This window comes from Petromyzon marinus, chromosome 4 (genome assembly GCF_048934315.1).
Source record: "Petromyzon marinus isolate PM22_M1 ecotype Great Lakes invasive population chromosome 4, UKy_Petmar_22M1.pri1.0, whole genome shotgun sequence".
NCBI lineage: Eukaryota > Metazoa > Chordata > Hyperoartia > Petromyzontiformes > Petromyzontidae > Petromyzon > Petromyzon marinus.
In genome coordinates, this window is record NC_133670.1 from 19,039,722 (window position 1) to 19,183,900 (window position 144,179).

A 144,179-nucleotide genomic window follows, 5' to 3' on the forward strand; every position below is an offset into this window, starting at 1 on the left:
GATACGTTTTTTTGTTGCGGTTAAGCCATAGTCCCCACTTACCGCTCGTATCAATGCGGATAAGAGGAGCGTCGACCCACTACTCTGTAGAGTAACATTGGTATTAACGTTTGTTACAATATGAACAGCGCATTGAAAACGCGTACTATTTTACGTACTGTTTACAAAGCGTGTTCACAAATCCACACTTAGAAACACGATGATTGACAGAGGGGTGTAAATATTTTTTTCGATAGTGTATTTAAATAGAGGTACTGCAGGTAAGTAGTTTATCAGTTTTAAAGGCATTAGTTTAACAAGACAACACTTGTCACCATCCTTCAAACCCATTGGTGAAAAAGAACAAAGTTTTTGTTTACATTATAATATAATGTTTACATTATGACATAATGTTCATGCGAGAGCCGGGGCTTATGGGAACCCGGGGTCCCACCATGAGGTTCAATTATGACCACATGCAGAATGAAAAAGTTCGTCTTATCAGGTGTGACGTCTGTGTAAAGCGACTGCACATCTGTGAAACAAAAGTTTATAGCTCATTGGATTCCTCCAGCATAAATAAATATTCCGATACATAGTCCGAAGAAGGTAAGGCAGGCGAGACTGAGATAGTTGAGGAGTGTATTTAAAAGAGACAAAACGATTGAATTAGAAGGGCTATGGAGATGCCATGGGCACAGGGCAGAAGGGTGAGAGAGAGAGACACCGAGGGGAAAATGTAAGGATGGGGTGAAACAAGACATGAGGATAGTGGATGTGATTAGAGAAGAGGCACAGAGTAGAAGTAAACAGAAAAAAGGAAATCCAACCACGTGAAATGTAACTTTTTGCCTTTTAAGAAGATGAAGGGTCTTGCCACATCTACATTTTGTTTAACATGCACTGATATCGGATGATCGAGCATTACACGTCTTCATAAGCAGATGTGTGTGTGTTCCCTGGTTAAACGTCTGGGGGGAGAACGCGGTTTGTGGATATAGTAAATGCGAGCTCCCGTCAATCGATTAGATCAATCAGTCAATAAATAAATAAAAGCCAGGCAATCAAGTCAATCTTTCATGTTAATCAACTGAAATGGACATAATAACTGTTCTGCAAGTCAAACCGAGGGGTAACCAATACAGAAACGAAGAGACGCTAAATCTCACGTTAAAACATCAAAAGAATCACTCAAATACAATCTACATCTCTGGTAGGCAATGCCTGCCATATAGCGCTCCACATTAATGCAAACATGATGCATAGCTTTAGGAAATAAAAAAAACTGAAGAAATAAACACCTTGAGCAATGACATATATTTACAAGTTACCATCTTTTCAATAAATTATAGCAATCTAGAAGCGTCTACAAGCGATGATAAATACAGCTGTCATGACATTATTTGTTATCATTGCGGTGGCATTTAGTCATTCAGGCCTTGCTTATAAAAGATGTAATCTCATGAAAGGTTTACCTGTTTAAATAAAAGGCAAATCATTTCTATAAAAAATAAAGTTTATCTAACAGCAATCCCATTTTTATGCCAATGTATCAATTGTTAATTATTTTTGAGAAAAAAAAGAGCTTAATAAACGTATTATTAGTCTCCTAAGGCAATGTTTATAAAAACGTTGCCTTAGTTATGTGCAACGTGCAAAAGAGACACTTGCTTCTGACAAAATAAAAAAACCCCTAAAATGTCACTTCATATGTGACCTCGAGTAACCCACCTATGCCGTGGACACGGTCTACCAGACTGACCCTTTCGCTTAATATGCAAATTTGATCTTTGGGCCTGTGCTCTGCAACCATTATTTACAACAACAAAAAAGACACGCTGAAGCGGTTTTGTTAATAATGTACATATGTTTAGCTCCTCTAAAGCACACAATTACAATGTAACCCGTGACAGCTACAATGAGCATCAGGGCCAATACCCGCTCCTGTGATGGAGTGTAGCTTCACATGGTCACGTTCCACACAAAGCAAAAATACAAATATCCCCCTATAGTCTTAACAGACTGTTGGGCAATTACTGTTATCTAGCACCAATGAAGGTCAGAACGGCACACGAAGGATGGGTGGCCAGCACTACGCCCAGCCTCCTTTGTCTCCCTAGTGGCGATGTTTTCAGGCACCACAGCAGGTACTCATTTGAGGCTGAGTCGACCTAGGGGGAGGCCCAGGACCGGTTCAGATAATCGTCACTGATGTTGGCCGTGAGCGGGAATCGAACTACCGCTCCCCACACGCACACACACGCGTGAAGACGTGGCCTTTTGCATTTTGCTTGATCATCAGCAGAGGCATCCTCAGGGTGACATTGTCCCTAACAGTGATATAAAGAGCCACATCTGCCCGGAGCTAAGCAGTGCGCAGAGACCTCAAAATTGTAGCTAACATCAGCAATAATGGCGTATTTTATTTTATTTTATCAATGGCACTTTCCCCACTTCCCGACCGATCTGTCCCTCCCAATCGCTCCATTTCAGAAGTCCTCCGACTTCCAATGGCGCGCCTCACAATAGCCCAACTGAGCCACTCCTTTGAATGGACCTTCCCCGCGTCTCACCCCCTCACCTCATCACACCACGCTCCCTCCTCCTCCTCCCACCCCCTCTAGTTTTATTCGTCGTTTGCCACAGCGACTCGCACCTGCGGTAAGGTTGCGTCCACTCTGCCCCGTCGTTAGTTATGGTGCTGCTTCCAATCTTACTCTGGGCATCAAGGTGGTTATTAGCCGCATGGGTTTGGGTCGGCGCTGTGAAGTCGACTAATTCACTGATTGTTCCCAGAAGGGCTGCTATAACACGATAGAGCGACGTGTGTTTAGCCTCCTTGTATATATATATAAAAGAAAGGTGTGCCTTTCTTTTTTTGTTATAGCGGAGCTTTTAGATGTACCTTGCCAGCACCAACCCCTTTAATCCTGAAGTGCTTCGCAATTATATCAACGGGCGCACGGGCACAATTTAAAGTGTCCACCCCCTCCTCGGTTAAATGCATGCATTTTTCTGCAAATGTCTTTAAAAAGTAAAAAAACCCCTTCCCGGTCAAAACACGAAGCGAAGTCGCACCTGTTTGGAATTTCACAAAAAAATAATAGCAGCAGAGAAGTGAACAATTCAGAACGGGCCTTTAAAAAAAGTTTTTTTTAATTAGAGTCTTTTACCAGAAGGGGGCTTTTCAATCTGACAAGCGACTGTCACGCACGCTTTTTCTCACGCGCTGTTCTAAACGCAATACTTTAAACTAATGACATTCACCCACTGTAGAGTGTGTAATACAGTATGTGAAATTGAGCAATCTGTCAGGCCTGTCGGCTAAAAAGTACCCCTCTCTGCACCGCTGATTCATATTGGGCCGGAGGGAAAATGTATTTCAGTGCATATGCATTATTTTAAAATCACTGTGATTGCTTTTATATGATTCTCTGTAGGACACACTCCGTAATTAACCTTGGCGAAAGCAATGTGTACTTGCGTGTATCGCAACGTGAAGGCAGTACGACCAGTGGCCTCGGGGTTGTACCCTAAGTGACCTCAATCAAGTTCTTACTGACCCAGAGTATTTGTCCAATCAGTCAATTTCTATACAGTACATACGGGATAAAGCATAGAATGCAACACAATTGAAGCAAATCGCAGCCTCTTTGATCAACTACCTTTGACATAAATTCACGAAAGTTTTTAATCCCTCATTTTGCAATGATTCGCTTTAAAATAACATCAACGTATATACTTTTTTTCGTGAAACATGGAACCAAACGGTGGGTGTCTTTATACCAAGTAGTGGATGTCTTGTGATGTATTTGCGCTGCTGTGCCTATGTCACTGGTAGAGAGTGGTGCATCCATTTGCTGTTACTAAACAATGTGATAACTGTCGCTTGGGTTGCCTCTGTAAGGATCTGAGCAGAAGTAGCAGAAGAGGTGAAGCAGCCCAGCTAAACACCATTCGTCACCATTGCTGGCTTTCTGGCCGCCTTCGTGAAGATAAGGAATGTAAAGACGCAAAAGTCAAATTGATTTATTGCTCAAATGAGCATTGAAGAGGTGGTGCTCTTCTTTTATTTACAGCCCTGAGCCAGTGACAGAAAATTCCTAATTCCTCTGGTCGGGATAAGAATATCAACAGGACAACCACTGTTGACATCACCACAAAGTGATACACCAATTTTATCGACCCGGAGAGGATGATGAAAATAATGAAACCCTAAACGGAATTTTAATTTGCAACCCACAGATTTTGAACCGTTTGATACACCGCCGATTCGCCGGAGTCAGACGGACCTGCCGCTGTTGATGAAACACTCCTTGTTCCAGCACGTGGAGAGAAATATCCAACATCTCAAGAGTACAATCCAAAAACACATCATAGGGCTATACAGCTCAACCACGAAAACCGACGCAGTTAGTCCACCTTTTAGCTGCTCGTAAGAGTGGATCTAGTTGACTTCAGAATTTTAAAGTGAAATTCCCTTTCTAAAAAGGTCCACCCAACCCGCAGAGCTAAGAAGCCATTTATCAGATGTATAATTTTAGATGTCTGATCGTTGGTAGATAATACACAGCAGGCACTGGGCTGTTAGGGAAATGTGAATTCCCACTGGTTAGTTGTTATAGCAACCAGTCCTGTAATTACTGTGTTTGCTCATTCCGTTACCAGGTTACGGTACCTTTAATAATTGTAATAATTTCGTACATTCGGTAATTGCGCCATTCTTATAGCGCAAGGCTATCACCAAGATGCGATGTTGCACAGACGGGTATGGTCTGCCAGTCAGGGGCGACGCTGCTCTGCGATTTCACCCATTAGATAATAAGCAGGCACATTTTAAATGTCACATTTGGACGGTGATTGCAGTCGCACAGGGACCCCGCTCTCTTTCGAATTTTTCATGAGGGTTGTGGCTGGGAGGGCTATGATGCAGTGGGGAGCTGCAGTGGCTTAATGGTTAGTACACTGGACCTTGCAAACCAGAGGTCGCAGGCTCGATTCTATCTTCCCGCGTGGGCAACTTTCTCAAATCCCCCGCACCAACTCTGTTCACCGAACAGCCGGGCAGTAAATATGGGTACGCCACAGAAAGTCACTGGGCAGGTCACATGTTGTGGCCTAACGTGTGGGTGCGTCCACCTCTTCACCACACATCTGGTCAGCGTGAAAGAGTAGGCCAAATACCTTCTGAGCGTTCGGTCCAGTGGAGGCCCGTCCGCCAGCTGTTGCGTGAGCAAGCTATTGCAGGGCTGCGCCTTCAGCATGTATTTTGGACAACTATACGTCGATGATGACATGCAGCAATTCTGTGTACTCGGCAGCTTGCGGTGCACTTAGCGGTGAGATTGCAGGCGAGTTGGAGTGTGGCTATATGGGCACGTGAAGAATACAGTCCCTTCCATTTGCAGCATTACATCACGGATGGCGTATCGTAGAAAGTGCATGGTGAATACTCGACGGGTGGTTGGGAGGTAGCGGATTATGAATGCTCACGGAAAAGCTGAGGCACACCTGCCCTGTAAGTGAAACTTTGGACCATAGCAGGGATATTATCGGCAGCAAGGACATTGCTCTGAAATGTCCCCAGTTGCGGTATTAATGCAAACAACCCATCGAGGGGAAGGGGTGAAACAAAGGCATGTTATGGGTCACCGTGTAAGGACGATATGATTTGGCATTTTACATTCAAATTAGATAACCTCTAATTCACCATCATTGTAAATAACCTTTATCATTATTAGCCGTTATCCGCTGCTGGATGAAGCCTCCCCCCCAATGTCGTCATTATCCCTTACTGTTCTACAACACATTGATCAATCTCAGTGCTAAGTTTGAGCCGATCGCATTGGTCCATCTCAACGAAGGGACATCCTTTACTGTGGTTGCCATATTACAGACAAGAGTTTGGAGGCCTCTTTACCCACAAGCCACCACAATGCAAAGCCACTTTGCTGCAGGCTTTCTGCACTGCGATAAATGGGCCCGACGATGTCCTTAGAGTGCACTTGCCAACAACATCATTCACCTTCGCGGAAACGATTAGACAAAAACTACTGAGTTGGGCGGGACGTGTTTTCAGGATGGGGGATGACCGGTTATGGAAATTGGCACTTGGATGCATGTATGTACGCGTGTGTTGAATTTATTTTGCACCGTACATAGCCAACCGTGCTCATCGGAGGTGTGAATGACTGGATGGTCTCCATGAATCTGGCAAACAACGGGGAAGACCTAAGAGCAGACAGTGGGAAACTGTTAGTCCACATCTTGGATGTTGCATCTCTACTATGTGGCAGCTGTGGGAACTTGAGGAGGGTAGATGAAGTGTGGTGGCATCGACGGCTTTGGCCATGATAACATCTTGATGTTGACCTAAGCAGCATTTGTTCAATAGGTCAGACTCCGCTGATGAGACTCAGAAAGTCAAAACCAGTCTGTGCTGCAAGAAAACGTTGGGGTCCAGAAGAACCCTGTGGGCTGATGGACAAAAACGTGTTTTTTTATTTGTCCGTAAGTGAAAAGTGTCCTTGTTTATTATTTTATTATAGTGCATAATTCCAATTAAAAAAACCATTTAAATATTTAGCTTTCATGCAGCAAAGGGTTGTTGTAAAGGTATGGTCACGAAAGATTTCCACCTCACGTGGTCTAGTTAGACTCCAGACGTTTGTGTATAATGAATAATTCCTGATAGTTGAAATGAAGCTGGCGATTCATGTGAAGTGTTGGAATCGTCTGCTGCGAAAATAAATAACAGCTGTAATGTTCTTCTTTCTTTCTTTTAGGAAATTGCAAAGAGGTTCCCAGATTTTGCATCAACTTCTGCGTGATAACAATATTACTCATTTGAATGTGCTCTGAGATGAGTTGTGCATGATATTGATGATGATGTGGATCATTTATTCTTCATTATAGACGAGATGTGAGTGCAGCAAGAATGGGGACAGCGTTGCCCACTTTTCCCCTTGCAATTGATAAGGATAAGGATTTCCATTTACAGTGCACTTAAATGCCTCAGCAATTCTTTGCATCTCGTATCAACCATTCCAATGCACTGCTGCAGCCTAGCCAAGGGGACCCCAATTGACAGCTTTCTCTGTACTACACAAAATGCATGCAGCACCATGCTACATATGTGCATGTCGGAAAGTAGGGACAAATGTTGCTATGCGTTTTTTTCACAATGGCGTAAACGTGAGTAATAATATTTGACAAATTAATGGCGCAAACGTGAGTAATAACATTTGACAAATTTAATGTGGACTAAGACACCAGCACACATCGCCTACTCTCTTAGGGAAAGAAAAAAAAAACGTCGCAGGATCTTTAAGAGCCTCTGTGGGGTAGACGACACGTATTAATGGTTGACACACCCGTGGTATTAACCAGGGGTTGAACCGAGAACCTCTGAAACATGCTGCAAACATGCTACTGCTCGGCCATGAAAAAGGATTCAAATGGATTCAGTGTCTAAAGTGTGAGCTACGCCAATGCTTACCCCCACCGCCACCCGCGCGACTGGAGAATCCATAGCTGACAGGCAATTTAAGGGTTCAAACCACATCTGATGCTCCAAATGACACTGACCTGCTAATACAAAAAATCGCCACGACTCTTGCACTTGAGGCATTTCAAACAGCTCTCAATTATTTTTTTTATTTAATATCAGCATTGCTTGCATTGCACAACAAGCTTGGATTGGCGGAAATTTCCCAAATACAATTAATAACAAGCTGGAAAAAGCCAGCTTCCTGAGCAATGCCTTGTGAACTTATGAAAAGATTCCATGCGGCCGCTTGGTCAAGAAGACAATTTTTGCTGGATTTGTGCACAATCCGGTATATAGGAACTTAATGTGGATTCCTCAAATGAAGATTGACTAGGTCACAGGTTATGATCAAGGTTCAGCTAAAGGATAACAGCAAAACTGGATAAATAATAATTCTAAGCTCAAATAAAAATGTCCATGGGAGGACATGCTCATAGTGGAAACCACGACCGGTAATTCTGCTTGGAAATTGTCATTTGTGAATTTGAAACACTGCATCAGCTCCGTGATTATCGCTCTACTTCCATAAAAAATGTCAGATAACGTTTCACGCGACACCAATGAAAGTGTGAGAACATATTTAAATAAACGTGTTCGCAAAACAAAGACCAGAAACAGAAAAAAGACGTGCAGTTGTGTGATGACGCGCAATGCCGTCTCTTATCCGGCATTGTTTAAAGTCTGGTGGAGAGTGTACTGCATCATATAGTTTACAGAAGAGACAAACATCTTACCGTCTGAACACGTTTTGAAGTCTGTGTACTCACTGACTGATAGTCACAGCCATAGTGAAAGGTATACTGAATGTGGCGTACCAGGTGCGGAAATATATTTTGCGGATCGCCGACACGGACAGGCCCGATTGAAGTTAAGAGCTGCCTTACTCACCTTGCCTCATGCATTCGAGCATCGTGCTTAAAAAAAAAACTTGGAACAACTTCAAAGCTTCGCTTAGTTATGCAAACATGGTTGAGGTAGCCAGGCATGTGTGCCCCGTTACAAGGCCGTAGCCATGGAGTCAACATTGGGGGGGACAAAATCTTACAGCGGGTCTGGGGGTCCCCCCCCCCCCCAGAAAAAAATCTCAATTTGAAAACTAATTTCCTGCAATTTTGTGCCTAAAATATTACAAAATTCACCTACACATAGGATGGACTTTTTATTTATTTTTTACAATAATGTCTAATAGTGTATTGTATTACATTGCTCTGTTTTTTTTCTTTTATACCTTTTATTGTTTCATTGTGTGTAATGGCAGAGATTAAGGATTAGTAAAGTACAACCATAACCACAATCATATAAACAGAAATCTATTTTATAGCAATATATTGGGGGGGGGGGACATTTTGAGCATATTTGAATATTGGGGGGGGGGATGTGCCCCCCCCCCCCAATATTCAAATATGCCCGTACAACCGCATGCAGAGGGGATGAAGCGCAGCATGTCCTGGCATCATTTACGGTACTGGCAATGCATTATGCGGGGAACACACGAAGGTCATTTGGCAGGGGGAGTCAAAGAAAACCATAAACATGGACCACCATTATTTTGCCGATGAGCATTTTGTTGATGTGTGCTTAGTTATTTATTTACACTATGATATGTCCAAGCTTGGGAGCAATGGAGTAAAACCAGAAACGGGCATTAGTGGCCAGAACATCATGTTTACTGATAGCTTTGGACTTTTTATTTTATTTACATGAACATTTCATGGAGATGGAGAGGCGAAAATCGGTTCGTGTACATGTGACAGTCGGAGTGTTGCACGGCAGGATTGTGGAAGATGGCGGTGGCTTATCGAAGCCTTCATCCAGTGTTTGATTGACCAACACTGACGCTGATGAAGCTGAAGACCGAAATATAATGTAATATAGTAACAATAAACACACCCTCAAGTGTAAAGTGTATATAGTGTAGTTGGCTTCTAGGAATAAACGTATTTGCAAAGACACTTTCATATGTTGGCAATATATTTTAAGCTGAGCTTTACAAGCTGAAAACACCCAATCAGCAACAGCAATGATCAATTTATTTCTGGACGAAGTCTGCTCCAACACTGTCGCCATTGCTCTGTGGTCTCACGATTCCAAAATACCATTCCCTCCCCACAAATCAGCTGATCACGTCACTTCATCTATTCGGTGAATGCGTAGATGAAACACTAAAAAGGAAAAGTATGGCAATCATCACCTAGATGTTAGCACGATTACAACGAGAACCTGTAATAGGGTGTGATTTTGGTGTGTGTGTATTTATGTGTATATATATTTCTGCTGCCCTACAGTTTAATTATTGCAAGAGCTACGAATGACATCACTGAGCTTGGAAACCACAAACCGCCATCATAGCTTGCACAGACGATTGACATTCTGTGAGTGTAACAAAGCAATAATGTGTTAAGCCACAACAATGTGTGGGAGAGGTTGGAACAGCGAAGGGTAAAGAGAGGGAGGTTTTTATTTCCATAAATATGACCTGAAATGACGTGAAACAACAATTGAAACATCAGATCTGAGCAGAACAAATTCGCAAACAGAGGTCTGGCAGTATGCAACCAAATACCCTTACTGCATGAGAATAGGTTTTCCCCTTTTTTCTGGCAACGAAACAAGTGTTAAGATGTTAAAACACCAAACTGAAATCTTTTACAAGGAATCATGTCTGCATTAACCACAATACTTGTGGTCAGAATGCAAACAAAAAACGTACTCTGATAATATATGCATTGTCTTTGAAACTGATTGGTCCACACCAGAGGCAGCTTTCTTTTGAGCTTAGTCTGAAAACGGCGTCCTCCAGAGCAGGGATCCCCAACCCCCGGGCCGCGGACCGGTATCGGTCCGTAGCCTGTTAGGAACCGGGCCGCACAGCAGCAGCAGGAGGTGAGAGCGGTGAGTCCGCGCGTGGCCCCCCGCCCCCATTAATTTATTATTTACCACTTCCGTCCGCGCCTCTTTCCCGCACAGCGCACTTGTCTCAGTTACAGTTTTGGTAAGCCCAGAACCCCTAGTAGCCAAAATTAGTAAAAAAAAACAAACGTCGCTGGAGAGCTTCTTTGAAAAGGGGGAAAGACCCAATGATGAACCCCCTCCCCCCCCGGTCCGTGAAAAAAAATGTCTTCCACGAAACCAGTCCCTGGTGCCAAAAAGGTTGGGGAACGCTGCTCCAGAGGACGTCCTCTGGTCTAACACCGTTTTGAGACTAGGCTCAAAAGAAAGCTGTCTCTGGTGTGAACTAATCAGTTTCAAAGACAATGCATATATTATCAGAGTATGTTTTTTTTGCATTCTGACCAGAAGCATTGTGGTTAATGCAGACATGATTCCTTGTAAAAGGTTTCAGTTTGGGGTTTTAACATCTTAACTCCTGTTTTGTTGCCAGAAAAAAGAGGAAAACCTATTCTCATATTTTGGTACTGGTCCCATGATGTACCCTTACTGCATGTTAACTGTGATTGAAATTAATATTTTTCATTTTTATTTAACGTTTGTTTATATTAAGCATAAACTGTAGATTAAATAAATGCCTCCAATGCACATATTGATGGCATTTTTGGCCTTGTACCCTCAATAAATAAACAAACAGCTCCTTGTCAATCCACAGCTGTAAGAACGACTTCCCACCGTGCGTGTTAGTCATGGGGCTTTTGAGAATGTACGTCACCACACTGGTCTGTATGTGTCAGTGCAGAGGAGGCTAGGACTGGTTCAGACAATGCTTGCCACTGATGTCAGCCATGGTTGGGAATTGAACCCAGATCGCCGGGTTCATGGCACAATGCTCTAACCACGACAGCACTGCACCACCCTAAAATAAATAATAATAATAATAGTCAATGTCCATGCATCCTAAATTGGTATGAAACCATTTGTTTTCGTCAAATTCCTTCAGGATCAGAATTCGACACCAGTTAATTTATTATAATATAACATAATTTATATGTTACGGTTGGGGCTCCAAAATAATCGTAATTTTATCTCGGTGCTGTAGATTTTAACATCTAGCTGTCAGCACGGTCTGATCAACTTTATTGGTTCTCACCAACATGCGATTGAACACTTACAAACCAATGCGCATGCAGCTAAAGTTCTGGCAGTAAAGGTTTTCAACTGAAACATGAGCACACAGTGACAGAGACACCAGAACATAAAATGACACACTGCACGCTTCGAGGGCGTAACACTCACGACACTTACTTTTCTGATACTAATGAAACGTTCTGCCCCGTGAGCACTGTTTGTTTATTAAGCGGCAGACATACACGGACTCATCTGTTATCCCCATCCTAAATAAAAAGTGACGAAATGCCAGATAAATCTCGCTTTGACAATCCCTTATTGAAGCCATCTCATGGCACGATTTGTGCAGAAACATAATTTTTGAATAATACAGTATGTACATATTCAAAGATTAAACATTGAACATTATTCCAGACACAGACGGCATTTCTTTACAGTACGCTTAAGTTTTGAATTAAATCAGTGTGTTGTGTGTTGTAATAAAGAGGAGGAGCAATGCAAATGTTTCATTTCATAATTTAGATTCTTAAGCCCACAAGCACGAAGCTAGTGTTAATACTTATTAAATAAGGTTGAAATTATTTATCAGATGTGGGTGATTGTTTCCTGGTGTCAGGGTCCAAAACTGCCAAATTCCAAAATTACTCGCAAATTACTCAATTGGAATTTACATAGCAATCATCATCCCCGGCCGTGAAAACGTGGCAGGCTCCTCCTCAAAAGGTGGCACGGGACTCAGTGAGGCTTCCCTAGGTAAACAAGAAGGAAAATATGCATTAACCTCTGTCCATCTGTCTGTATGGGGCATGCTACCGCTGATGAAGATGATTCAGAATACTGAACACACAAATCAGTTGCCTCGATATCCCAGCTCTGCCAGCCAATGTGTGTGGCACCCTCTCCAGCAGAGGCAAGCAAGCCCTGCGGTCTCATCATGGCTTATGAACATACTGCTTCCTGGCTACTACTGTTATAGCCGATGAGTACTTATTAGAGAAAATACGTTAAAGAATTCACGCGTGTGCATACAATTTTCTTCCTAGTTTTTGTATCCATTTTAATATTGGCATCACATGGCTCCCGTAACCACTTAAGGTGCTACAATTTACCGCAATGTAAAAATTACATACATTTTTACTTGAATCGTAGTATGGAATCATGAAAATGCATTACGGGCAGGAGCGTGAGTGGGGGTGAATCATTCCACCTTTACTATAAGAGTGCATATGTACACAGACAATACAACGTAATTTGCTAGTGCCTGTCTGAATTCGCTGATAAGGCTGCATTCTACTTATTGTGGAATGTCAAGGTAAAGGTATGTTATGATTTTTGTCCTTGTGCCACTGCATCAGTGACACAGCCTTCTTACAAGTCACACGAGCCACGTCGGGAGAGCTGAGGCTTTCCACATTTTACTCCACCTCAGGGACTCGTTACATTGACTCCCTGCAGTGCTAATTAAAAAAATGACACCGAACGATTGAGCAATACATTTCAGCGTGCATCGGAGTTTGACCACGCATCCACGTGATGCACGCGGCGAGCGAGGCAGGGCAGCCATACACCACCACAGGCGGTGAACGCCGTCGTTGACGAGGAACACACATTATTGACTGGCACTGATTTCCGAGACAGAAGACGTAAATTAGCGAGATTAAAATAATAATTGAGTGTGTTATTTTTTTAATAGCAAATTTTATTCTAAGAACACAATATATAAAAGTCATATTCACTGAGACGATAAACGATTTGCTCTTAAATGATTAAACGTTATTGTTATTATAATAATACTGAAATAATGGCACCGTTTGAGACGATGCTCAAAAGAAAGCTGTTTCTGGTGTGGACCAATCAGTTTCAAGGACAATGCATATATGATCAGAATATGTTTTTTTGTTTGCATTCTGACCACAAGCATTGTGGTTAATGCAGACATGATTCCTTGTAAAAGGTTTCAGTTTGGTGTTTTAACATCTTAACACCTGTTTTGTTGGCAGAAAAAAGGGGAAAATCCTGTTATCAGTAGCACTATGGTTACAGCGATTCACTCGGATCTGAAGGCTGGGAGTTCAAATTACGGTTGTCTATTTGTCATCACCCCTACGCTATCGTTGGAACATGGGATTTCCATTATTGGCTTATGCTCAGCAGTAGACATGAGCACCACCCCATATTCGTTAGTGCAAGAGCTACAGTAACTCTTTTTGAGTAAGATTCTAAAGTGCCCATTGTAGAAACCACATCACACGATGCTCATTACCACCTACTAAACAAAACACTTTTTTCTTGATTCTACCATGTAAGGCCCACTGAGTTATATAGCTCTTTTTCAGAAGCGACCTGGCCACAAATGTTCGCTGAACAAAATGGTTTATCATGTGGAAATTTAAAGCAGCTAAATACTGTAAACGCGTATTTATAAATGTGGAGGGGAAAACCGGAGGACCCAGAGAAAAATCTACGCGACCACGGGGAGAGAGACACAAACTCAAAATATACAGGTGTCAGGGTCGGGATCGGGATCGGGATCGAACCCACAACCTCCTGTGTACCGGGTGAGGTAGTTAACATCTCACCACTGCGGCACCCGCACATTCACGTCTCGCCTACTCTACGCATATTAAATCAAATCGCCTCTCATCGCTCCATCCACCCGATGCAAACTACTGCGTTCATTCAGCTCTGCCACTTTAGCGGACACGGTGCAACACTTGTCGCCGCAGAGTTAAACATCGTTGCGTGTTCACAATTCTGATGTTTACACTTCGTGGGGCTCACGCACAAACCCCCCCCCTCCCCCCATCGTTTGGCGCATTTAAAATTCATGTCAATGCACAACCCTCGCTACTGCATCGCGTTATGTTGTAGAAATGTTTAATAGCTCATTGCCTGTGTATGAGTTTCATTCAAACCGCAGCCAGAGCAATACTTGTTCATGCAAATCTGTTAGGCAGGCCTTATCGCCCAAGCTCACAACCAGCCTCGCTCTGTCGCGTCGTCTCCAGGCATTGTGTCTGTTGCACACAGCACGTAATTACAAATGTACTCAAGCAGTTAAATTTAATTATGTTCCTAAAGAGAACCATGGCAACCAAAACCGCTAACCATAGACGCCTTTTACCGACAAAAGGACTCCAGGGGCGTGCGATGATGGGAAAGGTGCCGAGGGTTCCCCTGCATTATATGACCTTCCCATGACTTGTTTTGGTTTTTTTTTAGGCTTCATTGTTCATGATAATCAAAATCCGGATGTGAAATGCTGGTCAATGTGTAATGGTGTAATGGCAGAAAGGGAAATGTAGAATTATTTCAATTCACCAGCAATTGTACACGACCGCGATAGTGTTCATTTGAACATTGCTTGCCCGTAGCAAGAATACAACAATGTCATTGTGATGTGTCCATAGAATTCGATTTGCCCACGTATTTTGTCCATTGTAACTACAGTGAGGGAAAAAAGTGTTTAATCCCCTGCTGATTTTGTACGTTTGCCCACTGACAAAGAAACGATCAGTCTATAAATTTTAATGGTAGGTTTATTTGAACAGTGAGAGACAGAATAACAACAACAAAATCCAGAAAAAACGTATGTCAAAAATGTTATGAATTGATTTGCATTTTAATGAGGGAAATAAGTATTTGACCCCTCTGCAAAACATGACTTAGTACTTGGTGGCAAAACCCTTGTTGGCAATCACAGAGGTCAGACGTTTCTTGTAGTTGGCCACCAGGTTTGCACACATCTCAGGAGGGATTTTGTCCCACTCCTCTTTGCAGATCTTCTCTAAGTCATTATGGTTTCGAGGCTGACGTTTGGCAACTCGAACCTTCAGCTCCCTCCACAGATTTTCTATGGGATTAAGGTCTGGAGACTGGCTAGGCCACTCCAGGACCTTAATGTGCTTCTTCTTGAGCCACTCCTTTGTTGCCTTGGCCGTGTGTTTTGGGTCATTGTCATGCTGGAATACCCATCCACGACCCATTTTCAATGCCCTGGCTGAGGGAAGGAGATTCTCACCCAAGATTTGACGGTACATGGCCCCGTCCATCGTCCCTTTGATGCGGTGAAGTTGTCCTGTCCCCTTTGCAGAAAAACACCCCCGAAGCATAATGTTTCCACCTCCATGTTTGACGGTGGGGATGGTGTTCTTGGGGTCATAGGCAGCATTCCTCCTCCAAACACGGCGAGTTGAATTGATGCCAAATCTCCATTTTGGTCTCATCTGACCACAACACTTTCACCCAGTTGTCCTCTGAATCATTCAGATGTTCATTGGCAAACTTCAGACGGGCATGTATATATGCTTTCTTGAGCAGGGGGACCTTGTGGGCGCTGCACGATTTCAGTCCTTCACGGCGTAGTGTGTTACCAATTGTTTTCTTGGTGACTATGGTCCCAGCTGTCTTGAGATCATTGACAAGATCCTCCCGTGTAGTTCTGGGCTGATTCCTCACCGTTCTCATGATCATTGCAACTCCACGAGGTGAGATATTGCATGGAGCCCCAGGCCGAGGGAGATTGACAGTTCTTTTGTGTTTCTTCCATTTACGAATAATCGCACCAACTGTTGTCACCTTCTCACCAAGCTGCTTGGCAATAGTCTGGTAGCCCATTCCAGCCTTGTGTAGGTCTACAATCTTGTCGCTGACATCCTTGGAGAGCTCTTTGGTCTTGGCCATGGTGGAGAGTTTGGAATCTGATTGATTGATTGCTTCTGTGGACAGGTGTCTTTTATACAGGTAACAAGCTGAGATTAGGAGCACTCCCTTTAAGAGTGTGCTCCTAATCTCAGTTCGTTACCTGTATAAAAGACACCTGGGAGCCAGAAATTTTTCTGATTGAGAGGGGATCAAATACTTTTTTCCCTCACTGTATAAATATCAAGTTCATCGGTGAATAAAAAACACCCTCGACGTTCCTTGTTACTAAAAGCATGGCTTAGATTCATCGAACTGCAACACCATCATTAATAGCGTGGAGTCTACGGTAGATTCTCGTCAGTAGCGACTGTGAGACAAAAGTAAATTACATGCACCCGCGATTCATAATGCGAGGGACAAAGCGAACCTCTGCCCCCCCCTCCCCCCCCCAAATATGAAAGTAAAACTCCACCTATAGGGAGGCGGCCCGCATTCACACTCTTCATAAGCGGGATACTGTGACAGCAACCTTGTGAAGGACAGTAAACTGAGGTCAACCGTTCACTAACTAGCCACACAGATGTCAACTGCGCCACACAGATGCCAACTGTGCAGTTGCTGCAAGATCTAGGAGGAAGACCGATGGTGAGGTGTGGTGGTATCAACAACACTGATATCACCTTTTACTTCATTGCCACCCCCAAAAAAAATCGGCAAGCGGCCAGCAACAAACGAGCGGTCAGCAATCACATTTGGGATAGATGAGAGTGAACACGTTTCTTCAATTGAGGGAGGTTATTAGAACCTTGGAAAGTAAAGATTGGGAGGGAAGAAGCAGAAAGAGAGAGCGTCCGACCTGCAGTGCGGCGGTGGAACAGAGCGTGGGTGAGACGAGGCTGTCTGTGAGAACGAGTCCTCAACAGCGTGGGTGAGACGAGGCTGTCTGTGAGAACGAGTCCTCAACAGCGTGGGTGAGACGAGGCTGTCTGTGAGAACGAGTCCTCAACAGCGTGGGTGAGACGAGGCTGTCTGGGAGAACGAGTCCTCAGCAGCGTGGGTGAGACGAGGCTGTCTGGGACAACAAATCCTCAACAGCGTGGGTGAGACGAGGCTGTCTGTGAGAACGAGTCCTCAACAGCGTGGGTGAGACGAGGCTGTCTGTGAGAACGAGTCCTCAACAGCGTGGGTGAGACGAGGCTGTCTGTGAGAACGAGTCCTCAACAGCGTGGGTGAGACGAGGCTGTCTGTGAGAACGAGTCCTCAACAGCGTGGGTGAGACGAGGCTGTCTGTGAGAACGAGTCCTCAACAGCGTGGGTGAGACGAGGCTGTCTGTGAGAACGAGTCCTCAACAGCGTGGGTGAGACGAGGCTGTCTGTGAGAACGAGTCCTCAACAGCGTGGGTGAGACGAGGCTGTCTGTGAGAACGAGTCCTCAACAGCGTGGGTGAGACGAGGCTGTCTGTGAGAACGAGTCCTCAACAGCGTGGGTGAGACGAGGCTGTCTGTGAGAACGAGTCCTCAACAGCGTGGGTGAGACGAGGCTGTCTGGGAGAACGAGTCCTCAACAGCGTGGGTGAGACGAAGCTGTCTGTGAGAACGAGTCCTCAACAGCGTGGGTGAGACGAGGCTGTCTGTGAGAACGAGTCCTCAACAGCGTGGGTGAGACGAAGCTGTCTGTGAGAACGAGTCCTCAGCAGCGTGGGTGAGACGAGGCTGTCTGGGAGAACGAGTCCTCAACAGCGTGGGTGAGACGAGGCTGTCTGTGAGAACGAGTCCGCAACAGCGTGGGTGAGACGAGGCTGTCTGTGAGAACGAGTCCTCAGCAGCGTGGGTGAGACGAGGCTGTCTGTGAGAACGAGTCCTCAGCAGCGTGGGTGAGACGAGGCTGTCTGTGAGAACGAGTCCTCAACAGCGTGGGTGAGACGAGGCTGTCTGTGAGAACGAGTCCTCAGCAGCGTGGGTGAGACGAGGCTGTCTGGGAAAACGAGTCCTCAACGCGGGAGAAAGAATCTGAGTGACGTTTACAAAAAAAGTAACCATGGCAGGAGCGATGTAAAATTGGGAAGTGGGTTGGGGGGTGCACATAAAGTTGAAATCTCGCATCTGCGATTAGCACGGTTGGCTCTGTACGGTGCGAAAGAAGTTATGCATATATACATAAAAGGGGGCACTGCTGCATGTGGGGGGTGGGGGGGGGGGTCGGATCCCACCCCCCGATTGTCATGGGGTGGATATGTGCGCCCTTGTCATCCACAGCCAGAGCCCAGCGACTATCACTTCACGTCAAATCAGGCCCAGCCTCCTCCTTTTGATCTCACACTCACGGGTCCATTCGTTCCAACTGAGTTTCAAAGTGAAACAGAACTGGCATGGATCATCAGTAAGTGCTTAAAGCGCTATCCAAAAAAACAGTCACGCTACAAACTTTGGCAAGCCTCCTTAGCTTATGAAATAAAATAAAGACAGCGAGCGTTTTACATCACACACTATATGTGCACGAATAATAAAAACTCAATTTTCGACAACACTACTCAACGAAGCAACAAGTATATATAATTAACTAATCATTCATGTTCTGGCAAATGGTCATTGTTATATTGCAACGCACTATAATAACATCTTTCGTGAACAGCATCTGCATGGATTGTATGAAAATTTGCTCAAGCGGAAACCGATCATTATGGTCGGCAGATTGAGATGCGTGTGTCATAGAGAAACTCACGATGAGGTAGACGGGGGAAGCTCCCGGTGCATCGATTCATATATTGCATTATATGTACGGCACATAATTTCGGCTATAATGGTGGGCACAAAACTGTACACGTAAACAAAAATAATACGAGCAATAACAATGAAAACGATACGAATATTTTTGAAGAGAATCGCAACTCCTCCTGTGGCGTGGCCCAGCGGCAGCGTTTCGCGGTTCGATTGCCGGCAGGCCGCCCTGGTCATTACTGCGGGCGTACCAGCAGTGAGATACGCGCCGTCAGCTTCCCAGTGGACGCGAAATAGTCCCTGGATGCCATTTGAAACGAGTGGGCCATTGTTTTCCAGCGCCATGGTCCAGATTAATAACATTCGACAAATGACCCGCAAATTACTCAATTGGTATTATACACACAGATTAATGTCTGAATGTGCTGAAGTCAGCTTGTGCCCACAGGGGAATGGCGTTTCAAACGTTTGAGATTTGGTTCACGTCGCTTACCGCGTGAAAAGCGCTCTCGGACGCCTTCGCTTCAAGGGCGCTACAGTATATCAAAAACAAATTAATATTCTTATCAGCTGTAGTGAGATCTAAGAGATATGAATACAAAAACATTGCATTGTGAGACGGGAGAAGAACGACGCAGACAAAGACATAATTTTGCATTTGAATGTAAATTAACTCGTCGTTTCTGATCAATTGAGCTGATATTTAATGCGTCCCTGTTTTAACTTGGTTTGCTTATGGCTGGCGGTGCCCAAGTTCCGATTAAATCTCCTCGTTTTTTTTCTGTAAATTCCCACTCCTGTGACCAAATTAATCACAAAACCTCCGAGAGTATTTATAGAATGTCAGGTAATTTTCCACAGTGTATATATTTTTTTAATAAACTTTCCTTTCCGCGACGTGCAAATGTGCCCGATTTAACACAGGCGAAAGAAGAAAAAAACATTCCATGATATTTTGACGACAGGCAACTATAATTTATTGTATTAATGAAACCGGCAGTCACTGTGCCAAGCGGTAAACCTTTGTCGAGTTGCATGCACTGCTGTTTCATTCGTGCATTATTTTACAATACAGTGACATTTACAGCCCTTTATCAATCCACTGCTGAATGACGTATTGGTTGAGGCGTTGTTTCACCATACTTCACCTCGCTGGTCAGTGAGGATTGGCATTCAGAGAATGGTCTCAGACTAATATTTCTGTAATGTTGTTTTCGCGTTGTGAGTGATATTCAAGCGCCATCTGCCGGGGTATCATTTAAATGCTCCCCCCGTTTTTTTTTGCTGGATTTGGCTAAATATACTCGTGGGCCTTTCGGTCAAGTCACGTAAATAAAAAATAATAATAGATCACGACGTTTCGATCGCAACACAAGCAATCGTCTTCAGGTGAGAGTAAATAAATATATCAAAAGCATGGTCATGAATCATGCTCGATTCCTGTTACTGTATTCTCCAGATTATAAAACCCTCCCACTTATTTTAAATAACAAAAATTGGGAGCGCGTATTATAATCCGGTAGGTACGCGTGTGTGTGTGTGACCAGGTTTGTACATAAAGAGTTATTGACACTGGGCGTTTGCGGGTTGCGTATTACTTTCCGGAACGAATTCTTTAGGTACATTGCTGTACGGTACTGTGTTCGATATGACTGCAGAGCTGAATATCTGTTGGATTTGTTACCCAGCAAATATTTATTGACACGGCACATCACATCGAGTATACATCGCGCGTGGCTACCAGTCGCATGCCGACTCCAGGCTACAAGCCACCCGGAAGATATTCGCTGAACAATTAAACCCTGCCATTTAAGTTAGGGGCCGTCCATAAATGACGTCGCGCGATTTTGGACGATTTTTGACCCCCTCCCCTCGTCACACGGCGTCACAAAAAGTCAGACCCCCCCCCCTCAAATATGACGTCACAAAGCTCTGCCCCCCCCCAAAACCATATTTACATTTTGAAAATAAAACATGCTTCAAATCGCTTTAAACTAGTGTCATTGTAGTACGTATTTAATTTGGCGCTCCACTGATGTTGTAGGAGAAAACATTTCTTTAAAAAGTCTGTTTAATTAAATAGAACGTGTTGTCTATATTTATTTAAAGTTGCGCATTTTGATGTGACGTCACATTTCTCAACCCCCCCCCCCCTCGTCACACGTCGTCACAAATGTCTGACCCCCCCCCCCCTCTTAGGTGCGTGACGTCATTTATGGACGGCCCCTGACCACGTCCAGCAGTATAAATGTGTAGACCAGTGAGTTCTCGTGTGGTGCGGTAAAGTGTGGGAACTCGCAACTATTCCAGGAAGTCGGGCCGACGTGGTAGAGTCGACCAAAATGAGCGGTTCTCTAGTCTCGAGAACCCCGTAGTTGGGAGGCCTTTCGCGTGCATCTGCGTGAAGCAAGGTACTGTCACGTAGCTGCACCCTTGACTTTTAATTTCACTGTGCCATTGTACGCATGTATGCTGAGCTTCTTTCGCACCGTACGTAGCCAACCGCGCTAATTGGTGGTGCGGGGGAAGGACGACAAACTAATGAACACGAGCCTGTAGATGCAACGTTGTTGTTGTTGTTGCCGATGTGTAGCCGTTAGGGGTTCGTTGTTTGGGATCAGCGAAGAGCAAAAAAATGCTTTCTGGGGATCAATGGAGTGGTTCCCAGAGCAAGATAGGGGGGGGGGAGGTGAATTCCACTGACTGTGGATTCCCGGAATCTCCCGTTCCAGTCCGACACGGGGCCCACGTGTCTCCACAGCCCGATTCACGTTCCTCCTCCACTTGGCGGGCAGACGGGGTCAGATTCCACGGAGTCTTCAGCCTCCCCGCGCCCTAAGCCCCGCAGCTGACATCCCGTGCGGTTCTGGTGCAGGCGCACGGAATTTTCCCGTGGGTAGAATTTTCCTGTTTTGAATATTTTTTGTTTGTTTTATTCTTTCCACAAGCGACACCATCAACCTCCCACACGCACCCACACACGGCAGCACGTGCATGCTCCTCTGTTCCTACGCGCCAACTCAGCCATGCAGGCACACCGACGCATTTCTCGTTAGTCCATCCTCACCTCAATACTGTAAGAGCAAGTGCTGTATGAGCGTTGGCAACTGCTAAAAGTTGAAAGTCGCCAAACAAACTTTAAACAGTCGCGAGGTATCCCATTTTAATAGTCGTCAAACGTCGCTAGACAATTTACCAAATATTAAACTGATACTGAATCCTTAATACGTCCACGGAATCGCTCCTAAATCTGCATTATGTGATCGCCCAAGACATTCGCTAGATTTGTGGATAGTCGCTTTGACAAATTTTAGACGCAACGGAAATCCAAAAATGTGTTAAATACAGAGACAAAATCGCTTGCGTTGGCAACATGAGTGCTGTTGGCGAGCACCTAATAAACCTCGAGATATGACCTTCACACACGCCCTTGCTCATTGTGATGTTGAAACACCGCAACCCAGCATACATCTTGGCATGCGTTCACTTTGGAGGCCAGGAACAGGTTGAGATAAAACATCAGTTACAACTAGTGGTGGTCGAGGAGACCACAAGGGTACGTGACCTCTCATGAACGCATGCAATCGACATTCCCAATCTACCGTTCGTGTATCATCAACCGTGGTCAATCGACTGCTGGATGAATGCATCCCAATGCCGCAAGCCATCTGTCACGATCCTGTCAACTTGCTGACCCGCCCACATTGGACATCTGTGAAGAAAAGCTTCATACCTCACCGGATTCCTCCAGGATAAATATACATTCAGATTTTAGTTTTTTTAAATGTCAGCTATTCCTGCAGCCCAAATTCTAGGCTGCCATTAATTAAACCTAGGTCTGTTGCAGGTAGAAAGTTATTCGAAACGATGGAATTATTTTTTTGCACAACACAGTAAAACAATGGGTTTTTTGGGCTAGATCGCGTAAATATAAATGTGTCGTTAAACCCGCCACTACCCGACACAGCTAATTCGTAAGGGTTGTCACGTAAACAGAACATGCCAATTCGTTACCAGTACAGCACACCGGTGTGTTGGAGAGCAAATCCACATTTACAATCTGAGTACGACGTTTCGCCAGTAATTACAACTAGCATCATCAGGCGGACAGCCAGATTTGTAAAATAGTAATGTAAAACAAGTGGCTCACGTGCCCGACTACAGCAGTTAGCAGCACGTGTCGACACCACGCGGATTTATAAGCGCGTGTGTATTCATTGAGCGCGATCAAAGCTATCGCCCATCCGCGATCACAGCCACCACGATTCGCGCTCTCGACAACAATTTAACAATTTAAACAAACAATTTGGTGACGCTGCGTTAGCAGTAGATGCACGGGCACAAATAACAAACAAAAATCTCAACATATTTTACAATAACGCTCAATTCAAACGTAGTTAATAAGCGACGTGTCAGGCAATGTTCAAGTTTTACCCAACCTGCAATTGAGAGTGAGACAGGAGTCGCCCAGGCAGAGTTTAGAGCGTAACTTATGTATTCCAAGTTCAACATCCCACCCAGACTAAGAGGCCGTACGCTTTCCTCAAGCGCAGTTCCCAGCTGTGATTCGAAAATTATGGCGATCGGGACAAGGTCTGTGATTTCGAGAGGGCAAGTGGTACTATCGGCATCTGGGAGTGATCCACATTAGTCCCGAGTATCTGTGGTGTTGAGCGTTTGGTTTCGTGTCGCGTGTTTTTTGTTGGGTCTCGTTGTGTTCTTAAATTGTTTTGTGGTTGCAAAATCAAGAGTGCCCCCCCCCCCTTTTTGTGGGATTGGGGTTTGCCTGAGTGGGGTGGTTCGGCTTACGGGGTCTGATGAGTGGCCGGCCCCTCATTTGAAGGACGAGTTTGCGGGCTCAGACGGACCCTCCGTCACAGATGGATAACATACAAAGCTCCAGCAACCAAGGCAGTCTGTCATCCACTGCAGAGGTGAACATATCAAACGACATTTGGATTTCTGTACCGTCCCTTTAAAAGTTTTCCCATCTCATCATGTTCAGTGAGATTGACAAAAAAATATTTCCCATTAAATCCCTCTCTCTCTGTCAGAAATTGTTCCCGTCTCATCCAGTCCAGTCCGATCAGAATGTTCCCGTCCCGTGCGTGAGTTTTTTAGAACGCGCGTGCAGAGAGAGATTGAGATAGGCACCAGCATAGCAATAATAATTAATGATTAAATAAAATGTCAGAGCATTTTTTTTACATTGAACAAAATATTTGTGTCTAAGAGGAAATCAAGCATGAAGGACCTGCGTTGGCAATGTTGTAGAAGCACAAATCAAACCCGAAGAACATTTCTTAACAATGCGGAGTAACAGAAAATATGATACAGATGTACTTTTCGGACAATGGTAATTTTTCGGATGAGCTCACTTATAGTTTATTATTGACATTGGGAAATGTGTTCCCATTGGTAGTTAAGTCCCTTGAGTTATAATTGAACAACTCTTTCCAATTAAAGAACATCGGCCTTGTGTCAAAGGGTTGTTAAAAACTTGGAGAGGAAAAAACGAGCACTAAAAGGTAACATGCCCCACCCCTTTCCCTCCAGATGAGATCATTACGTGGTACGTAATCTTGGGATTTCGTATGTCACGCCATCTCGTGCGGTTTGAAACGTAACATCACTAAATATCTACGACGAAACGCATTGAAAAGCTTTACAGAACCCATGCATACGCATATTTCTCCTTTGTATGCGCGTTTAAGTTTTGTTGGCTTTGGTTGTTAAATCAGTATAGTAATTGAAAGTTATTTATCTCTCAACTTTGAAATCTGCAAGTTTTATCGAAGCCACATTGTAAACTTTAATCGCCAGTCTGTAATTCAGCCCATCCTCTTGAAAATAGTCATTGACCGAAACGTTAGACTATCATCTATTTTTTTTTAAACTTATAAGCCAGTGTCAATCATCGTTATTTTCTTCCTTGCGTTCCCATTGGCTCAATTTCCATACTTTGCCTCCCAAAACGTACGTATTTAAAGGTCCCGTTCATGTGAACAACTTTTAATTGCCCTTCCGTTCCAATGTCTGTTTATTACCATTCCTCGAAGATTCCCACAGGGTCGGCGGGTTGTCCCGTGATAATATCCCTAACCTCTATACTTCACCACAGCCTGCCCACCCTCTGGACCAGTCATTAGCTCCCACGCACCTTCCACCCCCCCCCCCCCCCCCTTAAATAGTTCAGTGGGCCGTTAGGTATGTAATGATTTTAAAATCTCGAGGATCTCCATTCCATTAGTTTCTACCTCGTTTCTTCTCTATTTTGTTCGTTTAACGGTTTATTTGATTTGATGATTCCGTTTTGCCATTTTTTTCTCGGATATTTTAGAAGGGAGATCCATGGTGCTGAGTCCAGCATCAACACAAACAAAACCACCAATACTGTATTCCAAATAGCGAATGCAGCACCCATAAAAAAAAATTGCACAACAAACCAATGAGGCGCAGTATTTAACGGTCGCAAACGAAAGTAAATTCGGTGTTTTGGTGCAACAGGGACATACATCGGGGGAGTGAAGGGAGGGAACCAAGCTGTAGATAAGCGGTAATGGTATTTCAGAAACGTGGAGCACCCAAGTTGTATGGTTATAAATAAGGAGTAACTTCTGAGGCTATGGCAGGGAGTTACCAATACACCAAATGGTCCGTCCAATGGTAATTGGGGACTTGTTGAAGATCTTTAGACTGACGATAGCCCAGTGACAGTCTCACCGGATATCTTGTATAGGTGTGGTCTGGGACTGCTTTTGTTGTTTTGCCCAAGCTTGCATTTGGTGTTAAAAAAATTGGGAGTAATGCATGCAATTTGTTCATTATTTATAATTTCCTTATTTACTTCAGTAACTTGCTTACCTTTTCTTTATTTTGCAAACCTATCGTTGTTTTGTATTGTTCGTTGTAACTTGCCGATCTGCCCCTACTGGATCTGCGAAAAAGAGCTTCATAGCTTATCGGATTCCTCCAGGATAAAGATTCTGATTCTGAGTTATAAGGTTGCAATGATGAGTTATATAGTGGGCGACATGCAGAGCTGTCTAGAGCTGAGCTCCGGAAAACGTTTCCTTATCTCAGAGTTGGAAGGGGGGGGGGAGCGGCGGTGCCACGAAAATATTCCGTGAGAAATGAATTATTTCCTAAATGCATTTTGTATCATCTTCATCGTCGGAAATTGTCTATACAATTCAGGCCATCCATCTCATTGATATATTCATAATATAACCATAAATAATCGATTATCGCGATACACTTCTAATCGTGTACGGAATAAGTACTGTACCACATCGCGTTGAGTTGTGATCGATGTGAGTGTAATTATAAAACGACAAATCAGTCATTGCCGAGTAGCGGAAAGCGAGCTCGGAGCCACGCCCCGCCCAGTGTCTGACCCCGCCCCCTCCGTGTCGACGTCCCGCCCCCATCCCCATTCAGCCCCGACCCATCCCCACTCTGCCCCGCCTCATCCCCACTCTGCCCCGCCCCATCCCCACTCTGCCCCGCCCCATCTCCACTCTGCCGCGCCCTAATCCCACTCTGCCCAATACAACTTCTCGCCCCGCCCCCATAAGCTTTTTGACGCCCTCGCCCCGCCCTTGTTTCACGCTCGCCCCGCCTCGTGCTGCCCCCCACCCACCACCCCCGCCCAGACACGCCACCGCCCCAAGCTCCCCACTGGCCCCTCCCCTCCAAACCCCCCACTCTGTCTGGCCCCGCCCCATCTAGCCAAGCCCCCGTACCCCCCTCCCCCCTGATCCTTATGCACCTCGACAACACAATAAGCAGACCGATGTTGTCGCCTTACTCAACGCGAAACAAAAACAAACCGAACAAACAAACCACAGCATTCTTTACCAACACAACCCTCATCGGCAACCACGGCCTTTCGGGGAGTGAATAATGTCAGCGGCGTTCTTAATTTCAGCATTCGCAAACCCTGAAAGCCGTTTCGACAAACGGCGCCTCATCAGCAGTTGAGCGTCGCAGGAATCTCCACCCCGCCTAGAGCCCCTCCCCCCGCCCCGCCCACTTCCACCCTCACCCCGCCCCTCGTGCCGTCCACCCGCCACGCAATCCCCTTGTGCTGAGCTTCAACGATTCCCCCCCACCTCGCACTCCACTTGCCCCTCCCCCTTTGCCCCCCCCCACCCCCCCGCAGCGCGCGCGTGGCTCGCGCTGAGCTCGGCGCCTCGGCGCGCGCGACGACGGCGGCGGCGGCGGCCGCCTCGGGGGTGAGCTCGGCTGGGGCTCGGCTGGGGCCCGGGGGGCGGCGGCGGCGGCGATTTCGCGCGTTCGTTCCCCTCACGGCCCAACGGGTCACCGTTATCATCCTCACCCACCACCACCACCAGTACCACCACCATCCATCGGCATCGTCGCCGTTGTTGATAGCGTGCAATGAGTGCGTTTGTTGTCGTGGTTGTTTATGAGGCCGGGTTTGTCGCGTACGCGGTTGTTGGTTGGTCGGTGGTTGGTGGTGGTGGTGGTGGGAGGATGAAGAAAGGCAACGCGGGGCTGGTGATGAGGCGAGGTGGCGGCGCTCTTTGCGATGCGTGTGTCGTCGCGTCGAGCCCCCTCGGCGCGGTTATGTAACGCGGAGCGAGATGGGGCATCGTCGTTTATTTGCGACGAGGTTTTTTTGTGTGTGTGTGTGCGCGTGTTGTGTTTTAGTGCTGAGCGTCCGTCGGCGTTTCTCTCTTGTGTTGTTGGTGTTGTTGTTTATATATTGACTTGCCGATGACTTGGAACGTGCACGGCGCTGTTGATTGCGTTCGCCGATTAACGTAAGACGCCGAGGAGGAAGGTGAGCCGGAGAGAGGGAGGGGAACTCCGCCGGCATTCGCCGAACACTGTACATGTGCAGTGTCTCTGCAGAGGAGGTCGGATTTAAGTGAATGGAACACCAAAAGTGGACTTGTTTGTAATTGTTTTGTGTCGTTTAAACTCGTGTAAGTTAAAGAGGAGGTTCGGGGTGGTGTGTGGAGGTGTCGTATTGCCTCGTTTCTGTGTGAAAACCGGCTTATGAGTAACGGACTTTAATCAAATGCCGGAATTGACGAGTGTTCTTGAAGCGTCCACTTGTGTACACAGCAGGCGTTGCCGGCTCGTCGTTAAGTATTGGGGGGTGGGGTTGCGTTAATTAATTGATGAAGTATAGCGACACAATAACTGCACACCGATAAGCGCAATGAGAGAAAGGACGAACACGGCCGGGGAGTCGAACCGTTCAGAAACTTGTCCTCGCACCACCACCACCCCCCACGTTACCACCAATGCAGCACACGTGCAGAGTACAGCATCGAGTAGTTATTAGTACTTCATGCTGGGTCACGTGAACGGTGCACGTGTGTGTGTGTTTGTGTACATACAAGTGCGTACAGTGTTGTTGGGAATACTCTTTCGCAGTAACAGTACCGAGGCCAAGAGGCCTCGGGCTGGAGGGTTTGTTTCGAGGCAATGCGATACGGCTGTGCTTGTGACGTGTACGCGGTGGTGTTTTAAAAGGAACGCAAATAAGACGGTGTGGAAGGATTATGCATATGTTTATAAACGATGGGCTGTGCTGTATTACGCGCCGTGTACAGTGCTTTAAAGCATACTGCACAGTACTTTGTTGCTAGGCACACTGCGTACAGTGCTGGAACTACTATAAATACCACGGGAACCTTGAATTATTTTAATCTGGCGGAGCAGCAACACAAACTACTGTACAGCATAATCAGAATACTTCATGTGTAGTTTAGCACAGGCCTTATGTAGTGCATAACGGTGTTTAACTTCTGTCGTAATCCTTCACCTTTAGAATGTTTTCATACGCATTCCAACATTGCATTGGCTAATGCACTTATCCGAATGCATGCTTGCATTACCATCCATTTAAACGCCTACCTCGCTATCGGTGTACCGTATACAGCGATATATATTCGTAGATAATGCACAGCAATTATTGCACGTTGTATCATGTGTCTATTCTATCGGTGGTCGGATGGAGAGCCCGGTGTTTCTTGCGATTGTGTAGTCGGCTCTTTAATCATAGCTGCCGCTCCCTCGCCACGCGAATCTTCTTCGCTTTCCAATGGCTGAGCCTGGAGGGATTGACCGTGGTAACAGTGTTGGTTGGTTACTGTACTCCCGTCGGAAGCCCACTTGCTCTCCCTTTATCTGTTCTCATTTAATCTAAGGCTCACCGTTTTTATCTATCGTCTCTTTTTCCGTATTATCGTCCCGGCCGTTGCAGTCCGTGTGCAGCGTTAAATGCCTTTTGTGTGATAGTGTGTGTCGTAATAACAGGGGCTTGCTTGTCTGTTGCACAGAATGCCACTGATGTTGAATATTTCCCGTTTTAAGATAGTATCTCCTCTTTCACTGTCATCGCAACCTGATTCTTTTGTGTCTGAAATACTACAGTACGGTATCTAAGACCGCTTTTTAATGGTAATAATTGAGGGCATTTAATGTTTATTAAACGATTTAAAAAAATATTTTTCACTAAAATCACCTCAAACTACTCGTGTAGTTATATGGCGTGCAACCACGTAAGTATGCCCTTGATATTTGAAAGTAAGGGGAGAGGGTAGTACTGCAAGATAAGGCTTCTCATAATGCCACAATGAATGTATTTTGATAACGGGCCAGGATCATTTAAAACTAGTTTAAATAACTGGGTAAAGTATATTACAATGTTTATGATTACCCTGTAAAGCCCCACTGAGTCTTAGTGATCTTTTTCGGGAGGATTCTGCATTGGGATGTATGGCCAATTTACAGTGTTTGGCATGTGAGAGTAAACCAGAGTTTCTTGAGAAAACCCTTGTATAGAAGGGGATAACATTCAAAAGCTCTGTACAGATGAGTTCCAGAATCCATTTGCAGCCTACCATCACCTATCAATTTCGCAGTTCAAAGCCACAGCAACTCGGGCACTCTCTCACCCAAGAACTAACAAGGCTGAATCCTGCTTTTGAAATCTGATAAGATGGGGTGACTCAGTGTGGTTTGTTCGTAGACATATATTGTAGAGTTTTAAAAGTTGTGGCTGAAATTAAAAAAATAACAAGTCTGATACATTATGCATGCAAAAGTCGTGCAGAAAATTGCAAACACAAAATTAGTAAAGTCTTGGTTATCTTGTTTAAAAAAAAATCGGATTTCATTCCACCAAGTAAATATGAGTTTGAATTATATGCAATGTTACAGTCACTGGACCTTATAAAAAAAATTATGTAAGGCACAATTTACTACTTTTAGGGAATTTGAAATTCTGACTAACAATTTGTGTCGGGTGATTGTTTTATTGCCTCAGACATATGCACAGAAACAGTCTATGAATGCAGCATGAAGGTAGAATTGACCATGGGTACACATGATACTTCTGATCAAGTGACTCGTGAGATAAGTTCAATGTTATCGGCAGCATTGCAGACGAGATATTTATGTGTCCATTTCAATAGGTTGCTGCCTATTCTGTTTCATTCCACTGTCTAGTCTACTAAAGGCAAACACTATTTATCTTGCATGAAATGTTTACCTTTTTCCATAAAGAAAACATACCTTTTATTATAAATACTTGTGTTGTTCCAAGGTCTGTAAAACTGCTTGGTCATAGAAAGCAATGAGATGAGAGGGATTCGCAATAATTTTTTAAAATGCAACTTAAAATCTTGATTCGTCAAGTACGAGTAGCAAGGGATAAAATGCCCTGTTAGCCACTGTCAAGCTACCACCGCTCTTTGCTGTCATTCTTTTGGAATTGGTTGCTATTATTTCCCCGTTGATTTCTGTTTTGTACATTCAGGTCGTCGTCATCAATTTTCAGTGTGTCCCCTGAAAAGCAAAGCTTACTCAAGAGCCAAGCTAGACAGTTTCTAGGTTTTAATCACAGTGCATGGTGTAAAACATTTAGTTTTTTTTCTGCTGTCTGTAAAAAAAACTGGCTTGCAAGACCTGGAATTCATTTCAGGCATTCCCATCTCTTTTCCCTTACATTCCTGACCTGAAGCCAGTTGTGCTTTTTTCTTACCCAATCCTTGAACTTTGCTCATGCACTCAGTTACTTTGATTAACACTGTGTAACAAAAAAATTGTTCCTAGTTAGTAAGTGTTATTTCCTAATTGCTTATGTCTCAAAAGTACAGAAAATGGCTATTGTTCCCCACAAACTTTGCTTTTGTGACCAGGACAGTGATATTTTGAAATTTACCTATTTTCAATGGGAAAACGTGTGCATTTGTGTCTTTCGTTCACGTAAAGTCCTGGTCACAAAAGCAAAGTTTGTGAGGAATAATCGCCATTTTCTATACTTTTTAGGCATAAGCAATTCAAAAATAACACTTAGTACCCTGGATAAAAAATTGTGTTACAGTGAGGGAAAAAAGTATTTGATCCCCTGCTGATTTTGTATGTTTGCCCACTGACAAAGAAATGATCAGTATAATTTTAATGGTAGGTTTATTTGGACAGTGAGAGACAGAATAACAACAAAATCCAGAAAAACGCATGTCAAAAATGTTAAATTGATTTGTATTTTAATGAGGGAAATAAGTATTTGACCCCTCTGCAAAACATGACTTAGTACTTGGTGGCAAAACCCTTGTTGGCAATCACAGAGGTCAGACGTTTCTTGTAGTTGGCCACCAGGTTTGCACACATCTCAGGAGGGAATTTGTCCCACTCCTCTTTGCAGATCTTCTCCAAGTCATTAAGGTTTCGAGGCTGACGTTTGGCAACTCGAACCTTCAGCTCCCTTCACATATTTTCTATGGGATCAAGGTCTGGAGACTGGCTAGGCCACTCCAGGACCATAATGTGCTTCTTCTTGAGCCACTCCTTTGTTGCCTTGGCCGTGTGTTTTGGGTCAATGTCATGCTGGAATACCTATCCACGACCCATTTTCAATGCCCTGCCTGAGGGAAGGAGGTTCTCACCCAATATTTGACGGTACATGGCCCCGTCCATCGTCCCTTTGATGCGGTGAAGTTGTCCTATCCCCTTAGCAGAAAAACACCCCAAAAGCATAATGTTTCCACCTCCATGTTTGACGGTGGGGATGGTGTTCTTGGGGTCATAGGCAGCATTCCTCCTCCTCCAAACACGGCGAGTTGAGTTGATGCCAAAGAGCTCCATGTTGGTCTCATCTGACCACAACACTTTCACCCAGTTGTCCTCTGAATCATTCAGATGTTCATTGGCAAACTGCAGACGGGCATTTATATGTGCTTTCTTGAGCAGGGGGGCCTTGTGGGCGCTGCACGATTTCAGTCCTTCACGGCGTAGTGTGTTACCAATTGTTTTCTTGGTGACTATGGTCCCAGCTGCCTTGAGATCATTGACAAGATCCTCCCGTGTAGGTCTGGGCTGATTCCTCACGGTTCTCATGATCATTGCAACTCCACGAGGTGAGATCTTGTATGGAGCCCCAGGCCGAGGGAGATTGACAGTTATTTTGTGTTTCTTAGATTTGCGAATGATCGCAAAACTGTTGTCACCTTCTCACCAAGCTGCTTAGCAATGGTCTTGTAGCCCATTCCAGCCTTGTGTAGGTCTACAATCTTGTCCCTGACATCCTTGGAGAGCTCTTTGGTCTTGGCCTTCGTGGAGAGTTTGGAATCTGATTGATTGATTGCTTCTGTGGACAGGTGTCATTTATACAGGTAACAAGCTGAGATTAGGAGCACTCCCTTTAAGAGTGTGCTCCTAATCTCAGCTCATTACCTGTGTAAAAGACACCTAGGAGCCAGAAATCTTTCTGATTGAGAGGGGGTCAAATACTTATTTCCCTCATTAAAATGCAAATCAATTTATAACATTTTTGACATGCGTTTTTCTGGATTTTTCTGTTATTCTCTCTCTCACTGTTCAAATAAACCTATTAAAATTATAGACAGGATCATTTCTTTGTCAGTGGGTAAATGTACAAAATCAGCAGGGGATCAAATTATTTTTTCCCTCACTGTACATAATGTAATTTATACTAATTTGTCTTAATCATCAGGATTACCTTTCTACTGCTGGATGAAGCATCATGTCATCATCCTCATGGTATTGTGATGCCATAATCTGCATTGCTCCTGCACATGAACTGATCTAATCGCTTTTTCCATAGTGGTAATCTCGGGGATGTCTGTCTTGGCATCTTTACTCTTGGCACCAATTCCATCACCAGTCTTTTCTATCAACCATCATCCTTCTAGCAGTGTGCCTTAAATCTACTTTTCTTAATAGTCAATTTATCTCTGATTTGCATTTGTTCTCTAATCCATGTGTTCCTCTTTTTGTCACTTAGTTTAATTCCCAGAATGCACTTTACATGCTTTGGATTAGTTTTCAGTTTTTATTTCAATTCATTAGTCAATGTATCTGATCCATGCGACAGTATGCACTTTTTAAAAACCTTCCTCTTCCTACGTTATTCTTTTTTTAATTAAATAAATTTTCCAAAAGCACTCCAGCCTATACTCACTCACCTCTTTATTTCATAATTGTGATCCTGGTCCAGTTTCAATAATCGCCTGCGATATACATGCACTGTTGTATTTTCATTTGTGTTATACCTTTGTTTCTCCAATTCAACTTTTGGAAATTACCTTGTCACTGTGAATAGCCTTTGTGAGAGTAAATCGCATTCCCTGCCGCATCTTCTGAGACATTGCAGGACGACATGCAATTTAGACATTGTGTAAACTAAGACGTCGTAACTCCAATTCCATAATGGATAGAATACAATACATCATCATAAAATAAGAATAGAATTTAGGTGTGATCAGGACCACTCGTAAGTTGATTGTGAAAGGAAAACAAATTAAAATATCTCGGAATATTACATAAATAACTTCATCAATATGGATGTAACTTAATAATGTGAATCGCTAATTCACATGAAAAAATATATTCTTAGGTCAACCACAGACTGGCTGTAGTGCACGTTATGATGATCTGAAGCCAGCTGATGGGCTTGGTGCAGTGAGAGTAATGTAATCCTTTGCAACCACTGTCACTCCCCAAACATTGTGATCTTACGTATACTTTTTCTTATTTTTTTTCACACATTCTGTTATGGAATTTCATATCCTACTAAAATCGCAGCCTGCCGGATTTTACGAACATTTTCTGTACTCGAGCCCATAATTTGTATAAATTCTATGTTGCTTTATTTGATTTAACAGCAACTGTATAGTGCAATAGCCTACCATCTGTTAGTTATGAAGGACAGATGGTAAAGTTAGGTTTCAATTGACAGGCCATGACCTGCAGGTTTCAGAAAACCTACCAGTGTTTTAAAAAAATTCTTAATAAAATATGATGAATGTTAACTCTGAGTTAGTGGAAAAGAGAAGCAGAGAGTGGGAGAGAGAAGTAACATAAAGAACGGCAAGATATGTGGGGGGAATAGATGCTCGTGGGATGGCATACTTCCTGTTAGTAAAGGAAAATATTTTAGAAGAGTAATATTTAAAGATAATGAAAATAATTGGATAACAGTTTAGCATATTAGTAATTTTCTGTAAATGTTACTTCATTTTACATGACAACACGTTGTGGCTAGAAAATCAATTGAAATCCATATTTTCATTTATTGCATATCCACATGCTACAACTCTAAAAATGTCACTAAAGGAAAAACATTTTGAGAGTGTTTACATTATGAGACCTCCTTTGCCAGTAGCAAGATATAGTAATAGGTTTTTACCCTTTTATCTGGCACCAAAACTGACACCTTTATACAAGGGATCATGTTTGCAATAACCACAACACAAGCAGTCAAAATGCAAACAAAAAGAGACAACTCTGATAATGATATGCATTATGCAAACAAAAGAGACAACTCTGATAATGATATGCATTATCAGAGTTGTCTCCTTTTGTTTGCATTTTGACTGCTTGTGTTGTGGTTATTGCAAACATGATCCCTTGTATAAAGGTGTCAGTTTTGGTGCCAGATAAAGGGGTAAAAACCTATTACTATATTTTGAGAGTGGTTATGAAAATTAGATTTTTAGGGTACATTACATCAAGTTTTCCCTGTCGATTCGTGCTTTGCATGTAGGATTACCTGAGTTTAAATACCATAATGTCTTTCAAAAGAGTTGAGATTTGCCTCGAATTATTGCAAATCTTCATAATGAAAACAACATTTATATGTTTTGTTCAGATTCGTTTGTTTCTAGCCTCCCTCGACCCGAGGGTTGGCTGCGACGGACTATCCTACACTTAAGAGAACTGTCTTCGGTAATATTTGCGAGTTGAAATTAGACCTTTTTTCATGCATGGACTTACATTTTAATTGAAATGCACGCATTTAAAGTATGTTTTACCACACAGCACATCTAATTGGAATGTAATTAAAAGACCATAAGAAACCATCACTCCACATTTTCCACATTTAATGATAATTCTGTCTTAAGTATATTATAATTGTTTTTTCATCAGTGACCGAATGCTTTAAGAAGTGTTAATTTCTATTAAAAAAACGAGTAACTTTTCCATTAGTGTTACAACTTGTAGGTGCTATTTCTATTTGCTTGTTCATATATTAAATGTTGCTAAATAATAAACTGAATGTACTGTAAAACACTAGATAGCAATAATAAAATGTACTCCAAAACACTACATATAAATTCTAATTACTACAACCAGGGATTGCTTAATGCAGATGAGTTTGCCAAATGTGTTTTAGCTTATACTGCACAGCAGCTATGTTAATGTTAAATACATCAATTATATTTTTAATGGAGGTTCATATTTTTTATTTTATGCGTGTTTTTAAAGGCCTTCAACTTTGTGCCTTAACAATGGAAGTTGAAGGGACCAATGGACATGCACAACTTTCAGGTACTAGTCTAAAGTTGCACTTTTATTGCCATCAGCAATTAAGAGTGGTCAGATTTACAATTATAAAATCACTTTAGAAATCAACCATTTGGAATTAAAGGTGCTTAAAGCCAGGCCCTTTGGATGTGTGACAGTACAGATAACGCTTGGCAGATCCCTTGATGGGGTCACTCAGTTTCAGGAATCAAATTTATGCATGTTAAAAGGGTATGATTGCCAAATATAGCTGGGATGCTATTCTTTAATTCACCATGGCTTGATATCTGGGATGCTGCTGATTGCATCGTCCAATCTAAAGGCTCATGGGGTAATTTTTATAACTTGTAACAGATACATCTGGAGATAAGCTTTGTTCTCATTTGAAATCAGTATAGTACAATCAGCAATGTTTGGTGTTGGCAGAAGTGAACATTGACTGCTTTACTGATAAATCCTGATGTGGATGAAAACGGTACACTGTTGTCTATTTCACTGCTGCCTTATATGATTGCCACATTTTCTTAACTATTGGAGTTGGTGATCTAAATGATAAAATGGCCACAAATTATATTATTTTTATTTGGCTTTTGTACATGCAATACACATGTTTGTTATTACATCTACACTTGCATATATATATATTTATATGGAAGTCAAATTTGGCTAAAAACTATTTACACACCAATCATTTATGTAGTAAATGGTAACGTTCACTCCGGAGTCTTGTCAATGTCTCAGTCTAAATTATGTATACAGTTGGTAGGACAGTATTATATCACATTAATGCATAGAAAGCCATAATGTAATGCTTTAAATATTGTAACCAGGACTAATACATGGTTCCATAGTTGGCATGCCAAAATAAAACCATAATTGATGCTGTGGAAAGTTACTCATTACTCTTTGATTCTATTCGGTAAAGTCACATTTCGGTAAAGCCACATTTTCTTAACTATTGGAGTGACTTTACCGAATAGAACCAAAGAGTATGGATCCTTGCAGTCACGAAAGCTTCAAATCTAAAGTTACTCATTGCCAGGTAGGATTCACACATAACCTTCCATTTTTATGGATTCATGGGGACTTTTGGTGTCTAAATGCCACGTAAAACGACAGTAACAAATACATAATGTCCAACTAAAAAAAACGCATCAAAGAGAAGAATCATAGAATGATGTTTGGCATTCCGACATCCATTCATAACGGTACTCCTGCGCTAATCACACGAAGTACAACCCACAACTAGGAAATGCGACTTCCAAGAATACCTTACAACTTAGATACCATAGTCCAGACTCGGCTTCAAGGCACAGTTATTTTGTGACATAGACCTAGCTTGGGTATATTTTTTATTGTTAGAAAAGTTAGAATGAATTAGTTTATACAGTGCAATCAAGTGGAAGAGGTATATTGAAATAATAGGAAATATTTTGAGAAATAGTGAAGGTAACAATAAAACATGCACATTACTATTATAGCATTTCGTGTATGCTCATATGCAAAAATTATATTGCTCAGGTTCGAAAGTGTTTTATGCTAATAGTGACAAGCACACTGAGTACAAATATGCAGCTTAAGTAAATGCTTCTAAATATAGATATATTGCACAAGTGGTATTTCTGTTCATTTAGGCTCACATGGGATATTTTTTTGTGTGTTATATACAACCCTCCGCATGATTTCCTTATTTGAGCATCTCAGATAACTTATACAATCAAATTGCAGTCTATTTAATACGCCGACTTTTTTTGTTTAGGTTCTGATTTACACGTGCAATTTTTGACTTCTGAGAACTTGTTGGGTATTTACAGGGAGCGGGGCATCGTCTCCAGATAAAAGTTGTCTGGAATCTGGCATGGGGACTCATGCCAGCGGTCCCATCAGCCCCAGGTCATCTCCAGGACATGCCGTTCACGGTAAGAGGGCTGAGTAATGGTGGTGGCCAGTGTACTTACTACTCTTGGAATGATTACTGAATGCATTATGAGAATATTCCAACATTCCTTACTTTATGATCATGATCAAAGATTTTTGGTTGATCATGTTGCCTATTTTATGTCACACTGTTATGCAAAGTATTTTCCAAAATACTCAGAGTATCCTAGAAAAAAAAAACATTTTCCCATTCTGGTGCTACTTTCCTTTGCTGTTCCAAGGCAATGTGAACATTTTATATTCCTGTGTCAGTGAATACTAATTCCATAAGATAATCTCTGACTTCAGACCAAGAGGCGGTACTGAAGTTACCAGTCACCGAGGTATAATAGTTGAATCGACCATGACAAGGCATTGGATTGTTTGCCTTAAGAATAGGCTTCTTAATCTTCACTCGGTGAGTTTTTTCGAGACTTAATGATACAATAAATATTGCTATCATAATGAATATGTTTCTGAAAAACATAAAATACATACAATTTTCCTGATTGTTAATATAAGCACAATATAAATAAGCAGACAATGTCTCCTGCCTTCCACATAAATGTAACATTATTTTTTACAAAGCTTGGAGTGTATAATTTCATCAGTATTGTTTCAATACAAGCAAACTGGACCAGTTTTGGCATTGTATCATCAGCAAAAACTAGCCCAGAGTTGCTTGTATTGAAATAATGCTGATAAAATTAAGCACTCCCAGAAGGCCCTGCGGCTGATGGGATGTGTAAAAATACTTGATACTTTACATGGAGGGATAGATATATATGGGAGACGTATTGTCTGCTTATTTATTTTGTTATTAATGTAAACACTGTAATTTTCACATTGTTGTTTTTTTCACGTGTACTGGAAACTCCTCATCAAAATAATATCTACAATTACTGCGTAATAATTATTACCCAAATTGTAATGTGTTAAGACAATACCCCGAGGTGTGTGGTTGCTATGTTGCTATGTATGATATAACAAAAACATGTTCCCCATGCCCTTTTGTGGTTTGGAGATGTCGTGTATAACATGTATTCTACATTTGAGTGTATATGTCCCAGCAGCAGGGTGATTTGTGGGCAGATATAATCTTATAGTGATGGGCCAGTAGGCATACAGCCATCATGATTCAGGATGCAATTGGAGAAGATGACTTGGTCACTAATTTTGGCGACACCATCAACTTTCAGAGGCTTGCAAAAAGTTGCTTAGACGTGTAGGTTATATTTAAAGGTTCTCTGTATGCTAACATGTCAAATATATTTAAGTGATTTCGATATACAGAACATATCCTAAGAGCATTTTATATAATTTAAAACGCATTCATGTTCTCATAAGCAATTTAGAGAATTCGAATATTCTAAAATAAAAAATTCTGCCAGGAATGGTATAATGTTGGTGCTTTTTAGCTATACAGTACATTTAACACATGGCGTTATGTGGGTGTTATGTTAAGGGAATACATTTAAAGCAGCTTACCATAGTAGTTTTTAGGCATAATGTTGTTTTCTTTAGCCTTCTCGTCCACTTTAAGATGCATTCCCGCATGCCGTTTCCACTTTCCCTGCAGCTCAAACTCGCTCATCTTTTTGCTGGCACTGCTGTTTTTTTTAACTCCAGATGGTTGGTTGTACTATTTTTGCCCATTCATCATTTACTGCGACATGGAATAAATATCAATGTTAAATAATAGTATCGATAACTATTAGTAACATAACCAATGCAGTTTCTGATATGTGTTCTTTTGTAATGATACAAAGTTAGAAAAGAGAAATGAAATTTAGATCAACTTTCTAATTATTTTAAGAATATTTTAAAACGTTCCTTTGTAACCTGTCAACAAAGGCATAATTAGGTCCTATGTTGTGCTTAGCTGTTGTGTAGGAAATGAGACGGTTGTCTACGGAAACGGGTAAACATTTTAAAGAAGTCTCCATAAAATGTATTTTCACAAGGTTTGTAGTAGAAGGGCAAGTATACATTTACAAATGGATTTTTTGTCTAAATGTGAAGATATAATGTTCTGTTTGAACCATTCTATTGCTAAAAATGTCATCAGCTCCTATTTTGTTTAGAAAAAAATATATTTTAAAGGTCCATAAAAGGGCCAATTCGGTGTGTGTTTCCTTTTGGTGAAATTTCTCTTCACTAGGGCTGTGCAGTTTGAGTACAATCATTTTGATGCACTGCATTTATCTCAAGGCCCTAGCAAACACTAAAATATTGCTGTGAGTTCACATTTCATCCTGTAGTTATTGTTAGTGGCCATAACATTTTCAGTGAAATGATCCAGTTTTAAATAAATAAAAGGCCAAAAGTTTAGGACACAAGCATATATTTCACTCTTGACCTGCCCTTAATTGTCATGTGAAGCATGATCATGGACATAAGGCACTGGTGGTGTTTCTGTGATACTGCAGTATTTTGTGGGTTTTTGCTTGCACAGGTACTGAGATATAGCACTTATCCAATGGTATTGTATTTTGTAAACAGGATCAACTTTATATTCTTAGTTTTTTCGGTAAAGTCACGTTGAAGAGAAACAACAAAATAACAAAATATATATATAAAACAATAAAAAATTCTCACGACGTTTCGACCATAACTCAAATGGTCATCATCATGTTCTTATTGTTTTATATATATTTTGTTATTTTGTTGTTTCTCTTCAACGTGACTTTACCGAAAAAACTAAGAATATGAATTACTGCAGTCACGAAAGCTTTAAAAAAAAGGATCAACTTTAGTTTCTATAAAACATGTTGAGTAATAATTGTATAGTGAACCCTCAAGGTGCTGCACTTGTGTATATTGAACATAGCATTTCTCAAAGAGGATACTATTATTTTGAAAAAAGTCCCTTTGTCTACCCAAGCAAGTGTACCTTTAAAAAAAAAAATAGGCATTGCTATCATCCTTGTCCAGGAAGCTCGGTGAAAACAGAAGTTATCAGCAGTGGTGGGGAAGAAGAGGAGGAAGAAGAATTGGAGGGTGTGCACGCGCAGGATGAACTGACCAATGGGATGGAGGATGCGGGCTGCCATGAGGATGGAAAGCCAGATGGCTACGGGTCCATGTTGGGCTGTGGCACAGTAGATGAAGGCAGCGAGGAGAGAGGGCACTTTGGGTCACCAGGGGAAACGAGACGATTTTCAAGTGGCAATGGCAGCAGCAAGCTGGCATGCGATGTGTGCGGCATGGTGTGCATTGGCCCCAATGTTCTTATGGTGCACAAGCGCAGCCACACTGGTGAGAATGGCTAAATATGAATGTTACACGACTTAATCATAAGCAACTAACAACTTTTGTGTTGACTGTATGTATAGTACAATTTTTCAAAATAGAGCAATGGAAAATGTAGCTTTCATGAAAATGTTATCATTGTTTGTATTCATACAAAAACCATGAACATGCATAACCCTTTTGTAAGCCATTGCTGGACGAGCGGCCTCCCCATGCCATGCAGGTCATATTTGAACGTATTGGCGGTATATCAGTGCGCAGTATGAAAAAAAAAATCGCTATGATTATTTATTTTCCCGCGATTCGCAACCCCGGTCAGAAAATCTTGCGGGGTGCGTCAAAATCAGTTGTCGTAATGTCAAAGCAGTCGAAGACAAATGTTATGAGCAGCTGAACATGAAGCTTCACAGTCTGTTGGCACATAGCACCCAGCCTGATGACGATTGTCTCCGTGTTCAAAAGGCATATTTGACTCGTGCTCGAGGCTTGGTCGGACGGTTCCTGGATTCATTTCTGGAATAATTTCTTGGCTTACAGTGGTATCTAAAGATTGACTCATGTCACACGTTTTAATGGGAAAACCGCTTCTGAATCGAAGGCAACTTCTGATGCAGTCAGCAACTCACTAAAGGGCAGCAGCGGCATTGTCAGACTATTTTATGAGGACCGGTGTGTCACGCTGCACTGGTGTACCGCCAATACGTCCATTTGACAATACTTTACTACTATAGTACTGGTTGGTGAAAGCAGGGAACATAAATATTGGATTATGGTACAAGACAACAATGAATTTAGCTGCTCTGCCTGCAGCTGACAACATGGCCTCGAATGGTGGTCACTCAGTCAAGCACTACCCAGGCTCGACCCTACTTAGCTCCCTAGATCTGAAAGGAATTAAAACATTGAAGCAAATATTTAATGTTCGTAGTGACAATGTTAACTCTTCATAACCCACAACATGTTTCATAAGTTCAATAGATGTAAAGTTTGCTCTGATTGGGAAAAAAAAATCTTGATTTATAATGTGGGGATGAATCGTGATCTTCATGCAGGTGAGCGTCCTTTCCAGTGCAGCCAATGTGGTGCCTCATTTACACAAAAAGGGAACCTGCTGCGCCACATCAAGCTTCATACTGACGAGAAGCCGTTCAAGTGCCACTTGTGTAGCTATGCCTGCCGTCGAAGAGATGCTCTGATGGGCCACCTTCGTACGCACTCAGGTATGGCAACATATCCTTTCTTTAAGTATATATTCGCATGTACTTTTCAGGCATTTCCCATCCGTTGAAGCTAATAAAGTGATCTGAAATTCGTTTGGAAACTATTTAACCATGTAATGAAAAATGATTTGTTGAGAATTTGGTTTCAGTGAGTCTTTATCCACCCGTCATTTTAAACCTTTTTTTCATAGTAATTTATTTCTTATTTTTAGACATATAGTTCACGATAAAAAGCCATCATCTTCATGTATGTATATTTAACTTTCTCACCGTCCATAGCTAACCGTGCTAATCGGAAATTCGGGAAAACATTTCTGTAGTGCAGTTTTATACGTTATGGTAATTTCACGTTTACACTTTAACTAGCTTTATTACCCGGCTTCGCCCGAGACTTGGATTTTTGTCTTGGATTAATACACGGCCTTCGGAGGGTGGGGGGGGGGGTGCGTGACGTCAGCAGGCACACTGCGTGACGCTGCCGCATGCTGGTGACATAGATGTGACGTCACCGCTCACTTGCCGTGCAAAATGTATCCATTAATGCGCACCCCCCCCCCCCCCCCGCATTGTGTTCAGTCTGGAAGCTACCCACATGCCAAATTTCAAGTTTGTTGCATGTTGGGAAGTATGCTAAACATTTCGAACAGAGACATTCACAAATGTCCCTTTTATATATAGATGATACCTCAAGGTTATTTGTAATGAAACGATACTATGGATTTTACAGGGACATTAAAAGAGGGTTGGATGTGTTTTCTCCAAAAATATCAACAAAGTAACAAATTATAAAGCTTTAAATCGAAAATTATATATTACTACTAGTTTTCATAGACTCTTGACACCTATATTCGTTCCTACGTAAAGTGACTGGAAGTACTAGAAGACACCATACTGCCCCTTTTTCTCTCTACAGTTGGAAAGCCATACAAGTGCAGCCACTGTTCACGCTGCTATAAGCAGCGCAGCTCACTAGAAGAACACCTGGAGCGTTGCCCTGCATACCAGCAGCAGCTTTCTACCAGAAATCAAGAAGGTACACGATCTGCATAATTTTACTTGGATTTGTAAATGTTTAATATTAAAGCGACAATAATTGCACAATGCCTATGCCATTTGAGTTGTATAAAGTCATTGTTAGTGACGAAATGATTTTACAAAACTGACCTATGACACTTTTGTTAACGGTCAGTTTTGTGATCTGGTTCAGCAGACGCAGACATTAGGGTCCATATGGATCAGCCGGTTGCTGACGGGTTACTGGAGGCTGGTTCAGACAGAATACCCCTACCGAACCAGCTGCCAGGCAGCTTCTTGGCAAAACGCAAAAGCTCCACCCCACAGAAGCTCTTTAGTAAGCATGATTTTGTTTTTATTTAAATAACATGCAATACTTTAAGTTCATATTATACATAGTGATTGTTTTACTTATGTAGTAATGATTTGAGTTAAAAGCATATTCCTATTTAAAGATTTTTCTTGATGTTTATTTGCAGACCAGAAACGTCTGAATATGGATTTATCTGATATTCGCTGTGAGCAAATGGTAAGCTCAGATCAAAATGAAGCACCTCATTTTGTGGAACAGGCAATGTCTACATATCTCGGAGTCAGGCCACTGTTGTCGCAGTCACCTTCACTGCAGCCTTTGGTCTTACACAGCAGTGAAAGCAATCGCATTCAGCCTCCATCTCCAAGCCTCGCCATCCCAAACCCTCCCAACTCAATAGAAGACTATGCACCAGTAATTGGTGCGGTCTATTCTCATACAGTGGGTCAGCCAAGCCCTAGGAGCCAAGGATCACCCCTCCCAGGGCATGGGTTCCAGTCGTCCGGCAGACAGAAGGGCACATCGGAGCAACGATTGCCAAGGGACAGAGCATCTCTGGGGTTTCACGGTAGAGCAGCAGCAGCAGTGGCGTCTTCGCCCAGCAATAGTTGCCCCGATTCCACAGACACTGAGAGCAGCCACGAGGAGAGAGGCCGACGTCTGTTCCACGGCCGAGCTAATTGCAGCGCAGGTCAGCCAAGAACCGGAAACTCCAGTGCCACGCAAGATGCAGCAAGTACACCAGCGAGGGAAGATGTGCCCCAGCTACAAGAAGGGGGAGGACAGCCAAGGCCACCTGCCTCGGAAGGCGGGTTGGCCTATCGAGTAATGGGGCCCGATGGGGAATACATGAGGGCATACAATTGTCTGCACTGTCAGGTGATTTTTCTTGACCACGTGATGTACACTCTACACATGGGCTGCCATGGCTTCCGCGACCCTTTCGAGTGTAACGTGTGCGGCCACCGCAGTCGAGATCGATACGAGTTTTCTTCACACATTATCCGTGGAGAACATATTCGTACGATTGAGTAAGCAAGAATGGGAAATTGCACTAATATGACAAAGTGTGCACCAAGGAAAGGGTCTTGGGATTGCTCAAAGAGCATGGTGAACCTGTTTACGCAGGGAATGAAGAAGTTATTGCTTTCACCCTCATGACATTTATTAAAATGCAAATTTTGGATAGCTGCTTTGTTTGGAAAGACATCTTAAGCACTTTGAAGCAGTTTCTAATGGATTGGAACTGAGTTAATGTTTTTGTAAGACTGAACTGATTTATGTGAACGTATATGGATTGTATTGAAAACAATGGTTTAGTTGATATAATGATCAAGTTTAAGAGTTTCATGAAGCTTCTATAGAAGATGTACTTTTATGTTGCAAATATAGCCTAGTTTTTTAAGTGGTTATTAAGTAAAAGAAAAAAATACCACAGTAAAATCTAAATATCCCATTGTATTTGTTACCATTTTAATAATGAAACATAGTAAACTATGTAGCTTAAAATGAGCCAAATTATGTGTTGTATACAAAAATACTTTTAAATCCGAAGAATGAAGTGTTTATTGTTATGCACATCTTTGTGCACAAACCTTGGGAGCACATTTTAAAAACTTTCATCGAAATTGTATTCCTTGATATACTGAGGGCAAAATGTACTTCTACTAAACATTTCGCCACTGTTTGGTTTCTAAATATTTCAGCAATGACGTGGGGCTCCATTTCTGCTTGTAATCATGTGCACATTTTGTATTCAAATACTGTACTTTGAACCATTATTTTTCTGGTTGCTCTGACAATGCTAAACTGTTACGTTTAGCCACTGCATAAATGGTTTTGGTTTGCCACTAAAATATAATACAGTACATCCTGCTAAGAGTGATCTAAAGCATGGTGACTGTAAAAAAAAATCTTTATTTTGATTGTGAAAATGGGGATCAAACATGCCAGTCATAAACTACCAAAATATTGTGATTGGAACTGTTGTAGTTGCTGACTGGCAACAGTTGGTGCTATGACATGAATTATTGACATTTCTATAATGCCTTTGCTAACCTCTGCTGGCCTTTAAATATTGAGTAGTACCTTTCAGTGAAATGGCTGCTTAGTAATATCGCTAGCTTGCATTTTTACTTGCATGTCAACTATTTCTGGGCTGTAAGACAGTGCTATTGAAAATTAATGGTAATAAAACTACAAAAATGCACTTTTTAGGTTCAGTAACTAAGTGTTTATGTTTATTAGTTGGCTAGTGATAGCTGGCGCTTTGAATGTTAAATAGTTATTTTTTCAGTTATGTAACAAAAAATGGATGTATCTACACACCTATTTGGGAGTTATATTCTGGCATAACATTTGCAGCAATTATGGTGGGGGGTACTTTAGACTCGTTTTGTTGACCAAAAGTACTGTGTGATTTAAAGGCACTTTATGATGTTTTGAACGTTTGATGCATTCTTATGGAACATTTCCCCCTTTAAAATATTGAAATCAATACCGAATGAAGGCTATATATGTATGTTGTATACTGTATTTCAAACTATATTGTGCTGAGATTTTTGACTGTGGGCCTGAACGTTTTTACAGTTGTATTTTAAGTGATGTATTTAGTGAAGCTGAACGAATGATGGGTTGTATACGATTGATTTCTACAATTCAAAGAGGCTGTGTAGCTTTAGACGCGTTGACTTAAGGCGTTTTGACGGTCTTTGCTCTCCCGCCAAACATCCTACTCCAGTTCTTGCTGCTGTCGCTTGTTTTTATTATTGCAGATTTTGGTTATTTATAGGAAACATATTTTTTCAAAAAAGGCTGAAAGTGTGGTCGACTAATTACGCTAATAAATCGTTGAAAAACATGTGAAAATGCCCGAAATAAAAACGTTTATTGGCAATGCCGGTTTGTGCGCAATAGGCGGCGCTGTTTAGTTTTGTAAGCGCTCGATTCGGTTGCCATTTGTGCATACCTATCGTGGTTTAACCGATTATTTCAACGCAATCTTACATCATAAAAACACAACTAGCTAGCAGTGGATACCTATACTTGTATAAATGTCTTTCAGAGTGCAAAATGTAAGAATTTGGAGACCTCTCAACACCTCCATGAGTGCTGCTTTGTACCGCCCCCCCCCCCTACTAAAGCGGTGCTTTTGGCATAAACAGTAATAACACTTTTTCATCTTCTTTGGTTCTTTCGGTAAAGTCACGTAGAATGAGAATAAAATAATAAATTGATAAAATAAAATAACACAATAATATTCTCACGACGTTTCGGCCACAACACAAGCGGCCTTCATCAGGTGATGAAACGTCGTGAGAATATTATTGTGTTATTTTATTTTATCAATTTATTATTTTATTCTCATTCTACGTGACTTTACCGAAAGAACCAAAGAAGATGAATCATTGCAGTCACGAAAGCTTTAAATCGAAAAGTAATAACACTGTAACACCATTTTTGTTCCTGGGTAGTAAGTGTTATTTCGTAATTGCTTATGCCAAAAAAGTATAGAAAATGTCTATTATTCCCCACAAACTTTGCTTTTGTGACCAGGACAGTGATATTTTGAAATGTACCTATTTTCAATGAGAAAATGGGCAAATTTGTGTATTTTCGTTCACATAGTCAGAAAAAGACATGAACCAAAATTAACATTTATACTAAAGTAATGCAAAAATGTATACAAAAGATTTAGAAGTGAGTAGTTTTTCGAGATTTACGATGACACTAAATCACTTTCACGAATCAGCCCCCAAATGTAGTCTCCCATCATGTTCTCGTTATACTGTCCTTGGTAGCGGCGTTCAAAGTCTAGTATATCCTGGTGGAAACTCGCCTTGCTCCTCCGAGTACGTTCCCATGTTCTCTTTGAATTTATCAAGATGAGCATCAAGGATTTGGATTTTGAGGGACATCCTACAGCTCATTGTGCCGTAGTTCACCAGTCTCAACCAGCTCCACAGTTTTCGACCTCGTGATTGCCCAGGGAGCCACGAACCACTGCGACAAAGCTGTTCCAAGCCGCTTTCTCCTTACTAGTGAGCTTCTTGGGGAATTCATTGCACTCCAGGATCTTCTTTATCTGTGGTCCGACGAAGACACCGGCTTTGACCTTTGCCTCAGACAGCTTGGGGAAGAAGTCTTGAAGGTACTTGAAGGTTGCCGACTGACAAATTGTTTCATAAGACCCAATTTGATGTGCCGTGGTGGCATCAGCACTTTCTGGGGGTCCACCAGTGGCTCCCACTTGACGTTCCTCCCCACAGAGAACTCGGTCCGTTGTGGCCAGTCCCGCCTGTGGTAGTGCGCCTTGGTGCCCCTGCTGTCCCAAAGGCAAAGATAGCAAGGAAACTTGGTAAAACTGCCTTGGAGACCCATCAGGAATGCCACCATTTTTGAAGTCTCCGATGACCTCCCAGCCATACTAATACTTCAAGGCGTCCAGCAAGGTCTTGATGCTGTTGTAATCCTCTCTGAGGTGCACCGAGTGAGCCAGGGGAAGAGATGGGTACTTAGCATTATGAAGCAGCGCAGCTTCGAGGCTCCTGGATGAGCTGTCAATGAAGAGGCGCCACTCATTCTGGTTGCAGGCGATTCCGATTCCCTCGAACAGTGGTCACTTTGTGGCAGAAGCAGAACAAGCTGCAAAAAGGTTGGTGGTGATGCTTACTCTGATCTGCGACTTTCACACTTTTTTTCCAATAAGTTCCACCGTTTGAGCCTAGATGTCAAAAACTCGGCATTGGGCTTGGTGAGACCAAGATCTCTGATCAAGTCATTGAGGTCTTTTTGGTTGGGGTAGTATGGGTTTCTCTCCTCAGCTCCACCTCTGAAATTGTCATCTGGATCGATAACGTCTTACTCGCTCTCTGACTTGCTGCGCTCTTCTAAAGACGGCTGCTCTCTCCCCGGAGGAGTGGGTACAGGGAGCTTATGGCAGTGTGGCACTAGGGCGATGGATAAAGGAAGTTCCGGATACGTGATAGCAGTTGCATTCTTGCAGTCTAACATTTGCAAGTGCCACCATGCAGAAGTAGTTGCTTGAGTGGTCAGTGGGTTACTGCCAAATTATTGGGATAGTGAACTTAATGGCTCTCTTTTCTCCTGTACCATCCTACAAAAATATATTTATTTCACCCATGACTAATGTGTAAGAGATTCTCGCAACATTTTTCATATACAGTGAGGGAAAAAAGTATTTGATCCCCTGCTGATTTTGTACGTTTGCCCACTGACAAAGAAATGGTCAGTATATAATTTTAATGGTAGGTTTATTTGAACAGTGAGAGACAGAATAACAAAAAAATTCAGAAAAACGCATGTCAAAAATGTTATAAATTGATTTGCATTTTAATGAGGGAAATAAGTATTTGATCCCTCTGCAAAACATGACTTAGTACATGGTGGCAAAACTCTTGTTGGCAATCACAGAGGTCAGACGTTTCTTGTAGTTGGCCACCAGGTTTGCACACGTCTCAGGAGGGATTTTGTCCCACTCCTCTTTGCAGATCTCCAAGTCATTAAGGTTTCGAGGCTGATGTTTGGCAACTCGAACCTTCAGCTCCCTCCACAGATTATATGGGATTAAGGTCTGGAGACTGGCTAGGCCACTCCAGAACCTTAATGTGCTTCTTCTTGAGGCACTCCTTTGTTGCCTTGGCCGTGTGTTTTGGGTCAATGTCATGCTGGAATACCCATCCACGACCCATTTTCAATGCCCTGGCTGAGGGAAGGAGGTTCTCACCCAATATTTGACGGTACATGGCCCCGTCCATCGTCCCTTTGATGCGGTGAAGTTGTCCTATCCCCTTAGCAGAAAAACACCCCAAAAGCATAATGTTTCCACCTCCATGTTTGACGGTGGGGATGGTGTTCTTGGGGTCATAGGCAGCATTCCTCCTCCAAACACGGCGAGTTGATTTGATGCCAAAGAGCTCCATTTTGGTCTCATCTGACCACAACACTTTCACCCAGTTGTCCTCTGAATCATTCAGATGTTCATTGGCAAACTTCAGACGGGCATGTATATGTGTTTTCTTGAGCAGGGGGACCTTGCGGGTGCTGCACGATTTCAGTCCTTCACGGCGTAGTGTGTTACCAATTGTTTTCTTGGTGACTATGGTCCCAGCTGCCTTGAGATCATTGACAAGATCCTCCCGTGTAGTTCTGGGCTGATTCCTCACCGTTCTCATGATCATTGCAACTCCACGAGGTGAGATCTTGCATGGAGCCCCAGGCCGAGGGATATTGACAGTTATTTTGAGTTTCTTCCATTTGCGAATAATCGCACCAACTATTGTCACCTTCTCACCAAGCTGCTTGGCAATGGTCTTGTAGCCCATTCCAGCCGTGTGTAGGTCTACAATCTTGTCCCTGACATCCTTGGAGAGCTCTTTGGTCTTGGCCATGGTGGAGAGTTTGGAATCTGATTGATTGCTTCTGTGGACAGGTGTCTTTTATACAGGTAACAAGGTGAGATTAGGAGCACTCCCTTTAAGAGTGTGCTCCTAATCTCAGCTCGTTACCTGTATAAAAGACACCTGGGAGACAGAAATCTTTCTGATTGAGAGGGGGTCAAATACTTATTTCCCTCATTAAAATGCAAATCAATTTATAATATTTTTGACATGCGTTTTTCTGATTTTTTTTGTTATTCTGTCTCTCACTGTTCAAATAAACCTACCATTAAAATTATAGACTGATCATTTCTTTGTCAGTGAGCAAACGTACAAAATCAGCAGGGGATCAAATACTTTTTTCCCTCACTGTATGATATATTTTTTCAATTACATTTAAAATTGTAAACATTTTAATATCAAAAGCTTTTACAATTTAAAAATTTTAAACAAATTTTATGACTTAAATTCCGAGCACCAATTGTCCATCTTATCTTCCAGAGTTTTTTTTGCATTTCTCGCAGGTGAAATGGGGTGCCCAGGGTTTGTCTTGATCCCCGACACGCATGCCGAAATATGCCTTGTCGGCCTCACACATCTTAGCAGATACTTCCACAGAGTACTTTTTTGCTCTTGTCTTGATAAATTGGCCGCAGACATAGCAAAATGTGTTTTCCGGATGCTTGCAGCCTCTTGATGCCATCTCAGAAAAATGCAGATATGTATCCACTTAGTCAGCTGGAACTAAACTGAACTGGTGGGCTGAAGGCCCCTGTATTTATACTACTATTTATATTACTGGAAAGTTCTAGAATGTTCTAGAAGCTACTCCAAGTTTAATCAGCACGGAATCTATCTGGAATGTTCTGGAAAATAGATACATTTCTAAATATAACTGTCTTGGTCACAAAAGGAAAGTTTGTGGGGAATAATAGCCATTTGTGTACTTTTGAGACGTAAGCAATTAGGAAATAACACTTACTACCCAGGAACAAAAAAAATGTTACACAGTGTAATTTATTTCTGCAAATCGTGAATGTAAATCAATGTGACTAGCTTAAGTCGGCTTGGACAAAGAACGTCCAACACTCGTGACTTGTTGAGTAGCCAGAGATTAATTTCTGACTCGACGTTTTTCAGAACGCTGCATTACCTGCTTGGTGTAGGGTGGAGGGCATTACGACTTCGATACAAGCCTCCAAGGTGCGCGTATCCACAACCATCTTAAATTATGTGAACCCTATATTCGTACAATCCTATGTACAGGTTCATGTTTAACATGTAACCAGCACTGCCCTTGGTATATGCACACTGTGACGTCATCGCGCTCAGGTGTGCGCGATGACGTACCCACCGTGCACTTGTGCACCAGCCAGCCATCCAGCCAGCAAAACTAAAAAATGTTTTCATAGTAGGAAAGAATAAAATAAAGCGAGATGGATGTGGCGTGCCATATTCCCATGACAGCGTTCCAGACTTTACCGGCTGAAATTAGGCAAAGTCGGTAACAATCGCCGAATCACGACACGGTACAGTTTAGCGGGCTGCGTTTTGCAAGTCCTATCTGATTTCATGCTCGGCTCAACGCGTGCACCATAGCGGGGCAATGGAAAGAATGCAGCCACTAATCGCCACTATCGTTCACAAATATGCGAGGTCTCCCGTGAAATGCGCGTCGCACTTTATCGACACAAACGGCTCCTCGTGCAGTCAGACCCCCCCCCCCCCGACTGGACGTCTGCGAAAAAGGAGCTTTATAGCTCATCGGATTCCTCCATCATAAATATTGCACACCTGAGCACGTGCGCCGTAAAGGGATCGCCTTCCCATTGGCTGCATTACGCTCATGCATGAATAATCCGTCAATATTTCACGAAGTCTCGCGCTACAGCGCCAAGTTGAGAACAATAACTTTACCATGGACAATATATAATTGAGGTCTTAGCCTATAGATTCCCCCCCCCCCCCCCCCACGGATTAAAATCTCACTAATGCTTTTTTTCTGGATTGCTAGTAGACAAGTAAGCAATAGCCACAGCCTTCGCTGCATGTATACCAGGTCTGGAAATGGGAAGAAATTCAAGAGTATTAATCAAAATAAGAATATTTATTGTTGAGGAATCCGATGAGCTGTGAAGCTCTTTTTTTCCACAGAACTCGTAGATGATTCCCCCCACCACCACTAGATCTGAGGAAGAGGACGTCTGTGCGTGTCTGTGGGTCTATATAAAGCTGCTGCAAGAGGGTATTTCGCCTACTCTTCCACGTTGGCCAGACATTTTGGAAGAGGTGGGTATTCTCGTACCCAAACTTTACCCCACTCCACGGGACCTGCCGAGTGCCGGATCGACTGTGGCGCATAAATGTTGTTAATGATGGGTGGACAGAGGCGAGATTGGACGTCATAAATGTGTCAAGTGTTTCGGTTGCCGCGCCGGAGGATCGAAACGGCGAATGTCTGGATTGCAAGATGAGTGTTCCTTCCCATCACGCCACGGGAAGTCGTCGATTTAAATCGCGCACACGCACACACGTGCATATGCAGTACACATATCCAGCGCGGTTTAAATGTTGCAATTAACTTTGAGGCCACTGCTTTGGGGAGGGAGAGCGAAGCTCCCAAGAGGGGGGGCAACCCAGCACGTGGGCGTTCCTCTCCTCCTCCTCCGCTCGCTCTCTCTGGCGTTGGTGTTTGCCAAAGAGCGCCTTCACCACAGTTTTAACACTGACGTGCCGAGCTGGTGGTGGTGGGGGGGGTTGTTACGAACTTCGCAGCCTATTGGCCACGGCGCCTGGGAGCGTCCGAACGTAGCTTTTCTCCACGCTACGCTACAGCCTCCGAAACACAACGCCTCTCCCCCTCTGCGTGTCTCGGCGGGGACCCTCTCTAACTTTCCTTTTACGCCCCCTTCATTTCGGAGTTGCTGTTGCTCGTGTTGCCATCCGGTGGTTTTGTTGCTTAACCTCAACCCCTGCGTTAACCCGTCGGATAAGTTTAAACCCATCTTAAACTGGTGTGGGGTTGGCGATTTATGCTGGTGTGCAACCATCGACGAAATGCAGCCGATCCTCTGGAGAATGGGACTGCTGCACCTGGTGTGTGCATTGGCGTCTGTCGGAAAGGTGCACTCGCAGATAGGTGAGTGAGCGCGAGTCGACTTTTAATTTCCCACCTTTTAAAACTTCTGCTCGGTGTGAGACTCCGCGGAAGGAAGAGCTGAGTCGGCTCTCCGCGTGCGTGTGCGCGTCCCTCTACCCCCACCGCGCACACGGTGTCGTGTGAAGGAGCCGAGTTGGAAGTCCGCGCAACATTCACGTATGCTGGCAATAAGCATAGACCGCGCGGGGAGGGCTTCGCAGAGCGCTTGCGTAAATTCCACTGCGTAGGTTTGTGCCCAGAAGTACGTCAAATTGGATGGCTCGCGTCAATGATTCGCGCAAGAAAATCGTTCCGAACAGCGGGGTCTTATTTCTGTAAAATGTCAGGCCAGAAGGAGCCTCCTGTGTGTGATAGGTAATTGACTATTAAACCCATAAGACGGGTACTTGCTTCGTACACCTTTGGCGTGATATTCAGAAGGATCATCGCCCGAAACGTCGACTGCGTGTGCTACATGTGCTTCCCTTCCAGGCCAGTGTTATCACTACTGTGTGGAGTTTTTTGTTACATGGTGAGATATTAACTACTTCACCTGGTATACAGGAGGTCATGGGTTCGATTCCGATCCTGACACCTGCATATTTGGAGTTTGCATGTTCTCACCGTTGTTGCGTGAATTTCCTCCCCAAGTCCTGCGGGTTTTCCCTCAACATTTAGAATCAAATGCGTTTAAATGAGTATTTGGCTGCTATACATTTCCAACACGATGAGCCACTTCGTTGAGTTATTATTTGTGATAGGTCGCTTCTTACAAAAACGAATTACATAGCTCAGTGGGCCTTACTTCGTAAAATAAAATACGAAAAAAAAATGTTGTATTTGTTCTGCTGGAGTATCCCCCCCCCACACACAACGTTATGCATCTTCCTGCGTGTACGTACACCTGTTACGGCTAAGCGTAACGATGGCGTGCACACCTCTTTACCTTGGCCGTGCAAAAGCGTCAAAAAAATAAAACCCCGTCGCGTGCACCTTTTTTTTTTGGACACCGCATTCGCCTCCCCGTTTGTCGTGAGACTAAAGGTGCTTGTTGTCGTGTTGCGAGCGAGCGAACCACGTTGAAGGGAGAGGACGTGTTGTGTGGGTGGCGTTCGTGTCACGCACACGCCTCGCGCAGGTATGGGGGCCCACTCCAGGCAAATTCTGTGCTCCCCCCCCCCACAACCCCACCAGTTCTCTCAATTTGCCGGTCACGTCGATTTGCTTTGGTTACCATTATTCCTCAGGATTACTGTAGGACACGCACTCTTTCTCTGGTATAAAACAAACGTGTGTGTGTGAATGTGATCGATTTGTATTGATTTATTGAGACCAGGTACGCGTTTCGGGGCGGGGGGGGGTTTGCGTTTTACTTTCTGGAGCGTCTTATAATTCGGATAATATTGTCAAGCATAAACACAGGTGAATCCTTTCTTCTCACGACTTAGCATGAGTGCACATTCGGTTCCGCAAAACAAAAATAACAGCGGGTGCACTAAGTGCTGCCCGTGCGTGATGCTGGTAAATATTTTTCGGGTGAAATTTTGGAGCTCAAATTCAAAAGTCCGAACAGCTCCAGACACAGTGTCTCTCTCACTACGGCGCCTCCTATTCCTCTCTCGGAGTCTCTCTCTCTTCGCCGCCTCTTCTTCGTCTCTCAGAGTAATCTCGGCTGCCTGACTAAGCGAGTCGGTTCAGTTTTTTTTATGAGGGAACAACTTGTACGAAACCACGCCGTGCCACATTCCTCTGCTGAAACGCGGCCCGCGACGCGACTGCCGGGGCCAGACAAGTTGTCATAACGCTTTGGATGCCTCTGAACCGTGGACATCATTAGCCGTCTTTATTTCGATTGAGTTCCACCTGCAATGAATGGGCGAGGGCGTATGGGGGGAGTGGTGACTGGGAAGGAATCGTCTGTATTCACGTGGACATGTTACAGCTTTTTTGTTTGTTGTCAATCCACTATTGGATGAGGGCCGCCCCATGCCGTGCGTTATTTTGACCATTAAATTTCACTTCACCACGTCGTTCAGTGCGGGTTGGTGAAGGTGGGCAGAACTGAGGTGGGAGCATACATGTCGAGTCCAATAAAACCATGGAAATTTGGGCATTGATTTCTGCTGCCCACCACGTACACCCTCCAACCCCCGCAAGCCCCTTGACGACCTGTTTGTACAATTATTAAAAATGTAATCGTATGATGGTCCAAGCATTTTCCAGGCTCAACCTGCTTACCTTCTGAGATCAGACGAGATAGGTCATAGGCCTGCGAAGTGTGTACAGTGCTAGATTTAATCAAAGGCTTTGATGAGTAATTGTACTGCGTTATTACACAACGCGTTGCCTCTTGTGGCGGCCAAAAAGCACGACTATCTTTTGCTGAGGGATGTTCATGATGCAAGACTGCACGCACCTGTCCTTTATGCTATTGATCAGAGCGGATATGGAAAATATAGTGAGGGATATTGTTTACTTTTCTTTTCTGTAACCAAATGGATCATTATCACAGTCTCCGATGTCATCTGCGTTCGTCCAATTTCAGTATATTAACCGAAAAACTGAAAGTGCACAAAGAAGAATGGAGAGATGATTGCCTGGGATCACATTGGGAGATGGGACGTGGATAAGAGCGCCGACACAGGTTAAATACATAATTCAAGCCGTTCAGAAACAGTAAGAGTGCTTGGACATGACACATCACCACTGTAAGCGATTATGGCGGATGGTCAAGAATAATGGTGGATTGGCAGCCAATGAATATGACGAGTCTAAGAGGATGTCTAGTTATGAGATTGAGCCTCCATGGAATTAGCTTGTGTTCAAGTGCTCGGTGGATTATTACATAAGAGGATCATGGTAGATGGTGGCAGCTTGGGAAGGCCATCATCCAGCAGTGGATTGGCCATCGCTGCTGATGATAATAATGACTACAGCTTTGACTATGAACTGCCTGTACATATCTAGGGAGATAAGTAGTGTCTGTATGCGTGCATGAAATTGGTAGTCATGAAGCAGCTGTTCTTATTTAAAGTGATTAAGGAATACAGTACAGCGTCTGTTAATAATGTGCCAAGGAATTGCTGGACACTTTCCACCAATCTAATGAAAAAGAGCAGTTATTTCAGCTACATAAACTGTTAATCTGTGACGTGATACTGTTACACAGGGCAGACAGCACAAACTGAACTCTCACCACAATCCCCACTTTCAGTTACCCTCTGCTCATAGCCACGTAAACATGCCAGTATATCCAAGCTGTCACCTGCCATTTGCCAACCCAGCCAGTCAGAATATTGTTTGTAAAATGTTGACGACACAGGTGCCGATGTATGCCAATGTGAAAACTGCAGTGAGTGGCTAGTTTTTCTATGTTTAGTTTGTTGCCCTTACCCCTGCACCTCCGATTAGCACGGTTGGCTACGTGCGGTGTGAAAGAGGTTCTACATATTATTGGTTCTACATACATGCAGCAGTGTCTGTTACACTGGACCTGCCGTGAGACTGCTACAAATGGGATGACATCGGAGTGATCAGATCATTCAAACGCAGCAGAACCGCAGGTGTTGCACTGACATTTGTTAGATTGAGCGACGTTACTTTGCATAACTGTCAGAGATGGCGATGGCATGGGTAGGCCTTCATCCAGCGGTGGATTGATCATGGCTGCTTATGATGATGATGATGAAGTTGACATTAGCTGGGCGAATGTCAGGGCTGTGAAAATGCAATTTAAAATCAACACGCTTTTCCAGTACTTTAACAAGAATGTCCGTAGAATGTGAGGTGAGAATGTGACCCTTGTAGGTAAACGAATTTGTTATAGTCATTGTTAACGTGAGCATTGTATGCAAATGGGATGGAATACTGTATTTGGAAATTATTGGACTAAGCTGTTAAATATACTAAATAAATCATGCATATTTATTTAGCTTATTAATTCGAAGATACAAATAACACTCTTGCTTGGTTAATGGTTGCACGTGAAACGCTTTTTAATATATATAATACTTAAACGGTTTGGCTTAGGAATTGAACACAATGTAGCAGTATACCATGGAATAATAGCCTGTGATCGCAGTGTACGTGTGGGGAGTTACACAGGTGTCCCTTCCATTCAGCTAAGTGGCACAAGTAAACAACAGCTGACCTGGAAATACCGTGATGCGATTAAACCAATAATGGGTGGTGGCAGGGGTCTGTGTTCCGTTCCTGAGCATCGGGGGTCATTTGTTGCTTTTTTGGGGTCGCACAAACGGGTTTCTGTTTGGCTGTATTTGCCTGTGTTGACCCCAGTTTGACCCCCGGCATGAGATGTAATGTTCCCAGCTGAATAGCCCACAACTGTCGGCACTGCGGAGCTGAAACGAGCCCCTGGGAGAAGAAGCTTAGTGTGTGTGGGGGGAAAAGGCACTCGTTTTGGCAGTTTAGTTATTCGCGTGGTATTAATAAATACTACTTTTTCAATGATTGATTTGAACGTAACATTTTTGTGGAGCACAAAGGTGTCAGAAGCAGGAGTGAGGAGGCGCAACCAAATTCATGGATAACTAGACGAGAACGATGTTTAATCGGTAATCATCTTGCTGACGCAATTAATTTTACCTTCACTGCATTATCTATATGTGATGTGAATAAGAAATATAGAACTGGTATTCACTTTAGATACTTTCCGACTGCATAATACTGTACATGTTTATCTTTAAACATGCTCCATCTCTATTAAGACAGAAAACGATACAAGTTTGAAGATGCAGAAATGCCCATATATAAACAAAATTATTAATGGCCGTTGTAAAAATATCCCAAAAATAATAAAGTTTAACATTGGGAAGAGGAATCCATGGCCTGGTGACTAGTCACACGAAACATAATATCTGGCTTGCAAGCATTATGTAACAATGCATCAATCCATCATGACTGATGTATCTAATTGCGTTTGTATGAATTAATGATTCATAACGTAAGCATATTAAATGTGATTGGTGTCCTTGGGCAGAAGGAGGCGACGAATCGCGTACAAATTGGAGAAAAAAATAAGTAACAATATAAAGAATATAGTAAACACAGGAAAAATAAGACGCTATTCTTAAATGGAATTGCAACCGCGAATTGTGACAATTCGTTTAAATGCTGGAAGGGTGGCAAATAAATTAATGCACACTGCAGTCCACAGATAAGCTAAGTAACACTTAGAAGCATAGCAAAGGTCATCCGTTTATTCTGTTTCATCGTCTTATCTGGGAAACTTGCAGCAATACTGACAATGTGATGTGTGACCCTTGACAAGTTGTATTACTGCACTTCTCTGAGTTCTGTGTAGATACAGCCATTCCCATTATTGAGCTACACTCCAAAAAAAGCAAAGAGCAAACACAAAAAGTTAATTTATATACCACAAGTTATCGGTAGTAAATGTCATGGCATTTTTGGAACTTGCACAGGCGTCAAACCAACACTTGCATGAACTGTAAAACGTTAAACACGCTATAAGGGGCCGTCCATAAATGACGTCACGCACCTGGGGAGGGGGGGGTGTTTGAGAAATGTGACGTCACGTGAAAATGCGCAACTTTAAATAAATATAGACAACACGTTCTACTTAATGAAATAGACTTTTTAATGTTTTCTCCTACAACATCAGAGTGCAGCGCCACATTAAATACGCACTACAATGACAGTAGTTTAAAGCGATTTGAAGCATGTTTTATTTGGGGGGGGGGGCAGAGCTTTGTGACGTCATATTTGAGGGGGGGGTCTGACTTTTTGTAACACCGTGTGACGAGGGGGGGGGTCAAAAAATCGTCCAAAATCGCGTGACGTCATTTATGGACGGCCCCTAATGCAATAAAGTTTTTTTCTGAAACATGTTTCCTCGCAATTAATGATACAGATTATTTTCCGTATTTCAAATGAATGTAAGCACGACAGGGTTTTGGACACCGCGCCAAGGACCTATTTATTCGATTTCGATTCCCAGCCACAGCTTTACTCCGTGGTGCGTGATGTTCTGGATCCGGGCCACTCCTTCACCAACCCGCACTGAACAGCATGCCGAAGTATGGCCAATTAAACCCCATGGTTGACATGATGTGGGGAGGCTTTCATCCGGCAGTGGATTGACAAAGCCCTGCAATTGTTTTGTAATATTAAACATAGTGCACCTTCGTATTTATCTCGAAGGAAATGAGGTAATTGGAAGGTTAAGCCAAAAGGGTCTGTCTGCTCTTTTGGACGATAACGATGGATCTGGTACGGATATCGGCTTTGCCTTCGCAATTCTCAAAGTGAAACGTGCCATGTGCCGTTGCTTTCCTGCTCACAACACTGCACTGTGTCCCTCTGCAAAACTTCAGTCGTAATCGACAGGCTTTGCGCGCACACGAAAGTTAAGCAAGATTAAAAAAAAATGTCATGTTTTATGTCGAATTGGTGTGGGTGTATTAAATAAACAAATTACATATTCTTGGTTCTTTCGGTAAAGTCACGCAGAAGGGAAACAACAAAACAATAAAAATATAAAACAATACAAATTCTCACGACGTTTCGACTGCAACACAAGCAATCATCATCAGGTGTGAAAACCACAACAAGAAAATTTGAAAAAAAAATTGTTTCAGTACTTGACTTATGAAGCGCTGTGATACCTTGAAAAACCGAACACTCATTTCTTTAGAGCTACTTTGTGTGTTTAGTTTGTTGTTCTTCCCCCGCACCTCCGATTGGCACGGTTGGATACGTATGGTGCGAAAGACGTTCAGCATACATACAACATACGCAGGTTAATCATGTAATTAAATCTGTTGAGAAGTAAAAGGACACGTCACAAAAAAGGATATTGGCTGGAAAGGAATGGAACGAATACGAGAGGGGGTGAAGCAAATAACTCAGCTCTTGCTCAGATGCTGGGGTTGATTTATAACATCGCAGGGTTGGCTTGGGGAGGAGGCCTTCATCGAGCAGTGGATTGATCATGGCTGATGATAATGATGACTGTTGAAGCGTTAGAGAGAACAGTCGGTACGTTACTGCTGTGCGGCAAAGTTTGCTTGGACTTTTGTACACACAATGAGCATTTCGCTTGTGTTGTTAAGGTGTTGGTGAGTTGGCTCATAAAACTGCGTGTCACGTGGCAGGATTTAACCTTTGCTCTGTACAAGTTCGCAGGTATAAACTATTGGCTGTACAGTCCTCTAGTGTTCCCGTTTGTAATTTGCGTGAAAAAAGTTTCCCCGCTTTCAGCAAAGTCAGATATATTCAGACGTCGTTGAGATATATGTGAAAAAGTTCCTGGTTTGTTATACTGGGGTAAGGTGAAACTCCTCCCCTTTGTCTTGGTGTTGCCGAGCCCCGTGGTTTATTTGTCAGTGGGTTGTGTCCTGGCATGCCCGAGATTTACGAAGCCACCAGGAATTGAGGATGTCAAATGATCACCTAGCAGCACTTGTCTTTAAGCCGGTGTGGCCCAGAATCAGTCTTTTTGAGGTACATACAACACTCAACAAATGCATAAGTATGTAGTTCTCCACACTTATGGCATTGTAAGATATTTTTCTGACTATGATATGTCCTGTTTTTTTTGTTGTACCTCAGAGGTTGCAATCCTACTTGCCCTGCCTGGGCTGAGCCCAGATATCATCAAGTTAAAGTAGCTACAAGCACTTTATTTTGCAACCTGATCGATCAGCGTTTATGAAGAAAGGCCATTGCCCCAAAACGTCGCCTTGTACGTGTTTCATGATTTCAGGACGGCGTTCTTGATGAACGTGTTGGATACATTTACTACTTCTGCTTGCAACATCACTGCCAACGCAGTATAACAATTTTTTGTCGTGTAATAAAACTTGGTTTTACCCCCCCCCCCCCCCCACGTTCATTGTTAACCTTTTGACGTGCACGGCCACATGTCTGTTCGGAGAACCAGTTTGGGTGCGAAGAAGCAGCGCACTTCCTTCTCAGTGAGTTCCTCCTGTTGGAGAGATGAGCTGGCTGACCTAAAAGCATGAGCGAGGACGATCCTTATCAGAACTGCCTCAGTTCTTTTGTGATTGAAAAATGTCGTTGAGAAACGCTTGGAGGCAATTGCTTATTTGTTTTGTTGAGAAAAAAAGTCCATCGCCTGAAGGGTTAGCCTGCTCTATATATATCTGTTGTATGACGGTGGTGGAAAGGTATATTTTGCCCAGACTGATGTGCAATGGCCAACGTGGGTCACGAATGTTGACCTTCACAATCGGGGTCAGCCTTTGTGGGCACAGCAAAATGTGAGCCTCTTTTCTCATTGACCACTTGCATGAGCGTAGGATTGCTTTGGGAGGCTTGCCAGCAAAGCATAACCTTGGAGTAAAACAAACCGGCATTGGAATTACGCAGCTGCTGTAAAAATAATGTCGTAAAGAAGCCACACTTTACTGCACCACGGCAAGGTCTGTGTTTTGACGGTGGTGCAGTCTGAAAAATAAAACTTCCCATATCCTAGCTTCACAGCAATCTTACATGTTTAACGGCTTAGTGCACAAATATCGAATGCAGTGAATATAAGAGCATTAATCATTTATTGTTTAACCTCCATTGCTGTTTTACACCGAGATACAGACAGACCGACGGTTTCTCAGGGCACTGAGCTGGACTTTACTGTGCTTCACTGGGGTCAACAGTCCAATTGAAGCTATTGGAATTTAGGGCCACATAGCCAGAGGTTGTGTGGTCATGCCACCTTGGTGTGGAACATACAAGCCAGCACGGGCTAGTTATAAATAAGCCTTGGACCGTGCACCCTGCTCTGCTCGGCTCGGCTCTCAGGCGACGGCACTAAAGCTGGCGCTGGAGAGGCTGACGAAGGGGAAGAATTTAGGGTGACCTGTGACCGGTGTCGAGGAGGTGTGTGAACACGCCTGCCCGTATCTCTGCCTGCCCCCCCTACCCGGTCGGTGCCAACCGGTGTGCCCAAACTCCATCTGTGTGATGAGCGCCGTGGTGCGGAGCCGACAGTGCCCTGCGAAATGCCGCATCCTCCACATGTTTCAAGTTTCATTTATTAGGTATAGCCCTATGTGCCAGCGCTCACCCTCCGTGACATGATGGCATTTCACCCGAGTCCTTTAATAATTATCTGTGTTACTCTGTCCTCATGTGTTGCTGGGTGGAGTGGCTGGTAAATTCCCCACTGAGCGCAGGACGCTGTCAATTGTAATTTATGGCTGAGCGCTGAAATTAATTTGCACAACATGTTCATAACTGAATGACAACTTTCATCGTGCTTGCATACCATCAATTTGTTTCTTCTTTACACTTTGAAATGAGACATACCACTCGGTGCAGTGCACTGAAGGCATCGATAACCTCCGTGGGGACAAACGTATAGGCAAGTGCAGGGGAACATTTTACAGGTCATTAATTTGCATAGGCAGTGTTTAAGCAATAAAGCGGCCTACAAAGTGTGTGTTTGTGTGGACTAATTTAAAGCCTCTTGTCAATCAATTATTAGGGGAAGACCTCCCCCATACCATGTAAGTCATAGATATTTAAATTGACCCTACTTCACCACCTTGGTCAGTGCGGATAAGTCTAAATAAAGTCGTGATATTCTTTGGTTCTAGACTCTGGAGTCACGTAAATAGAATAATAATAATAAAAGTAAATCAAATAAAAACTACGACGTTTCGATCACAACACAAGTGATTTTTTTTCCTCCTGAAGACGATCGCTTGTGTTGTGATCGAAACGTCGTAGTTTTTATTTTATTGACCTTTTTTTACGTGACATTATCGAAAGAACCAAATAATATGAATTCCTGCAGTCACGAAAGTTTCAAGTTTAAATTTAAAGTCGTGATGTTTTAGAGTGATAGGCTATATATATGTGTGGCCTCTCGTTACATTTTTTTTAGCTTTTATAAGTTTGCACGAAGAAAAGAAGTGCCAAATCTGGTCTGCGTCCTAACGTAAACAGTCGGATGGAGGTGCATTCTGTAGACTCTGGGGAGCAGTGGCAGCCAATTCTCATCTGCGTTTTACATCCCGCAAACTCATTCAAGTGTCGAGAATAGGGGAAATTATTCAGTAAGATTTGCTTGATGCGTGAAGATAAACTGAATTTGAGTCGGAGAGCTTTAATCTGGAAGCTACTGCTTCATGAATCTCTGTTTTAGGGTTATCCATGAGGTATGATGTAAAACTGCATGGGTGGATGGTGTCACCTTAAAAACCACACTTGAGAAAGGCATGAGGAAACCATTTCCAAAGGTTATTTTCTAACCTTTCTCAATTCAAGAAATGTATAAACTCTTTATCTACTACAGATTCAAGAGTGTCGTTCAACACTGCCCACTAGTAATGGCTCAAGAACCCTGATGCAGCATTTTGAGAGATGGGGGAAGTGGGAATGGATGGGGTGGAGGGAGCTTGAGTCATGCAACTGCCCTTGACCTGATAACTTGAGACAGGGTAAGGGAACACACCATGCCAGACACCACGACGTGCATCTTGTTTGACAGGTACATGCATTGACTAGCTTTATTCACTCATTGGTTTTTTCGGTAAAGTCACGTATGTAGTAAAATTATATAATTTTACTACATACGTGACTTTACCGAAAACAACAATTAGTAATTTATGCAGTCACGAAAGCTTTTATTCTTTATTAGCTTTATTCAATTCGTCAATCGGCAGGTTGCATACAGTGGGCTAAAGTGTGGGTAATCCCACATATCACAAGATGCCTGGCCGGTATGAAAGAGGAGGCGAAATTCCCCACTAGAAGGGCTTCCTCTCGTGGAGTCAGCTCTGCTGGCAGTGGCGTTGGCAACAAATTGCACGATTGCACATTTACTTCACTAAATTAAATGTGTTAAATGATAGGTGAAGGAGCATGGAGGAGGCTGCTTGTGATAAAATGGCCATGGCATTGCACGCACGGTACATTCCATTTGAGAAAGACTCCCTGCCTAGCTTTGTGCCAGGCGGTGTGTAAAATGTTACACAATTATTTATTTCATGTGCCCGATGACTTTTTGTAGCTTTCTTCTCGTAGAGCAGCATTGGTTTGTGTAGCATGCTGTACTTCTGCATGCGATGTTATGTGTACAGCCGTTGCCATTCACTACCGTTCGCTTTTTAAATCTTGGGTTGTGGCACGTTTTTTTCACCCTGGCTTTCTTGTTTTGGCTGTTTTCAAAAATCCTTCTGCTATAAATCAAATATCATGACATTGTAAAATATGTTCCACTGATAATTATTGGGCGATAACCTTTGCTTTAGTACTCTATCGTGACCTGTCTGTGCTTTGTGAATGAATAATTTACCAACCGAAAAAAATGTTATAGTGCATTTTTATGACATACGTTTTAATACTGTCATCATGTCATTGAATATCATGTATGCACTTACTACAGTATATGTTAATTTAATGAGAAAAAATTGGTTTAGACTGCTTAAATATATTTGCAGCTATGATTTAAGTATTATATGCCGGTTTCTGCTGGGGGTGATCCATCGTCATTAATGTGGATAATCGCAGATTTTTTGTTATGGTCTTAAATCACAATGTAACGAATACATAATCACATTAATGTTAGTTTTAATAAATTCCACGCAATGACTTGTGCATTTTTAAAAATGTAAAACCAAAAAAAAAGTCATCGGTGCAGTAAATGGAAGTTCGATACGTAATTATTGCAAGGAAGTTGAAAGTATTTGTTTGCTTCAGCAGAATTTGTTATGTATACAATCGAATAAAATGTTTTTCTTCAATAATATGATCATTATTTTAGCCAAGTTGAGTCAGGACTAGTATGTAGTACTTTAGGAGGAGACGCTGTGGGTTGCTTACGCACTTCACCCTGCTCAGCAGATAATAGCAAGGATTGAAATGGCATCAACTTGTTTTCATTTCAAATGTGGTTACGCGGCAAATTTTGCACCCATTACATGCTGGTACATCTTGATGGACGGAAGTTGTTCCCCAGAATAAAATATCTTTTGGTTATGTTTGCACAATTTGCCATGCTTTTTTGAGCATATTCAACTGCAACCAAATGAATCCCAAAGCATGTCTGTTAACAGATGAAGTACCACCATCAACTGGGAAAAAAAGGAATGTTCGATTGTACAGTGTGTTCTAGCAGTTCTGGTTATTTCCTGTTCTCTCTCTTGGGGTCTATGTCAAGTAGTTTTTCAACAATTCTAAAGTTTTTACTCAGCACACTGAAGAGCAAAAGTACGAAACAAGTGAGAATCGTGGAAAGATAAAAAAACATGCAAAACTTAATTGGAAATTTCGTACGACTTGATGGACACTCGTAAGCTTTAAAAAAAATATATCAGAATCATTAAAAGTCCCTCTGTCAATGTATAATGTAAAGCTAATCTGTGTTACTACTACGATGTGGGATCTCACGATTGTGCTGCAACTCTGAAGTATTTTCGTATTGTGCTCCGTGTACAATATTAATTTCACGAAGAAGCTTTAAACACGTGATGCAAAGCGTCGGACATCATGCCTCACAACACGCAGAACTACCTGAAAGCACATCGGAAAGCTGGACAGCACAATCGCAAACGCCTCCGTGTAGTAACTCTTTGGCAGATGTTATTTATCATTTTACGTACCGTACATGTTGTTACCTGAACACTTACTTGACTCGGCAAGGGAATTTAAAAAAAAATGTCTATCAAGTGACCACAATAGAGGTTTTTGTTTGGGTTATAATGTAAATTTATATTTACGCGATCGAAAAAAAACCTCATATGGATAATATTGGTCGCGAAAGGCCTACGTGTTAAATCGGGTGTCTCTCAGCTTCCACCGACAAGCGTTCGTGTCCAAGACCAGGATTGCGCACAGGTCACGGTTAAAGGTGGAATTCACAAGGTGAGTCAAGTCTGATCGCTTCACCGTGTCTGGTGGCTCCACTTCCTGTCGTCATAGCAGATGACGAATATCGGCGAGTCGTAATTTACCAATTGACGCACGGCGCATGCAGCCAGGTGGGGCAGCTGGCCCCGCGGCCACGCGACTGCGGTCACAGCACACCAAAAGGTGTTCGTGTGTTCAAGATAAACATCCGGCGTGACGTCGCCAGCCGTATGAACAACACAAGCAGAATTGTCTATTCGGCAACGGATATTTTTTGTTTTTTATTTTGTATTTTTTTTCCCCCCACCCTCCCCCATTGAATCAATGATGTGTCCATAACTGCGTTTCATCCGCTGGGTTATCTGCTGCTGCATTTTTGAATTTGTATTTGTCCAATCGTTAATGTTTATACGCTTATCTATGCTCATGGATTATTTTCAAAGATGGAATGCAAAGCCTCGGGCAATGCAAAAATGTGTAATAGAGACAGTGCACAACGGTTTATTGCTGCAAGGGACATTTCAGCTGGAGGCATTTGCTGCTATCTGCACTTCCTTTTCCAGATTGTCGGACCTGGGTAGCTACTAACTTGACACCAAGTAAAAAAAACACTGCAAATATATGAAGGCTTTGTCATAAAATTGCGTGGTAAAATAAAACATGCACATACATATTGGAAAGTATTACATATCATCGAAATGTTTTCTAAGGAACTGGGAACTTCATAGTGGCATAAGAATGAAGCTTTTGCTCAAGGCGGATCCTTGGTGCCACACATGCAAAGTACCGATTGTCCACTCCATTACCTCACCGCTCCGTTAAAACTTTTCACGACTGTGAAACACTGTGGACGTGTGTTAAAAGATTATCTCCAAATGTCATATCCACATGTCTCACAAGGGATGCAGGTATGAGCTTAATTAATACAATATCAAACATTAATATCCTCGTTTAAGGTCACGAACATGGTAAAAGCTCGTATATCAACGGCAAGTTATATTCATTGTAATGAACACAGCACAGGAAATCGTTCTGACATGCTTTATTGCGCATTTAGCGTTAAAGAAGCAGTCCGTTTCTCTTGGCTGATACCTGGCTGGAACTGTACATGTGATGTCCGTGCGCCTTTATGCTTTATTAATTGTTTAGCCACCTGCCCACCACCTGTTCCAAATGACGTTTAATATCCTGAAATTTTGCGAATGTTGATCTAAACCAAGCACCTGACCTTTAAGTGTATCTGTGGCAGCTTAACGCCACGTGATAGTTTAAACAAACATGCGCTATAGACTTCCCATTAGTATTCGTTAACATTCCCTGCTTACAGTATTAGTGTATTCAACGCGGTTCCCGTGCTCATCGACCTGTAATAATTATTATTAAACGAAATAAATAAGCAGACAATACGCCTCGTTGTCATATTTGTCTCTCCGCTCGTATATATATTGTTTTTAAAAGTATATTTACACATCCCATTGGCCCCACGGCCTTCTGTGAGATCTTTTTGTTTTCGCAGCCATTGGGTTTGATACGAGAAAAGTCTTGACCGGTTTTGGTTTTCTTCTGCTCATCAGCTAAGGCAGGGCATGCTTAAGCTCATGACGGTGACGTGCCCGGTGTATCTAGGAGCGGACTATTTTTGTTAGTTTTACACAAGACTATAAACAAAAAGGCAGTTCAGTACTGTAAATAAAGGTTACTTTTATTGGTTCTGTCAATGCAATGTGTTGAGATTCATGGCTCTAGTGGTCAGATGCATAAAGTGTGCATTTTCTTTAGTGTAGAGCATTTTTAAAAGTAATTATTGTGCGGTCTGTTAGCCTGCATGCCCTTCTGCACAATGAAGTCCATTTAGCTACGGAACCAGCTTGGGTGACTAATTAAATACATTATGCACCATGCTTTAAAGGCGAAATTCAGCTGAGAGATTAAACTGTGTGCAGGCCATTAGGTATGCCTTTTTGAACACAAAGAAGAAAAATGATAAACGCCATGACACTGGCATTTGTGTGTTTGGAATGAACTCTGTTGTTGTTGGGCAAAGATAGTTGCTTTTTTTGGCGTACCCTCTCCAGCATTTGGCGTTGGGACTGTCCTTGTGGATTTTTCTGGCTTCAGTTAATCAAAAATACGTCCGCATGTGGCGGCCTAAAATCCTCCTCTGGCCTTCTTTGGCCCCAAGAGGTGATGTCACCTAAATGTGGCGTTTCAGTCAGGAGACACACCCAGGGATGATTACAATATTTCGATGCTGTGACTTCATTCGACACTTATCTGCTGCTAAACGTACGCTCTTACATGGACAAATGTAATTATACCTTACAATTAAAGGTCCCCCCATTGTTCTCCATTCCCTATTTCCCTCCCGGTCACGAGCTATACGCCGCGCTCATGTGCTCCCGTCACCGCCATTAAGCCATTAAACTTTTCTCAGATGCAATTTTGTGGGCGCACGGATTAGTGGGAAACGCATCGTTATGCGCATGAGAGGGAGGCGCAAGAGGCAAAATTCTCTGCACGTGTTCTGTAACGATCCGCTGAGAACTTTGTGTTTTAAGTCGCGTTGGCGGTGACGCGACTAAAATCCCCTTAACGCAGCCACCGTGGTGAGCACATCAGCAAACACCCACCAGCAAACACCCACCAGGGCGACTTTTATTACGGGAAGCGGGGTTTTATCCTTAGTCTATTAAGCACAAATGACCCACGTAAATTCTTTGTGTTAAAACCTGCTGTGAGAGGCACGCATTTATATGACACGGTGAATCAGATTTCGCTGAATAGAGTTTCACCAACTTAACTTAAGTAATCGAGCTTAGCAATACAAATAGTACCGCAATGCAATCAGAAATTGTATTTTCTCCATTGACCTGTTGCTCGTGGATTAAGATTTAGAATTTTCAATAGCCGAGAGTTATATATTTTTACTCTGTCTCCACCGGGGAGAGGGACTAATAAAATACGACTCTTTAGACAGCCAATTACAACAGTTTTTTTTAAAATAATGTTTCGTATTTTGCTCTTACGTAACGTGTTGTGTTCAACCACCACACTGCAGGTCGAAACACTCTCTGCTTCTTTACTCGCACTGCTTGACTTGGGAATCCCCTCCCATCGTCTCTATTCCAGAGTTCTCACAACAACCTTTGCTCAGTTCAAGGAACGTACGAATTCTCGTCCATTGCAACTTCAATGTTGCTGCTGTTCGTTGCTGGCCGTTTGTACGTATGTCTGTACGATGTTGAACTTCTTTCGCACCGTACGTAACCAACCGTGCTAATCGGAGGTGCGTGCAAGGGGGGAGGGGGAGGACTACAAGCTAAAATAAAAAAAAGTCGTTAATGAAGAAATTAGTTTTCATTCTAGACACAGAGGGAGAGAAGCCCTACCTGGAAGTCTCGCTCACGTGTACGCCTTCACGTTCCATCAGACTATGTACTTGAGTACCGTGTACTGGGCGTGACTTTGTTTGCATTTTGCGGGCAGCATTAAAAAAAATACTCCCCTTCACAATTTTCATCGTTGCTCTGTTGTTCATCACAAGGTATTGCCATCTGTCTGCATGATCATGCCAATGAAGTGTCATCAAGCACGTGTTTACCTTGCGGCTTTCTAACCAAATGCATGTCTTGATTAGCACGGGCGGGTGGTTCGGTAGATATGTGTACATGCACCCTACCTGTCAGCAACTGTTTGGAGGAGGAAGAGTGAGCCCCCTCTTTTTACAGAGCGAGCCCCCTCTTTTGAAGAGCGAGCCCCCCTCTTTTTGAAGGGCCAGTCCCCTCTTCTTCTGAATCCTAGAGTCAATAAAAAAATCAGTAAAATATTTTAACTTTATAACGACTGCTCGCACAAACGGACTGGTCCGCTGACACATTTTTTTGTTGTAAAATGCGAGCTTTGTTTGATAATATACAAACCGTGAGCAAAGTTGGAGGGAGCTGGACAAAATACAAATGCGTGATTGGTGATGCAGCCTCTCTTCACATGCACAGTGGGTGGCCACGAGCGCAGAATGCACGGTAGACAAAGCAGGACCGTACCCATTCTGTTTAGCGTTGCACGTAAATGTTTTTGTTTTACAGTGACTATTTCATGCTCCCCCCCCCCCCCCCTCCTTAAACGAGATGAAACTAAAGGGTTGCATACACATGAAGGCAGCAGATGCTTATGTGCGTCGAGAAGCACTCGTGCAGCAGCAGCACTCTAGCTCAAGGTGCTTACTCGGGTCTTAACACATCACCCAATGCCGTAACAGAAAACCCAACGCACCCTCCCCAACTCTAACGTATCCCCAGATCCCCACTAGCTCCCCAGGCCCTCTCAGTCAACCACCCTCCTGACAGCTCCCCCCCCCCTGTCCATCATGGGATGTCTCTCTTGCCTTCTGTCTTCAATGGCAGGAATTTTGACTTTTATCCATTGCAATGACAAGGATGCACTAATTAAAAAAATACAAACTTCTCGTGTTCATATACAGTATCGATGCAAGAGCTTAATGCATGACCTCGGCAACACAACTCCCAGATAATGTAATGCTTCCGGTGAACATTTAATAAAATGATACTAATTATAAATATAATAATGTAACCCTTTGTCAATCCACTGCTGGATGAAGGCCTTCCCACGCCGTGTTGGTTATGGGGGTTAATTTACCCGAGGGAGTATCGCATATTAAAAGCATACTCCCTAGGGTAAATTATGTGACAATCACAGACTCAAAGCTCTCGGTCCACTGCGATTTTCTCAATTACAGCATAATATATTGTTGAGTGTCGCTCGCTGGTCCGTAATGTGTCTGCTTGTTCAGTGCAGTAATGCGACAATTTGCATAGGCGGTAATAATTATATATCAGCGCTGAGATTAACGGTACAGGATATATGTATACGTTCATACATTGTGACAGATGGGTTGATAGCGAAAGTGTGCCACTTGAGCAGGTTGTGCAGTCAATTTTCATCCGTTTAAAATACAAAAAAACCTCAAGTGTGTATGAAAAAGTAACTCAAACGTTACTTTGATGTTTGTTTTGCGGTACTTTTTAGCTGGATGTGAGTTGACACAATAAAGAATAGGCGAACAAAGTGATGTTGACGAGCCTTTTGTAAGGGTGAGAACTGCGGCCATGGTGTAGGTTTCATGACGATGCGTGGCTTTGGGCTTTGGCCGGAGAGGGCCTGCCTGGGCAGAAGGCGGAATGTTGGGATCTTGGCCCAATACCCAGTGGGTGAATATAGGGGTCCTCACAGACTCTGGAGATGCCTGCATTGCAGTGTTATTCTTCATTTCATAAGCCGGAGAATTAGATATGTTGTCATGCCTAAAACTAAACCGTTTTTTTTATTTTACCAGGTAAGGCCCACTGTAAGCTATACAGCTCTTTTTCAGAAGCGACCTGGCCACAAATTGATAGCTCAACGAAATATGTATGTATGTATGTTGAACCTATTTCGCACCGTATGTAGCCAACCATACTAATTGGAGATGCGGGGGAAGGACAAAAAATTTAACACAAAAAGCATTTTCCACATGATAAGCATACGTGGCTTATCATGTGGACATTAATACCAAGCAAATGCTCTAAACGCATGTTTCAAAACCTTGAGGGAAAAAAAAACAGAGGACCCGGAGAAAAATCCACGCGGCCACGGGGAGAAGATACAAAACTTCACATATATAGGTGTCCGGGTTGGTATTGTAATCCACGAACCCCTATATACCAGGCGAGGTAGTTAACATCTCGCCACCACGGGGCCCCATGCCTACATGTTCTATGTGGTAAAATTTGGTGTGTATTGGCACAGTGGGGTGGAAAGAGAAATACCGCAATGCTCAAACAAAGCCAAAAATCCTGCTGCTTGATGCGATATCGCCGTTTGTATTAAACTGTGCACGTGAACCAATTACTACGTGCAACCTCCTGCCCTGCTCTACAGCCTTGAGTAATCGTCCTTGCCATTCATTGTGAGGCTGCAATGACTGTGCATTGCAGCACCTTTACTGCCTTAGACACACGGTAGTTGTAAACATGCAAATAGCGAACACCCACCACACAAGCAGGCGTCCAATACAAACATGAGAAAGAAGAGCGGCGGGACTTCCACAGTGTGACAATACGAGGTTCTCAATGATGCAATTTCCATTTGGGAGGAAATTATTGCGATTTCATAATGCCTCAGTGTCTCTTTAAATATGCGCGTTGTTGAATCATTAATGATGGGATAGAAAAGAACACGCTTTATGTTACACTTGGGTTCACCATAGCCCCATTGTTCCATGGAATAACATAAGCTACTAGAAAAACACATGTATGCTGATGAGTGGAACGTTTCCTTTTAAGCAATTTCAAATACAGTTCTTAAAAAAAACGTTACCATCTAACGATGCAGATGCACATGTAACATAATTTAATTTTTAACACTAAGGTACAAAAGGCTATGTATGCCGATTGTAAAGCTGTACGTTTTCAAATCGATGAATGCGCTTTCAAAAAGGTAATGTGCCATGGTGGAATGTTTTAAATGATGCACAACAACACGTGCAGCTTCATACCTTTGAAAAACCCATCAACTGTTCCTGAAGAACTGCATTGTTTTCCTCTTGTCTTAGATCACCATCAAATAACAATTGAGCAAATGTGACCGACTGACAGGCAGCAGTGAGACACAACTCTAAACCGGTTTTGTTATAGTTAGGACTCATCAGCAGTGAGTATTGTCACGAATGCTCACTGCCGAAAAGTCTGGTGTAATGGTCAGCATACTGAACTTGCAATCCAGAGGTTAACCGCAATCGGTAAGTTTCTTAAAACCCCGAGCCTCTCTCTTCCCAGAAGTACAGCATAAATGGGTACATCACATGTGGTTGGGGTTAAACTGTAGGGTATTCACTTCCTCTACTAAGGTGTCTGGCCAATCTTTAAGAGTCAGTCTAATGCCCTTTTGAGAGGTTCTTTCTCTAGCGGAGGCCCTTCGGCCAGCAGTACTTTGAGCACCTCCAATTAGCACGGTTGGCTATGTACGGTGCTAAAGAAGGTCATACATACGGCAAAGCAATTGCAGGGCTGCCACCTTTACCTTTTACGGCCGAGAGTGGAACTGTTCCAGTAGCGCCTCTATCGTCAAATGACAGTGACTTCACGAAGCTGCTTGGCTTGGTGTCCAAGAACAGTACAGAATCGCCCAATAATCACGGCATGTGCTCCATCGCCTAAGTAGAGCACAAAAAGGAGGTATGTAGGTGAACATGGGGGCCCTGTAATTGCCGGCTCATGGAAGGGCCTCAATTAGGGGCTATTGGGCTTACTCTTCAACGCTGGCCAGATGTCTTTTTGAAAGGCGTGTTAGAACCCTCACACTTCACCGCAACACCTCCTGCCCATTTATATTGCTGGGTCAACGGTGGCGGTCGGAGCGGGGGATTCAGGAACCTGGGCACCGTTGTTTTGGCTGCCGCGCTGGGAGGTTGGAATTCTAGGCGACGACCTCTGGCTCGCGAGTCGTTTGGGCGTTGCTGGGTTGGCGGTGGTGCACAATACAAAATCAACGACAACAACAACAACAACAACTCAACGCATTCTTGAGCAGCAATGCCTGTTTAAAAGAAAAAAATATGTAACATTCACAATGCTTAAATGTATCTATCTCTCTGGCCTCTATGTATGTGCTATGAAAAAGGGCCATTGTCTGAAATGTCACATTACAGGACATGCTTTACTAGCTTCTTTGCCCGTTCTAGAACGGAAGCTGTAATATTTACGAAAAAAATTGAGCAGAGTATAATTATATCTTGTGTAAATTTCATGGCAGTGAATCTTGCACGAAAGTATGTCATGAAACATTTCACTGCACTTCACTGTAGCACTGTATTAATGGCAGTGAATCTGGCATAAAACAAAGTCCTAAAACACCTCACTCATCTTCTTCTCACTCATGTCACTGTATATAAACTGACCTTCAATTTGTTCAAATTCACTGCTCTGATACTTTATTCTCTTTTGCTTTCGGTCGCTGGGGGTGAAATAAATTGGAAATCGATACAATATCTGGAAAATCACCGAGAAATATCTATTTTACCATAATGTAGAAGCATAAATTAGACTTACCTTTTGTCTCAAGTGCTGAATAAATAAAGACACCAACTCGACTTTGTTGCTGCGTAGAATTATTTATTATATTCACTTTCAATAAAGAAACGTCAAACTTAAAGCGAATTTGCGAAAAAAAAGTATTTCCGCTCGAACTTATTTTGCGTGAGTGTAAAAATCCACCCGCTCATGAATATTAACGACGAGGGGGTGCGGCATATGGAGTGACGTCACACGCGGGACACACAAACAGACATTCTTGGCTCATTATAGTAGTAATTTTAAGGCAGTGTTATTGACGCACGTGTTGAGTTTTTCAAGATTGCAAGACCAGTGTGCTAAACCATTGCACCATGGAAGCATTCATAGGGATTAAACTCCATGGTGAATAATGACAAACAGCGAATGAATCTCACTGGGCTCCCATCCCGATATCAGTCAGTTGGAGTGTCCTAAACATTGGACTGTGACGAACTCATGCAAATGTAATTATTTTTTTCTTAACGTCATGCCTTTGGGCATCATACATACTGTTTAGATCTTTGTGCTGTATATTTTATATACTGCCATACACAATTGTGTGCATATCCCATAACGGAATGACAATCTGATTGGAGAGCGATGTGGCAACGTTTCTTGCTTCACAGGAGGTTGTGATTGAAATCCCAGTCGAGAGAGCACTGAGCTCATTCTCCTGCCAGGGTCAATAAATACATGACCACTGTGTTGTAGGTTAGCAGTAGTCATCCGATAGACAGACTGGCTACTGTTATAGAAAATCTGAGCATGGAGACACTTTCATTAGACTCATGCATTCTTCATCCATTGTTGGTGAATGCTGTATTTGGATGAGTCGAGCTACTCACAATGGGGAATAACATATATAAACAAATCTCAGTCCTTATCTCCACGTAAACATATAAAACGTGTTTTATTCCACCAGCTTATGGGATTTCCAGAGTAATAGTACTATCTAGCAGGTAGGTGAAAAGCATGGCCCAGTACCGGTTCAGATATCACTCAGTCACTGATGTTCGACCTTCAGTGCGGTTCGCTATCCTGCATCGACCAGTGTGGCGAAGCCTGGTCAAACCACCCGGAATGACTTACATAGTTTGAGGAGGCTTTTATCCAGCAGTGGATTGGCTCAGGGATGTGAATATTTTATTATAATTCTCGATAATCGATGAGTTTTTCACGTACTGGGAGATGTATTGGTCCGCGTGGTTTTCTCTCCTCTTGATGTTTCACCCAGAACCCATCGTACATGGTACATGAAGACACAAACTGAGCCTCGAGGGATGTCTGCGTCTCTGGCCCCTGAACTCCACCTGGTTGTCCTCGCCAGCCCCTATGGGCTCACGATCACAATGGGGCATAAAATATATTTTAAAAATCGTTGAAAAATAAAAATAGGTTTTACCCTATTCTGGCAATGAAACAGGAGTTAACCTGTTCAAACACCAAACATGTAACTTTCTCAAGGTATCAAGTCAGCAAAACACGCAAACAAACATGCGCTGATAAGACCTAACATACGCAACTGTGTGGTTAATGCAGACATGATGCCTTGCAAAATGTATCTATTTAATGTTTGAACACCTGTTTTATTGCCGCAAAGGGTAAAACCTATTCTTATCTTTTTATAATTTTTTAAATAATTTTTGATACTGGCAAACTAGGTCCCAAAGATAAAAACAAAATTTGTTTCTTATCAGAACATAAACAAAATTTTACATGTTTTTTTGTTGGTTCACCTGCGTATGGGTAATTTCATTACGCCAGGCTCCTGCGCTGCCGGTCAAAGCAGCCGTGCGGCAGCGAGGTTTATCTGTGGCCATGGATTGTGCCAACCACGTGCTTGTTAGCCTCCCCTAACAACCCCCGGGGCCACTTTAAGCGAGTGTCACAGTTGACTAAGCACACAAGTGCGCCTGAAAATATTCCTCATGGGGGTTTCTAAGATACATGAAGAGAATTACTTTGTGCAAAGGCGAAGAGCGCTCACTTGCCTGCGATTTATTAAAAAAAACTGAATGCAGCTTTAATAAACCCACAAAAGTGCACATTGAGTAATAAGCAGTTGACGCCAATGTGACTCGTATTGAAGATGTTTTTGAAATGTTTATTTAAATGATGTTGGTCCTTGGGTTTTGTGTATTTAAAAAAAAAACTCATTGAGCAGACCCGTAGAGGCTGACTGAGGGGAGTATTGATTGTATATGAATACCTACTTTAGAAATTGCAGCACGAAGCAAAACAAGACATTTGAGAGCAATATTTCAGTGATTTCAGTTGAATAAATCATAGCCTTGAGGGCAGCATATGAGGCTCTGCATGAAAAGTCCTTCAAGAAGCTACGGCAGTAATGAGCTATTCGAGCAACTTGAAGGGTGTTTTGTTGTTGTAATGGAGGAATTGCATTCAGAGGCTGTTGAACCACAGGAGCTTCGTATGAAAGCTCTCCGATGTGTTTCTGGGTTGTACCGGGTGTGTTGTTGTTCGGAGTGATGTCCGACGTTTCGCACGTGGAGCGATACGTCGGGAATCGTGCCGTACAACACGCAGTACAACCCGGAATACACATCGGAGTGCTATACAGCACAACCACGAAAACCTACGCAGTGAGATTCCATGTGAAAAGGACACGGGGAAGGGTAGTGGGGGATTGGAGGTGTGGGTATGTGCGTGCAGTCACGAAAAAGGGGGTACGGTTGAGTGTTTGTGTGCGTGAGCTTACATTTTATATACTGTATACAAAAAAAAATATTTCTTGTTGGTGTTGGCAACCGCCGGTGAAACTTTTAATCCCACTTTAGTGCTCAAATTGGCAGCTGCGCGTGGGCAAATGTTGTTCGTGCAAAACACGACCTGTCTAGAATTACTTCGGCTGTTGGAACCACCTCATTCACGCCTGCAGACATTTGCGCACCGATTGCGCACCGAGTCGCGGGGCAGTGTGAAAAACCGCTCGGCGCAAGCGCATTAGGAAGACGAAGAAGGTCCCTGTACACCACGCTGGAATGCTGCTTGCTGAAACAGCAATAAAACTGACTAATAAAAGGACCACCCAGGCTTTTAATGGTGAAAATACGACCACAAGGTCTGAACACCATTGTGATGCCCATACGTGTATATTGGCAGAGCACACGGAGGGGATCGGTAACCAGTCTTGCCAACTCCTTGAAGCAGAAAGTCTGCCAAGTGAGCCTCAAAACGTCGTGAAGTATTTGTAGATAGGCTTTCTAAAGTCGTCAAAAATATCACAAAATGTACCCGGCATTAAACGTAGTGAACTGATACAAGATCATTGGTATGCACCTCGCATTGCTCCGAAAAACCGGTATCATGTCCTCTTGTCCGAAATGCGCTGCATTTGTCACCAGTCGCTTTGATCAAATGTTGTCGCTAGGGGAAGTCCAAAAGATCGCTGGATCAACGTGTTTTCCAACACTTGTGCCCATTTGCCTCTATGCAGTGCCCATTTTCCAGTTACTCGGCATGTACTCATGCATAGATTAATACGAATTTATATGGACTTTTGTGCTTACAGTTTAAGCACCGACTCATTAAAATCACACCCGTAAGAATGCAAATGCAAATAATGAGGAAATATTTCATTCAGGCCAATAGCACGGTTGGTGTGGAGCAGAGACAGACCATGGGACACCAAAAATGCAAACAGAACAAACTAAACGAATCAAACCATGACCTCACATCGGCGACATGTCATTGAATCATTTGCTGGAGGTGGATTGTGGAGATAAATCATTGAATGTCCACGAGTTACTTATGGGGCAGTGGTGTATCGTGGTTGTCACGGGCCCTGGTGCTCGGAATGAAATGAGACCCCCCCCCACCACTGTCCAATTTCCCCCCTCTTCATAACCCGGTGTCTGGGCCCCTTCGGCCCGTGCGACCTGAGAGCATTGCCACTGCATGCGCAGTGGATAGGCACGCTCCTTTGGTATTTGCTTACTGGAAGGAACAGGACAAATGTTAAGTATCAGAATCAGAATATTCATTTGCGCTTGAGGAATCCGATGAGCTGTAAAGCTCTTTTTCACAGATATCCGGTAAGGGCGGGTAAGAACGTGACATCGACAAACAGTACAAAAACACACGACTAGTGCAAATAATAAGAAAGGTAAACAAATCGCCCAAAAAACACACAAAACGAAACCATTCCCATAAGTATACATTTGTCATAGTCCCAACCGTGGATGATTTTCACACGGGGGTTGTTAATGCCATGGAATGACCTTGTGATTACATTGGCAGGGTCATTAGCTTATGATTTATAGCGTTACACCATTTGTTTACAAAGTAACTCCCTGCCACTCCTCTGCCCGGCAGTGGTGAGTGATCCAGGCCACTTGGTTAACTGATGGGCCCCAATATTGCCAACTCCTTAAAGCTGAACGTTGCCAACCAACCTCAAAGATTGTCCACTTGTTGCTAGATAGACCTCTGAAAGTCATAAAAAATGTCTATCGGATACCCACCGTGTATTGCACATCGTAAAACGATACAGCACCCTTAATGCACGGCTTCACAAATCTGCAATCGCTTCTAAATCTGCATCGTGTCCTCGTTTTGCAAATCTGGCAACTTTGTGAAAAAGTCGCTTTAAAGGTAAACATAAAAATTGCCAGGTGTAACGACAAAAAATCGCTAAGTTGGCAACACCGAGGGGGGTGGGGGTGGTGCGTCTGTACAGCGGCATGTCAGCGCAGCTCGTCAGCAGGCACCTCTGCGGTGGCAGGTGCCTGGCGGGGAGACGGGGGCGTTGGGGCACTGCCGCATTGGCACAACAACAGCAACAACGGAGCCACGTCCTCCCACCACCACCCGCGGTGTTTACAATCGCGGCCACAGGCTCTGAGAGGCCCCACTGAAACACTTTGTTCACAAAGTGCGAAGACAATAATAATAATGGAGCGTGAAATCACTTTGCTTTTACAAAATAGCGCAATGTCCGCCACTTTATCGGCTGAGTTCTCAATCATAACCACCACAGGAATGCAAACTGCCTCAACTCTTCGGTTTTTAAATTCAAATTAAATCTATCACACACACACTGGAAATGTTGACATGGAAAACTCTACGGTTTACAATAAAGGAAACGATGAATTGCATTAAGTGCCTGATTGTACAATTTTTAAGGAGAAATGCGTGTGAAGGATGGGGGGGGGGGGGGAAGTTAATTCCAGTAAACATGGAACTTTGGGCCAAGATTGGGCCAACTTTGGCCTAATGTTGCATGTTTACTGGAATAGATGTGACCTTGTTTTTAAGAAATGCAGCCAACTTTCAGATGAGACTGGAGCATCCAAGAGTTGCTTTTCATGACCATTTTAGATATTAAAACAATTTCCGATCTGGACCATGGTTACATGATCGCAAACTACATAAAAGTGCAATTCACAGTCTTCAACTGGATTGAAAATCTTGATTTGAAGTTTTCGTGACTGCAGTAATCAATACTCTTTGGTTCTTTCGGTAAAGTCACGTAGGTAGAAAAAAAGACTACTTCAGCAGTTTTTGTTGCAGTGGTTGTCCCACCTGATGACGATTGCTTGTGTTGCGATCGAAACGTCGCTGATCTTTTATTTTTCTACCTACGTGACTTTACCGAAAGAACCAAAGAGTATGGATTGAAAATGTTCCCCGTGTCGTTATATATATACACACCGTGGGTTTTTTCCCTTCTCACAGCCAATGTTTTATGCATCTACATGGAGGGGAATTCCAAGTGACGGAATGGAGGTGAAGCCAAACGTTCACTGCCGTCACGTGGAATAAATGAGCGTACAGTAGTTGTGTTCTGTCCACATAAGGGGCCGTCCATAAATGACGTCACGCACCTAGGGGGGGTCAGAAATTTGTGACGATGTGTGACGAGTGGGGGAGGGGATTTGAGAAATGTGACGTCACATCAAAATGCGCAACTTTAAATAAATATAGACAACACGTTTTACTTAATTAAATATAATTTTTTATAAATGTTTTCTCCTACAACAGAGTGCAGCACCACATTAAATACGCACTACAATAACAATAGTTTAAAACAAATTTGAAGCATGTTTTATTTTTTGGGGGGGGGCAGAACTTTGTGACGTCATATTTGAGGGGGGGGGGTCTGACTTTTTGTGATGCCGCGTGACGAAGGGGGGGGGGGTCAAAAATCGTTCAAAATCGCGTGACGTCATTTTGAAAATAAAACATGCTTCAAATCGCTTTAAACTATTGTTATTGTAGTGCGTATTTAATGTGGCGCTGCACTCTGATGTTGTAGGAGAAAACATTTATTAAAAAGTCTATTTAATTCGGTAGAACGTGTTGTCTATATTTATTTAAAGTTGCGCATTTTGATGTGACGCCACATCTCTCACCACCCCCCCCTCCTTCGTCACACATCGTCACAAATGTCTGACCCCCCACCCCCCCCCAGGTGCGTGACGTCATTTATGGACGGCCCCTTAAGAGTACCCACACTTTACCCCACGACTCACGACCTGCCGATCGACTCGCTGTGATGGACTCAATTGTACTGCTCGACTGAGTTTATTAAGAAAACGTGGCCAGCGGGAAAGCGGTTTCACAACTGCCTCACTGTAAGATTGAAACAACAACCTCTGGATTGCAAGTCCAATGATGCTGCTAACCGATGTTGACCCGAAGTTGCACGTTTACTGGGTTATAAATTAACTTATTTAACTTCGCTTACATTTTTATACGTAGAGAACATCTAAAAAAAAAACAACCCACCCACCACCCCCCTCCCAAACTCTCTCTTCGCACGCCTGCTTGGTTTCGCTGTGGACTTGTTGTGCGTTGCCCGCTTTGGCTTCTCGGGCCGCTGATGGAGAGGCGCACACAGTTTGGCAACAAACTCCTCGCTCTGCCGTCAGTCACCTGCGTGATTGCGCCATCGCGTTAGGGGCCGTCCGTTAATGACGTCACAGCGGTCAGACATTTGTGACGATGTGTGACGAGTGGTGGTGGGGGGGGGGTGGTTTGAGAAATGTGACGTCACATAAAAAATGCGCAACTTTAAATACATATAGACAACACGTTCTACTTAATTAAATAGACTTTTTTTTTAAATAAATGTTTTCTCCTACAACATCGGAGTGCAGCGCCACATTAAATATGCACTACAATGAGGGGGGGGGGGGCAGAGCTTTGTGACGTCATATTTGAGGGGGGGGGTCTGACTTTTTGTGACGCCGTGTGACGAGAGGGGGGGGGGGTCAAAAATCGTCCAAAATCGCGTGACGTCATTTATGGACGGCCCCTTTACGCGGTGCCATAACGTATCGCGGAGGAGCTTTGTATCGAGGCTTTGGTTTTTTCGGTAAAGTCACGTCGGTATAAAATAAAATAAATCACAAATATGCATCTCTCCTCACCGTCGGGTGAGAGGCATGCGGGTTACAACAAAAAACACACTGCCCACGCCTAAAATGGAGTCTCCTTAAACAGAATTGCAGTCATAAATTGTTGCAATGATGCATCTGACGATGTTGGCGCACTTTCAATGATACAGTGTTTAAGATCAGCTTGATCTATGGCCCCTCTTGTCGAGAAATAATTCGAGTTTTCATTAATGGATTTTTTTTTTAGATTCCGCAGATTCGTGAGGATTAAAGAAATGTAATGTTTCGTGCGTCACGGTGAAGGTTACATGCTGCTCGTATGATGTTTTAAACACAACCCAGGATCAGCAATCGTGAGGAAATAAAATAATTTCGGGCGAGGCAAGTGAGTTTCTACTCATCAGTGGTTAACTCTTTATTTCCAAGAGAGACACATTGAGGCTGAATTTGGGTGAATGTCACCGTCCTTCGAGAGTAGCCTGATGATTATCTGGAACGATGCCACCAGCGAATGATCTAAGTGGGCATTGGTGCACCACTGGTCCATGGTGTGAGATATTGACCGCGTGGAGGTTCACAGCCTCACATAGAGACCCAGAGGCTCTGATATAATGGTGGCATAATCATGGTTTATCGTAATGACCAATCCATACACGTTTGTTTTATTGCTCATGTACCTGCGCCAGTTGGCTTATACAATAATAGACAAATCAAGTGATAATTTCCCCTCCCTTGACCAACCCGCTACAGGTTGAGGGCCTTCCCACAGCTTTTCACGTAGGGGTTTGTAACCATACTACACCACACTGACCAGTGTAGGTTGGTTAAGATAAATGGGGGAGGTAGGGGGACTGGGAGAGTGGGAAGAGCAGGCAGTTCGGTGTACGTAGTATTTGTCACCAAATGAACATTATGGCGGGACCCCGGGGTCCCATAAGCCCCCGGCTCTGGCACAAACTGCGTTGCGACGTCATCTGATGTCTGTTGAAGGCGAACGACGCGGAAATCTATTTCTCTCGACAAGCTCTACACGATGCACTAATCAAAGTTTCAAAGTTTTCTTTATTCTGCGCATTCGTCCTCGCTGCGCTTGGACGACACGACAACAGAATGATCAGCGCCAGGTGGGTCGCGGCGTTTATGTGTGGGGTGGGACGGAGTCGCCAAAAATGTATTCATGAATTACGATTTTGACTTCCGTTTATTCGGTACCCCGGGGTCCCGCCATAAGGTTCATGTTATTTTAATGTTGATCGTGCCCATGAATCGAACTCCGGTCGCCTGGGTTGATAACACAGTATGATAACCACTGCCACCACTCTTCCACCCTGGCTTGTATACATAAGTCAATTAACAATGTCTGTACCTGAGGTTTACAAATACTCTCCCGTTGGGTTTCAGAAGTGCTCAGTATTTGCCATATGCCCTCTTGCGTGCTGGGAGATTGTGTTTGTGTTGTGAAAGTGTATGTATGCTTGCACAGAACGTATCCTACACTTGTTGCTGGCTTTATACGTGTATTTTCTTCATTATTGAAGTATTATAAATAGTGGGCAGGAGAAAGCATTGTGCCAACCTCACCTGGTTTAATGTGCATTTAAATTCCGTGAATATTTCCAGACGGCACAGAGTGGGACGCTGTACAAAATATCTCCACTGTTTACTCAGTTCTCCGAGTCGGTTATACATTTACTCAGTTAAATTAAAAGTACAATGCGTCATAAAATGTGGCTGTAAAGGTCTGCGCTGTTTGGAATTGTGGAAAATGAAACGCTCAGCTTTCTGTTGATGAGTTTCCATGACCATCGAGAACCAGGCTGTGCCTGCCCCGGAGTTGATTGTTAAGTTGATCAACTACAGCCACGACAAGCCAGGCACATATCACCACGATCAATGTGTCATGAGCCTCTGTGAGCTCGGCCCTTCCCCTTATGCTCTCCCCTCTCCCCTCATAGTCCCCTCTCCCCGTGCACGGGAAAGGTTAGGAGGCAATCTTTAAACGAGTGAAAATGATCACTTAGGGGCCGTCCATAAATGACGTCACGTACCTAGGGGGGGTCAGACTTTTTTTAATATAGACAACACGTTCTACTTAATTAAATATACTTTTTAATAAATGTTTTCTCCTACAACATCAGAGTGCAGCGCCATATTAAATACGCACTACAATGACAATAGTTTAAAGTGATTTGAAGCATGTTATTTTTTGGGGGGAGGGGGCAGAGCTTTGTGACGTCATATTTGAGGGGGGGGTCTGACTTTTTGTGACGCCGTGTGACGAGGGGGGGGGGTCAAAAATCGTCCAAAATCGCGTGACGTCATTTATGGACGGCCCCTTAATGCAGGCATAGGATGGTGCTGCGTTCACCTTATGCCACACGGCTTCCACCAGGGGTCCTCTTGGCAAGACTCTCGAAGGGAAATTAAATCGTTAAGATGAGATGTGATATAAGTTACTTTGAGTTGCTAAGGCATATAAGTGGCCTGATAAAATCAAAATCTCTCTTATCCGTATAGGCTATGTTAGACTTCTGCACTGCTGCTGTAATGTGACCACTGGTTCTGACCTTGACCCAGCTCAGCGAACCGAGTGTCACTGTGTGCTCGTCTCACGTCTGCGTTCAGCCCGTAACGTCACGACTGCTTCTTTTACTTGGGTCGAAAAGTGACAGCGAGGGGCTCAGATCTGCGACATCCATGGGCTCGGCTGGGTCAGGCTGGGCTGGCATAGGAACGTGTGCTATCGAGTTCAGCTTCGGTGGGAGAACTGAGCCAGCACAGCAGTCCCCCACACTGCCAGGGAAATGAGGCACGTGACCGAAGTGGAAGGGCAGCAAGGGTGGTTGGGCGTTACTGTGCGGCGAAAGATAATCTAACATGCCGCTACTTGGGAGTAGTCTGTATACCCTTGAGAGATGCTCGTTATCCTTTCGCAGCCAATAACATTTGGTCTGCCCTGCTGTACGTGTGTACGCGTGCTCGCGATTGTTCGATAAATGTTTGTGTACATTTCCCCCCCCCCCAACAATTCTGAATAACGCGAATTAAAGTGGCCAATGATGGCTCAGCGTGACATTCCAAGTTGTCCTCTAAGACAGAAGGGGTGTACACCAAGTGTGTTTTGTGCAAGACATCCATTTTAATAAAAACAAAAACACGCCATCCTAGCCACATAAAGGCTGCGGGGACCTTCCAGCGTCCATCAACATGACTCTCGTGCAAATATTGTATTCCAATATTTGGACAGGGAATGCAACTTAATTGCAGTGAGACAGCAGATGGCCCCTTCAAAAGCAGGTGGTAAAAGGCCAGTTACACACATTAATGAGCAATTTATGGGCAGCTTATATTACATGCGGGATGCACAGAATTGTGCATTATTAGCCGTAAACACATCTCATTCACAATATAAATAACAGATAATAAAGATAAAAAGGTGTCCCTCGCTGCGATTGTTTATTTTTACAATGGGACGTCCGGCTTTTAGGTGCTTCATTTGTGCAGCATATGTCATGTTAGTGTTTTAAGTGGCGTGGCCGAATTAGTGACAATCACAGTGAGCAGTGTGGGGAGAGCACAGTGTGGAACTGCCACCTTGCAATATGCCAACCATTTCAGTCGCACCCCCACCCCATACCACATTTCCCCCCATTCGTGCGTGTCCCAGACCAACTCAAATCTTCACTGAGCAATGTACATGGAATGATGCATCGGTTAAAATGTATTTTCATGTTCACGATACATCTGTCCTGCGATAATTGACTTCATATAATCGTTCAGGATTCATTTATGATTTTTTTAAAATTAGATGCAAATGTACGGCACCAGTTGGTGCACTGATTCATGCACAACGCTCTGAATCCAGTGACATGAGTTTGATTCCTAGCCATGGCTAACATAAGTCGATAGTGATATCCTTCACCAACCCGTACTGATTAGTGCCTGTGAAGTATGGTCAAACAACACCCAATACCTAACATAGCGTGATGAGGCCTTCATCTAGCAGTAGATTGGTGTGTATTTTTTTAAATACACAAATGCTATGCTAATGTTGCATTTGGGCAAATGGAGAAAATAAAAATCCCACCAGCCTGACAGAAAAAAAAACAACAACAAAACAATAAAAAATGCTTTCATGGAAGCATCACGCTGAATCATGACTATTCACCAAATCATCGCACTCCATGCCGCGGGGAGGTGCAAGAGATGTCCACCCACCGTGTTTTCACCTCGTCAGGAGCACGCTGCAATATTTACAGAGACAATATCGCAGCCTTGATAGCTATCGTGATTGAGGCCCTTTGTTTACCTTTCACTCAGTGCCTGAGGCAGAGATGATTGTCCACAGTGAATACAGGTGCAGCTGTGTCTTCAAAATCTATTCTCGAACAAAAGTAAATACACGCAAAAATGAAATCTGAAGGTGTTCAAACAAAACGTGTGAAGTGCTTTATTCCTTGAATCTCGCTGTTAACTGAAAGCAATCATGGCAGGAGAGCCTTGTGGCTTCTGTAATTGTCATCAAAATGTACATTGTGTTGTTTACAATTTTTATTTTATTTTTGCGATTGTGCATTGTGTTTTCTAAGAGCCCCCTATATCATGTCCATGCATGCATTTGTAGCCTTTTAAAGAAGTGGCTTTGAGTGTGTACTTATGGAATGCGTTGACCATTGTGAAACATATTTCCTCGTTCTTAAGGTGGCTGCCCTTTTTGGGTGTGTCCCAAGTGATGAGGCTTAAGCTGAGAACACGAATGATTCCATTTTGACCAAACATGTCGTCAAGAGCAATGCCGAAAGAAAATGTGACATTCACAAAAGTGTCTTTTTTTCTCTTCTAAAGGACATGCCTCGTGCTGGTATAGTTGTATTGTTTCTACAAGCAATGCATGCAGTCTACTCTTGGGCCCGTGCTCTTGGTAACAACACACAACTAGAATATTTCGCGGTTGTCACTGTTGACAAACGAGCGTTCCTGTCTGAATTGAGATTGACGTACTGCGGTGTACGAAGTTCGTTCGTTCGTTGGTTTCTCAATCCACTTGTCCCGACATGGGGCGCGGCGGCAGCATGTTAAGCAGGGCAGTCCAGACCTCCCTTTCCCTGGTCACAGACTCTAGCTCTAGTATACGAAGTTAAGGTCAGTATTTCGTGGGTGGTGTTTTTTTCGACACGCGTTATTGCTTTTCTTTTTTATTTGTAGCTCAAGTTGAACGTTTTGAAGATTATTCTGTTCGACCGGCTGAGAGTTCAGGAGAGGCAGGATAGGAGTCTCCTTTGCAAGAGTGACATGGGTCACCAGCATGGAGATGCAATAAGATAAATAAGGTACAATAACGAAGGAAATATAATGCATTGTTAAAAAGGTTTAGAAATCAGAGCAAAAACGGCAACAGCTACATTACATAGGAAATTGAAAATACTGCACAAACATTATTAAGTATTAATTGAAATAAATTTCCTGTCACGCAAGTTGGCTTGGTAAAAATGACTTTTTTAAAACCGTTCCGAGTACAATTAAGTTAAGACAAAGATTAAAGTAGAATGATTGTGATTATGGCACTCGTGTGTAAACAGACAAGGATATTCTCAAATAGAATTACAAGGGAAGTTATCCAGAATATACATCTTACCATCAAATTATAAATTATATGGAGGACTAGCCAAGGATGTCAAACTGGACTCAAGCCAGCATTTCCACAGGGGTAATTTTTCCCAACATCTTTTATCAGGCGCAACAAAAAATATTTTGTTTGCAAGCAGCATCTCAAATTATGGGAATACCAAAATGGGACCTTTTTTTGCCAGTATCAAAGTATGAAACATCTTAACACCTGTTTTATTACCAGAAAGGGTAAGACCTATTATTTTTCATATGGGAATACCGCTCTAAAGTTTAACAGGCAACAATTTTTGTTCAACACCATTCCGGACCATTCCCCAAAATCGTTCAAGAATACAATATCAAATATTTACAGAATGGGCTGTTTGTATTTTAATGTCATGCCGCCGTGCGCTATATTTGCAGACTGTGCTGGAACAACGAACAAGTTAAATCTGCTGAGTAACAAAGAGAAGCAGTACGAGATCCTGCGCGAAATGTACACCAACTGTGAGATCGTCATGGGGAACCTGGAGATCACCAACATCCTCAATGGGAGCGACCTCTCTTTCCTGCGGGTGTGTGACGACGCTGTGCCGATAGTTCATGAGACTCAACCGCATAATCTCACTTGTCGGCGCCCACCTGAGGTGGCATTGCTTCAGTGCTTCCGATACCTTTGCGAGGCCATAATGGTGAATTTTGCCATAACCGTTTGCAATTTGCGGCTTATCAAGGAGTTCGCGCTTATTCGCTGCTTAAATAAATGGGTACTAATAAACCTGGTGCTACCAATGCATTCCTTAAATAAGCACATGCCCCTTGCTCAGTGCCACAGTAGTAAAAATAAGGAGGGAATGAGCCCAAGAGGACTATGCCCAAAGAGATAGAGGAACAATATTGCAGGACCATGGATGGACCGTGCCTGATGATAGTGATGCTTGTCAAGAAACTGCCAAGGTGGTCCCTTAACGTTTATTTTGTACATCCATCTGAGCTCCCGTCTAATGGAAGCATTCTTAGAGATCCCTTCAGTGGAGCCCTTCCCCTAGCAACGCTCTGAGCAAGCAATTGCTGGGCTGCACCTTTACAGTTTTTTAAACAGGCATTTGGAGTATTTGGCTGCTAGAAATTTCCACATGATCAGCCACCTCGTTGAGCTATCATTTGTGGACAGGTCGCTTCTGAAAAAGAGCTTTATAGCTCAGTGGGCATTACCTAGTAAAGTAAAAAAAAATGCTTAGTTTACATTTCACCTAAACTCCTCATTCACTCTCCCATCCCGCTCGCCTCCGTGCTGTTTGCCAGTCGATCCGGGAGGTGTCTGGGTACGTGCTGATCGCCCTCAACGAGGTGGACTACGTGCCCCTGGAGAACCTGCGTCTCATCCGCGGCAACACGCTCTACGACAATAAGTACGCGCTCAGCGTGCTGCTCAACTACAACAAGGAGCAGCCTGAGTCGCAGCAGGGTATCCGACGGCTCCACCTGATGGGCCTCTTGGGTACGCACATCCATTTGTCGCTCATGGGAGTGCGGCCCCAATCACTCGCTCACCCCACTGCTTAAATGGCCTCCCCCAAGAGGGAGCTCTAGAGAGCACTTGTGGATGGTATTTCTGCTTACTCTGAAATCCTGGCCAAACATCTCTGAAGAGGCATGGGATATCCATAATTTACCCCGGCACACGCAACCTGTCAGTCGACAAACTGTGGTATACCCATTTATACTGCTGGATGGACAGAGGTGGAGGTGTTTAATAAACTTGCACCATTGCTTCAACGGGTCCCCCAGGAGATTGAACTAGTGAAAATTTTGATAGCAATTCCAGTGTGCTAACCATTATACCACGACATAAAATTCGACCATTTATCAATATCATAGTGGATCCATTTGTTGTGTCTCGTGCAGAAATCATTAAAGGAGCTGTCTACTTCGATTCCAATGAGTACCTCTGCTTCGCTGATACCATAAACTGGGCTGACCTCGAGAACAAGCAGTCCCCTCAAAATGTGACCAACAAGCTGGACTTCTTCAAATCAACATGTGAGTGGCGTAATGTGCATCAGTATTGAGTTAAAGGTGTAAATGACATTGAATGTGCGTACAAATAATATTCGTGGTAATAGAGTAATTTGCATGACCATAATTAAAAAATAAATCTATCAGAATTTTTTAGCATCCCCATGGAGGTGAACATCAAACAGCAATAATGTAACATATTTCTTAGCTCTCCGATGTCTTTTCGGTTTCCATAAAAAAAAACTCCCAGCAGCACACCGTGCCAAACAACTCGTGGTGCAACCTGGGAACACACTGGAGAAGGTGCACAGCACAACCACTAAAACCTATGCAGAAGGATTATTTAAGACAATTTATGTTCGGGCAGGCTGGTGATCCTTGGGGAAAGAACCAATGTAACAGCGTGAATAGTCCTCCAGTTCAACCAGGGTTCAGTTTGAAACTTAGTCCTGGCAGTCAAGCGGAGAGGCTATCGAAGACAAGAGCTCTGAGCCCTTAAGCCAAACGAAAATGATTGCGATATTCACTATTCAGATGTTAAAAATGTGCCGTTTCAATTGTGTAGTGGAACAGTGGCAGTTAGCTTGGACCTCTCGCGCTCAAACGTCGAGTGCGGGAGGCGGGCGCTGTAACGGTTGTGTTTGTGGGAAGCTCGCATCGCGTTCTGTTGTTCTGCTAAATGGGCTTTGCCGCTCTGTTCTGGCAGGCAAGCCCTGCCATCCATCCTGCAATGGCCACTGCTGGGATGAAGGTGCAAATTACTGCCAGAAGTGTAAGTCGAACGTCCTCATACCACCCAGCCCATCCTTACCCATCACGGTAAAAACCCTCTGATTTTTTGCATATTCAGCACTCGAGTTCAACGGTTCGTCTACAGAAAACATTTACATTTCTTTATTCATTTTATTTTAATCTACTAAAAAAAAAGCGAAAGAAATGAATGTTACAAATAATAAAGGTATCAATCTTTGTAAATGGTTGCATCCGGAGAGATTAATAACAATCAGTAAGTATAAAACCATTCTAGGAAGCAGAAATATATCAAAAAGTAGAACCCCTCTTAATGACGGTGATTGGTTTCACGAAACCGGTCGTTAAGTGATTTGGTCGTTAAGCGAGTATAGGAAATACATGTTAAAGGTTTAATTCGTTCTGATAGCATCGAAAGTTACCCCTTTCTTCACCCAAAAACGTACTTTATAATATTTAATCATTGGATATTAATACATAAAGATACTAACAACATTATACACACAGAATATTAAAAGAAGCACGGCTAATCAATGCATTAATTAATATTTACTGTACCAACAAAAGCCCGTCGTTAACAGGGGAATGGTCGGTAAGCGAACACATGGGGCTCTATGGAGGCACTACACTTATACACTACACTACTATAGACTACACTACTATACACTACACTATACACAACACTACTATACACTACACTACTATACACTACACTATACACTACACTATACACAACACTACTATACACTACACTATACACTACACTAATATACACTACACTACTATACACTACACTACTATTATCCACTGCACTATACACTACACTACTATACACTATACTACTATACACTACACTATACACTACACTACTATACACTACACTACTATACACTACACTACTATTATCCACTGCACTATACACTACACTACTATACACTACACTACTATACACTACACTATACACTACACTACTATACACTACACTATACACTACACTACTATACACTACACTACTATTATCCACTGCACTATACACTACACTACTATACACTACACTACTATCCACTACACTACTATCCACTATACTACTATACACTATACTACTATACACTACACTACTATACACTACACTACTATACACTACACTACTATACACTACTATATACCACTACTATCCACTACACTATACACGACACTACTATACACTACACTACTATACACCACTACTATACACTACACTACTATCCACTACACTACTATCCACTACACTACTATCCACTACACTATATACTACTATACACTACACTACTATACACGACACTACTATCCACTACACTACTATTATCCACTGCACTATACACTACACTACTATACACTACACTACTATCCACTACACTACTTTACACTATACTACTATACACTATACTACTATACACTACACTACTATACACGACACTACTATACACTACACTACTATACACCACTACTATACACTACACTACTATCCACTACACTACTATACACTACACTACTATACACTACACTACTATACACCACTACTATACACTACACTACTATCCACTACACTACTATCCACTACACTACTATCCACTACACTATACACTACTATACACTACACTACTATACACTACACATGGGGCTCTATGGAGGCCCGTCATTAAGCGATTAATGATGAACAGGGGTGGTTGTTAAGAGGAATTCTACTATATATACTTAATATTAAAAGCAGTTTAAGCTAATACAATATCAGGGTGTGAACGCTATATGAAAAAAAAACAATCTATTTTAAGTCTCATATTAATACAAGAATAACAGACGTAACCTCCCTGCTCATCGCGGCCGCTCATTCCACAGTTTAGGAGCGCTCCAGGCGAATGCTCTACCACGTGCATTTTCTCAGCACGATTGGATTATTTTACAAGTCTGGATCGTGTAACCCAAGAGACCGACTCGTTACATATGGGGTCAAACGTTCTTCTCGGTATAGAGGGACCACGGTCATTTAAAGCAGTCGTTCTTCTTAACCTGGGGTGAAAGCACCCCCTGGGGGTGCGAGATTTCCCTTTCTGAGGGGGTGAGACATTCCAAGATTTTATTGGACGGTAAATCATCGAAACACAAAGTAAGCAAGGCACATAAGTACAACTAATTAGTTTCGTCAAACCAATGCATTGATTAACATTATACTTTTTTTTACGATTGAGAACCAATGGGGTGCAAGGCTGCGGTGAAGCTTAAAAAACACTGATTTAGAGCGAATTTCAGGAGCAGGACCTTAGAATCAAACCTGAACTGAACAGGAAGCCATAGGGGTAATACAAAATTACTCAAATGGGACTATAGTATCACAAGCATTGCCTCGTGCCCCAGGTACCTCTTGTAAATGAGACTACCCCCTGGGTCTATTGAGTTATCACCTGGTTAAACAAAATAGACTTGAAACTTGATATTGTCACCGTGATCAATTATCGTCAATATTTGATGTTGTGCCTCTTTGCAGTTGGTATCGCTGTGTTTTATATGCAAGCGTTTACACACTTAAGCGTGCATGCGGTCTTGTGGGTGCACTAACTGTGTCTGTCTGCCTTTAGTCACGAGTCTGCATTGCGCCAAGCAGTGCGACTCACGCTGCAACGGTCCCGACTCCAACAACTGTTGCCACCGGTACTGCGCCAGTGGCTGTACCGGCCCCTTGGATACCGACTGCTTCGTGAGTGGCACACACAAAGACAAAGATGCCCCGTATAGCCTAAACAGGCTGTTGGAGCAAAGGGTTGTTAGCGAGCACCTATGAAGGCCGACACAGGACACGTGTTAGTGGTTGTGGCGAGCACCACCCCCGGCCACCTATGTCATCCCATTGCTAATGTTTGCACACTGCACTGGGTACTCATTTAAGATGACCTAGGGGAGGCCCCGTGACTGCTTCAAATACTTGCCACGGCCGGGAATCGAATTCGGGCAGCTGGATTTGTAGCCCTGTGCAGTAACCACTACGTCCGCTCTCCCACCTGCACTAGCCAGCCACTTGCACAGCATGTGCCCGCAGCTCCCGTGGCTCCTCCACGTGGGCACGATGGCTTTGGTGGCGTGAAGGGCGTAATGGCCTAGGCCGTTTCACTCGAGCGCAAAAATCGCCCGATGAAGCTGCTTGTAATCACCAGCGAAATGTCACGGTGTGTTACTACTGCTAGTCGTAATTTACTCGCACATTTTGTTGGCCGGGACAAACCTCACTAAATTGGCTGTGTCGGGTGGTGGTGGTGGTGGTGGTGGCGGTGGCAGGGTTTAATGACGCATTTATATTCACACACACGCGAAAAAAAAAATCACGATCATCAGGGTCGGGAATGGTTTCCGTTGGGCTGCGGCCCCACGTTTTGTCTCGTGGAATACAGGCGTGCAGGAACGTCAACGACAGCGGGGCGTGCATAGAGCGCTGCCCCCCGCCTGAGGTCTACAACCAAATCTCATTAAAGCAGGAGCCTAACCCACACGGCAAGTACAGCTACGGGGCCACCTGCCTGGAGAAGTGCCCAAGTGAGTGTCTCTACAGGGTGCTTAAAAAAAAAAAATGTTAACACTTCGATTTAAAGCTTTCGTGACTGCAAGGATTCATCTTCTTTGGTTCTTTCGGTAAAGTCACGTAGAATTTATTATTTTATTCTCATTCCACGCGACTTTACCGAAAGAACCAAAGAAGAAAAAATGTTAACACTTCCGAGGATTTGCGACAATGCCACGAGACCATCTGCCTCCGGGCTCTGGAGACCACCTGGAGAAGATTCCACGCACGCGTTGACGACGACGCCGAACAAGTGGAGACTCTTTGACTTTTTGAAGCTATTAACTTACATTTGTTATCATGTTACAGTGTATTATTATCCGTTCTGTTCCGTTAAATACGATAGTCTTATATAAGTGTTAACATTTTTTCTTAAAGCACTCTGTATATATTAGTTGCTCGTCATTAGCTCTTGTAATGTTTCGCGTCAAACGACTCTATTATTGCCCTCCAGCGTGGTTTCTGGTTGCACTGTGTGTTTGTTGTTGTTTGGCACGGTGTCCGACGTTCATCTCCCAAAGCACCGGGAGCTTCTTCAGGAACTTTGCGATCTGAAGAAGTTCCCCCCGCAGCAGGAGCGAAACGTCGAACGTCGTGCCAAATAATACGTGCCGGGCAACCCGGATATGCACTGGAGAGCTATGCAGCGCAGCTGCAAATATACGGCGCAACTGCTTGGATGCTCAAGATGCTTTTTGCTCGGAGATCACTCTGCTGCTTTGCTCGCTGTCTAGAATTCCCCCACTCCCGCCTCCGCCGCCAGTCATCCAACTTCCTGCCCCTGTTCACATCTGGGCTCTCAAACTCTCCTCTTCTGTCTGTGGCTCTTGCCTCTAATGTAAACTCCATTTCGCGATGGCCATCGTGACAAAGTATGCCCCTAGAGGGGTTTTCGTCAGCTACCTCAAAGTGTGGAGGCCCTTCGACCAGCAGTGGCTTTGATCAAGAAATGTCAAGGGGTTGCAACTTTATATTTTAGCCTTAGTTGCATTCTGGGTGTGTTTTCACATGGTTCACTGTCCTGGGTTTCTTCTTTGCACGCAGCATCTGGAGAGATGCAGATGCATTTCGATGCAGATGCATTTCGATGCAGATGCATTTCGATGCATCTGCATAAATTAACATTCTATTGGATTCGCGTCGAGCCTCAAAAACGCTGACCCCATGCGCTGACCCTCATCCAATCATAAGCAACCATTGGCTAATTCTGCCCAGAACGCATGCACGTACATTTGTGCTACGTTGAGTTTTCTGGGCACCATGTCAGTCGTTGTTTAAAAAAAAAAGAAAACCTCTTTCTATGCTTGTGAACACTTTGCCGTGAGGTTCATCCTCTATCCAACGTGCAGATAAGTTACCTACATTAAGTTCCCTCAAGAGTAGGTTTGAAGTCATTAACTTGTATGCAATAGTGAGGTTGCATCTGAGAAGGCCAAGCTAATGAAGTAATAACGTATCAATGTGGAACTTATTCAATTGTTTAGTTTGCAGAGCACCTAATGGTGGCTCTGTTGTCATTCATGTGCTAAAAACAGATGTATTTTATAGGCATTTAATGTCCGTCATTTGTAGTTGCCATTCATTTCAATAATGAAATACGTTATCACATCTTGGCTGTCTTGTTTAATGCTGCTTCTTTTTTTCTTGTTTATCCTGTCTCATTCATACAATCTTGTTTGTCCCCACAAAACCTAAATGTAAGTTTAAAATATTTTGCTTTTAAATAATACCAAAATAGTTCAAATCCATTGCTGAATGAAGGCCTCCTCCTCATACTGTGCCAGTCATAGGGGTTAGTTTGATTATATTTCACCATGCTGGTCAGTGTGGGTTGTTCGCCTTGGTCAAGAATTCAACTCAAGATTTTTGTTATTGCAGTGTTTAAGTGTTTGGGCACTTATTCATGGAAGAGAAATGTGCTTCCCGTAAATTTTGTGTGATGCACTGTACTAACTGCACTGTCCACTTCTATGGCATGTCTGATATTTGAGCACAGTATTCTTTCCCATAATCACCAAGGTTTGAGGTCTGCCTCTATGCTTCCGCGGAATATGCCGATGAATGAAGTTTAAAAATATATATGTGTGTGTGTGTGGAGACGAAGAAAGAAAGTCTGCTAATATTTTTTGTTTCCCATATTAGGTCATTTTGTGGTGGACTCCAACTCATGTGTTCGCTCGTGCTCCGCAAATAAAATGGAAGTAGAAAACAGCAGTGGGGTTAAGCACTGCACCGCCTGCGGTGACACCTGTCCCACAGGTACATCTCACCCATCATGCTCTTTTACAACCTTGTTTCTACACACACACACAGAAGTATCTTTATTTTCGAATGTGCTGGAGACTAGGACACAGCACAGCTCCTTAATTGTGAATTTCTCGACTGTACACTCACACACTGGGTGCCATGTGATAACTATTTGTTTTTCACAAGGCACATGAATTCCAACTTCTTTAACAACATTCTGCTCAAGGTCACTGATTGCTCTCGACGTAAGCAGTCGCTAAATGACGAACACAATTCTTTCTGCAAAGTGGATTATTTGTTTTGTCTACATTGCATAATGCAACCTAGTGACCCAAATTAATGGTTTCTTGATTCAATATCATATTTTACGAGTGTTTAAAAATAACATTTACAAGCAACAATTTTAACTTGTTCTGCAAGGATATGTAACACCACCCAAAGTACTATTCTGCAGTGCACAGTACAATATTGACAACAGTAAAACTTATTGATGAAGCTTAAACCAAAGGTAAATATTTCCAAGTTTTTTTTTTACACGGGGTTGTTTATGATTATTATAATCTAACGTGTGGTATCTTTGTGCTAGTGTGTGACGGAATAGGGTCCGGGAGCCTGAAGGAAAGTCAGACGATCAACTCTGCCAATATCCACCTCTTTCAAAACTGCACAAAAATTAGAGGAAACCTAGTCATTCAGAAGCCGGGCATCAACGGGTAAGCTTGGCCTCGATCTCACACGCATTATCAAGCTGCTCTCCCCCCTCCTCCCCCCTCTTCCTTGCAGATGTATATTACAGAGCAACAGATTACAATTTCACATTCAGGTGGTCGAGCCAGATAACTGCGTCAGGAGCAGCGAAGTGTAATCCCCTGTGATTCATTACTATTGCGAGACACTCGGACTTCGCCCTGGGAGAGTCCCTTAATGTTCAGTTGGAGGATCCTTGTCCCAGGGCCTATCTGGCGCGTTGTTTTGCCCTGAAGAGGGCTGTTGGCATGGCTTGTGTTGTTGCGCTGGAGATTGATGATCGATGTTTGGTCTCTGCATTGACAGCATTCGTCATGATTCGTCACTCAGCAGAGTGGGGCTGCGTGAAGGCTGCCACCTTCCACTGTAAAGCACTGATGCGCACGGTGTGAACTCAGGAACTCTTCTTTAATGCAGGGACTGCATGTTGGGTTTCTCACTCGGCAATTCACGTGTTCTTTTTTTTTTCCTGTTGTTCTCGTTTTGTTTCAGGGATCCTTATTTACGAATAGAACGCATGAATCCAGAGCATCTGAACTATTTCAGAACCGTGCAGGAAATAACAGGTGTGGCTGGGCATCTGACATTCAAGACACCTTTTGCAATGTGAAGCACAATCGTTTCTAAAGTACTCTGTTAAATGTCACTTTTATAAGATAGGTGCATCTTGGCATCATCACGATCAGCCACGGTCAATCGACTTGGATGCATTTTGCAACAGCCGCTAAACCAGCTATGCCCTGGAGGCGTAATATTTTTTCGTGAAAGAGAAGACATGTAGGATGCTGTGTACTGAGTGGTATATTTAATCAATGGCACTGTACAGCCAGTGTTTTATAATTATCAATCGGTATCTACTGTCGATATTTACCCGGCAACAATTCCATTAATTGTCCCTCATTGGGGTCACAATTGAATGCAATCATCTATTCGTCTTTATCTCGTTTATACTGTGTAATTTGTATTGCCTCCCCTAATTTGTTCTGTCGATACATGCCTAATGATCAGCTGTGTGTTAGCAATGCTGCAGTGCATTGACTGAGAGAATGTATACCACAGGATACTTCAACATCGAGGGATGGCCCGAAGAGTTACCGGATCTTGGGGTCTTCGAAAACCTCAGGGTCGTGCAAGGCAGAGAATTGAGAAGGTAATGTTTAAGCTACAAAAAAATATACATTGAACGAATACATACCCTTTACAATTGCATGAAAGCACTCAACGTGGACAATGGAATGCCGTCTATTATGTTGTTTAGCAAATGTAAACACAACTGTTGGGTTTTGCTTTATTGATTAAATATCAAATCTGTAGTGAGACTTTGTTTAAAGGGGGCCATAATAAACCTAAAAGGCTCGGGGAAGAGGGAGCTCGACATGGCCAATGTTAAACAAACTCGAAGCAGATGTTACCGCAAGACAAAATGAGGGACGGATGATCTGTCGATGTCGCTTGGGCATACAGGTCAAGCTCTCAGCCCTGGTGTAAATGAGGAAAGGCTGCTATGCCCATCGCCAGATCGTTGTAATTTTTGTACTCACATTATTTTGTGTGTGTTTCTGTTGGTTCTCTTTACAGCTCTAAAGAGTATTCTTTCTTAATTTCTAACCTGAACAATATCACATCTCTGAATCTGAAATCTCTGCAAGAGATCAGCAAAGGCAACATCTTAATTCAGCAGAACAAAAAGCTGTGCTTCTACAACTCTGTGAATTGGACCCGTCTGACTGGGTCAACATCTACCCTGATTAAAATTGTGGACAACAACAAAAACTGTGGTATGCTGCAAATTGCATGTTACCATGAGCACACGGATCTGTGACCTGATATTGCAGAGGATGTTGTTTGTAGATAATGTATTTTTTTGTTGTAAAGAGCGGCTATATGTGGGGAGAGTATTCACACAGTGTAAAAAAAACAAGCACCGTGCCCGTGTGGCCACGGATTGGTAGCACTGCTGAATTTTTCGCTGACCATTTCAGAATGTTATTGTCTAATATAGAATTGAAGCTTTTTGTGACTGCATAAATTACTATACTCATTGTTTTTTTTTTGTAAAATCACGTGTGTAGAAAATTATATTAAAATAATATTAAAATAATATAATTTTCTACATTCGTGACTTTACCGAAAAAAACAACGAGTATGTTATTGTCTGTTATCTAACCAAAGGGAGTTACATTTTGCCGTATGCTCCACCCCATAGTTATTTGTCACGTGACAGTCAAACCGTAACTGTCTTACTCACGGAGCTGGAATTGTTATCAAATTAAGTCAAAACCAAATATTACAAAATGGGTTTTTTAGGCAGTCATCGGTGGCCAGGCTGAGACCCCTCAAGTCGCTACATATGAGAAACGGTTTGAAGCTGGGTGATTGCAGAATTTAACCCGGTATTTCCACAGTGGCTTTCTCAGTGCTCTGCCCTCTGGACCGTACAGTCTTCCCTCGTCATTCACAAACTTGCTATCTGCGATTTTGGCTATCCGAGAATCGCATCTGTAGCTCTACATGACTGCATGGAGATAGAGAGGAGTGATGAGATAATTTTCATGTATTTCATTGCTTATTTATTGCATATTTATTTAAGGGAATTCAATAAAAAGCCCATTGTCATTATCCACAAAATGTGCTATTTTCGAGCATCTCCGAAATGTATTCCTCACAAACAACGGGAAAAATAACTATACAGCTACCTCATTTTCATTGACTGAGAAGTCAGTTTTTCCAACTCAGTTCATACGGTGGCATTGAACCCAATTAAAAGTGGTTTATAATTAAATAAATAATTTTGCTAAATTCCTATTCGTGATATTCTTAAAGCACAAGAATATTCTCAATGGTCTATGTTCCGCAGATTAGTGTAGCCTGCTAAAGTTTAGAAGTATAGGACAATTTTGCTCCGTGCTTTTACCCAATTAGATTTATATTATGATTTGGAAAATGATAAACTACGAAAAAACTTTTTATTTTATTTTACAAGGTAAGGCCCACTGAACTATGTAGCTCTGTTTCAGAAGTGACCTAGCCACAAATGATAGCTAAACAAAGTGGCTTATCGCATGGAAATGTATTGCAGCCAAATACTCTAAACGCATGTTGATTATAAATGTGGAGGGAAAAACCGGAGTGCCCGGAGAAAAATCCACGCTAAATCTAAACTCCAAATATAAAGGCATCGAGGTCGGGGTCGAACCCACGGGCTCCTGTATACCAGGTGAGGTAGTTAACATCTTGCCACTGTGGCACCCCAAATGTGAACTATCATGCCGACACACAGGGTCCACTCTTTTTCGAATAACGTCCCACTGCCAAATAGACTTACCATATTTTTGGTTAATCCACCCGCATTATTAACTAGGGCGGCCGTTGGGACTGAACCACGAACCTCTGCAACAAACGTGTTTACCGCTCAGCGATGTCACCACTTCAACCGCAAAGTGTGTGTGGGTGTCCCTGTTAGCTTGATGATGCCGTGTGTTCCCCAAATTCCCCAGACAAGCAGTGCGATGTACTGTGCTCTACCGATGGCTGCTGGGGCCCCGGGCCTTCGCAGTGCCTCGCCTGTAAGCACTTCCAGAGAAACCGCACGTGCGTGGAAGCCTGCAACCTCATGCACGGGTGAGCACTGCACGTCACCCCACTGAGACCTGCCACCAGTAGCACCTGTGTGCCAAGGGCCGGTGCAACGTGTTTGTGTTGTGTGTAAAGCTACCACGTTTCTTGGACGCTCAACGTATAATGAGCTGGTAGCCCCTTCCTCTGTCAGCCCAACCTCACCTGGGTAAAGAAAATAAATGTAAACATTTGGTGGACTCTTTTTGATGTTTGCCCCCACCGACTGGCTCAGAGGCCTCACCCACTCCTTTGCCAACCTCACTCACTGCTCCGGTGATCCTGTCCTTATTGTAAGTCAAGCATGAAGTTGAAACTAGGACAAAAAAATTCGAATTTCCACATGTGCTTCAGGACACAGGGGGCGACTTTTTCTTAAATTATGATTGCTCCGGTGAAACCGGGATATTTGATAACTTAGTTGCGGGTGACACATTGGACTGGAACCAACATTGTTCGTATTCTACCCAGGAAATGTTCAGCTGTATGTGCACAGCATATAACCCTCATATAAATCTAGTTTGCATTAAACCTGCATCACATCAAGGGAATCCCCAACGTTTTGTTTTTACACATAGAGATCCACACCACGATTGCTTAAGCAGGTGTTTTATCTTCTTGCATTCCATTTGGCTGGAGCTTGCTTTAAAACTTAAGATCTTAGCCATCACTGGATCAAGAGCAGCAGATCGTTTCCTTGAATGCCCTCTAGTTTCATGCAATGAAGACATTCGACATCATTATCAGTCATGGTTAATCCACTGTAGGGTGAAGGCCTACACAATCTGGTGGCATCTCTCTGTGATATATAATATCACCTGCAATCGAACTGGTTTAGTCACAATGTTCTTGGTGGATGTCTTCTCAGACACATTCCGTTCCTTGATTACCACTCCCTCCTTGTTCTTGACCATCTGCCATCATTCTATTTAGCGACGTGTTCTTCCCAAGCCCCCAAACTTTTTTTAATGAACGGTCTGAATGGCGTCATTAACCTGTACATGCATTGTAATTCACGCGTTCATTTTATGTCTCTCAATGTAATTCCAGCACGAATATCTCCACGCTTCAGAATTTCCACCGGGGTTCAATTGGCCTGTTAAATATTGCAAATGAAAATTTATTTTAAAAACATTAAGGCCAATTTCGGTCTGTGGTACGTGTAGTCCAACAGTGCTGCATTCTTGTAGGTAATAGATGCCTTTACTATAATAAATCAAGCAAGTAAAGTTTTATATGATCACGTGGAAACTCACATTCCCACTGATTGCTTCTATAGATATACAATGTAATCCCTCTGGCTTCGGATGGTGGCCCTAATGGTGGCAGTGTGCGTGTGACAGGGAGGTGCGGGAGTTCACCGATGGGAACATGTGCAAGGCGTGCAATCCGGAGTGCCTTCCTGTGAACAACAATCTCACCTGCAACGGCCCGGTCTGTACTGCTCACATGCACAGCCACCTTCGCTCAGTGGCCAATGCATGGGGATTTTTTATTCGTCTCGGTTATAATGGTGTTGTCGTAAGGAAATGACGGTGGCCGTAAATCCAAACTTCCCTGTACACGAAAAGGCCTGAGGTACTGCTGCCTAGGGTTTCGCACTTGTGCTGTATTGCTGCTGTCCTATGTGTTTTCGGGTTGTGCCACGTATTGCCTGACACACTGTCCAAGGATGCCGGGACATTCATCCGGCATTAATTTCTTAAAGAAGCTCCCAGCAGTGGAGTGAAACTTCAGACACAAGGCCGAACAACGCACGGTACATTGCGATAACGCATAACAGATTGAACGCATTATCGCGCAAATAATCGTGGAATTCCAAATCCAAAGATCTTTGGCGCAGCGAAATATGAAACTATGTGAAACTAGTACACAGCAGTGAGTTATTTCGCTCCTGCAAATATATGGTGCTGGTTCCACCTGTGTTGACCTCATGAAGGGGGAATTTACCTCATATGCAGAATTGACACTGTGGAATTGGTGTTGGATTCCCATGCTTGCTCATAGGGTGTGTGCCTTTTGTGCAGACCTCATGTGCACACCATTTCCATTCATTAGAAGTGCAACAGTAAATTGTAAACTTCAAATCAACCAGGTATAGCATAATTTAATTTACTTCCTTTCGCTGCCCTGCTTAAGCAGTGAATATCAAAAAGCAATGACCATCTTCAAGTGCTTCCATTGTTCACATGTGGATACTGTCAACTTTTCTTACATCTGCCATAAATAGCTGATTAGCAAAGGATAATAGTTCTAGGAGGTTTTTGTTTTAGTTTTAACTTGACGGCCGTGCGGTGCTTGCTGCAGGGATCAGAAAATTGCTCCGCTTGTCGTAACTTCAAGGAGGGACCACTTTGCGTCTCGAAATGCCCCAGCGGCATCCAGGGAGAGAACAACACGGTCATTTACAAGTACCCAAACGCGTTCAACATCTGCATGCCTTGCCACACCAGCTGCATCCACAGGTGAGCAGCGGAGCATTTGTCTACGCCTCTTGTCGTGTGCATGAATTCGTGCATTGTGTTAAATTGTTGTGGTGCTCCACATTTATAATGAAGTCACTTATTGTAACCTTCATTTCCTACCTCACCCTGACCCCCGCCCCCAACCCTGATGTTTTCAGCTGCACAGGACCAAACGCAGAAGACTGCAGTGGAATGGCCAAACATAGGTGAAGATCGCACCACGCATGTCCAATATGAATTTTGTGTTTCTGCGCGTGTGTTTATGATGATGTGCCAAGTGTGCTTGTCTGTGTTTGTAACCTAATGGAGAAATTGTCTGCTCCCCATTACTCGCAAAACCTCATGTAAACTTACGGTCACCCTTTTGTGCATAAGCTGTTCGGTACTTGGGCCCCTGGATGCTAAATAAGCAGCTTGAAAGTAAGTTCCTGGCATTTGAGCATAGGTGTCTGAGACAAATGATCGGAATTTTATGGTAAGACAGGATAAGCAATTCAAAAGTCTGGAAGATAACGTGGCAGTTAAGTGTTGTAGATACGAGAAGGCAAAACAGTTACGCTAGGTGAGACCTGTGCAGGATGGGGGAGGGCCGATTCATGAGGCAGGCACTGGAGAGGTCTCCATGAATTTGGTGACCAAGGCGAAGATCTCAGGCCAGATGGTGGGATGCTGTCAGGGCAGATCTTGGAGGTGGCGTGTCTACTGCCCAGGAGCTTTGGGATCTGGTGGAGGGTAGAATGATTTGGTGAGCAGTGGTGGAATCAATGTATGTATCAAAGTGATCATTCCTATTTCATTGTTTTGTAGCATGAAGCTTGTGGTGATATTATCGGTCCTGAGCATCATGTTTGTCATCGTCGTACTTGTACTGGGCATCTTCATCTTCAAGAGGCAGCAGACAAAACGTCGCAAGAAAACCCTCCGAAAGTACATCGAAAACGAGGTGAAGGAGCGGTCTTTTGCACGCACCATCCTCATCCACCCTATAATGGTGGCATTGCACACGTGTCTACAAACATAATGTTTGTTGTATCACAAGATCCAAGGAATACAAATATACTTTTATAACTCTGGAATTGAGCAATTGGCTCATTTTACTATGGATGGTGGTGGTACGTTTATATAGCTTTTGTCTTTGAAGGGAAATGGTAACGGGTATTTGTTCTGTCTGTTTTCTTGTTTCAGCTGGTGCAGCCTTTAACTCCAAGCGGTGCCGTTCCAAACCAATCAAAGCTACGGATTATCAAGGAGACACACCTGAAAAAGGGAAAAGTCTTGGGCTCAGGGGCCTTTGGAACAGTGTACAAGGTTTGCATATTAAACTAACCAGACTATAATAAACAGGAAAAGTGCACATTTTTTAAATATGTGAGATCAAATCAGGCTTGTGAAGTATGAATTTAGAAAATGTCCTGTTTTATATGTGTAGTTAGTCCAACTGAGTCGCAGACCTTGTTCCTTTTAGAGGCAACACATTTATTTGTAACACCATAACACAAAGGGGTAACTGCCCCTTCACCAGATACAGCCTAGGGTGGTGACCACCCAGCTAACTACACTATACAGAGGAGTTACTGCTACGAAGGGTCGGGCCCTCACTCGGGTCCGCAACCACGTGGTTGCCTCGTAGGACATAGAGCTTCCAGCTTGAGACGTAGAGCTTCCAGCTTGTAGATGTTGAGCTTCCAGCTTGTAGATGTTGAGCTTCCAGCTTGTAAATGTTGAGCTTCCCGCTTGTAGATGTTGAGCTTCCAGCTTGTAGATGTTGAGCTTCCAGCTTGTAGATGTTGAGCTTCCAGCTTGTAGGTGTTGAGCTTCCAGCTTGAGACGTAGAGCTTCCCGCTTGTAGATGTTGAGCTTCCCGCTTGTAGATGTTGAGCTTCCCGCTTGTAGATGTTGAGCTTCCAGCTTATAGATGTTGAGCTTCCAGCTTGAGACGTAGAGCTTCCAGATTGTAGAATGCAGCGACCCCGGTCCCTCTCAGGGACCCCACCTTATATCCCCCCACGGGTCGGGGCCGCTCCGCCCCTGGCCCCGCCCACCTTCTGGAGCCTTCTAGCCCCCCCTCGATCCCTCTCGAGAGCTCTCCCCGGACATGTGATCACCCCCTAGTCCCCCCACCTGGGGTCTCTCTGTGGACACTCTAGATCAGGGGTCCCCAACCCCCGGGCCACGGACCAGTACCGGGCCACGGACCGGTACCAGTCCGTGGCCTTTTAGGAACCGGGCCGCACAGCAGGAGGTGAACGGTGAGTCCGCGCGTGGCCCGCCCATTATTTTATTATTTACCACTTCCGTCCGCGCCTCTTTCCCGCACTGCGCACTTGTCTCAGTCACAGTTTTGGTATAAAGCCCACAAGCTAACCCTTGTCAAAATGAGTAAAAAACAAACGTAGCTAGAGAGCTTCTTTGAAAATGGGGAAAGACCCAATGATGAACCCCCCCTCCCCGGTCCGTGAAAAAATTGTCTTCCACGAAACCGGTCCCTGGTGCCAAAAAGGTTGTGGACCGCTGCTCTAGATCACGTGTCTGCAGGGTCAACCAGAGTGCCATGGCCCAGGGCAACCCTGTCCTTGGGCTGACACTCTCCCACTCCCCCTCGTGGGAGAACGCACTGAACGCCTTGCGTGGTGCCTGCGCGATCCCAGCGCTCACCAAGCGCCGCCAGGGCTGGTACTACACCCACCACGGGGTGTACGCGATGATGGTGCATCGCACGCCACGGCCCTTCCGGTCCGGCACCATACAGTGACATCGCTGATGTCACTACATATGTATAGAGCACCTTTACTCAAGGTGATAAGCACAGTGTAAAACATTTAAAATAAAAGAAGGATTTAGATGGCAGGGACGTTGCAGGGGCTGAGGAATAGGTGACCGTGGCAGATGGTGCTTATTGGTCATGAAAAGGGAGTGAAGGGAAGGGAAACAGTGGAGGGGAGAGGAAGAGAATGGGCAATGGAGAAGAGGTGGAATTTTAAAAAAAAGTGGAATTTTAAGAGGTGGAGCTTTAAGAGGTGAGCGTTTTTAGAGAGGAATGGAAGAAGGTTAAGGTCGGGCACTGCTTAATGTACAGGGGAACTTTATTCAAGTGGAGGGGTGCACGGAGGGCAGGACGAATGTACTTAACTTCCTACAGACATAATTCATACTCTTTGGGTCTTTCGATAAAGTCACGTGACTTTACCGAAAGACCCAAAGAGTATGAATTCATGCAGTCACGAAAGCTTTAAGTCAAGACATATTTCGGTTTCCCTCTGTATCCCTGCTCCCGACATCTCATACACTTTGTAAATATGAATGCTCATGGGCCCACTATGCATTAATTCATGCAAGATGAATACTGCACGTTGGTGTTTGGCAAGTGTAAAAAATATTTTGGGGACATACTGTACCAAAACATCTGACATAATGGACAGCCTGGATCCATTAATGGGAGGGACCGTGTGGGAGTGGAGAAAGGGGGTGGAGAAGCTTGCGATATTTGTTTTCCAATTTGCTGCCTGCATTTATATTATTAAAAGCTGGTTTGCCAGATCTTCATCTGGAGAAGTTAGAACATGAAGCGTAACTCTTCCCCAATATTATCCCGATTGTGCTTTCGGCATCATTTCATTAGACAAACTATCTAATCGGATCTTTGCAACCCTTCATGTTGGAGAATGGCCCATGGAAGCAGACATCTCTGAGATCCGTTCAAGTGACCTCTGGTCCACATAATAGCGGGCAGCACTTTCACATGCGCTCTGCATACCATAGTCATGTTCATCCCATGACAATATTTTAATTCTAAAATGTGGAATTTAGCCAGCTTAAGTGCAGAAACCCATTTTACATGATGCCTTTTTTGTGTGCAGTTATTGGTGTCTGGGCTAAGAGCATCAACTCACTACACTTGAAAACGTGGTTTAATCGCAGGACATCACCAGGATTTGAAGCCACGAACTTAGCAGTACCAGCTCAGTGCTCTGACCACTGAGCCATCCGGCCGCCTTTCTGATTAATGTCACTGACAGCAGTGACTTCATGTTGTTGTGTCCTTGACAGGGGGTATGGATACCCGAGGGAGAATCGGTCAAGATCTCCGTTGCCATCAAAGTTTTGAGAGAAGCCACATCTCCAAAGGCCAACAAGGAGATTCTGGACGTAAGTATCACATTCCACGCAGTGGACTGGCGCAAGATTTAAACCATGCAGTGCTGCTTTACACAACGGCAACTGATGTGCCACACATACACTATAGATAAAGACTCCTGTGTAATAAAATAACAATTACAGCCTTTATCAAGCCACTGCTGGATGAAGGCCTCCCATACCATGCCAGTCGTGGGGGTTTGTTACACCATACTTAGCCATACTGGTCAGTGTGGGTTGATGAAGCGGAGGTGTGATATCAAGAGACAGGAAAGATATGACACGCCAATGATGTTAGCCGTGGATGGGAATCGAACTCAGTTTTCTGGGATCTTAGTGCATTGTACGAATCACTGCATAACCATTTCCCCTCTATATATAATTCCATATTGGGAAAATCATCTGCAATTGTTTTTATATTGCACCGATGCTGTCTGTAACCAAATGCTTTTTGAGGCTGGGTGCAAGGCTGCAGTTATTCATATACACAGAAACTGCTGTGAAAGAACACTTGACGTGTCGGATGATGATAATTGAGATGCTTATTATGGTAGATCCAAGTGTAATGCCGAGCACAACATGCAGGCATTGTATCCATCCTTATCATTATTAATCAATAATTACATTACGATAATCTTCATTGTCCTCAATCATCATTATCAGCACATCCTTTATTTATAACCAAGTAAGATAATGGAACACCAAGGGAGTGCCGATATCACCTCGTATTTCTCAATACCCTGTGGAGTTTCATATACGGAACAAAATAATTGCAATGTTCTATAAATAATAACCCTGTATCAGCACCATATTTACAGCACTTAAACAAAAAGCACCAAATCACTCTATCGCTATATGAATGGGGCTCTGATTTCCCATGGCCGCCTGTATTATAAATATATAACTAATTGTGAAGGGTTGATCTTGATTGGATCATGCCAGTGGGGCACAGTGGCATAATCAGCCGGTGTCACCCTTTCGTCGCGTGGTGATGTCGTGTCTGTTGATGGATATTTATTTTCTCGAACGTAATTTTTGATTCAGGGGTAGAGGGAGTCGCGCTCGTATCGTTAGGTAGCCTGTCCCAAAAGTTGCCAATCTCATGCGTGCAGGAGGCGTACCTGATGGCGCGCGTGGAGCACCCATACCTGGTGCAGCTGCTGGGCATCTGCCTGACCTCCACGACGCAGCTCGTGACGCAGCTCATGCCGCACGGCTGCCTCCTCGACTACGTGCGCGAGCACGTACACAAGCTCAACTCGCAGATCCTGCTCAACTGGTGTGTCCAGATCGCCAAGGTGCGTACCACCGTGGTAATCCACCGTCTCGATCAGAATCAGAATATTTACTTTCACAGATGTCCGGTAGTTTCACAGATGTCCAGTAGACTTGTCTCCATGGGTTTCGTTTGTCCGTTGCTGTTCTTCCTTTGCCCCCCTTCTGTTCCCTTCCAGTCATTATAATCATCATCGTTATCATCAGTGACCCGCTTATTGACATTTTGGAGCCACGGGGGTGGGCAATGTGGTATCCTCACTCCTAGCGGCCCCATTTTGCCTTGAGGGCACTAGAATGTGGGCATGCACCATCGCACACCGGTGTGTGACAGCATAAGGTTAAGAACTCAGCCGAGATATATCCAGTAGTAACAGTGTTTGTAATCCCTTTCCGCATACCGTTCCTTTTACGCCAGTGATGCTCGCACGAGCTAGCCTTGCCGCCTCACGGGGTCACAGGAGGAATATTTCACTGTCACAGTAGTGTAACGCATTACTGTGTGTTAAGTGGTGTAATATTAAACAGCTGACAAAAGCGGTACTTTTTTACGTCCTGGTAAAACTTATACAGATTTCCCAAGAGAGCTATGTCAAAAATATACGAACCAGGACAGACGACAACCCTGGTGTGTGAAGCTGAGCGGCGTGGCACCTCCTGCCCCCCCCCCCCATTTGCTCCTTTGACCCCACTTCCTCGCCCCCCCTCCCCCCCCACACAGGGCATGCTCTACCTGGAAGACCAGCGGCTGGTGCACCGCGACCTCGCTGCACGCAACATCCTCGTCAAGGCCGTCAACCACGTCAAGATCACCGACTTTGGGCTGGCGCGGCTGCTCGACGGTGACGAGCAGGAGTACCACGCCGAGGGGGGCAAGGTGACGATCGACACCGCCGCCGGGATCCAATCGCAGCACAGAGCCTTTGCCAGTCGTGCGGCAAGGCCTGCGGAAGTACTGTAGGAGTAGGATTATGGGTTCTTCAACTTGCGAACCAGCAGGTCTGTGTTAGCCGCTGAGGTCGTGATAGGTTTTCTTTTTTTTTCATTCATGTTGCTCCATGCCCCTGTACTGCTGGAGTTGTGCACTTTGAAATCTAAATTGAAAACTCGTTTCTTTAGAACTGCTTTTTGTGTTCAGTTTGTTTTCCTTCTCCCGCACCTCTGTTTAGCACGGTTGGCTACGTACGGTGCAAAAGAAGCTCAACATGCATACACTGATGCCTACTTTATTGAGGGCGATATTGGCACGTAAAATAAAGACTGATTGGTTAATGTTGGCATCTGAAGAGAACACCTTAATTAACTCGAATGGCTCTGTGGTGTTTTAAATAGTCCTTGAACGCAACAACTGGCTTCGAGTGCATTGCTATCTTTGTGATTTATCAACGTCATCGTTGCTATCTCAGCTGGACCCGGAACTCGAAGCACATCTGCGACGAAGAGCAGACGATGGCTCGCTCAGCTGCTCCAGTGTTGTCTGTTAGGGGGAGCTGTGCACGGCTGATGATTGACGTGCCACTATTGGCCGGGCACACAAATGATCGCCATTGATCTAAGTTGCGATGATGGACGTAAAATTAATGAAACAGTATTGAGCCTTGGGTGGAAACTTCCCATTCCTTTAGCAGATATTTTTATACATTGAACGTCGACGTCCCACAGTGGCACTTATTTTATTGACCCAAGAAGGACATTGAATTATAATGTCATATTATTTTGCATCTTATGGTGGTCGTGAGTCTATCGATAGAATAACCACTGTTGACTTTCCCACAAAGTGCATACTAATTTTATCTACCCCAGAGGGTCGATGGGTTGAGTCAACCCCAAAACCAGGATTTGAACTTGCTACCTTCCAATTGCGAGGCGCTCGCCTTGCCGCTGGGCCACCTGTCTGGGCTTTGCGAGATTCTGGGCACCGTAATGTCAACAAGGGAGCTGTGCAGCACGATGTGGGGTATTTCTCATGCCTGCTCCTAAGGCATTGACCCACAGTCCCTAATCACACTGATTGTGAAGGCATTCCTATTATTCACTGTCTTAAAGGAACAATCATCATTAGCAGTATCGTTATGCACCCGTATCTTCGAGGTGAAGACATGGTCCAAATGGTCCAGCAGTAGCGAGTTCACCGCTTTTTGTGGATGTTTGCGGTTCAACTCTGGCAGGCCGTGGACATTAACGATCCCATGACGTCATTCGAAGAGAGTAGGAAATCATGTGCCTGCATCATGCTCCAGATTTTCCACATTTGAAAAATTACCTGCAAATTACTTCATTGGAATTACACACAGCCACATCGCCTCCAAACTGTTAAACTACTGCAGACTGTCTTGATAAATCGCAGCGATAGCTTTCTGCAACTGTTGGCGCCAGTTCTGGCTGCCTTCCCCTTGTCTGTGGCTTCCCGCACCTTTGAATCTATGGAAATTGTGAGCACTTACAAAATGTGTAACTTTGAATGTAACTTCACAAGAATGGTGAAAAGACTTAATGTGCTAAATTATTATGAGCGCACACATGCGCGTGTCATGCGCGTGTCATGCGCGACCACCATTATATGGGGTGGCGAGATTCTCTCTTTCTTGCCTTTAGTAAAATGGGATTTTTTAAAATTCCGAACTTGTGATAGCAATATTTATTTCTTCATGTCACGACTATAGGTCGAGCCATTGTTTGATATAAAGCTTATGTTTGAGATAATTTATGAATGATGGCGATAGGGATATAAGATCCCAACTAAATATATAGGTATCTCCCTGTAGGATAAACTAAGAATAGGCATTTGCAAATTCTTGAAAACCCAAAATGGTCATAAATGGCTATTAGACAACATTCGAGTATGCTTTGGCAATTGTACAAATAGCTGTGCCCTGCTTAAGATTCTCATAAATAGCAAAACCAGCATATATTTAGAATACATCGCTTGGAATTATGCATTTTTAAAGTTCTGCTTTTTCCTCAGATGCCCATTAAGTGGATGGCACTGGAATCCATACAGTACAGGAAATTCACTCACCAGAGTGACGTGTGGAGTTTTGGTAAGAATACGATCTGTTTTGTTGAATGAAAGTTGTTTATTTTCAAAGTGCTCTAGAGAAAGTTGTTTGAACCACACGCAGACTTCAAAGCAGAATGAGAGTTTGCTGTTGCTTGTGGTCCCTGCAGGAGTTACCGTATGGGAGCTGATGATGTTTGGAGGAAAACCGTACGATGGAATTCCAGCCCGAGAAATCCCAGATCTTCTGGAGAAGGGGGAGAGGCTGCCTCAGCCTCCCATCTGCACCATTGATGTGTACATGGTCATGGTCAAATGTAAGCCATATGTGCCCACTCCAGCTTGAGGTTCTTCTATAATGTATACGTCCACACATGGAAATTTAACCGGACCCTATGTTAACTGTATTTCTTATTCATTTTAAGGTTGGATGATCGATGCCGAGGCACGCCCAAGGTTCAGCGAGCTTATTTCAGACTTCTCTAAGATGGCCCGTGATCCAAAGAGGTTCTTGGTCATCCAGGTGAGTGCAGGTCAACGTGCCTACAAATGTACACAGCTCGCAGCTGCCTTTAATCACCAAAAAGCATGAGCGTATATTTAAGCCACCGAGCAGAGTCCACTGGATGTAGAGTGAGCGCTGGGAAATAGTGCGGCCCTCTTGACTGCACTGACTTTTCTGCTGCAGGGAGATGGAGTGCATGACCTGCCCAGCCCCTTTGTCAGCAAGTTCTACAAGGCCCTGCTGGAGGAGGATGACTTCAAGGACCTTGTGGATGGAGAAGAGTACCTCAATACTAAGCCCTTTACACTGCAGCCTCCTCCTACAGGCCGGAGAAGGGGGGCATCTGCAGTGGTGAGAACGCCGAGATGAAGCCAGCACATGAGGTCACCGCGGTGACGCCGCAGTGCCCTCTCGCCAATAAATATCCATAACCACGTGCTTAGCCATTTTGGCTACAGAGTAGTGCCTGGTGATTGATCGTCCTCATTTTCCGGAGCATTTTATGTAGAGTCTGTCGACTGCTGAGTTTCCTGTTCATAATTCACAAGGGGTTTTTAAAAAAAATAATTTTCCTGACCGGTTTTGGCACATTCTATTTTGCACTAAAGCTGCATTTTTTTTTTATGTTTTTTCTCTCCACTAAATGCTAAGATATATTTTACTTCCAAGGTATATTATATTTTGGAGAGCTAGTCCTGTGGCTCGTAATCTAGAGACTGAGGAATTTACATTGCCGTTCAAGGTGGTTGAGACCTTGGGTAAGTTGGTAAGTTGCTTTATCTGATAGTCTTCCGTGTATGCTGTGTAGTGAACCATTTCTGGATTGTTTAAATTGTGATTATGATGATTCAGTTTACTAAACATCTCCTAAGAAGCACATAGAGAATAGTTTGTTAAAAGTTTTTGTTTTCCGAATTGTTAAAACGCATTGTCATGAAAGAAGCAGCCTTTAAGGCATTCTCACACAGCGGTGCAAAAACATTGAATTATAAAACGGCCCACGGAAGGAGATATCACAGAACTACTTCTGAGATTCCGTCTGTGACATATTTGATTGACACTGTGGGACTCTAGGGACTCTAAACTTTTCCAACATGCCCTGCTACAGAGAAAAAAAACGCATACTACGTTTGAGAACACGGTGTAATCATGGGTGGTTAGGATCCAGAATTGAACCCGGGATTCTAGGTGGTGCCGGCTTAGTCCACTGACCCACAGGCCACCTGGTTACCGACTACGTTTGAATATTTTAACAACACCGATCGTTGTTATTTTTCCAGACCAACGGAGACAGTTCGGCTGCTCCAACGTCACCAACAAACAGTGTAAGTTTAGTTTCACCGTTTAATGCACATGCAAATGACATTATCTGCAGCATATTTGAAGTACAACGTAATTTACGTTAAAGTCCAGGAAACCGAGGGAAAAATACATATTTTTTTCCCTGGAAATCCAATGTCACGCAAACGATGCGACGTTCACAATTGTAATGAGAGGTAACGTGTTATAGTGATGACCGGATGACAGACAAAAAAAAACAAGTGACTGTGTTGGCAGTAGAAATACAAAAAAATCTCACCACATTCATCATGAACACTGCCTTATAAGAGGCGTCTGCTTTTGTTAAGCCCACGGCCTTGTGGCAGATTGACTGTGCAAATTTGGGCTGGGGGAGAGGGCATTCGTTACCCAAGGTGTGCCTGGGTAATTGGCTCAGCTCCTGCTATATAAAGGGGGACTATATAAGCCAGAGAATAGAGAGGAGGGCAGGAAGCTGTGGCTCCATATTGCTAATGGCGACAGTGGTGATGCAAAGTGTGATGACGATGTTGCGAAAAGCCTGTGAGTGATGCACAAGAAGTACACCGTGAACCCTGTTTCTGAGTTCCACCTAACAGTGCTAGAAAAACCCTTTGACAGGGCTTCTATGTAATGTAACGGCCCTTATTCTTTTGGACATGCACATCAATCAAAGGACCATGCCAGAGATGTTGGCCTGGGCCAGGGGTCGGATTCGGTAAAAGAAAAAAAATCAACATTTCAAAATCGGCAATGCCATGTCACTATGAGACGGTGGCTGCTTAATAAATTACGTCACGAAGCAGCCCTTAAATAGCCGCACGCGGCTCCAGAGCCCCAGGTTGCCGACCCCTGGCCTCTGCGGGAATAATGACCAACTTGAGTATTTTTATTGTGCAAGGTGACAGGCAGATAACTTTCAACCATCTCACTTGGTGGACAGCATTGTTGTGTTGTTGTACTGTACATCCATACTTTCACGCATATGCTGCCTGCCCTCACCAACCCACATGGTGAAGCATAATCAAATAACCTCCTCGGCCTACATTGCACAGGGAGGCCCTCATCCAACAGTGGAATGACATGTACTTGTATGTCAGCCTCACACAACTGATGGTGACGTACGCGAGCCAACAGCGCGGGCTAAACACGGAGCGTGGTCGCGTGCGTGCGTGCGTGCGTGCAGCAAGTGCCCCTGCTCGCGGACAGACGCTCGTCGTCACGTGGCACCTCCGGCCGGGCTCACGGGCGGGCCGCCTCCTTCGAGGGCCCCGTGCGGGATGGGGGCCACGGAGCCCGTGTCCCCGTGACCCCGCACCCCCGGCTCGGCCGCAGCGTGCGCCACGACGGGGTCGAGCAGGGGGCCAAGGGCATGGACGGTGCCGCCGCCGCGGCCGCCGCCGCCGCCGCCGCCACCACCACCACCAAGTGCGGAATTGTCCCCAGGGTTAACAGCCTGCGCTACCTAAAGTCGCCCGGCGCACAGCCCTCGACGGAAGAAGAGTCGGATGTCCCGCCGGACCCCGTTTGGCTCCAATCCGGTGCGTGCCACGTTTATATTCACACACACTTGGAATTAATCGTCATCAGCCATGAACAATTCCCCGCTGCTCGATACAATATCCAGGGTCAACCCTGCCTGGCTTTTGAGATCTGATGAGATCAGATCCATTACAGGTGATTTGATCATTATTATCATCACCAACCATCCACTACTGGATGAAGCTCCCCCCTCCTTCCTCCCAAGAACACGAGCGGATTTCATTGATCAGTCTCTGTGGTGGATGTATTCTCGGGCGCAACGCCATTATATTGTTTTATCATTCTTCATTTTTGCAAAACGGATAAGCAGACTATATTCCTCATTTTAACATATACCTGTGTCTCCACGTAAAAAAATATGATGGAAATGTTTTTGTTACACAATCCATCGGCCCCCATGGCCTTCTGGTAATGCATAATTCCAGCAGTATTTATTCAGTAGACGCCAACTGTGGACTGACATATAGTGTATCATCAACAGTCAGGATTGCTTGAATCAATGCTGCTGAACTGCTAGGTGCTACAGGTAAGGACCTCCTCTTTAAGATATGGGTCCTAGAACCTTGATTTTAAGTAAAGTTATATTTAATCTTACACGCGTGTATTGAACTCTGTCTCGTAATTTTATGCACGTACAGCCCTTTTTGTCAATACATTGCTGAATAAAGAGCCTCCCCACACAGTGCAGGTCGTGACCATACTTCGCCACGTTGATTAGTGTGCTACGATGAAGGTGGGGAGAGTGGATATTGAGCACATAAGCACAGTACAATAATGGATGTTGCTGCATTGCTCTCTGCTGCCCACCTTGTGGCCCTGCAGCAGTTGAAGACAAACTGCTGTGCATAGTGGTCACCCATCTAGACGTGGCCCTGCAGCAGTTGAAGACAAACTGCTGTGCATAGTGGTCACCCATCTAGACACTATCCAGACCCAACCCTGTTAAGTGTCCGAGATCTGAAAAGATCGAATGCATTCTGGGTGATTTTAGGCATCCTAATCATCATCGGCCATGATACAATCCATTGATTTATGAATGTCTCCCAAAGCCATCGCTATCGCTCATGATCCAGCGCTGCAATATATTTCGTCACAATGTATTTAATATAATTCCCCTTGTATTTCCCCCCAGGTTATCTTTGCAAAAGAGAGACTTGTCTCAATAGGCTGTCATTTAAATCTAACACATTGATAATGATAACAACGTAGTCATCCAAGATAAAAACATGCAAAAAATAGTTTTCCGACTGATGCAACATTTTAAAGGCTCATTCTGACCTAAGTTTTTCCATGCCATCCCTTTACCGACATACGTGAACCCGATCGCAGGTGACCCCTCATTGATGCTGGAGAACCCGGAATACCTGGTCAGCCCGTCGGCCGTCGCGCACGGCCCCCGAGGCGATCAGCAGATCTACGTCAACGACTTTCCCAGCCCAATGGAAAACCCAGAATACATGGAGCAGGACAAGACATCGTCGGCAGGAGAACCCGACTGCCCGTTGATATGTGACGAGCGGCCAGCGCCCGGCTCCGGAGCGACGAGTGAGAGCAACCTGGAGTACTTGAACATGCAGCCGGCCAAAAGCAGGCCCAGGCAGAATGGCGGCGTGATGCTCAGCACCGCAGAAAACGTGGAATACTTGGGGGACTTTGCCGAGAGGCCTGCAGCGGTTACACTGCACAACTCTCTATCAACTCACACCACTGTTTGACACTCAGGGACACTTGTGTGTGCATCCGCAGTAGTATCAAACTATCAACAGCGGCACCAGTATCATTAGTAGTAGCAGCAGCAGCAGTGACAGCGGCAACGTTATTATTTCTAAGCTGCAGTACAATGCACTATCACCCATACCAATATGTCACACCAGGACACAGTGAGTGCAGTAGAGGCGGCGGCAGAAAAGTCACTACCCTCTGTGAGCAGCACGAACCGTACATTTGCCCAATCGTTTTATTATGTTGACACATCACTGATGAATGGGATTTCTGTGGAAATATCCACATCCTACACGAAGGACATGGTCATGCCCTTCTCGACAGATAGCAACTCATGGCTAAATGGGTAAGCATTTCTGCAGTATATCATTCATATCACATTTGCAATAATTTATTAATTTACAAGGCACATAGCTGTGATTTGTAACTTTTCAAAGCAAATGTAATTCTGTACACATTTGAAATTGGTTAAAATACACAATTATTTATATTTACTCTCGTTTGCTTACCACGGCATTTATTCACAATTTCATCGTAAGTGCCACACAGAGTGAGGGATAAAAGGACTGTACATTTATATTTTATTTTTGTAAATGATGATTTGGAAGAACGGGAGAGTAGGGTGTGAAATTGAACACAACTTTGTTCAAGGTTGTGACCACTTATAAATTTGCACAGAAAAACTTTTTAGATATATAGATTTGCATATTTTGAAATGTCGACATGCAAAGATAAATGATAGATATGATAACTGCAAATGTAGAGCACATTAGTATTTGTGTGGAGTCCTACAGTAAGAATATGGTTTTATTTGACTGGAAATGTAATTGTGTCGTCTATGATATGTGTTATGATTTGTTTGCTGTAAAAATAAGGGTTTTTTTATGCTAGGTTTAAGGTATATATTTTGTTCAGATGAGGGTGCTTTTTGCATAATGGAACACTGCCCGGGTGAATACCTTTAGTTTGTTAATCAAGTTATTATCCCGCCTTTAAAAAAACAACTTCAGAATCATGCAGTTAAGCATAATCTACTCTGTTTTGCATGATTGTATGGTGACTTTGTGCTGGTATATGTATAGTTTGTATTATAAGTTTTAACAATGATTACTGCTGAAGCCTACAATAATTGAAACCACTGAAATATACAACTCACATTTGTATATTGCAGTTTTAGTTTTTTTCAGTTGACAACACTATAGTGAAGATGATTTGGTAGCCCTATGTAATTTTAAATGTATTATAATTTTATCAAACTTTACGGTAATCGTCACACATTACACTTTTCTATATTTGTAGCTCTTGGTTGTGAACACAGTTTTTTTATACCAGAAACATAAATAAAAGTTTGCTTAGCCTAGCAGAATGCCGAGTGAGTCTGCTGTGTTAATCATAGCATTGCGATCAAATTTCACCTTTTTACAAAGTCGTTAAGTAATATATTACTTTCCAGATGTTAAACCGTTTGCATGCTTTCACACCTGTACACATTCACACGCACAACTGAACTGGTACACACAGGGACTGGCCCACACACACACATACACGTCGACCAAAAAGCAAGTTTAAAAAAATATCTCGACCAAACAGCGTGGCAGTTGGCAAAGAACTGTGGCTTTTATTTGCACAGGTGTTGACCAAGAAACCCAGCGTTAACCCTCGGGAGGATTTGCAAGCGAGTTGGCATAAACAGGGCTCCATTCATAGCAGATTATTTTATATATACTGTAGTGGAATTTATGCTTTCGGCTAAAATACAACTAGTAACCCTGCGCCTGACGGGCTGATGTGACGTGTGTTTGTGACACCGCCAAGGCACTTGCCAGGGTGCCGTGTTCAGGATTCTGTGAGCTAGGTGGGTTGCAGCCCAGAAAGCCAGTCTAGCAAGTGCCTGCGCTGTCTGCTCTGCCAGACCCGATGTAGAAGGGGAGAAAAAACACATCATAGACGCTGGGTTTAAAAGCAACTTACTCCAGCCAAGGTCTTAAGGGATATACGAGGTGGCGAGATGTTAACGAAAATACCTTCCCCCCTGCTATGCAGGAGGCCGTGAGTTCGAGCCCGACGCTGACGCCTATCTATTTGGAGTTGTCGTGTTATCTCCGTGGTCACGTGGATTTTTCTCTGGGTCCTCCGGTTTCCCCCTTCACATTTAGAATGAACATCACGCGTTTAGAGTATTTGGCTGGTGTACATTTCCACACGATACGTCACTTCGGCGAGCTATAATTTGTGGCCAAGTCGTTTCTGAAAAAGAGCTGTCTAGCTCAGTGGGCATTACCTGGCAAAATAAAAAGTGAAGTTTAGTCGAAGATGGTTCAACGTCATAAGAATACTACTATTACGACGTATGCTTTTGCAGGTGTGCTGCATAGCTCTCCGATGTATTTTCTGGTTCTTAAAGAAGCTTCCCGGGAGCAACAAGCGGTACAACTTGACAACATCAGAGAGCTATCAAAGACGATAGCCTAGAACTGGGAATTACACGAGCAGAGGCCAATAGAACTAGTTGGGAGATAGACACAGCTCAAAGTTTTCCATGAGTTGGGCTGAATTGTTTTATTTCCTGAGTTGCATGGCTCTCTTTCAGGACGGTTAAATGATTGTCGTGCATAATCCCAGCTGATGAAATTGCGGGTAATTTTTCAAATTATCATGACGCTGGCATACAACGGCCTACTCTTGCGAAGCGACGTCACGGGATCTTTAACGTTGGAAACGGACGGTGCATGTCTTTGACAGCTAATACACCAGCGGTATTTATCGGGGCGGTCGCTCGATTCGAAACGTGAACCTCTGCCAAAAGGGGCGAACGCGCCAGCGCCGGTACCGCGTCACTGTCTCACGTTGCCGACGAAGCCCGTGGCATTTGGCCCAAAAGGTTCAACTGCGACCGTGGGAGCAGCTTACAATCTGCTGCAGCTGGTTGTAAGCGCACAGTCCTCTTGCACACGTGGCTCGGACATCGGCCTCGTGCAAGCAGAGGCGTTGTGGCAAGGCCGTAATTATAATATATATTGGGGGGGGTCACATCCCCCCCCCCCAATATTCAAATATGCTCAAAATGTCCCCCCCCCAATATATTGCTATAAAAGAGATTTCTGTTTATATTGTGGTTATGGTTGTACTTTATCTAATCTCTACCATTACATACAATGAAACAAGAAAAGGTAAAAAAAAGAAAAACAGTAATGACACTATGAGACATTGTTAGTGATTTTTTAAAATATTTTAAGCAGGAAATTCGCTTTCAATTTTAGATTTTTTTTCTGACTCCATGGCTACGGCCTTGCGTTGAGGTTCCTATTAAAGTCGCCACTTTATACTCAAGAGCCGCACTGTACTCTGGATGAGCCTTGGTGAAGCGGGTATACACTTGGCATCCTCGCAAGGCTTGGCACAATCCGAGGATCATTGAAAACATGCTGAAATATTCCTTTCACCACCGTGGACGTTGACCGAACACTGACTTTTCATTGATAAGCGCAGTAATATAACTGTTCATGCAATGGTCCTTTTGCTATAAATAACGACCACTGGGAAAATGTTCATGACATGTTGTTCGGTCGCAAGGAATTTTTCAAGTTTTGTTTGCGAATGACAATGGTGGTGAAGCATTCGCAAGCCATCGCTTGGCATGCACAGCTGCCAGACTAAGTCTGAAATGTGTAACTAAAAAACATTGCGCGTTGCCATCAACGGCTGTTGTTCCGCTGCGGGCATTGGGCCCGGGTTACACATTGTATGTGCGTTAATTGGTGTAGAGGGATGGGGGGCAATTCTGTCGTGGGTGTACACGGTTCTTGACCCCACTGGCATTTAAATCCCGAGGTCGACGGTTCATTCTCGGCAGTTTAATCAGTGGGCAAGTTTCTTGACCATCTTCAACGCCCACCGCCACCACCACACCACCAACTCCCGGCCTCTGTCGCCCCAACAGGGCGCGCCACGGTGGCTAGGAGATGTTAACTACCTCGCCTGGTGTACAGGAGGTCATGGGGTTCGATCCCGACCCTGACGCCTGCTGTATATTTGGAGCTTGCATGCATCTCTCACCCCGTGGTTTTTTTCCCCCCACATTTAGGATCGACATCACGGCGTTTCGAGTATTTGCCTGCTGCACATTCCCACGTGATGAGCCATTTCGTTGAGCTATCATTTGTGGCCAGGTCGCTTCTGAAAAAAGAGCTACGTCACTCAGTGGGCCTTACCTGGTAAAATAAAATTAAAAAAAGAGTGCATAGTTTAACAGTAAAAAAATTGGTACACCGGAGTCGATCGCCAGGTCCCACGTGGTTGGGTAAATTGTGGGTACTCTCACATCTCTCAAGATGAAAAAAAAAACCCCATCAGGAGTGGCGTGAGCAAGAAATTGCAGGGCTGAACTTTTACCTTCACACATTTGGCCTTGAACCACTTATGATAACAAGTGTGCAGCAGGAATGCGCTTTCGTGGCTGTTGAGCTCAGCACTGTAACGCATCTCAAGGCACGAGAGGACTACATTCATTTTACACGCATTCCTTTACAGTGTTTGTTTTTTTCTGTATAAGGGGCACAGTCTCTGGACAAAACGACCACACTCGGGTTTAAAAAAGAAAAACGCGATGCGATACAGCTTTGAAAGGACGATTTACAGAGCGCGTTAAACAAACAGCTTCAACTCTTATTTAACGCCTTGACAGATAGATTATTAAACTTGAGGGTTTTTTTTTCAAAGCTGCTCATCCTTTAATGCTCGAGTAAGTCAGATTTTTTTTTGTGTGGTATCCATTTATTCGCCACAGATTCTCAGCAGAAGTCACTGCAGGTGCCGGAACATTTTGTCATAAAAAGAAGCCAGGATTTTGGATTTAGATCGTCTGGGAAGAAATGTTTTAATTATATGGCTTCCTAATTAAGTAAAATGTTAAAGGATTTAGAGACGTGCATACTATTATTGGGCTACCATACTTCTACTGCTTTTTACTTTTTGATGATTGAATTTCAATACAGAAATGATATTGCAGGAGCCCTCTAACACTGTAGTATGACTTAGCTAAAGGGTTCCCCATCACCAGGGTTACCCTCCTGCACCAGAATGAATACTGTAAACTACTATATTGTAATCACAGTCTCGTTGAAAACGCCACTCATGCGGACTAGAAGGTAAATGTGCTTCCCTGAAATGTCTTGCTCACCCCACTGCTTATGGAGGGGCTTCCACAAGAGGGAGCTATGGATAGCCCCAAAAGATGGCATTTGGCCTACTGATCCACGCTGGTCAAACGCTTAGGAATAAACTGAAGTAAACTATTTTTTTTATTTCACCAGGTAAGGTCCACTGAGCTGTATAGCTCTTTTGTCAGAAGCGACCTGGCCACAAATCATAGCTCAAGAAAGTCGGTTATCATGTGGACATCTATAGCGGCTAAAATACTAAACGCATGTCTCTAAATGTGGAGGGAAATCCCAGAGAAAAATCCACGTGACCACGGAGAGAACATGCAAACTCCAAATATACAGTCCCACGACCACCTATATATAAGGCGAGGTAGTTAACATCCAGAGGTGGGATTACCCACACTTCACCCCACTATTCGCGACCCGTCGATTAACTGTGGCGTAACCCAATTATACTGCTGGCTGGGCAGAGGCTGGGCAGTGACGGGGGATTAAGAAGTTTGCTCATTGTTTCAACCACCATGCCCAGCATATCGAACCGGTGACTTATGCTTTAAAGATCAAACTAAAAATAATAAACGTATCATATCTGCCATATTAGACCACACACCTGAAATTAAACATAATGAATCCATGAGTACTCTACCACGAATATGCCAGGGCTACAAAGCTATATTTCCCTGCATAAGTTTGACTCACAAAGGAATTTTTGCAGGTTGCTCGACTCGATCTCCAAGTGGTCAGAAATTCTAGCCTGGAATTTTGGGAAAGTACAGGAACCTCTACAAAACAGAAGAACACTTTCCATGCCCACCCTATATATTGCATTCTATAGACATTAGCAGCATCCAAACTAAAGTAAACAACTGAATTATGATAGCCACCCATATTACAAATGCTAAACCATGCGCATTAGTTTGACCAAATGAGAATACTTTTATTTTATTTCATGAAAATATCCAGTCCTTGGCAGAGGAGCGGCAGCAAAGGCGTTTTGCACACTGTGCTTAGAAACTCGGTGACCTGGGTTCGCCTCTCAGCCACGGCTAATTTCAGTGGCGAATGATATTTGAACCAGTCCTGGAGCCATCTCCTTGCCTTCAACCTTTATCAATCGCTCCTGACCAGCATAGCCACTCAAACCCCATGACTACAGTAAAAGAATGATTATGCCAATTATACAGTGAGGGAAAAAAGTATTTGATCCCCTGCTGATTTTGTACGTTTGGCCACTGACAAAGAAATGATCAGTCTATAATTTTAATGGTAGGTTTATTTGAAGAGTGAGAGACAGAATAACAACAACAAAATCCAGAAAAACGCATGTCAAAAATGTTATAAATTGATTTTAATGAGGGAAATAATGAGGGAAATAAGTATTTGACCCCCTCTCAATCAGAAAGAATTCTGGCTCCCAGGTGTCTTTTATACAGGTAACGAGCTGAGATTAGGAGCACACTCTTAAAGGGAGTTTTCCTAATCTCAGCTTGTTACCTGTATAAAAGACACCTGTCCACAGAAGCAATCAATCAATCAGATTCCAAACTCTCCACCATGGCCAAGACCAAAGAGCTCTCCAAGGATGTCAGGGACACGATTGTAGACCTATACAAGGCTGGAATGGGCTACAAGACCATTGCCAAGTAGCTTGGTGAGAAGGTGACAACAGTTGGTGTGATTATTCGCAAATGGAAGAAACACAAAAGAACTGTCAATGTCCCTCGGCCTGGGGCTCCATGCAAGATCTCACCTCGTGGAGTTGCAATGATCATGAGAACGGTGAGGAATCAGCCCAGAACTACACGGGAGGATCTTGTCAATGATCTCAAGGCAGCTGGGACCATAGTCACCAAGAAAACAATTGGTAACACACTATGCCGTGAAGGACTGAAATCCTGCAGCGCCTGCAAGGTCCCCCTGCTCAAGAAAGCACATATACATGCCCGTCTGAAGTTTGCCAATGAACATCTGAATGATTCAGAGGATAACTGGGTGAAAGTGTTGTGGTCAGATGAGACCAAAATGGAGCTCTTTGGCATCAACTCAACTCGCCGTGTTTGGAGGAGGAGGAATGCTGCCTATGACCCCAAGAACACCATCCCCACCGTCAAACATGGAGGTGGAAACATTATGCTTTGGGGGTGTTTTTCTGCTAAGGGGACAGGACAACTTCACCGCATCAAAGGGACGATGGACGGGGCCATATACCGTCAAATCTTTGGTGAGAACCTCCTTCCCTCAGCCAGGGCATTGAAAATGGGTCGTGGATGGGTATTCCAGCATGACAATGACCCAAAACACACGGCCAAGACAACAAAGGAGTGGTTCAAGAAGAAGCACATTAAGGTACTGGAGTGGCCTAGCCAGTCTCCAGACCTTAATCGCATAGAACATCTATGGAGGGAGCTGAAGGTTCGAGTTGCCAAACGTCAGCCTCGAAACGTTAATGACTTGGAGAAGATCTGCAAAGAGGAGTGGGACAAATCCCTTCTGAGATGTGTGCAAACCTGGTGACCAACTACAAGAAACGTCTGACCTCTGTGATTGCCAACAAGGGTTTTGCCACCAAGTACTAAGTCATGTTTTTCAGAGGGGTCAAATACTTATTTCCCTCATTAAAATGCAAATCAATTTATAACATTTTTGACATGCATTTTTCTGGATTTTTTTGTTATTCTGTCTCTCACTGTTCAAATAAACCTACCATTAAAATTATAGACTGATCATTTCTTTGTCAGTGGCCAAACGTACAAAATCAGCAGGGGATCAAATACTTTTTTTCCCTCACTGTATGTACTAATGTCTGATATGGATATTGTTCACAATTGCGTCCAGTAAAAAAAGACTGACACAGCATGGTGGAAGCCTTCATCGAACACGGATTGACAAAGGAGTATGTATCCTATGCATTATACGTTCCTAATCTACACGACGAATTCATTTCCTCTGCGAGATTTCGCAACAGTGGGTGTACTTGTGATTCACGAGGGGGGTGTTTAGGGAGTGAATGGTAACAATGAGGTCATGGTAGCCAATGTTTCAGCATCAGCATGATATTTGTTTAAACAGATGCGCGTCATTTATAAAACAACATTTGCAGGAAAGCCATGACACTTTAGGCTTGCCAAGACGAATTTTTTAAAGGTATACTTGAAGTGTTTTTTGCCGATGTTTTTTTAAAGTTTTCTCTTCCTTAAAACTGTGTCACCTCAAGAAACATAACAATGACTAACCACATTTGCATTCATGTATAAGCTTGCGACCAAATCACCCGCAATGCAACTTATTTCGTCAGATCTCAGAAGCTAAAAAGGAACAAGCGTGGATACTACTGGGATGGGTGACCATCCGTGCGCAGCATGTTATAAGCTGCTGATCTATGCGGTGGGAAGCAGAGGGTGAAGTGTCGAAAGTCAATTGTTGCTCTGTACTTCTATGGCTCCAATGTTAACGCTCTTTCACCTTCACTAACTTGCACTGGCCAAGCGTAGTGAAGTATGGTTAAACAACTCCCACGACATGGGGAGGGCCCTAATCCAGCAATGGATTTCGTATGGACATATATATAAATACTGTACCAACATCTGTACAAACACTTAAATTAAATATAAAAATGTTACTTGTTTTTTTGTAAAAAAAAATATTTGGGAGGGGGATGCGAAGCAACGAAAAAAGTTTTCATTACAAATTACTGAATAATCCAAGCTGCGTGGGTTGACTTTTTTCGTATGAAATATTGTGACATTGAGGCATTGCGGTTTGTGCTGGATATGAATTAACGTGCAGTCACTGGTTGTTAAAGCGCTGGTCATTCATCACCATTCACAGCAACGGGTTCCACAGTTCACCTGTTATGAGCTTGGCAGCAGAACGTGCGCCCCACAAACACACAGCAATGAAGCAATGCGTGTGCGTGGTGTTGGCGACACGCACAAACCTCGGCAGGTATACATTCCCTTTTTCTTGAAGGTCGAGCACGCCGCCGTGGTGTAACCTTTGGTGGTGGCACACTGGACCTGCAATCCAGAGGTTGCTGGTTCGATTCAACTCCCGGCGTGGCAGTTGAAACCAGTGGTCAAGTTGCTTAAATCTGCCCGCTTCTGCCCACCGTTACAACATGGATACACCGAAGTTAAGTTGATCGGTAGGACAAGTGTGGTGGTGGTGGTGGTGGGGGGGAAAAGAGTGTGAGCGCTCTTACTTATTTCAAGGTGTCTGACCAGCGTGGAAGAGTAGGCATAAGACAAACCTGACAGAGGGGGGCATTATAGAGCTCGCTATCTTGGGCTTCCTCGAATGGAGGCCGATCGGTCAGGAGTGCAGGGCTGCACGGTTTACCTTCAAGTAAAAGTGCGCAACTCAGCAACATTTTGCACAATTAACTTGGATAAAAACGAGTGCCTGTTCGATGATGCAATGTGTATAGAAATACATTTTTGAATATGGAGATGTCAACATGTTTACAGTCCCCAATACTTGCAGGCAAAACGATGCGCACGTTCAAAAACAAGTCAACATGCTTGTGCTTGCACGTGTTTTCATTGCCGAAGTGCTACACAGGCGCGTGCTAAGGGGATCAAAGTTCAAACGCAATCATCCATCGGGCCCTCAAATACCGCGGCATTTCCTTTGGCCTCCACACATGGCAAATATTTAAAAAGTAAACTAAGCTCCAGTACGTTGTGGTTTATTGTTTAATTAAATAAAATACCCACACACTATGTCCATTGTTGTGCAGTTAATCAAAGGTGACTTTAAGTGCAAGATTTATCTGAAATGTGCTCCTTGGGGGGTTGTGTACCCAAGAATACATGCTGGAAGCAATGGCGGGACAGAATTCGGTGGGGCCATGAGAGAGAGAGAGAAAAATGAGCATCAGCTGTGGGAACCGTGGTGGCTGATAATGAATGTTTTGATCTCATCTCTGGGCTCGTGCATTGTCTATGCAGCAGTGAGCAGAGCGCGCCTTGAACCCAGGCTGTTGAATGGGGTAGGGCTTGGCTTCAGATCATATTAAATAACCGGTTAGGTGACCTGAAAGGATTTCTTTGTGTGCATTATTGTAATGTCGAACAGGGCTACGGAAATAAATAAATATAAAGGGCCTAGTTGTGCAATGATGCGTACGGTATTTTTTTTTACGAATTTTAATTAAACAATCAGTGTTTAAAAACTCTTCAGTTTTAGATGTAAGCAAATGTTGTATGAGCATTATTATACCGTTCGCTCATATACCTGGCAAAGCAAATGCACTATACTTAAACACTGTTTGCAGCTCAAGGCTTTTAAATTATGATTATTATAATTATTATTGGCGAGGACTGTGCAGCTGCCAAGATGAACGCTACAGTGAAGGGGGAAATAGTATTTGATCCCCTGCTGATTTTGTACGTTTGCCCACTGACAAAGATATGATCAGTCTATAATTTTAATGGTGTGTTTATTTGAACAGTGAGAGACAGAATAACAACAAAAATCCAGATAAACGAATGTCAAAAATGTTATAAATTGATTTGCATTTTAATGAGGAAAATAAGTATTTGACCCCCTCTCAATCAGAAAGATTTCTGGCTCCCAGGTGTCTTTTATACAGGTAACGAGCTGAGATTAGGAGCACACTCTTAAAGGGAGTGCTCCTAATCTCAGCTTGTTACCTGTATAAAAGACACCTGTCCACAGAAGCAATCAATCTATCAGATTCCAAACTCTCCACCATGGCCAAGACCAAAGAGCTCTCCAAGGATGTTAGGGACAAGATTGTAGACCTACACAAGGCTGGAATGGGCTACAAGACCATTGCCAAGTAGCTTGGTGAGAAGGTGACAACTGTTGGTGTGATTGTTCGCAAATGGAAGAAACACAAAAGAACTGTCAATCTTCCTCGGCCTGGGGCTCCATGCAAGATCTCACCTCGTGGAGTTGCAATGATCATGAGAACGGTGAGGAATCAGCCCAGAACTACACGGGAGGATCTTGTCAATGATCTCAAGGCAGCTGGGACTAAAGTCACCAAGAAAACAATTGGTAACACACTACGCCGTGAAGGACTGAAATCCTGCAGCGCCCGCAAGCTCCCCTTGCTCAAGAAAGCACATATACATGCCCGTCTGAAGTTTGCCAATGAACATCTGAATGATTCAGAGGACAACTGGGTGAAAGTGTTGTGGTCAGATGAGACCAAAATGGAGCTCTTTGGCATCAACTCAACTCGCCGTGTTTGGAGGAGGAATGCTGCCTATGACCCCAAAAACACCATCCCCACCGTCAAACATGGAGGTGGAAACATTATGCTTTGTGGGTGTTTTTCTGCTAAGGGGATAGGACAACTTCACTGCATCAAAGGGACGAAGGACGGGCCATGTACCGTCAAATCTTGGGTGAGAACCTCCTTCCCTCGGCCAGGGCATTGAAAAAAAATGGGTCGTGGATGGGTATGCCAGCATGACAATGACCCAAAACACACGGCCAAGGCAACAAAGGAGTGGCTCAAGAAGAAGCACATTAAGGTCCTGGAGTGGCCTAGCCAGTCTCCAGACCTTAATCCCATAGAAAATATGTGGAGGGAGCTGAAGGTCGAGTTGCCAAACGTCAGCCTCGAAACCTTAATGACTTGGAGAAGATCTGCAAAGAGGAGTGGGACAAAATCCTTCCTGAGATGTGTGCAAACTTGGTGGACAACTACAATAAACGTCTGACCTCTGTGATTGCCAACAAGTGTTTCGCCAAGTTCCAGGGTGATTTCAACAAACTACAACATCAGCTAGTTGCTCTTAAACTAGTCCTAAATACCTCCAAAACCAAGGTGCTATGCTTCTCACCGGGACTAAAGCAGGAAGTTATTTTTCCCAAATTACATTCCTTAAATAATGATCAAATAGAGCAAGTCAAGTACTATAAGTATCTTGGGGTCATCCTGGATTCAAAACTGAATTTTGAAGATGACATTGATTATATTGGTAAAAAGACAAAAATAAAAATTGGTTTTCTGTATCGACACAAGCACTGCTTCCCCCCTATGTTCCGTTTGGAATTGATAAAAGCTACCATACTGCCTCTACTTGATTACTGTGATATCGTGTATAAATCAGCCCCAAGTACTGTACTGAAGAAGCTTGATTCCATCTATCACTCGGCCTTAAGATTTGCATTGAACTGCCCATATAGGACTCACCACTGTGATCTCTACATTGGGTCAAACTTAACATCTCTTAATGCTCGACGGCTTGTGCACCAGATCTTATTTATTCACGATGTACTTACAAAAAAATCCGCAGACTACCTGCTGGATTTCCTCTCTGTTTCAAAGAACAAATTTGACCTCAGGTCTTCACTCATCTACCAGCTTCACATTCCCTATTGCCATACAAAAACCCGAGGAAGGGCCTTTGCTATTGATGCCCCCAGGGTCTGGAATGCTATTGCCAATAAACTGCAACTTGAATCACTACCTATGAGATGTTCACTCAAAACTGCTCTAGAGGAGTTGTACACCCCTAGCTGCCACTGTTATTCAGTGGCCTAAAATAAAATAAAATGTTTCGCTCCGGATGACCGCTGCAAAGTATTATCTGTATTTTGATTTAGTGTGCTGATCTTAAAGGTGCATTGAAAAATGTGATACTCCGACTGATGCTCCTGTTGTTTGTGGAGTGACTCATGCAGCCAGCTGTGGCTCTAGGGTTTGGTGTTACATGTTATTTATGTAGTTTATTGTTACAAATTCGGTCACAGTTCCTATGATCACTGTTACATTGCATTTATGGCTTTATTTTGGTGATTTCTAAAAGTTTTTTGGTTTGGCCATGTTTTTGTTTATTGTAGTACGGAGTTAGACTGATGGCCTTAATCTAAGTTTTCTTGTTGTTGTTTGACTTGCATCCCACTGGGATTTTTGCACATGGCGTTGGTGTATGGTGCTATTTCAGGAATATTTTGATGTTTTTCCTGGATTTTCTGTTTGCACATGTACAAAGTCACTTTAAGATGTTTTTCTTGTTCATGTTTTGTTTGCTTGTTGCGGTTGCACCCGATTCAAGAGCCGAATGGCTCACAGGGCTATACCAAATAAATGAAACTAAACTATGAACTAAGTCATGTTTTGCAGAGGGGTCAAATACTTATTTCTCTCATTAAAATGCAAATCAACTTATAACATTTTTGACATGCGTTTTTCTGGATTGTGTTGTTGTTATTCTCTCTCTCACTGTTCAAATAAACCTACCATTAAAATTATAGACTGATCATTTCTTTGGCAGTGGGCAAACGTACAAAATCAGCAGGGGATCAAATACTTTTTTCCCTCACTGTAATAACCATCAAGACGCAGAATCAGAAAGTTAGTCTTGGCGTGTGTGCCAGAGCCCTTTGGCAAATTCTCAATTCGACTTACATGTAACATGTTTATTACTCTAAAAATACTGTAGACTTAAATAATGCGCAAAATTGCTTTTCTTACCTTTAAAGCAACACAATAATGCACAGAATGGCCTTTTACATCTAACGCAACATCTGCACAGAACGAAAATAACGAAACCGCCAGTCATCTTTATATCAATTTAACACGTAGGCTGTGTCGGGTGGTGGTGGGGTTAACGACACATTTATATGTACGCGATCTAACCCCCTCCCCCTCCCTAAAAAAAACCTATATTATGGATATTAATGTAATTTTGCTGCTGGGAGATTTACAGCTGGATAGGGGGTTTCCCCCACACCTTGCAAGTCGCAGGGAGTTATTTGGCCATACTTCACCTTGATAGTCAGTGCGGGCTGGTGAAGGCAAAGAGGGTGCAGGACTGGTTCAGACATCACTCACCGCTAATGTCAGCCGTGGCCAGGAATTCAACTCAACTTGCTTGGTCCCCAGCGCGGTGCGCTAACCATGTATGCATGAACTAAGTACACTTTAGTTTTACATAAAATGAACACCTCACTACCTTCAATGAATGGTCACCGTAGACGTAAAGCTCACGTTTTATAGCTAACAAAACATACAAAACATACAATCTAAATAGTATTGACCAAACACCCCAATGCTGAGAAAACCCCTGAATATTAACCACGTGGGTTTACACGTAGCAATCATCGCCTCCTACTGTGAAACATTGCCAAAACCCTACTGACAAGTATTGAAACTCAGTGAGGATTTTAAATGCAATAAAAACGTACCGATGCCTGATAGCATGATATTTGTGTGTGCTTTGCACCATGCCCTCCTTTCAAGTGAAATGAGTTCTCGTTTGATTCTAAATATAGGTTTTAGTCAGCAAAGCAGCGTGTAATGAAGTCTTGTGCAAGATGAAGGAAACTGAACAGGCTTATTGTGAGCCTGATGGGCTGAACAGAGTCCTTCCACATTCCTCGCATCGTTATCTACCTGGAGCTATTTTTACCAGGTGGCCTGCGGGGTTTTCAATACAGAACTTACCTGTGAGGTGGGCCATGTTTAAGCCTCCATTTAGATATCATCGATGATGTCGGCATGGCATCAAAAAAGTCGGCTACGCAAGTTAAATACCTTCTCGGACGTTTCAATAACGAGCCTTTGTGCCAGTGCTGGACGCATGAATCACGTCACACACGCGGTCTCTTGAGCAGACCGCCTCTAAATGGCTATAACAATCGCCAGAAAATAATATTGCCATGGGATATGATCGTGCTGTAATTGGCTGAAACCATATCAAAGTTTCAATCGCGATTTTTCATTTATTAGCAGTGATGCACTGTGAATAAACGGCTAAAATAATGCATGTCGACAAAACCCCGTGGTTCACGCGTGCCGTCGAAATAAAAAGGCAAGTGATTTGGGGCCCTCTAGTGGCAGTAAATGCTCACTGCGCGGCCCCGCGGGTGCAAACTGTGACCTCAGGAAAAGTCACCAGGGAGCGGTATTGTGACACGTGGAGCAGGCAGATTGAACGAGCAGTGAGGGGCTTGTCCGCAACATCAGTCAGTGGTCCTCACGTTATGGATTCCCGAGGGTTGATGGGCTTAGGCAACTCCCCTCCCAAAGAGGATTGGGATTCGCAATATTGTTGTTGTATTGGTGCTCTACTGCTCATAGCCACCTGGTCTGGTTCTTAAAACAAACCCGTCAACCCCTTATCAGTACCCTAACTTATTACAGACCAATTCAGACCGTATTGGTTACCCCGTGCCCTTATAAATATCAACGTGCTTCCTACAACCTCCCATCACAAGGGAGAAACACAATGAAATAGACAAAAATATTGTTTTGCCCGTATTGAAACGGCTGTATGCCGTATGAACCTGAACACTCCATTTCCTTGTACAAGAATACGGGCAAACGGTATGGGTTGACAGATATGTTATTAATCAAGTCAAACAATATTGTACGTATGTTGAAATTATTTCGCACCAGACATAGCCAACCGCACTAATCGGGGGTGTTGACTTCGCCAGTTTGGCGAACACACGTAACAAGAAGAACATTTAATTAACGTTTAACATTTGACTATTTCTTTGCCAAAAATGATACGACATGTGAATGCTAGCAGGTGCAATGGTTAAAGAGTCCGTGTTTTTTTTTGTAAATAAACATTATTTACTCATTTATACGTCCCTCTATATAATGCATTGTGCATCTCAGGCTATGGAAGAAGAAAAATAACTTTCAAGTGAATTGAAGCCTGCTTTGTTGAGGTCACTGAAATGTCACTCTCTACTGGTCACCGCAGTGATCTCGCCACGGAGTTATTTGCGAGTTTAAAGTCTCGCTGTCTCTCGTTACGACGAAGCTCCAACCCCGTGCCCGACATCCCGAGACGCGGCCTGGGTGTGCATGCCTGGCGAACATGGTTCGTGGTGGAGCATATTGCCCCAGATAGTATTTAAAAAAAAATGCCATTCCTAACGAAGCCGGTCCGATCCACGATTGCACGGAGACGATGATACTCTGTCAGTCGAACCAATCCTGCTCATCTTCTTTGGTGCTTTCGGTAAAGTCACGTAGAATGAGAATAAATTAATAAAATAACACAATAAAATTCTCACGACGTTTCGGCCACAACACGTGACTTTACCGAAAGAACCAAAGAAGATGAATCATTGCAGTCACGATAGCTTTAAATCGAAATTCAATCCTGCTCAGTTGAGATTTTATTTGAAATAGTAATCACGTAATGATCATCAGCCATGATCGAGCAACTGCTAAGTGAAAGCCCAGAAGTCAGTTCGGGATCCCTCGTGGAATTGCTGTAAATCCATCTCACTCCAGTTTAACACGCAGGCTTTCGCGACCAATATTATTCGTAATAAAAGTTTTTGTTTGGGTTAGATCGCGTAAGTATGAATGTGTCGAAACTCTCCACCACCCGACACAGCCAATTAGTAAGAGATTTGTCACATAAACAAAACGCCAAATAGTGACGACTTCAGCCCACCGGTGTGTTGGAGATTAAATCCACATTTACAATTTGAGTAGTATGACATTTCGCTGGTAATTACATCCAGCATCATCGGGAGATTAGCCAGAATAGTGAAGCAATCCACCTGCTTGCGGTCTTGAATTGCTTCACTATAATTACCAGCGAAACGTCGTATTACTCAAATGGTAAATGTTGTGGATTTACTCTCCAACACTCCGGTGGGCTGAAGTAGTAACTATTTGGCGTTTTGGTTACGTAACAAATCTCTTACCAATTGGCTGTATCGGATGGTGGAGGGTTTCGACATCTCACTCCAGCACACGAACTCAATCAATCGCTCCATCTCCGTGGTAATTATACTCATGGATGCCTTCCCTTACTTTGGCTGCCACTCCATAATCAGTCTCCACCACGAGCCATCCATCACCTCTTCTAAAGGACGTGACCTGATCAAGCCGATTTTGACAATAAATGTCTATAATATGCACTTGTTATCTGACCTATGTGTTCGTCTCTCCGTCTCCCATTGACAATTCCCAACATGCATCCATGCGTCCATGGGTTAGTTTCGGCTTTTGTTAAATTGAATGTTTACGATTCATGTCATGGCAGGTAAAATGCAGTTATTAAACGTCATTACTCTACTCTTTAGGCACACTGGCGAGAAGTGTCTTTGTCCAGCAGTGGATTGACGAAGGGCTGAAATAAAATTACAATATTTTATACAAGATGCATCATCATCATCATCCTATTATATGTTCTCGTAATTCAGTCCCGATCGCGATTCAAACGACTTACCATTATTCACGGTTGCGATTCAATAGCAGTTTGCATTTTTTTTTGTATCATTGCCGAATAGTGAAATAATATAGTGACCTCTAGTGGTTCAAGGGGTCGCGTAACCAATGACAATCGCATAACAGAGATTTTTGGGTTATATCGCGAAAATATAAATGCGTCGTTAAGCCTGCCGCCACCCGACACAAACAATTGGTAAGGGTTGTCACGTACACAAAACGTGCCGATTAGTGGCTACTTCTGCACACCGTTGTGTGTTGGAGAGTAAACGCAAAACATTTACAATTCGAGTACAACGTTTCGCCAGTAAGTACAACGAGCATCATCAGTCGGCAGCCACAAATCTGTCTGTCGCCAAATGTATATGTACGCGACCTAACCCAAACACCTCTATGAGAAAACCACTCACAATAGCCGTACGCGAAGCGAAAATGCAGGGTTCCATTCTTGCGCGCATTATTTCCAACAACAACCAACCAAACCCATCGTCAACCAAGACCTCAAAAGTGCACCCCGCTACCCACCTCTTAAGTCCAGATCCCCCTCCCGCACCTCCTATTAGCACGGTTGGCTACGACGTAGGGTGCTAAAGACGTTCAACATACATGTTTGTGGAAATGCAGAACGGAGGTCCGTTTACCTATGACTAATCTGTTGTTACATGTCTATCATAAATATTCCTTTAGGGCCAACAGAATCAGAATCTTTATGTATATTGGAGGAATCCGATAAGCTATAAAGCTCTTTCACAGATGTCCAGTAGGGGCGGGTCAGAAAGTTACAACAGTAGGAAAACACGACAGGAGTGCAAAGTATAGGAAAGGTATTCAAATCACTAGAAACATCTGTTTATTTTACCAGGTAAAGCCCACTGAGCTTATGAGCTTATTTTTCAGAAGCGACCCGGCCACAAATGATAGCTCAACTGAAGTGGCTCATCGTGTAGACATTTAAAGCAGCCACATATTCGTACTAATCTAAAGCGTATAATATGATGACGAATGCCGTCTCGTCTCCCTTTGCGTCTGCTCTGTGTTGAGCAACAACAACCGTGCCACGCACAAGCTCTCCCGTGTACATGTGCAATGACAACTTGTCTTGAGATGGTTTCTTTACTGATGAGACACGTTCACTCGAACAGGCGGAGACCCCCACTGCAACAGCCACAAGTCTCCCGCGCATCTCCCTTATATACGGACCGAGGCCATGCCACACTTCCCGAACCTTCTCGCTGGCTCTAGACGCTTGCTCCACCAGCAGACTCTACCGTCCACTCGTACTGCAGGCTGACTCCCCTGTAATTGCCTCCCGTGGCTACTAGTCCCTTCGCATTGCAGGCTGACTCCACTGTCATTACCTCCCGTGGCCACTAGTCCACTCGCACCGCAGGCTGACTCTACTGTCATTACCTCCTGTGGCCACTAGTCCACTCGCACCGCAGGCTGACTCTACTGTCATTACACCATACTTCACTCACGCTCTTCACTGTGGGTTGGTGGTGAAGGTGACATTGTCTGCACTGAACTCTAAAGCCCCGCCACGTAGCCTCCACAGCATTCTGCTTTTGTACATGGTGGTCAACCATCCATACACGACTGCTGGATGAATGCCTCCTCCAACTGCCACCATCCATTACAATCATGCAATGTTATAATGCACTAGGCACCTGGACACTATCCGATTTCACTACCGCTCAATTATGTTCGTAAAATGTCCGCTCAGATGCGTTCCATCCCCTGGCTGCCACCCAGTCGTTATTAATCCACGTATCGACCATCATCATCTTTTAATACACGCATTGACCATCATCATCTATTCTTAATCCACGTATCGACCATCATCATCTCTTAATAGACGCATCGACCATCATCATTATAAATCATTTCTTCCAGCGACGTATCATGTCCGAGCACACAACTTACTTTGCTAAACAGGTCCGAATTGGTCAGACTCGAAGGCGCCGACACAAATAATGCACAGCACTCCGATAACAAGAGGGCGTTTGTCAGATGATTATAGCCTTAACGCAACCTCGTGCTTTTTAAATCATTAAGCGCGGTGACCCGGCCATTTTCAACGAACACCATCCTCACTTTATTTCCAACCAAGATGTCTTTGTTGAGTACAGTTTCTTTTTATATGAATATATATAATATAAAAAGAGGCGTCGATTTCAAGAGTGGTGTGCAGCACAGGTGTCCCAGTGGAGTGCCACCACGGTGGACGAGGGAGGATGGAGCCGCGCCCACCACCACGCGAGTGTTGATTGACAGAGGAGAGATACTGAACAGGACTCCCCTCCCGACGTCGTTCCGTGCTGTTCTAGAACGACGTCCGACGTTTCGCTCCGGACGCCGTGAGCTTTCTTGAGTGCCTGAAGAAGGTCCCACCGCACGTGGGACACGACGCCGAACGGCGTTGTGGTTGGGCACAAAACGACGTGTCGTAGTAAGCACGACTCTTTCGAGCGTCGCCGAGCGAACCGAAGAAAAGTCACCAGATGAGACCGTATGCAGTCGTCAACGATGTCGCTAGACAATACACCGGCGTGTTGCAAAGCGGTAAACTGATAGAGGGTCCTTAATACGCACATGGAATCGCTCCTAAATCTGCAGCATGTGCTCGTCCCCCCCCAAAAAAAATAATCGCTTCGATTTGTCGCTGGCAACTTTGGCAACAACTAAATCGCTATATATAATGACAACATCACTCTGTTGGAAACAATGGTTGTGATAGCCACCCCCTCTCTAAGCCAAGTTAGTACTGAACTAGTCCGCGGATTAGATCAGAGCAGCAATTGGTAAACATCTGAGATGAATCTTTGGTGCTTCAAATTCATGTTATGCTATTTGTGATTTACACTGTTGCAATGCAACTTGATGAACTGAGTTTAGTTCCTGGCCACGGCCAACATCAGTAGCGAATGCTCGGTGAAGCCATTACTGTCCTGCTCCACCCCCTCCACGTAGTGACATCTGGACAGGCAACCACACCCCCACGAGACAAACTGGCACCTCGACGAGTTTGGGAGTTTCACGATGTTGATCCGCCTCCTCTTGTCAACGAGAAGCAGGATTATAGGCACCGTGACCAGACGCTTATTCGCCATACTTTTTTTGTTGTTATCAATTCTGAAACACAGTCATTAAAAGCACTAAAAAATGTTGAGAGAAGAAAAAAAAACTCGATAAGTATGGGGAAGATGCACGGTTGGAATTACATTGAAAAAAAAAAAAAGCAGGTTAATGACAATTCTAACTGTCAACAAAAAGTAAGTTGGGCTTGGGCAGGACACGACTGCTTGATAGGATGTTGGCCGTTCATCAAGAATAACGATGACGACGGGAGTGGCAACGTCCACGGAGGAGTGATGACATCAGCTTCTCGGCAGGTGCTCGGTGGATTATTTCGTCGCAGCACCATGAGATGTGGCGGCGGCTTGGAGAGGCGTTCATCCAGCAGGAGATCGACCATGGCCGATCGTGATGGAAGACCATGCACATGCATTAAGGCAAGAAATATTGCCACCACAGATGGCACTCAAAGTTAACCATTTGGTCTGGGTCAGTTGAATTAATAAAATAATAGAATTGTAGAGCTTGCTGATGACTTCAACAAAATTGCTTGTTTTTTTTTTCCATTTAACCTTAAGGTCAGTTGTGGCATGTCTATTAGCAGATACAGCGCAGCAGCATTTAGCACATGCGGTATTGTCGACAGCTTCTCCATTGCAGAGATGGCATGTTGCAGAGATAAGCAACTGATTTTTGGAGCGACGATAACAACAACTGTGATAAATGAATGTCTAGGTTCTCTTATCCATTCAATGGCCCTGGTTCTAAGTTGATTATTTGCTTTGATGCCACGGATTGGCGGTGTTGATGAGCTCCATTGTTCTGCTCAACGTCAAAATGTGATATGAATTGTGCGTGTACACATCCTAGTAGGGTCAAGGTGTTTTAGTAACGAACGTATAGTTTGCCAAAATGTGTATCACATTGCCAACAGTGCTACACCCACCTAATAGCACATGTTATATAACTTGCAGCAGGCATCACTTCGCTTTCTAATTGTTGAACTTATTTTGCACCGTACGTAGCCAACCGTGCTAATCGGTTGGCTACGTACGCGTCACACGCCACATGATTATGAGCATCGTATATATTTGTGTTTAGTAGAAGACTTAAACATTACAACCTTAGGCTGAGCGCAACCAACTAACCAACCTCGAGGGCATAATTATTGGGGAACTAAATCCCAATAATTGCGGCGTTTTAATGTATCTCGTTATAAGCTTATACTTGACAGCTGTAATTTGCAAGTTTTCAGATTTACATCGCTTCTTGAATACCATTATAATTTACATCAGTCACATCAGTATTTGATCCTTGTAATTAATACCAATACTAACTTTACGTAGAGTATTTATTATATCTATGCTGTATGTTGTAGTGTTTGTGTGGCCAGTATTTGCACAAAAATATATCGGTTAAAATAACTAATGTGTAAAATTCTGCTTCAAATGGATGGACTGTAATGAGACCACGTGTCCAAAAATGGGAGTACATTAAACATGAAACATTTACTAACCATTTAGGTAATGTATTTGATGTATTCCAAGGTGGATTATTACATTACAGGATCGTGGGAGATGCAGTGGATTGATTACGGTGTTATGATTGGATGTCTCCTGCGACATCGCTGCTTGCATTATTACCATCGCTACTGCCAGTGCAATGTGCGAGTTAAACAATCATGCCCACTGACGCTCGGATCTCACACAGCAATCGCACCCAGAGTTGAGCACAAACACGCGTCGTTAAGTACCAGGAGTGTTTCTTTATTCTTTCTATTAAAAAGGATGCATGCAGAGATAGTGGCCAACAGCGTGAAAGATCGGAGAACATCAGGCTTATTAGAAAACATACAAAGCTTTTCCCTACACGCCAAGACCAGCAAATTTGTGGACCCAATCACGACGCCCTCTTCCGAGTCTCACAACCCGCCACCCATTCTTTACTGTCACTTAAGGATACGCATGCAGTAAATTTGTTTATGCCTTCCGACGGCCACTATACACATGCAAACGACCTTTTGTAAAAACGAGCACAGGCGACCACCGGTGTCAGTTGCGGTGGGGAGCATTGGCTGGTACGGACACTTTTGTTGTCGATGTTCTTGTTGAGTGTCGCTCTAGTAGCTCCTCTTGCTCATACTGGAGGACTCGTAGCTGAATCCTGGGGAAAAGGAAGACGCAAAGGCACCGTGCCAGTGCGTCAGAGGATGCATTGAGTTGCGCTTCTGGTTTGCGGCAGGCGAAAAATGAGATGAAACAGTTATGACGGGGAAAGATACGTTGAGCTGAGGCAAGAACGATATGTCTTAGATGCAATCACTCGTTAAAATTCTACGGCACAGCAAACACATTGCAAGAGCTATGATGTCCCTGCGCATGACGGCCGTCACTGATGCGTGGCTATATAAGTAAACGCGAGCGCTTGGCATAGCAGTCATAATTTATGGATCATAAAATGTTATAGCTTACGTTAAGGTACAATGTTCCACAAGTTACAATAACACCAGAAAAAAAACACACGTTCCAACCAATAAAAAGGCTGGCAAAGTTCTCCTAAGTGCTTTCCAATTGTATCCACGTGTTTTTCGGCACGATGCGCTGGGAAAAGGAGCTGAAGAAGCCTCAGCACATGGAGTGAAACGTCAGACATCGTGCCAAACGACACGCGACAACGCAAAACCACATTTCAGAGCTACGCAGCACGACCATGCAAACCTATGTAGTTGTGGTCGTAGTCGTAGTAAAAGTCAGTAAAAATACGAATTTGCAATGGGAAACGACGGGAGTCGTGTCGGTAATATTCATGTGCTCGGTGAACCCTTCTGACCAACGAGAGAAAGAGAGGCGCTATCAGGTAAGGTCCACAGAGCTATATAGCTCAACTTCGGAAGCGACCTGGCCACAAATGATCGTCCAACGACGTGGTTTATCACGTGGACTTTTATAGCAGTCAAAATTCTCGAAACGCTCACCTGACCCGCCGCCGCCACCGCCGCTGCTTGAGAAGCCGTAGCCACCGCCGCCACCGCCGCCACCGCCGCCGCTTGAGAAGCCGTAGCCACCGCCGCCACCGCCGCCACCGCTCATGGCCCCGGCAAGGTTGGCAATGCCGGACGCAACGGCATTCAGCCTGCGCGTGCCGGCCGAAAGAAAAAGGACAACCATCGGAAGACCAGTGTCACGGCAGAGCTGTGTTCACGATACCACAATACCGGAATGGAATCCAAGGTACTAGAGTGTCAGGGTCATATCCACAATACCAGGGTAATGTTCACAATACCAGGGTAATATCCACCCGCTTTGTCTGGTATTCCAACATCAATACCAGACTGAAGGAGTATGCACCGCATTGCCAGGGTAATTGACAAGCAATGCATTCTGAACCACACCTACTACTGCAACAAACTAATTTAATGTTTTTTGCAAATGTACCTCCTGCAAAAGAGATACACTCATTTACATTAATTAGAATTATACTTGTTTGGCTAAATGCTCGCGAAGCATTAATTTGCTGCGCTCAATATACGGTTTATCAGATCTGCAGAGAGCTCAAGCCGGGTCAATCCCAAACACCCAGACGAAGAGCCGTGAATCAGCCCTGGTGCCCGGAACAATCATTACCGCAGCACCCACTCCCCACAGTCATCCCCACCCTTCACAAATGGACCGCTGAGTTTCGACATCAAAGTTCTTCCTCCGCCCACCTGGACTCCTCTCCCTCCAGCAGCTTGCGGTAGGTGGCGATCTCGATGTCCAGAGCCAGCTTGACGTTCATGAGCTCCTGGTACTCGCGCACGTGCTGCGCCATCTGCTGCTTGGCCTTGTGCAGCTCCTCCTCCAGGCGGGCGATGGTCTCCTTCGCCTCCTTGATGGACATCTCCCCGCGGCCCTCCGCCTCCGAGATGGCTGCCTCCAGCTGGGCGCGCTGTGCACGCGGAGCGAGAAAACACAACGCGCAGACGTTATCTCAACGCCGTGGGTACGGCGCGCAAGAAGTTCAACGTGAAAAAAGAAGCTCAACAAAAAAAGGTCCCACAATACACATGCATACGTACGGAAGGGCTTCCCATCAGAACGAGCTCTCGGGAGCCACTCTAAGCAGGTATTTTGAGCCTACACTTCCATGCTGACCAGACGTAATTGGAAGAGGTGGGAGTATCCACACTCGCCATCATCACGTGCAACCTGCCGGTAACTGTGGTGCATCTCTTTGTTACTGCTGGGTAGTAGACACAGGCGGGGGTGTGGATTTAATGAAACTGGTCCATAGTGTCTACTGCCGTGCCGGGTTCCAAAACCTTGGCAATTAAAATTTTACTCTACAGCTTTACTCGGGCACACGTGTGCCTAAAGTTTTACCATTCAACAAGCCAGAGGCCAACAGTTAAAATGATGAGACGTAACCTTTGTTTTCTACGACTACTTAAATTGCATTTTAAACATTCCTCCTGTGCAAATATCTGAAACAGCCTGCTCTATTTTGAAAATGTCAAGCGCAAATTGCATTTTCGAAGCTTGCAGTTTTAGCTAACAAGTGCCCGTGCTCCCAGAGGTTAGATGCAATGACCAATTTTAAGTGGGAAAGCATGTGCTTATGCATGCATATTCAAGCTTTGTTTAGGTCTCCAAAAAAGAGTATTAATGGCCACACAAATAGACGATGTTACGTATACAAACTCAACCCAATAATGTTGTTAAATTATCCGGTCTTTATTATGAATCTAAGCTTTTATACAGTTTGAAATCATATTGCCAAGGACCTCGAGTACATTGCTTTATTTTAGACTAAATGCATGGTACAGTACTGTATGTCATATCTTCTAAGTGTTGGGCATTCATGTAAATGTTATTTTATATAAAGCACTCTTTATTGCTTTGAAGTGCGTTGCATAAATAAAGACTCATTGGTTGCGTGAAAAAAACAGGCAAGTGAGTCAATGTTTGTACAATGCCTGGCGTTCATATTTCACGGCAAGTCCGCACACGTGAAGTACCTGGTGGCGATTCGTGGATTTGGAATCCCGCAGGTGGGAGGGGACATGGTGGGGGGAAGTCGTGGAGGCAGGGGGGGGGGAGTGCAGGGTACTTATGATGACAGTTTTATCATCTTTGCAGTGAGCAGAGCGCATCTGGGAGCACGTGCATCGAGCACAGGGCGTCCGTCGAGGAAGTGGAGTGATGAAATCAGTTTGCGTATAGGTGCTTGGTATATTTTTGACATCGTGGGATTGCGAGAGGAGTCGGCGGCGACGGCGGCTTGGTCGCGAGGCCTTCATCCAGCAATGGATTGAACCACGGCTAGTGATGATGAATGAGCAAGGAAAGTATTGTTAAGATTTTTTTCGTTTTACTATTTTTCACGAGTGGGGCCCGCTCTCACCCCCCCCCCATGCCCCTCCCACTGGTCGTACCTGTTTCTTCAGAGCCTCGATCTCTGCCTTGATGCGCTGCATCTGGCGGTTCAGTTCGTTGATCTCATTCCTGCTGTTGCGAACGTCATCGTCTCCCTTCCCAGCCGAGGAGCTGAGTTCGCTGATCTGTCATTCGTTTTTTTACAACGACAGGGGACAGAGGTTGCATGTTTAACGCGTAAACAATGGCTCGTGAAAAAGCTGTTACCTTTCACCATCTAGTTGGTTCTCAAGTGTCACTAACTGCTTTGCGTAAATAGCTTAAGTGATATTTTTGCAATTCAATTAACAAATGGGAGCATTTTCATTTCAGGAGGTTTATGCACCTGGCCACAAGAGGTCTTCTGCGCAGCATTACACAATGCAGAAAACATGAACGTGGCAGCACTAAAGATGTTATGATAACTACGATGGCAAAATTACTATACACTCCAAATCCATCTTTTGAATATGACTGGAAAGACAGTTCAGTTAAAGAATATGCATACGCGTGCTAAAATGCCGTTCCATTAATTTTATTCTCACCAGAGGAAAAGCGTTATTTACTCACGTTGACAATGTCAACATTCATGGAGTGTCAATTGCACACAGACAAACACACCGCAACACCCGCACCACCTGGCATAACACATGGCCCACATGCATTTACCTTCTTCTTGTAGAAATCGTCAGCTTCTGCCTGGCTCTTCCTGGCCATGGCCTCGTACTGGGCACGCACATCAGCGATGAGACCATCCACGTCGAGGTTGCGGCTGGTGTCCACGGTCACGAACAGTGACGTGTCCTTGATCTGTGACTCGAGCTGGCGCAGCTCCTGATCACATGCGGCACAATCGAGCAGGATGAGTGGGGGGGGGGGGGTGGGGGGGGTAGTGAAGTGACTCCTTGGTGGAGTTGGGGTGAGGGCTGCGGTGGGGGTCTGGGCACGCATGTGGATTGTGGGATGTGGATGAGTACTGATGGATTGGGGGGAAAGAACATGAACTTTTATGTGCACAGGAACTGTAGCCGAGGGAGTAACGATGATTCACGGTCGGCCACTGCAGATTCCAACCACACCACCCACTCCCTCTGGCTACAGCGTCTCTCCACTGACCAATGCTGTTTAATAGCTGAAGTCATCCATAGTTAAGTCAGTGTATATGTGGGACGTCAGAGGATGTCTCACATATATATTTTTATTTATTTGAATAGAAAATGTTTAATAATACATGCTTATTATCGTTTGAATACATTAAATGGCAACTATAGTTTTATTATTTTCAATTTATTATTTTTCTTTTATTTTTATAATTAAAATTTTATTTTATTCTTTTAATTTTACCTTAATTTTTTGGGGATTTTTTTGTTTTCAATTTACGCGACTTTACCGAAAGAACCAATAATATAATTCCTGCAGTCACGAAAGTTTTAAGTCAAAATTTACGGTAACCACAGCATTCACTGCCGTATTGCAAAGTGATTTGTTTGGAGGGTGTGGTTGATGTTTCTGGGGGGCTCACTGCCCCTCCCCTCCCCTGGCCCTCACGCCGTATCCCAGAACAGACGGACACCGTAGATTCGTAGTGTTCCAGTGGGACAGGTATAATAACGTCTCAGAGGTTCCACAGGTGAGGTAGCTTGAGTCGACGTGTAGGCTCGGTACCACAGGTACACGATAGGCACAACAGTTAAACTCGTGTTAGTGACTGGAAACTGAAGAACATTGAACCATCAATCGGAAGATCCTAATGTCGGATCCTGGTTGGAGGTCGACTCAGCTCATTAACCCTCTAGGGTCGGTAACATGAGTTCGTTACCACCATGTGGGGAAGCGAATAGTGTTTGCGCTCTGGATTAACTTGCCCCCGTCATAGGAAGGTGGAATTTCCAGCACTGACTCAGGCAGCAGAACATCCATTGACTTTTGAGTAAGAATTTAAAAGGGGGGCTGAGCCTTCAGTAGGGCGTGCTCAGCCCCCCACCCACTACCAGCAAAACGTCACATATTCGACTCACTGGGGACTGAGGCATAGGCAGATAAGCAAAAAGGTCGGATATGTGAACAACTATAGAAAATGTCTGTTGCACAATGCTACTGGACACTTGTGAAAAAGAACTTCATAGCTCATCGGATTTCTCCAGGATAAATACATTTTCAGATTCTGAGTGTGGTCGGTTTATTTCTCAAGGCGGCTATGTAATGGCCGGATATGCGACGTATTGTCCCACTTTGTCAGAATTTCAACAGTGGCTTTTCCATCGACAGACTTCCACCCCGACCCCTGCCTGGTAATGTGGACTTTCCACCCACAGGTTCAGGGCAGCCAATGGACACGAGGGTGGCCGTCCGTTGCTCGTTGAGCTCGTGGGCTTTAGGGGCGTAGTCGATGTAGTGAATGTTTTTTGTGAGTGTGTTTTTGTTTACCTCGGCGAAGATCTTCTTGAGGAACTCGATTTCGTCGTTGAGGCCATCCAGCCTGGCCTCCAGCTCCACCTTGTTCAAGAAGGCGTCGTCGACTTCCTGCAACACAGAGCCGACACACGTGCACTTGTTAG

The 144,179-nt window shown here is 43.8% G+C and overlaps 3 protein-coding genes across 13 annotated transcripts in view; 2 read left to right on the forward strand and 1 right to left on the reverse strand.

The window, feature by feature from the left end:
- The first annotated feature begins 27,049 nt into the window (after window positions 1–27,049).
- Window positions 27,050–46,331, forward strand: LOC103091773 (ikaros family zinc finger protein). 11 transcript variants are annotated; one of them, XM_032945729.2, is made up of 9 exons: window positions 32,285–32,953; window positions 35,064–35,140; window positions 35,681–35,743; window positions 37,534–37,638; window positions 40,571–40,894; window positions 41,941–42,108; window positions 43,022–43,141; window positions 43,316–43,459; window positions 43,602–46,331. In XM_032945729.2, exons 3-9 carry the CDS (start codon window positions 35,704–35,706, stop codon window positions 44,468–44,470), a joined length of 1,770 nt encoding a protein of 589 aa, XP_032801620.2. In that variant the 5' UTR covers window positions 32,285–32,953; window positions 35,064–35,140; window positions 35,681–35,703; the 3' UTR covers window positions 44,471–46,331. The 11 variants fall into 11 exon arrangements, with proteins under 11 accessions (XP_032801618.2, XP_032801617.2, XP_032801621.2 ...); XM_032945739.2 differs by lacking the exon at window positions 35,064–35,140 and adding an exon at window positions 37,946–38,054 and having other exon boundaries at window positions 32,290–32,953; window positions 43,319–43,459; XM_032945727.2 differs by lacking the exons at window positions 32,285–32,953; window positions 35,064–35,140 and adding an exon at window positions 27,050–27,147.
- Window positions 46,332–52,467: 6,136 nt separating this feature from the next.
- LOC116938537 (receptor tyrosine-protein kinase erbB-4-like) lies at window positions 52,468–117,173 on the forward strand. Its single transcript, XM_032945721.2, has 28 exons — window positions 52,468–52,972; window positions 87,327–87,478; window positions 88,209–88,404; window positions 88,812–88,946; window positions 89,629–89,694; window positions 92,285–92,403; window positions 93,092–93,233; window positions 95,401–95,517; window positions 96,092–96,218; window positions 96,745–96,818; window positions 97,312–97,402; window positions 97,831–98,030; window positions 99,750–99,873; window positions 101,211–101,301; window positions 102,175–102,332; window positions 102,491–102,538; window positions 103,140–103,275; window positions 103,518–103,640; window positions 106,380–106,478; window positions 107,579–107,764; window positions 108,463–108,618; window positions 110,707–110,782; window positions 110,910–111,056; window positions 111,165–111,262; window positions 111,428–111,595; window positions 112,525–112,569; window positions 113,730–114,084; window positions 115,415–117,173. Exons 1-28 carry the CDS (start codon window positions 52,891–52,893, stop codon window positions 115,798–115,800), a joined length of 3,897 nt encoding a protein of 1,298 aa, XP_032801612.2. The 5' UTR covers window positions 52,468–52,890; the 3' UTR covers window positions 115,801–117,173.
- Window positions 117,174–137,973: 20,800 nt separating this feature from the next.
- The window catches only part of LOC116938536 (keratin, type II cytoskeletal cochleal-like), a 10,618-nt gene continuing 4,412 nt past the window's right edge, over window positions 137,974–144,179 (reverse strand). The window contains exons 4-9 of the mRNA XM_032945720.2: window positions 144,049–144,144; window positions 142,291–142,455; window positions 141,642–141,767; window positions 139,935–140,155; window positions 139,203–139,360; window positions 137,974–138,391 (exon numbers count right to left, since the gene is read on the reverse strand). Coding sequence (XP_032801611.1) covers window positions 138,348–138,391; window positions 139,203–139,360; window positions 139,935–140,155; window positions 141,642–141,767; window positions 142,291–142,455; window positions 144,049–144,144 — 810 coding nt within the window. The 3' untranslated portion in view covers window positions 137,974–138,347. The remainder of the gene's footprint in view (window positions 138,392–139,202; window positions 139,361–139,934; window positions 140,156–141,641; window positions 141,768–142,290; window positions 142,456–144,048; window positions 144,145–144,179) is intronic.

Bases quoted from the DNA above. Each gene is read 5' to 3' on its own strand.
- LOC103091773 (XM_032945724.2), top strand. From the start codon at position 35,578: ATGTGTTTTAGCTTATACTGCACAGCAGCTATGTTAATGTTAAATACA. The intron at 40,895-41,940 runs GTGAGAATGGCT...ATCTTCATGCAG, and splicing joins GCACAAGCGCAGCCACACTG to GTGAGCGTCCTTTCCAGTGC. The intron at 42,109-43,021 runs GTATGGCAACAT...TTCTCTCTACAG, and splicing joins CCACCTTCGTACGCACTCAG to TTGGAAAGCCATACAAGTGC.
- LOC116938537 (XM_032945721.2), top strand. From the start codon at position 52,891: ATGCAGCCGATCCTCTGGAGAATGGGACTGCTGCACCTGGTGTGTGCA. The intron at 111,263-111,427 runs GTGAGTGCAGGT...TTTCTGCTGCAG, and splicing joins AGAGGTTCTTGGTCATCCAG to GGAGATGGAGTGCATGACCT. The intron at 111,596-112,524 runs GTGAGAACGCCG...TTATTTTTCCAG, and splicing joins GAAGGGGGGCATCTGCAGTG to ACCAACGGAGACAGTTCGGC.